Here is a 144,179-nt window from a genome sequence, read left to right on the forward strand (position 1 = left end):
AAACATAAGCTCACCTTCAGCTAGAACACCTAGCGGGTACAGTGGGATCCAGATCGTGTACCTCAGCCAAGTGAGGGTTTTCCACTCCGTATCGAAACAGCCCAACATGTAAAATGGATACCTTATGGAAACAATAGAATCTCAGAGAAGAGCCATACTCTGTAAACACAACAGCCTCACATTCACACTGTTGTTGATTCCACTGTTAGGAGCTGTTGGCAACAAACCATGTCACAGCAACAGGATACAAAACAAGACTACAATTCAGAAGGAGAATTTTAACTTCATTAGTCCGACTCAAGGGTTCACCATGCATGAGCAATGGCATGCAGATGCATTACTCACCTAAAAATCTCAATGGCGCTCCACAGATAGAAAACAAAGAACACGACTGGCTTGTTGTGCATTTCCTCCAAGCTACCAAAAATTATGAAGAGGATAAAATTCCTTCCAACCACCTGGAGATAAATGAACACAAGCCACATTGACATCTAGACGTAATTAATTTGTATTTATGTGGGACATTTCCTGGATGAGGAGGATAGTAGGTGTTCAACACAGGTGTGACCAGATTCAAATCAACATCCAGTACCTGTATAAGAGCTGGAACAACGCCTGTCCTGACGACTCCAAATGCAGCGTTGAGGACCTCAACTGCTGCCAATATCTGACAGAAGAACATAACGTCCGATATGGTGTGAAATGTGTCATAGAGAGAATCTGAAATGAGAGTGTTCTGTTTGATGATGGGTTTTCAGAAGCTTTTGCTATACTAAATTAAAACCATGATTTTATTTGAATTTTTATTGAATACAAAACATGCCAAGCAACAGCAGTGCGACGCCTTCTCACCTTGGCCAAAGATAAAGAGCCGCACGGTCATGTTGACAAAAATCCAGGAGAAGCCGAGGAACTGGACCAGGTTATAGGTGAACAAAAAGACATTCTTCATACTGATGAAGCCTGGGAAGAGGCCATTTAAAAAGACAAACAAAACATTGAAGCGGTTGATGAACACAAATTGCTTGAACAAACATGATGACACCACGTAGTCCACTGCAAAAAATTCCAATTTGTGTTTTCATCTAAAATTATCATTATTATTATTATTAGTAGTAGTAGTAGTAGTAGTAAATAAACTAAGAACAAGTTACTGTCCTGCAACAAATGTATTTGGTCACAGTTTCACCTGTGTGGGACCTAAAGGATTTCATTCCCCATTCATTTTTCCATAGACATTTAAAAAAAATCCTTATAAAAAGAGTTTTACTTGGTCAAACCAAGCGATTCAGCTAGAATCATGAGGGACCATCGAACATTTCAATCGGACCAAAACTAAGGAAGAAAGAAAGAAAGAAAGAAAGAAAGAAAGAAAGAAAGAAAGAAAGAAAGAAAGAAAGAAAGAAAAAACAATTGTCCCTTGGTGCAGATGCCGAAACCCGGAAGAGCGCGTGACTTTGGCTCTCTATACATTTACCTCAGTATGTTTAGTGGACCGTAAAAGCTAGTTTAGCATCATCTAATAACCAGTATAGTGAAACTTATTAATCTTCATCACACAAAAATAGGTTGATTAAACAGCTTATTTGCCTGTCAGTGTATTTCTTTCATACCAGACAACCAAAAAATCTTTTCATACATTTGACTAAAGAATTCGGTCAATGCCATTATCCTGCTTCACTGGCAGGTTCTGTCACTAGCATCAAGAAATCTTGGGGGCGGCGGCATCAGAGGTTAGAGAAGGATTATCATTACTACACCTTTGTAGCCTGAAGGCAAAAACCGAAAGGCTCAAGAGAAGCTTCTTCCCCCAGGCTGTTCGCATGCTAAATGCCAGCCACTAGCAGCATTAGGACCACACATTTACTTTTTTATTTTTTAAATATGGCACTTTATTTCTATTTTTAATTAAAGACAGGACATGACGATACTGTATAGCACTTTACGATCAGCACTTTATGTCTCTTATATGTTCTGTGTCTTTTATTGTTTTTACTGTTTTTATTGATACCTACCTTTTCTGGCACATTGCAGAGACCAAGTCCCATTGCATTTCACTGCATGTTTTACACTGTATTTCTGTGCAAGTGACAAATAAAGTATCCTTGATCCTTGATCCTTGAGGATGTTTGTGTCTCCTAAGTTTAGTTTAGTTTGAATTTCCAGGGCAGCTGAGAAAAATGTTGCTGGGTAAAATAAATGAAAAGTTGCTGTCGAGCTGCTGAAAAAGGGCCAACATGCTCAGCTGACTTTCCCTAGATAAATAAAAGGTTAAAAATAAACACTGTCTGCCATCACTGCTTTGAAGAATTCTTGGAAACAAAATCTCTGTTTTTGACATTTCTGGAATTTCCCCTCAAGCATGTCACATTTTCTTCAAGTAAGCTGAATAACTGGCTGGAGCAGTATGCTGTTTAAAATAAAATGCAGTGTGTCTTAAAGTGGAATAGTACAAGATGAAACTGCTTGATAATCATTTGTACTCACGATCCTCTTGACTCCTTGAAGCCTTCAGCCTGTTCTTTCTCTCCTCCTTAAAGATGAAAAAAATACAACAATTATTTATACACATTCTGCATCTGTGTGGCATCTCTTGATTAGTATAGTCTTTCAGTCTCACAACACCTTCTATTCAAACTTTTTTTTTATGATCTTAGTTTCAACTCTGTCTTGTATTGACATTTTAAATGGACCCCAGGAGTACTAGTCTGTCACTTGTGCATCAGCTAACTAATGTTTCACTTTCATTATCCATTTCTATTTTGAACAAACATGCATACATATTAATTAATAAATCGTTTCCTTTGTGTTCTTTTTAAAAGACTCAATATTAATAATTGCAAAGAAGCAAAATTACCTCTTAATAACAAACAGCACAGAAAAACATACCATTGTGTATGTGTGTAATATAATAACTGTGAGTGGCAGTAGTACAGATAACCGGGGGAAGCAAAACTGGTTAAGTGTTCTTGAACTCACACAAAAGGTGTAAATAGCTAAAAAAAAAAAAAAAAAAAAAAAGTAAAAATGTTGCACTGAGGTGAAACAGCCTTCATCTCACCTTTTCACGAATCTCCATCTCAGCATCTGACTCATCTAGCCAGCGGTCGAAGTCAGGAGCCAGGAAGACTGGCTTCCGCTCCTGTAAGGTCAGTCTCTCCCACCAGCCGTGCTGCTCTTTCCTCACTGTGATATTCACCTGCCGCTGAGTCGACTTATGGCTCACCTGGGCACACAGGTTCATCAACAACATGAGGGTGACAAACAGGAAACGGTAGATGTCTGTTCTCAAATTGACACCCAATTAAAGAGAGCTACATACCTGTGGCTTCACCGGCAAACGAAACTCCAGATTGAACGCATATTCATTTTCTCCTCTAGCGCCATGCCCCTGGGCTGCAAACAGACAAAAATACAAACATTCATGAATCATTAGCTTCATTCTTTTAAATTCCCTTTTTTCCTATGAGTCAAATGTGCATCAATATTACAAGTGCCACAGAAATACCAGATCTCACCTCTAAAGTGAAGGACGTTTTCATGTACACTGACATCAATATTCTGCAAGAGGAAGCAGATAGACAGATTTAACAAAGTTAGGATGAGCATCATCCAAATGACAAAAATAATACTATAATGTATGTCGCCTATTATACAAATTGTGCGGCCACATGGTATTCCCAAAACCTAAAGCCCTTGCCCCATTTAATAAACCAATTTCACAGCTACTGTTTTGAGGTGGTAAAGCAGGAAGTAAAGCAGGTGTAACCAATTCAATTAATGATGGTTCCATTCCACTTAGTTAGGTGTTACAGTGCCAGGGCCCTCATTAATGTTATTGTTTACTTTACACCTGCTTTACTTCCTACTTCACCACCTCAAAACTGTTGCTGACTTGCTGTGAAAAGGGCCTACTACCTAATGTAGCGCTTTTGCCCCGCAACCCCCAGGCGGAAAATACTACTTGCGCATTTTTTATGTGCATCTCAAGGTGTTGACTATTAGTATTAGCTCACCTGTGCGTCTATCAGTTCCACTCGCAGGTAAATGTCCTCATGGCGTTGTGCCCAGTACACGAGCGGTGTGAGTGTCATATTGTGGCGTTTAATGCAGCTTCATATCAGAATAATATTGGTATAGAATGAATCAAAGTACCAACATTACATGCTAGCCGGGGTCAGGAGGCTACAACCAGGCTACAATCGCTACAACAGATAGCCAGAAATATTCTGCGAACGCGCTCGCTCGCCATCTGTCAGTGCAACAACGTGCTCGTGCACGAGACAGCAGTTCACATCCTCCTCTCTGATTGGCTGGCCGTCAGTGTTTACGGAAGGGGAAGGGGCAGAAATTTGTGAAAGCACACGCCCGACGCGTGGTAGCTACTGTATGTGCTAACATGCAGACAGACTGTCGTGTTGCTTGTCCAAATTTTGATCTGCTGCATTCTTGTGGCACGTTTCGTGTCCTTGTTGGTGTGACAGGGAGCGTCGCAGCGCTGAAGCTGCCTCTTCTGGTCTCCAAACTTCTTGAACTACCCGGGGTGAGCTGCTCTCCTCTGTAGCCTCAGGTGTCTAGTCCCTTGTTTGACAGCTAGACTGAAAACGTTAGCTCTAACTAAAAGAGCAGAACACATAGAAAACCAGCAGTATTCTGGACCTAGACATCCGGATTTGAGGCTGCTCGAGAGATGTGTTTAAATTATTTCTTACAATCTGCATTGTCTACTATGTCCCTTGTCATGGTTACATAGTAGGCTACTTCTACTGCCACATTTAACCGCTAGATGGAGACGTTGCGGTTTTTAGCAGCAATACAATGACCAATACACAAAACAACAGAAACAAAAGTATTAATACTTTTCGATAAGAAAATTACACAATTCAGTAGAATAAAATGGACAAAACAATCACATTAACAAAATGATCGAGTATAATAGTAAGGGGAGCACTGGTAGTGCTGATTGAGCACAATATGTATGTATGAATGTATTAACACAGCAAATAATAACACTACAGGATTGAAATCTATTCAACAGTTTTGGCACCTCTATCAATTTGAAGTTTTTGAAGAAAAAAATTAGGAAAAAAAGACAACTTTAGATTTAGAACTTTAGAAGGTGGAAAATGTTTTGTGACATCCAACATAAGGCAAGAGTATTAATACTGCTTGTATCCAGGGCCGGCCCTGTACATCTGGGGGCCCTAAGCAGGATAAGTTTATATACATTTATATTACAATTATTTTAAGCGATGAATGGGCTCTTTGGATTCACAAGAGTATCAGCTTTCTTGCCATACCCAATAGCTACAATTCCATGACTGTGTGTGTAAGCTCCACAGTGTGCAGAAATATGAAAAAAAGGTGAGAATAACATATTTTCACTGCATGCTGTGTCTTTCAGACCCTGGAGCTCTTAAACTCTACAGTAAGTACTGTAGCTGATTATGTCACACATGGCTGTAAAGACTCCTGTGGTTCTAATGAGTCCAATTTCATCTTTTATATTTTTTATCGCTTTTCTGTACTTTTGAACTGGAAAACTTTTACCTTTACCATATTATTATTACTCTGTAACGCACTTTGAATTGCCACAATCAGTGCAGGAAATGTGCTATACAAAAGCTGCCTTGCCTTGCCTACTGTGATGAAAAATGCTACTTACAATGCTAAGTATGGTCATTTTCAAGCCACCACGGTGCACCCTGGATGGATAATGATTTAAAGTGCTTAATGACACAAAGAGACCAAACTAAAAATATGTCCATGATGTCAGGTTCAGTTAGTGAGAGAAAAGCATACTGTAGCCTGCAGAATCAAGTAACCAAATTGAATAAGGTGAAAAAGAGAGAATTCTATCAGCAAAGAATAAAATGAGTCCAATATGATGGTAAAAAGCTATGGAATGTGTTGAATGATATTATGGGTAGAATACCTTTTTACTCATTACCCTACTGTTCTCTTTGATCAAATTTAATTTGGTTCTGATATTCATCCATACAGGACTAGAACAGCCACTACTTGACTACTTTCATTACCATGCCCTAGAACTAATGCAATGAAAAATAAAAATACTATTATATAGATAGAGCCTTTTCCTTATGGAACACTTCCTCTGGATCTTTGAAACATTCTGGGAAGATAGAATTTAAGAGTAAAGTCACTTTTTAGTCTGCACCTTTTACCATTACTATTTGGTTATCTAAACTCCTACCATGGACAGTGTTTCCCACAGGATTTTGAGTATTTGTGTTGGGGGACCGCAGACCCCCTAGGGGGGTGCGGGGGCATGCCCCCCTGCAGGATTTTTTAAAAACATTTTAAAGTAAAATGCATGAATTTGGTGTACTTTGAGAAAGCTTAAGAGCAAAATTAAAAGGCTAGATCTATGAAGAACATGTCATCATTACTGTGCTGTGGGTTTACAATGACAAACTAAATTTCTCCCTATAGGTCAGGGATACTCAACTTGCTTTGCCACTTTCGTGAAATGATAGAAGGCGAGGGGCCAGTTAATAAACAAACAATATACATTTTTCTGTAGCGGATTGTAGGTTTTTGGGGTGTCAGCCGGAGTTTAGGCTGACAATGTTGTGCACACCGGATAGTTAGTTAGGTTAAGTTAGTTAGGTTAAGTACATACATAAGTGCCTGGGTAGCGAGCAGATGGTGGTATTTGACAATTTAGCAGCTAAATCATAGATTATTGAAAGATATTCCATATTCCAGACTGAAATGCTATAACAGAAGTATTGGTCAGAATGACATGAACATTTGGACACTTATTCAGTGGGTATCTTGCATGTTGTTGTTTTTTCTTGTTGTTTTTCCCTCTGCTTTATTACTGAAACATGTATATGTTGCAAAATACACTCATGTGAACATCTCTCTGAATTATTGGCCTCTAATTTTGAAATAATTTGTCCCTGAAAAGTGCTTGAAAATCATCATAAAAGTATTGTTACAGCAGGAGAGTGTACTTAAGTAAAAGTAAAAAGTACCTAATGTAAAATGTATTCTGAGTAAAAGTTACTGAGTTACCTTTTTAGAAAAGGGAACATTTTTAGATGTGATTTTCCCCATGTGATTCTAAAAGGCAGAGAGGACAGAGTTCAAACTAGATTATTTACAAAATAAAGTGCCTCAAAAAAGCTTGGTTACTCAAAGCAAAGCCTGGTTACTGACTGTTCTCTTCTTGTTCACTGCCAATGGCTCCACATTTGGCAGATTTACAATTGTGCTCATAGCCATCAAACGTATACTCTGTAATGGATGTGATTTAAAATGTAGCTAAGTACAATACATTAAGTAAAAACACAATTAAGTAAAAGCAAAATTGATGACTTACCGTATACAAATACTAAAAACCGCTACTCAATTACAGTAACATGAATTAATTAGTTACTTCCACCCCTGTAAATGAATAACCATGTAGGACTTGAGATGAAACCTTGAGGTACTGCACACAGCAAGATTTTGCTGAGGCAACAGAGAACTGTCTTTCTGGTAGATAAGATATATTATTATTAACCAAATTAAAAGTAGTGTAATCCCCTCAAAATCTCTAAGACTATACATTGATATCATGATCAACATCACATTGTGATCAGCGGTGTCCTAGGCTGCAGAAAGGTCAAGCAGAAATAGAACTGAACATTCACCCGTATCTGCTATCATCTGCTATCCTACTCTCTTGTAACCCTAAGACAGTCTTTCCTGTTTCCTGTCATGGCGGAAACAAATGAACAAAACAAAAAAATCATATCAGATAATATACTAGACTACTACCCTGGCCATAAGCATTGGTTGATAGAGATCTCTACAATACCATATTTCATATTCAACCACCAATTGTGCTTTAACAAAGTGTTACAAATCCAGTGAATGTCTTCCCTTGTGCTCTAGGTGGATGTTAGAGTCGTCACCACTGAGCATGCCCAGCACTTCTATAACCCTGCCGAGGTTGCAGTGAAAATCTATAGTGACAAGGATGAGTGGGAGGTAATACTGCACGTCTTAATCAATAGGCCATTGTTAACCGAGAGTCTTCGTATTAACACTTTGAGTGCCACGGCCCTTGGGCAAAAGGTTGCTTGCTGTGCCACATAGGCCGCAATGCATTTTAAAACAGTCATATAATTTCTTTAATAATTACTATGTAAACACTGAACACGCACAAATAACGATGAGACTCTCTTCTATCACCTGCAAAAAAAAGTTTATTGATCCCATTTTCCGTTCTTTAGTTATGAGCCGGAGAAGATAGCTTGATTGAAGCAAAAACACCCCTTTTTTTCTACGAGCTGAGATAATGAGCCTTTTGTGAAATTAAACATTTCAAGCACATCACTGACTCTGAAGCTAATTTTCTGATGTCTGGGTCTGTCTGGGTGAAGTGTATGCTGCTCTGCCTGCTCTGCGTGCTCCCCCCCCCCCCCCCTCAACTGCACACGCCTCCTGGGTGTGTCTTATGTGTCTGTTGGCTCTCAGTCTCTGCTGAGTTTGCTGCGCACACACAGTGAATGGTGCGCGACATCCAGCCTTTTGGTTCCGTGTGTGTTTGTCACGGGCTCGCATGCTTCCAGTTCGGAATAATAAGGCTGATTATGCGAATGTGCTGTTGCAGCGTACACGGAGGTGCTCAGTTGTGACAGCGGATGCTGCTGCTCGGGGCACAGCTGGCGTTGTGCTCGTTGTGCTTCATGCACGTCGATGCATACGGACGGATGCGATGCGATTTCCTCCTTTTCCCCAGTGACTATTTCTGTGTGTTTGGCTCCTTTTTCTCTGATCAGGAGAGTGCTGTCGCCACCTAATGGGTTTGTAAAATAGGTTATCGACCTCCAATAGCTACAATATTGTTAGAGGCGACGTAAGAAGCTTAGATCGACACCCCCCCGTCAAAAAAACAATTTGGAGTTACTGACGCCATTTGGCGTCGCTGGCACTCTACGGTAAATTTCTAATGACGCCATATGGCGTCGCTGGCACTCAATGTGTTAAGATTCAAGATTCATTATGCATTCCAGCAAGGAAGTGAGTGTCTCATTGGTTGTTTGTCTGGTCTCTGTTGTAGCTGTGGACGCAGCGCTCGGACCCGGTGCTGCACATTGAGCTGCGGCGCTGGGCAGACCTGTTTGTCATCGCCCCATTAGATGCCAACACTCTTGGAAAGATTTCTAATGGCATTTGTGACAATCTGCTGGTGAGAAGAACATACAATTATTAGGTTGGAATAGTCCTACTCAGATTATAATTAGGGATGGGGCCGATCCGATCCAATATCGGTATCGGGTGCCGATATGGCACTAATTCACGGATCGGATCGGATCGGAATTGATTTTTTTTTTTTTTTTTTTTTTTTTTTGCAATTCCAGCACACAGCTGGCCGTAATTTGTGTAATAATGTATAATAGTATCCTTCTTTGCCTTGTATATTTTCTTAATTTTGTCTGCTTTTTGCAAGGTATATTTTAAAAAAAAACTTTAATTGGCCAAATCTTTGCCTATACTGTATATTCAAGAAAAATATTGGTATCGGCATAATATCGGTATCGTCAGATATCCAAATTCAGGTATCGGAATCGGATCGGAAGTGAAAAAAGTGGATCGGTGCATCTCTAATTATAATTATATACGTACATGTACCCTATATAATAATTGTCTGTCTTCCCTTTTTTTGCTCATTCTATTTTGTCAGTGTGTATTAAACACACTGTATTTGTGTTCATAGACCCAAGTAAGACTAGCAACCACATAGGTGGAGGCTAATCGTAATCCAAATAAACAATAAATAAATAATACATTGTTATATTACACATGGATCACCTCTTACAGTATCTGACTTCTCAGGTATGAGATGTAGGAAATCACTAGCCTGGGTAAACCCAGCCCCCAGTGACCTGCTCTCAGGCTCACCCTGCTTACAGTCACAAGGTAGTGACTGGGAACTGAGAGAGCAGGTCACGTGGGGGCTGGGTTTACCTAGGCTAGGAAATCACACACTGGGGAAAAAAACCTAACCTAACCTGTCGTCATTCCATATGCACCTGAAGTACAAAAACAAATATGAGGAGTTATTAGACTAGAGCACATACTTTTTTCCAATTTGTTTATTTAACTGTATTCTCAAAAATGATTCCCAGGTTGATTATTATTATTTGTCATTGGCAGACATGTGTGGTACGAGCCTGGGATACCAGTCGGCCTCTCCTCTTCTGCCCTGCCATGAACACCGCCATGTGGCATCACCCCATCACTGCCCGGCAGGTGGCCAGTCTCAAAGAGTTTGGATATGTGGAGATCCCCTGCATTGCCAAGAAGCTCGTGTGTGGAGATGAAGGTGTGTATTGATACCATACACGCCAAGATTCATTCACCCAGTTCCCTTTATTTCTCCCCATTATTACATTGATTTCACACAGAAACGTGAACTATCACAATACTTACTATATGTACAGTATTTATTTCATCTGGACATGTGTAAAAGAAGCAGCATCTTTTGTGTAGTGTAAAAAAACAATCTATAGTAACATAATTTGCAGGGTGGCTTGAAAATCTGTACCGGCTCTTATCTTTAAAAAAGGAAAAGTTGAAAGAATTAGATTTACAGGGTTAATCATTAATTTAAAACGCTAACCATGCTTAACATGTTTAATCATTTATTCATTCACTTAGATAATTTTTGCCTTGTGAAATGGTGAACAACACCCATTTTAGGAAAATTCTTAATATATACTGTAGACTGTAGCCAGTCGATTTTATCATAATAAAGAAAAAAGAAAAATATATTTGAAAACACAAAAAGTACAGTTAGCAGCTGAATGTTAAGAGTTCATCAATTGTTAACTTGATTTTAGATGATCAAATCCTTTCAATGATGGTTTCACAAGAGACAAAACGCCTCTTTTAATTGACATTACCATCTGTGAGGGTCGCAGGTGTGTTTCTTGGACCTTGACAAATTGTAGTGTCAAATTTCGTGCAATTTCGACACGTGCATAGTCATAGCACCACCTACTAGGGATGGGCATTTTAAGCAATTTAAATACTCGAGTACTCTCCTTATATTATGAACGAGTGCTCGAGCACTCGCGCGCGGGGGGGGGGGGGGGTCTGTGTGATTACTATGGTAATGACTGAGCAGGGGTAATTTGCTGTATATGGGGCTGTTCACACATAACGTTTGCATTTTTGCATGGAAAAAGCGCTACCTGGAGCATTTTTTGTCAATATCATAGTCAGTCCCTCTGACTGTGATATTAGGTGACGCTAAGCGAACATCTAAAGCCTACCTCAAACAGTATCTCCGATGGTTGGATGGATGGCATTAGCGCTTTGGAGCAGACAAGTTGTGAAACAAGCGAATGCATTTCCAATAGCCTACATGTCCATTGTCCAGCAATGTCAGGTTATTGTGTAGTATCATCCCTTTTGCTTTATGATCACTGTTACACTTAAATCCACGGATTACAAGGTCCGGTGTTCTGCCAAAAAGTGAAAACTGCCCACAGTGCCCAGTGCGATTAACGTTACAGCTGCAGCTAAATAGTGATCACCATGAAGCCATTGTCTCCCAAAAAGTGATGTCTCCCAAAAAGTGATTCTTTCTCCACATTTCTTGTGACTACCGTTATGGGAAACGACAGTGTAGTCAGTAAACTAGCGTTACTGCAAAGTTTTGAATGAGTTTTATCGGAAGTGTGCGTCTCCTTCGGGAGCATATCTTCAGCCACCATTTTCGGGATGAGCTGGAAAACTTCCGGTTAAAACTTTCAAAAGAATGTTACTTAAACAAAAGTAAATAGCTTATTGATGCACGTTGGAGGAGAAAAGGTATTTCAACGAATGAAGCAGCAAACCTTGTATCAAAATACTCGTTGTGATGTTATATGGCGTGAAACTGTGGCTGTAACGCATTACTCAAAATAAATAAGGTTACGTTACAATAAGCGTTTTATTTTGAAAGCAACAAAGCGGACGATGTTCTTGTACATTCTGGCTGACTTGACGCCCGTGCAGTTCATGCTGCCAGATTCACATAACGATGCGTGCGTAGATCTTCTAGACCATTTTTAAAGGGGGGGGAGTGGGGCGAGTACCCGAACAGCAGAAACGTTACTCGACTACTGACGTTATGAACGAGTGCTCGAGTACCCGAGTACTCGCGCCCATCCCTACCACCTACTGACAACACAGAAAGTGGTTTATCTCGACAACCGTTTGTCCGATCGACTTCACACTTGGTGAGTGTTTTCCTGGGAACCCGAGGAAGTGCAGTGCAACTTTGTGCAATTTGGACATGAGCATAGTCATAGCGTCACCTACTGGCAACATAGGAAGTGGTTTGTAACTCGTAGGGGTGGGACAAAATATCGATACTCACGGTATCGCGATATTTCCACTTGCGATACGTTATCGATACACTGGCACCAAGTATCGATATGTTTATTTTTAAAAAATAATAATAATAATAATAATAATAATTAATAAACAGGCTAAAATATTATGCTGTGTGTGGTAGTTCAAACATAGTTTCAAGTTGACGTTTATTTATGTTTGTAGTTGAAACAAAAACATAAATACTGTAGGCTACATGAATGGAAATGTTTGATCATTAATATCTACTTTTAGAAATTATATAGGTAGGTAGGTTATATAGGTTTTCTTGTTTTAATAATAATAATAAAAAGACTTAATGTGTAACTTTTCCTCCGTGGTATTGAAAATGGTATGAGTGAGTGAGTGAACTCTGAGAGAGTTCATGTCAATTCTGCTAATAAATACATAATACCTGCTTCTTGCCTTTTAGGGGTATTTTTTTCTCTTCAGTTACACAGGTATCGTGATGTATCGTCTTCCAATATATCGATTATTGCAGTATCGCTGTATCGTGATAATATCGTTATCGAGGGCCAAGTATCGTGACGATATCGTATCGTGAGCTACTCAGCGATTCCCACCCCTAGTAACTCGGCTGTACATGGTCAAATCTGCCCCAAACGTCACGTTTCATAAGAGTCCCGACCTGAAGACATCCGCATGCCAATATTTAGTTATAGGCATAGCGCCACCTACTGGCAACACAAGTGGTTTGTAACTTTAACTGTACATGGTCAAATCTGCTGATCTGATAATAGTCCCATCAGTTCAGCCCCAGCCTGAAGACATCTACATGTCAATATTCAGTTATAGTCATACTACCACCTACTGGCAACAGGAAGTAACATGTTTCATACTTGCGTGCGTGTGTGTGTGTGCGTGTGTGTGCGTGTGCGTGTGTGTGTGTATGTGTGCGCGCGCATGTGTGTGTGTCCAAGGATGTGTAGTATTGGATTTGGTGCAATTTGAACACACTCAATATTAACACTTTGAGTGCCACGGCCCTTGGGCAAAAGGTGCTGTACTGTGCCACATAGGCCGCAATGCATTTTAAAACAGTCATATAATTTCTTTAATAATTACTATGTAAACACTGAACACGCACAAATAACGATGAGACTCTCTTCTATCACCTGCAAAAAAAAGTTTATTGATCCCATTTTCCGTTCTTTAGTTATGAGCCGGAGAAGATAGCTTGATTTGACCAAAAACAGCCACTTTTTTTCTATAACCTGAGATATTCAGCCTTTTGTGAAAGGAAGCATTTCAAGCACATCATTGACTCATTGCTAATATTTTCTGATGTAATGACACCTCAAAAATAATTTCCTTCAATAAAAGAGTGAAAACAAAGGAATTTTGTTTGGCCAAATACTATTTTTTAGCTGCAACCAGCAGCGCTGGCCCCTGCGTGCGCTGCTGGTTGCAGCTTCTTGCTGTTCTTGATTTACTGCTGGTGGGCATCAGATATTCTAGCTTGCGTTTCCTAATCCTGTCCTGCTGTCTGGGTGTTGTATGCTGCTCTGTGTGCTCTGCGTGCCCCCCCCCCCCCCTTCCACCCCCTCAACTGCACACTCCTCCTTCTGGGAGTGTCTCTGGGGCTTTCTGCTGCCTGCGTTTGCTCTGCACTGACAAGTCCGCTACATCCAGCTTTTTTACAACCGTGTGTATTTGTCACCAGCTCCCATGCTTCCAGTTGAGAATAATAACAAATCCACGGCTGATCATGCGAATGGGCTGTGCAGCGGACACGGAGGTGCTCAATTGTGACCGCAGATTGGCTGCTGCAGGGGCACAGCTAACGTTATGCTTCAATGAAGCAGCTGCATACAGACGGATGCGATGCGATTTCCTTTTCCCCAACGACTTCTTCTGTGTGTTTTACTCCACTTTCTCTCATCTGGAGTGCGCTGTCGCCACCTAAGGGTTCTGTAAAATAGGTTAGACACATTCAATAGCTCTCATATTGTAAGAGGCGATGTAAGAAGCATAGACCGACACCCCCCCGTCAAAAAAACAATTTTGAGTTATTGACGCCATTTGGCGTCGCTGGCAGCCTACGGTAAATTTCTAATGACGCCATATGGCGTCGCTGGCACTCAATGTGTTAATAAACTTTGAATGAAAACAAGTGGACAGCGCTCTGTGCAGCAGCAGGGCAAACAAATGTATGATAGAACATTAAAGAATACTGCACAGATGTAATGGACAGAGGCATATTTTGGACATTTATCTCTCTGACCAGTCACCCAGGGCTTTTGGTAACCTACACCAGTGGTTCTCAAAGGGGACCCCAGGGGTCCTTGAGGGGGTTCAAGGGGTCCCCAGCAAAATGGGAGATCATTTATTTTTTATTATAATTCCATCCATAAGTAACACAATGACAGAATGTATGACTATTTACCTCCGCCTAGGAGTTGGCCCTGTCTTTGGCCCGGCGGCTGGAGGTTATGTTTTCGCTCCTGTTTGTCTGTTTGTCTGTCTGTCTGTTTGTCAGCAGAAAGTAATGAACGGATTTGCATGAAACTTTGCGAAAAAGGTTGGTCAGGCGCTAACTTAAAAAAGATTGGTCATGCACTAACTTAGAAGTGATTATCTTTCCATGCCCACTGGCCAAAGGGGGACGCTGTAATGGGCATGTTCAATCACAAAAAGTCACCTAACTTCCCAATGGATTCACGTAACTTTGGAGAAAGGTTGGTCATGGGTTAAGGACGTACTGATTATGTGAAAGTACCACATTCAGCTCACGGCTACAGTAAATATTTCAGCTAAAAACAGGGTGTACTGGTAAATCACGTCTTTTCAAGTCATCTTGACATCTTGGGGCTTTTGGAGACTTGGATTACGCAACACACGCTTTTTTCTTTTCTTTTCTTTTTACGGTTGAAAGTTGGTCACCATTCACCCCAATTGTTTAGGAGAAGGCTGTAACTCAGTTTCCCTGGAAAACTCCACAAATGTTTTGTGGACTAAAAACTTCACCCGACCTTCCACCAGAATGGGGGTGAGTAGATAATGACTGAATTGAAATTTTTGGGTGAACTTATCCTTTAATGGTCTGGTTTAATGGCAAGTTATAAATAGCGTAGCAGTCAAAAACCACAAGAGTGAGACTAAACTGGTAAAACAAGCAATATGACATTGACAAACACCATATGCCAAAAAGGCACACAACAAGCACGCAGAGCACAGAGGCTTTAGTAATATTGTATTTTAGCGCTAGTTGTTGTGGAAAGAAAATAGTTTCGGAGATAATCTGGCGTAATGAGAGAATGTAATGAGAGAATGATAATCCTTGAAGGCAGATTTCGAGATAAAACCAAGCCTTAAAGTTTCCACTGTCGTTTCTAAAACCAACCCATTCCACTGTCTTTTCTAGGCCTTTCTAGTTGCTGGTAACAGCAAAGTTAAATGAGGTTCGGCTAAGAATTACAGTAGCTTTAGGAACTTTTTCCTGGTGACATCCATCTATAGGACAGCATTGGCTGATCAAGCACTCTAAAGTCAGTGGTTCTCAAAGTGAGGTCCTTGAGGGGGTTCCATGGGGTCCCCAGCAAAAAGGGTAATAATTTAATTTGACTATAATTCCATCCATAAGTAACACAATGACAGAATTTATAACTATTTTTGGTCCTGGGTTTCATACACTTTCTTTAATAAAATTATTATGATCAGATGGGGGCCCGGGGTCTAATTTGTGTCAGTTTAGGATTCCTTGACATGAAAACGTTTCTGAACCACTGCTCTAATGATGGGGTTATGTAAGGAGAAGACAGACCAAGTGGAGTTTTGAAAAGTCCTGAAAAACAAGTGAATTTTATTGGCTGGTAAGCAAAGACAAATTACAGGGGAGAAGACAATCCTTTTTTTAACGAGTATATTGTATATATACACACACAATTTCTTTGAATTTATTATCTGTATCTTTACCTGAGGCCAGTATAGTACCATGAGATATGAGTTTCTGTAAAATAGATTTCAGCTGTAAATACTGCAGAATACACCCCTGGTGAGGTGGTGGAGAGGGGGGGGGGTGGGGGGGATAGGTGGCGGAGAGGGGTAGGAGAGGAGGGGGGGCGCTCTGGCAGAGTGCCTCAAAATGATATATTGCTAACTCTTTCAAATCCAGCAATCTCAGTGCCACATTAATTTAAGATCAGAAATAAGTTTGCTAACCTTTCGGGATACAAAGTAAGTGCATTTGAACAAGAGCGACGCAATCCCCGCTCAACTGCATGACCTTTCATCTTGCCACAACAACCCAGATAGTATGGAAGAAAGACGGACTGAAATATCTTGAAATATCTGGTCAATTCAACATCCATCTGTGCCCATCACTGTCTGATACAATTTAAGGTTGTGCACAGGGCTTATTTGTCCAAAGCCAAAATAGCTCGTTTCTACCTTTCTGTGTGTGTGTGTCACACATGCACACAGGTGCTTGTGTGGTAACAACAATAACCTATGTACTGTAGAAGTACCGGTACTTCTAAATGTAAAACTCTCCTCCATTTATTCGTCATTTCCCCCTATAATGAAGCACACACTCGCCTGGACCCCCGCTTCAGCTTTTAGCATCAGCCCACAAAGAGGAGAGATGGAAAGTCTCTGCCCGGGTATTTTTAATAGACCTTTGAGCCTATTCAAAACACCCCCCCCCCCCCCCCCCCCTCTCCTGCACTAGATGCATCTAAGAGAAAAGGGGACATAGCCTATTCTTCCTGCTCTTGTGCCGCACTTTCCCTCTTAGCCAGTGGTGGATGAAGTACCTGAAAGCCACACGTCAGTAAAAGGAGGCCAACATCTAATCAGAAAATGAATTTGGTGAGTCGTGTACTTGAGTAAAAGCCTTACAGACAACAACAGGCGGGGGGGGGGGGGGGTTTGGTATCCGCAGTAGAAGTGGTCCCTGGGAAATTTGGTTTGGTACGGAGTGGTACTTGGTCTGCAGTCCTTTATGTCTTCCAACAACCTTGGGGATTCGGATGTTATTAACCCTGAAGTTACACATTGCCTGTTTATAAAACGGCTCTCTCAAATCAAGCAATCTGATTGGTTCACAGCCATTGTATAAATCCAGTAACCGAGTCCAGGGTTATTGGTTGCCATGGCAACTCTCTTACTAAAAGCCTTTGGTTACCTCAAAAAAAACAAATGGCGGAGACAGCTGTCAGATCCTTGTGAATCGATCTTCGCTTATAACTTTACTAATACTTCGCAGAAAATTTTGTTTTGTACAAGAATAGATGCGGGCTAATGTCTTCTTTGCAAAAAAAAGGGTGTTAACCCCGCATTTAACCCCGCATTTAACCCCGTAACGTTAGTTGGTGTCGGGCTTTGCAGAAAGCACTCAGCTTCTCAGCAAGCGCTGAGAATGCAGCACTGCGCTCGAGCTGCCTGTCGGGGTTTCCAGAAAGCTCTCAGCTTCTCAGCAAGCGCCAGGATTGGCCAATGTCAACTTCAGTCTCCAGAACGATCCAATCAAATCACCCGCACGTTCTTGCGGTCCCGCCTTACAGTAGTGTTTCAACTGACTCTATCAGAATACCATGCCAGTTGGACTTATAGTATTATTATTATTATATTATTATACTTGGAAACCGTTTTATAAAAGCAATATAGCACTCGAGCTGCGTGGTGTTGTGGCATATATCCCGCTGATAAGTTGTTATCCCACTCGGCCTGCGGCCTCGTGGGATAACAGCTTATCAGCGGGATATATTCGCCACAACACACTTGCTCTCATGCTATATTGCTTAAATATACTTTACATACAACAGACGCTGTACCAGTTTAAGCAGTTTGTTTAAATTCTACATAAACATCACATGATGACATGCTTCTGAGCTCACTTTGCCATCTTTGCATAAAGTGATCTTGCAGCCTTTGTTCAACAATTAGTTTCAACCAGTCAGTCAGTGCTGTTACACTCCTGTGTGCGCCAGAGGTAAGACAAGCCACAGTCATCCAGTGTATCTGCTTCATCTGCACAACCCATGTACGTGCATGTATGTGCATATACGCCCAAATTATACAGGTCAAGCAAACAGTTGTACATTATTCGGCCATGTTTGTTTTCTTTACCTTCAATCAGCCTTGCCCAGTGGCCGATCATTCTTTTTTGACAGTGACACACCATATATCAGTGCAGTTAGTTGGAGGAAATGCAACTACATAAAACACTGTATTTTGAAGATGGAAATATTATTCTTTATTATTAGATTATTGTATTATTAGTGTTATGCCCCCTCTCTCCCCGAATTTTGTTTTTGAGAAGTGACCTTGACCGTTTCAATCTTACTGCTTTCTGCGCTCTCCTATCTCGCTGCTCCGTAACATAGTAGCATTTTAACAAGGAGGCATTGTCTGGACTTCTGTAAACAGAGCTGTGCTCAGTCTTGCCATGCATACAATTGACCCTTGATAACCCTATCCTGTCTGTCTTAGTGAAAAAAGATTCTATAACAGAGGACGTAATATGTGGTACGTGGTAACCCCCGCGAGGCCATGATTTACAGTGATCTTACAACAACCGAGAGGGCTTATTGCTTAACTATGCAATGCTATGGACACTACTCATATGCAGTGCATCCTAATCAATCAACACAGTGATTTCTGATCACATCAGTGTAGTGTGGTTAGCATCAAGCTAGTCTCGGTTTCCAGACGTTTGGTGAGCGGCGCCAACAGCGCCACCTAACCACCAAACGTCTGGGAATTTACTGTTCCAAATCTGGTTCATTGAGCCTGGCGAGAACGGCCGGCAGCAGACACGCCTACATTTATTATTAGAATTTTATTTGGTAGCGGCAATGCAATGTTTCATAGTTCCAATATAGAGCAAGACACTGATGTGCTGCAAAGAGAGTTTATACCTGTTGTTTATTTTACAATAATTTGTCCTACCCGGAAGTGGCCCGCTTGCTACTGTGCAGCGCTGTGAAGTCATCAGACACCAGGCTCTGTAACGTAGCCTCGGGAGTTGGGCATATCGCTGGGGAAAGACCTCTAGCCGCCGGGGCCGGATGAAACACGTCCTATTAACAGGTTATGTTCAGTGGTGTAGTCTACCTTTTTTCAGAGGGTATACTGACTCTGACCCCCAGCCCCACCCACCCACCCACGGGGACCTTAAGCGGAAGTGGGCGTGGTTTCGCCCAGAAGTGGGCGGAGATTCAACCCGTTTTTGTTGTTGTTGTTCCTCCCCAAATTTACAGAATACCAAAATGCGAGACTCATTAGCCAATGAACAACCAGGAATGGCTCTCACGCTACTTTTGCATGCTAAAATAAAGCTGATAATGTACAATTTGATTCAAGGGATGAAAAACCCTTTCAGAGTACAACACAAACTGTCTATTTTGCTGCAACTCGACAGTGCTGCTTAATCCAGGACCTTACTTCCTGGAACTCTTGAGAGTAAAAAACTGGTCCATTGGAGGAGTGAATGGAGATGTCGGGACTCACTCTTCTATCTAGACAGCTCTGGCTTCAGCTATCAGCTTCATCTTGCTTCTTCGGTCGCTATTCTCTCTCCTGAAGATTTGTTTACCGACGGGGAGAAAGCCCCACGTGATAGCCACCCGACAATCTCTCTCTCTCTCTCTCTCTCTCTCTCTGCTCAACGCTGTAACACAATTTTATTTTGAAATTCAGTAGACTTTGCCATTTCCCACAGATATTGTCACGTTTTTCCTTCATGGCTTGACAGAAAAAGTCTGCCTTCACGCGCCTAGTCGGCTTGAAAATAGAACTCACGCCAAACGATAAAATCGGCGCAGCTCAGACGAGGCATGGGTACACGCGGTTCACGTTGAGGCGCCCTGTGTACACAGCCTCATTGACTAAAAAGGACGCCTATTTGTGCGCTTTGTAACACAGGGTGAATTTTATGAATCGAAAGTGAAAACGATACGTATCATAGCGCATTTCCCAGTGCGCATACGCAAATCTGAGTCATTTCGCAGTGTGTATACGGCGTATACCTGCGTATCACGTAGACAACACCACTGGTTATGTTTGTTTCTAAGTGATTAATATGTTTCTCCGCAAACGCGAAAGCACCGGTTCTGCATGAGCGTCACTGCTCCCAGAAAGCAGGCCCGCCCACAACACTCATGATTGGCTCTCCGATGCAAGGCTTCCAACAGCACCACCTAACGTTATGAAAAGATTTAAATAGTAATATTCTCAGTCTTACAGTAGTGAAACGGATTAAGATTGAGAGCTGAGTCTAGCATCAAGCCATTCACCCACTTCACTGTAACCAAGCACCAGGATGCTGATTCTAGAAAAATCAATGTTTATCAGCCATTGCTTGCTACTTGATGTCTTCCTATGCAGAAGGTGTTTGTGTTTGTCTGTTGCAGGTAAAGGGGCAATGGCAGAGGTATCAACTATCATTAATGTTGTCAAACAGCATCTCCCGAAACCTGATGAGTCATCTCAACACACGTGATCATCGTATATTCAGTCCGTCCCAAAGAGCAATAGGTAATGAATATGTGACGGGGATTGTTTGTTCCGTGCCTTCAGTCAATTATTTGTGTTAATTATGTATCAGAAATGTGACTGAAAGAAGAAATCCCGAGCTCCATCATGAGCAATGACTCGCACCCACTTCACGGCGTGCTAGTCAAACACAGGAGTACGTTCAGTGAGAGACTGATTCCACCTAGATGCAATACGGAGAGGCACAGGAAATCATTCCTGCCTGTGGCCATTGGTCTATTTAATGCCTCTCTTAAAAGAGCACCTCGGAGACGCTCAGTCTCCCTGAGACTGAGCCAGCCGATAGGTTAACTGTGCCTGGCTGAGCCACGTGTAATGTATAGGGCAAGCCGACTTAATATAAGTCCAGTGTGCAATAAAGATAATTGGCACGTAATGTATACTTACTTACTCTACTTATTTTGCTTACTTTAGACGTATTCTACTTATTTTTGCTCTATCGCATTTACTACTATTAGCATACATAGCAACAACATTCTATGCTATGTTGTGTTCTTATTCTGCTTATTTTGCTTACTATCGGATTTACTACTGTTTATTTTATGCTATGTGTGTTCTTGTGAGCGAGCTACTGTAACTTGTCCCAATTTCCCCCCGGGGATCATTAAAGTCTTTCTGATTGTGATTCTGATTCTGATACCTCATCGCACTCAGAGAAGAGTTTTGCTTACATTATCGATTAGAGATGTAATTTAAGCCCCTCCCTCTTCCTCAATTGCACATTTTGTCATTGTCCGTCCCAGAAATTAGAACAAAATTTGTGATGATTTTCAGGAGATAGTTTTGTATCAATTTATATTATTTAAGCCACACACCCTTTTATGATTGGCTGTTTGACATGGGATGTTTTTGATCATCTATTGTTTATGGAACTACATTGGGATGCATGATGGCTCATTGGACTCGAGAGAGTTTCCTATTTGTTGGTGATGTCATACTGTAGAATGATGACGTTGATGAACTCCTTTACTGCTGTTTTTCCGATCATAATAAGATAATATTGTTATCTTATTACTTATCCCAAAGTCACACTAACTTCAGCGATGGCTCGTCAGACTCAGGAGAAGTTTCCTTTTAATTTGTGATAATGAGAAGGAGTAAGCACGCACATCCAATGCCAAAAAGGGCAGATGCTGAGCCGAAGGTGAACACAATGCAAAAATAATCAAACCGCTCGCACACTGCAGGGTTCCAGTTTCATTGATTTAGCACAAAGCTCTCTCGTCAGACTAAAGTGACATAGCAAGACGCCATCTTTAAGGTGATGGCGTCTTGCTATGTCACTTAAGTCTGATGAAGAGCTTTGTGCTCGAAACATCACTCTGACCTTTGGTGCAGTAAATCACTGAAACTGGAGAAACTGTGCGAGCGGTTTTATAAACTGGTGCCCTGCTTTGTGCAAGCGGTTTTATTCCCTTTGCTTTTAATTGGTAATGTCATTAATTAATCCTCCTCCTCACTAAGAGCTAACAATTGTGTGATGGGAGCAGGTAGGATATTATTGTTTTAAGTGACCAACAGTGTTGGGGGTAACTCATTACAAAGGTAATGAGTCAATGTAATATATTACTTTTAGCAGTAACTAAGTAATGAGTAAATGTAATATATTACTTTTAGCAGTAACTCAGTAATATAACTATTACTTATTATTACTTATAGGATTTCAGTAATATTATAACAGTTACTTTGTCAAGTAACTCAAGTTACAAATTGAGTTTTTTTATTTTTATCAAAGCACATATTTAAAAAAAAAAAATACACAATTTCCTAATCGAACGGTGTGTTTTTATGCAAATAACCACTAGATGTAAATAACAAAGGAAAAGAATAACATTTAGAATTTTGGATTGTTTACACTGACTTCTAGGCAGTTGAAATTATTTTTCGGGATGGTTCCGGGGCGGCGATGTCATTCTGCTGCTGCTGTTGTTTTGGTAAAAGTAATGCAAAAGTAGTATAATAAGTAACGAGTTACTCTATACAGACAGTAATATTGTAAAGTGACTTATTACTTTCAAATGAAAGTAACTAGTAATATGTAGTATATTACATTTTGAAAGTAACCTGCCCAACACTGGTGACCAATAGGCATAGCCTTTTGGTTTCATTGAGCAACTTATTATAAATTCCATGCTTGTTAATCAACGTTTTACGAAATATACCAATTGTTTATTTTATTAAAGATTGGATTGGTCTAGTTCGTACAGTAAATGTGCTGCTGGCTTCTTGGTTCAGTCACTCTTGTGTTAAATAAAAGTTGAAATGTGGCATTTTGTTTCTCATTATGAGATTTCATGAGGGTTCATCTAAATGCATTTGTACAGTTTGGGGGATTCCACTCATTCAGTAGTCTGTGGAGGCCCTTATAAGTCTCTAGAAGCGCTCATTGTGTCTAAGGGGTTAATTATGGGAGACTTAAGCAGCGGAAATTATTTTCCCCAGAAGGGAATTTGACAGATTGGCTTCATTGGAGCAACAAACAACATGGTAATAAAGTTGTCAGCTAAGGTATGGATACCTCACATTCAATGAGCGTAAGGTACTACTGCACTCTGTAGCATCTTATTTACACTCAATACTTCTTTTGTTTCCCTTTGGGAATAAATACTGTGGCGTAACATCTAAAAGTGAGGATGTGGGCAATGTTTCTCTGTTTTCGATTTTTGTCCCACTGATGATGTCATCAGTGATGATGTCCTAGTGACATCACTGATGATGTCATAAATGACTGATGTCATAAATGACTGATTATGTCATCAGTGATGTCATAAATCACTGATTATGTCATCAGTGATGTCATAAGATGCAAAGTGATTCCAACGTATCAAGGGTCAAATGTGATGAAACGCATGGTTCACATCAGTAGACATGTTTATGACCCCCCATCTCCTAACGAAGTAGAAAGTACCAGACTGGAATGTGTCTCGTCCATCGTCAAGAGGAAATGGACACAAGAATGTCAAAACTGAAACACAGTATGGTTTGTTTAATTGTGGGAGTGAAAGCAGGCAGCACAAGAAGTGAAACTTGTTGGCAGCAATCTTTACAACATGTTTATTGGATAAGTGACATGACACAGCAGGACACATAAACTAGTTCTTGTGAGGTCAGGGTATAAATTAGCCTGCTCTAATGTTATTATCCAGAGACTAATGCAGTTGATAACATTAGCTTTGCAGAAGAGTATAATTACAAAACACTCCACATACAGTACAGATTAAAAAAATAAAGATTGTGGAAGCATTGCAATGACAAAAGCGCTTATCTAAATCAGCACTGTTAGAGAGAATTTCATCATTCAAATGCAATGCACAAGCTTGATCAATTGTCATGTTCTTAAAAATCAGCATACACATTCAGGTTTTCTGGGGGGGAAAAAGCTTTTTGTTTTTTGTTGCCAAGGTAGCTAGATCCAGTCAAATCATTTTATCTGGCTCGGTTGATCTCTGCTTACACCATATGGAAACCAAGGAGGGGTTATTTGATTTGCAAATAACCAGGGGCATTGTTACTGTTGAGGTTGCAAGTGCATGGTGACTTGTGTTTGGCTCTCCAAACGAAAGGCATCCCGTCCTGAGCTGCAACTTGTCCTGCAGCTATTGGCTGCTGTTTTGCTTCTGTTATATAGATAGTGAAATATTTCATCAGCCAGTCAGTTAAGGGGAGTGAACGTGGCCTTGACAGGGCTGTGGAGGAGTGGGCGGTCTCCAGGTGCACCGCATGGGAGTATAAGCACCATGTCCTCACAACTTTGGTCAGGTCATCAAAACTTCAGATAAAATTGTAAAAATAAAAAGTACACGGGTCAAGATAAAATACACTACTTTCCTCCTACCACTTTCATATCTCTTCCCCAAGGTGTTTACGTGCAGAACTTATTCAACAACTCCCAATATGTTCTCTCACAATATTCTTATACTCTCATCTCTCTCAAACCACTTTGTTGTGTTACGTGCAGTATATGGCTGGGTATCGGTACTCGATATCGGTACTCGATATCCGAAGGTATCAAGTAATATTGAAACTTGAAACAAGTTTACATTGTACTTAACACAATGCATTTATACTTATACATTGTACTTATCTTAATACATTTATACTTACAGTATCTTTATATTCAGTGTGTTGTGTGCATAATCTTTACAAATATATTCCATATACTCAATAGTGTAGTGTGCATAGCCTATCCAGCTTTCATGTAGTTACAGTAGGACAGCCACAACATCCGCTGCTAATTATCTTCACATGTTGTTTGGGACAGAAAGAAATTCCCCCTGTGGCACTGTGTATTGTTGCTACTTCATCGTAAATGGGAAGACGTATATCAGCTTTGTGACCCTCTGACCGTGTGCCCGATGTATGCCCTTCCCTCTGACCGTGTGCCCTTATCCAAATTTGTATACTCTTATTAAAATCATGCGCCCCGTCTAGACATCTGACGACATGTTGTATGGTCTATATTATGTATCCTATTGACTAATTGCTTTATCCTGTGTGAAGTATTGTAAGTGTCTTAATAACAGGCCATCTCGCCTCTGACACACTTGCTTCTCCCTCGCACCCAGAGATGCTGTCTGTGTGAGACTGATTTGCCAAGACAATCCTTTTGTACTCTGATAATAAAAACCAGCAAAGACACATTTGCTTTTTGACTTTAGCAACAAGAGATTCCTTTCATATTATTAGTATTGAAGCTTCTCCAGGCAAACAATACCTGCATTCGATCCATAGACTATATAAAAATATGGACAGTCACCTATTGGTTTGTGGACTCACATTTGAAGCCTCTACTTTGGCGTTTTGGCATTTTGGTCTTTTCTGTCGTCTATTTGACTCTAAACGGGTGAGTTATATTCACACACAGTTGTCATGACAGATGAAACTAGCTATTATAGACCAAAACCAGGCTGTAAACATGTTTACTGTAATCCTGTTGTAAAGTTGGGCATTTTAACATGGGGTGAATGGGGATTTGGAGCCAACCTCGAGTGGTCATTTGAGGAACTACAGCTTTTATCACTAGGCCCACACTACCGCAGCAGAGAACCCATACAGTCTGTGGTGGTGAAGTTGAGCATGGTGTACTGTATAATGTGAGTTGGCAGTTCAGTGTGCCGAGATACTACCAAGACGTATCGAATGAAGTAGCTACTCTATTGTCACTTTAAGGGTACTGGTATTGTGATTTTTTTTCTGAATTTCCCACCATTTTCTCCTCAATCGTAATTGGCCAATTCCCCCTGCTGTCCCGGTCATCGCTTCACCCACTCTGCCGATCTGAGGAGAGCTGTAGACTAGCAGCACATGCTTCCTCTGATACATGTGCAGTCGGCAGCCGCTTCTTCTTTTCCTTAATAGTACAGCTCGTCATTTACTTGGTGTTGAAATACATTGTTTCCTCATATTCATAGCAGTGGCGCACCACCACGGCAAGTAAATTACCCCCATTGCTAGAGAAAATTTGAAATGAAAAAGTATTATTTATCACGATTAAAATAATTTTTTAGCACTACAAGCTCAACATGAAACATGACGTCGGAGACTCAAACAGCAACAGATATGGGACAAAACTAGAATTATTGCCCCCCAAGCACCACATCTGCATAAAATTACAGAGGCAACACTGAAATATCAATATTGAACACTGAATCAATATTTAAAATTAAAACAGCCTTGTCATCAAGTTACACTCTACATGACATAGGTACTATATACTCTATGTGAAAGAATAAATATTCCGTCGAATCCATATAGTCTGTCTCTCTCTGTGTCAATATTATGTGTGAGAGTGTGGTGTGTCTGATGTAAGTGGAGAAGTCTGGCCCAGGGGAACACTCCACAGTGTTTCATCAGAAAGTGCATCCTGAGAGATCACCTCCTCTGCTCCCTGTGTCACAGACCTCACCTGATTACCTCTCACTCATTTAAAAGTGGTAAACACTTCATAGGTTCACTCAGGAATAAGAAGCATTTGTCTTATACTGTCCTTATTAAAGAACTCATGGGTTAATTCCAGGGGTGTGGGAGAATGAGAGAGTGAATTGGTCTAAAAAAAAATAAGACAAAAGACCAACCTTGACTTTCTGGTTAGAATTTAAAAGAAATGCTGGAATAACTTGTCAAGAACAAGGAAACTGTTCACTTCACCGTAATGCTTAGGACAGGGTGAGGCTTAGATCCACAACAACAAAATTAGTATCGCATACACTTTGACTTCCCTCATTTATGATGAATTTATTAATTTTGCCAGGGAATAATTACTCCCTCATTCCAGCCAGTGTATGAATGCTTTGAATGATGCTTTCCCTATTGATAAACCCATGGGAAGACAAGCTCCTTTACTTTAGGAAATAATATAAAGTTCTGCTAGATATTGGATTAATACAAATGTATATGTTGTATATTTATTAGATATATATCTAACAGAAGGACGTTTCACAGAGGGAAATGATCTGTAGCAATCTGATTCTGGCATCTACATGGGCACACTGCCAGTAAATGTTTGTGCAGGAAGTAGTTTGAGAGAGCATGTCACTTTAAATGAAAATAAAATCAAACGATTTGTTTATCCTGCATGGTTCATTACTGCAGGGCTATACCAACAAGAGACCTACAGAAGGGACTTTAATGTGACTAAGGACGTCTGACAGCTGCTCTGTGCCGCCCGGTTACTGCTTTCTGTCTTACAAAATGTGTCCGATTTATTTAGATTAATTTGTAATTTGGCTGCATGATGCATGTCATTTTGCACTGCCTTTGTTAAGAATGGAGGATGCTGCTGTCACCGTATGGCACCCTGTTGGCCTCTTGATGCATTGTGTTGCTTAGCCTTAGGCTGTGATGCCATGGTAACTGGAAATGGAGGAGACAGGAGAGCGTTCTGTGGGGAAAAGCCCCCTCCCGCGCTCCCCAGGCACATCCCTCAGCGAGCGTCCCTTTACCTGTGAGACCACAGGTACTGATGGAAACGACCAACTTGTCTAGACTAAACTGCCAATCCCACTGGATACACAAATTAGCCTCCACTAGCAAGACGAAGAGGGACGAGCATGATGCAAGTACAACAAGACGTTGACTCAGAGTTGAAGAATTCACCCTTGAGCTTCGTTGTTTACTAGATCTTTCCATGCTCGTATTTCAATGTCAGTAATGATGGCGCACTGCTGCCGTAGTTGATTAATTGCACAAAGTCTGCAGCTTGTTAATATTGAATTGGAATATGACATTGTAAAGCAATCGTGTTGGAAGCTTATGTATGTCAAGGAAATAACATTTGGCCCAAACACAATGAAAAGAACAATAATACATTCCAAGTGTGGCAACATCTGACCTCATTTTAACTTTGGTCACCAACCATATCAACCATTAACTACATTAGGATAAGGTTTAACAAAAGGGGATTCTGTACTGTCATAGACATAGAGTCTGCTGTTCATCAGCAGCATGCTCTCTGTATATATCTATGAATTTGTTTTGTACAGACTTTACGTTATGCACATACTGACTATAGTATCATTTTTCTTAACCTCACTATACCTGAATAGGCGGATATAGCGCACTATCCCTCTCTGCTAAACACTACTTTTATTGTTTTTATTGCACAGTGACACTTCAGAAAAGCACATTCCTGGTTATACATGTCACCAGTGAATCATTAATTGTATCCCCTCATTTGCTTGAGATGTCATCATAAGCATGTGTGGTTAATTTCCAATCCTTTTCTGTTTCATCAAAAGCTCTGGAGTGAACCCACCACACATGAGTACACTCTTAATAATTAACATGATTTCTATTGTTTTCACTTAAAAAAATAAAAAAATATAGTGGGTTATGTCTGTCCACTACGCCAGGAGTTCCCAAACGATTTTTAAGTGAAGGACCCCCTAGACATGAATGCATTATTAAATGATTGACGTCCATTTGAGGTCAAGATTTGGTCTAAAGGAGGGGTCGCCAACACGTAGCTCAATAAGTAGCTCGCCATACACACACACACACACACCACCACCACCACCACCTTCCTGGTTAATTGGAAATTTCAAATGTAGATTTTCTTTTACTAAAAATAAACATATAATAACGTTACAAAATGTGCAAAATGTGTACTCGACAAAAAAGAAAAATGAAACGCTTGCAATTAGTTTTATTTTTTGAAAGTAGCTCTCGTCCTACGCGCGCTCGATTCCTAGGCTCGCCCGCTATGCCCCTGCAGCTCGCCAAACTGGCCCTGCAGCTCACATTCGCAGCTCGGCTGCTGTGTGGCCAATGAGACTGGCATCACTGATGATGTCACAGTGGGATTTATGACATCACGGATAATGTCACAGTGGGATTTATTCAAGATTCAAGATTTTTATTGTCACTCCATGGTACAAGTATCACGTGTGAAATTCTTGTGCTGTGGACTCCGTTTACAACATAGTGCAAATAGTACAAATATAACAGGGCATATGGGTGCAAAAACAACAAGAGACACAACAAGCAATAAGGCAGTATAGTGATAAGACAAGTCAGAGACAGTGGCATATTCACTGCACATAGGTGCACGTGTCGGGTGCATACTTTAGACGTGCTTAAACATTTTAAATTCTGCGTATTTGACATACAGGTGCAAATAACATATTCCTTATTAAACATACAATTAAACTCGGCATTTTAAATTCGGCGTATTTGACATACAGGTGCAAATAGCATATTCCTTATTAAACATACAATTAAACGTTAGACATACGTAATGGTAGCAGCTACAGTACGGTACAGTACGGTACAGTGCGGCTACTACACTATTTGTGTATGTTAAGGAGTCTCGTGGCCTGCGGGAAGAAACTGTTCCTCAAGCGATTTGTGCGTGCTTTCGGAACCCTGTATCTTCTCCCTGAGGGTAGCAGGGAGAACAGGCTGTTGTGGGGATGGTTTGTGTCTTTGATGATCTTCAGGGACCTCCTGAGGCACCGCTGTTTATACAGTTCATGCAGATCTGGCAACTCACATTCTGTTACGTGCTGTGCCGCGCGTCTCACTCTCCGTAGCGCCCTGCGGTCCATGGTGGTACAGTTCCCGTACCAGGTGGTGAAGCCGCCAGTCAGCAGGCTTTCAATGGTGCCTCTGTAGAAGTCCCTGAGGATTTCTTTCCTTAGCCCAAATTTCTTCAGGCGCTTGAGTCCGTGTATTCGCTGTTGGGCCTTTTTGACGACAGTGGCGGTGTGGCCGGCCCAAGTCAGGTCCTGGTGGATATTGACTGCCAGGTACTTGAAGCTGTCCACCCTTTCCACCACTGTGCCGTTGATGGTGATTGGGGGGTGTGCGCCACATACAGAGGGACAATCACAGTGGGACAGACAAACAAACAGAGCCCCAGCTCCCATTTATATACTGATGATAGATAGATAGATTTGATAGGACAGTAGGCAGACAGGAAAGGTGGGGAGAGAGAGGGGATGACATGCGGCAAAGGACCATGGGTCAGTGTTAGAAAGGTTCCCACGCAGATGCTTATTCGAGATGGAATGGCTGCTAACAAGGGCCATCCCTAGGCCTCGTATCCGGCCAGTTCCCTGGAACTATCCCTGGATGACGCTTTGTGATGACATTGATCTGTTTAAACACTATGACATCATCTTATGACATCATCAGTGATGTCATAGGTGTCTGTGAGCATTATGACATCACCTTATGACATCATCAGTGATGTCATAGGTGTCTGCCACCAGTGAGTATATGAGGACGCACAAGACATGTTCGCTCAGTTCTTGCCAGCAAGACCAAAGTTGAAGAGGAGAAGAGAAGTGAAGAGGAGAGGAGAGAACAGAGAAGAGAGTCTGATGTAGAAGTACGTCCAGGACATTGATTGATTGACATCTCAGTACCTAGTGTGATCTACAGTCTGTTGACCGCGCCACGACGATCAAGCAATTACCAAAGAGGACGCCCTCTTCCTCACACCACTTTGCAGGAGGTGCTCGCCGACAAGGCCATCCATCCAGTCGGTGAGTGGGTTATGGGTACGCGCCTACGCAGGACCATCATACAAAATGTGCAAAATGTGTACTAAAAAAAGGAAACGCTTGCAATTAGTTTTATTTTTTTTAAAGTAGCTCTCATCCTAAAAAAAGAGACCCCTGGTCTAAAGGAACATTGTGATGGAATTTATAATCAATCACATTAATGTTGCTCACATTGTTCGGTATCAGTAAATATCAGTGAGTCTCTGTTGTAGCATTAGATACTGGCCTCTGTCTGAACCACGGGCTCTCTGTTTGTTGTGCAGAAATACATCACATATATTTTTTTATTTTTGGGTCAGTGTTAAAAAGGTTAGAAGAAGATTGCTCATTCAGCCTGCATGTGGCCTTGGCCCGAGACTGTGCCTGTTTGCTCAAATGTATCAAATAAATACTGAGAAAAGGCAATTTATCTGTTCCCAAGTCCATTTGTTACAGAATTTCCATGACAGAACATAATCTCAAAATGTCTATGATGTCATTAGATTCGATTTGATACAGAATTAGATACTTTTTTGGGGGCATGTTTTTAGTGGGAGGTTCCTATCTGGAGGCAATCTGGGAACCCAACGGTAGAAAGAAAATAGAAATAATCTATAGTCAAAAATGTCTCAGAGATTAATCTGGCAGAAACCCCAGGGGAGCACATGCAAACTCCGCACAGAAAGGCCCCTTTGATGGTAAAATGGTAAATGGACTGCATTTATATAGCGCTTTTATCCAAAGCACTTTACAATGTGCCTACATTCACCCATCGAGGGTGGCCGCTGGCCAGCGGCCACGCAGGGTGCTGGCACAGCCATCGGGAGCAATTTGGGGTTCAGTGTCTTTCCCAAGGACACTTCGACATGTGGACTGGAGGAGCCGGGGATTGAACCACTGACCTTCTGGTTGGTGGACGACGCGCTCTACCTTCTGAGCCACAGCCGCCCCACCTGAGCCCACCTGGGCAGTAGGCACTGAGGACATGGGGATGGGGACACACCCTCAGCGCCCATAGTGTCCCAGTTGGGAATCGAACTCAGGACCTTCTTGCTGTGAGGTGACAGCGCTACCACTGCGCCATCGTGCCCCCTATTGATACAGAATTACTTATATTTTAATCATCATATCAATAGTAATTTCACTATTGGAACAGGTGGTCTTTTAGTCTGCTCAGACAAAAAGGTTATTTGAAGGTCAGAATAGGATGTACTGAGCTTCTGTTTATCTATATAAACACTGGTGGCTTCTTCCTGCTGACCAGGGTGGGAATTACACTGAGACCATGAGGCCATGGCCTCCATTGCCCCTCCCTCTGGCCATGATGCCCTGAGATCCCTAAGGCCATGCACCTTGGCAGTGCCCTGCTACCAGCCTGCTACCCCTGCACCCTCATCTCTCCTCCTCTGTTCTCTCCTCCTCCACATTTCCTATTTTCTCCCCACCTCCCCCCTCTTCTCCCTCACATCCCCCCGCTCTTCCTCCCTCCTCCACTCTCCTGCTTTCTCCTCTTCCCGGTGTTTCTTCCTCTTCCCCGTTTCCCCCACTACTCTAAAGCATAGTACACATTCTACTCCAAAGCATGGCACCCACTCTATCCCCTCCAATATTTCGCCACTATTTAAAGCATGGCACCCATGCTCTTAGTATTTCGCCACTATTCAAAGCATGGCACCCACTCTTCCCTAAAGCAAGGCACCCATAAGCTCTATATGTGAACATGTGCTTATTTGGCAAAAGGACTCACTACTAAAGGCTTGCAGCCAATTAAATTAGGCATAGTTTAGTTGCTAAGAAATTGACATACGGTATGTCCGTTTGCAAGATGTGCGTCTATATTTCTCATTCTCTCCCCACCTCCTCCCTCCCCCTGCTCTCTTCTCCCCCACACCCCCCCCCCCTTCCCCTCTCCTGCTCTCTCCTCTTGCTCCTTCCCCACCTCCTATACCCTCCAACATCTCCCATTCCCTCCCCACCCCATCACTCTCTCACATTCCCCCTGCTCTTCCCCCTTCTCCTGCTCTCTCCTCTGCTCTCTCTTCATTTCTATATTTTCTATATTATCAATTGTTCAAATGTTATCTTTATTCTGTATATTCTTGTTACTGTTGTGTCAGCTAGAATCAGCTAGACATACTTTCTGTGAAGCCCTCTGAGACATGCTTGTGAATTAGGGCTATATAAATAAACTTGACTTGACTTGACTTGACTAGTTGCTTTGAAAGCATCAGATGTGTCATTGACTCATTTTAACACACATTTCTGAAACATCACTCTTCATGATGCCCACAGATCAATGGAACGCAACAGTGTTAGGGCTGGCACCCCGAGGCACTGCAGAAGCTAGCTACAAGTACAAGACCAAGTGCAAAGAGCAGCTACAGCAACGCAAAGCACCTGATACTACCCAGAGATGTATCTCTGAGTTTATTGGTACTGCTTGTTAGTCGGCGGAGGACCGGGGTCAGGAGTCAAACCACAGTGCCCTGGACCTCTTTGCTCAACCTGCTCAGAGCACAAGAAGAGGGGGTGCAAGATGGGTGTGGCTGACTAGAGCTCGCAGTTGGAGCCCTTCTACAGGCGAAGATTAATCTTCGCAGCCCCACTCAGGCGAGGCGTACAGGCTGGGGGGGGGGGCGAAACGCTGGTGACCCTGAGATACCTGCTGAGGATGTAGAAGGGTTTCCAACGGTGTGAGTGCTCTGGCCACACTGTCACCAAAGAATACCGCCTTGGGGGCGGCATGTCGTGGCTCCTGCGGTTTCTGCTTGTGGCAAGGCATCTTTGATGTGAAGTGAACGTCGGGGGTGCTTTGCTGCGGGCAGGGTCCGTGGGGGCCGCGGTGTGTTGTCCTCGCGGTGGTCCTGCGGTTTCTGTTTGTAGCGGAGCATCTTTTGATGCTTACTTCACCCATGGCCTTTGTGCCCTGGCATGTGGCCTTGTGCCCTAAAAAATTATGCGACGCCGAAGGCCAAATGGCCTTGCCCCTAAAACAACGAAATTCCCACCTTGCTGCTGAGTGCTGACGCAAAGCAGTTAACCCATTTGTGAGCCATTTGAGTGAGCTAAGGGACACTCCAAGTTGACTGGTTTAATTTAGGACACTGGGATGGTAAACGTCCTGACATGTGTTGGATAGATTTAAGATAGTAAAACTCCCGGATGTCAGATGGACACATTTTCATAGATGGACTGGACATGTTTTCTCCGGTCACAAGGTTAGTGTAAACCATAATGGTTAGTGTAAACATGTGTGCTATTGACTGGTAATTAAGTTGGTGGGAAGAATATGAGGAAGTTGTTAGCCTGTGTTATTCAGGGTATAAAAGCGAGAGACCATCCTCTGTCTCGGCAGAGAGCAATATCCTGGCCTCACTCTCTCCATGGAACTGCGCGGTCCAAGTTTTGTATCAGTGGGTTTTTCTTGGACATCTTCTCTTTCACCTGTTGATAAGAAGACTGTTTTTAAACATAATTTACTAGAATTAAAATGACTATTTAAATACTGCAGGTGAGACGAAAAGTGAGGCGAGTGAAACCTCTGACTAATAGTCATTCACATTTTCTTATGATGATCTTCCAAAGAAAAAAATGTCATGCTGATTTTCTCGGGGGCCCCTCCGCTCCGGGCCCCTGGCCCCTGGGCCAAAACTGAATACTAGCTACTGCAGCGAGAGAGAGTCGGCGAGGGAACATCAGAAAATGCAGAAAACAAGCAGTGGATACACGCACACAGGGTGACTCCGCCTATTGATCAAAGACCATCCTCCGCCCTCTTGTCTCTGCAGCACAGCAGCCTGTAACCTCTCTGCAGCCACAATGGACTTTGGGGCAAGTAGCCACTGAAAGCATTTGGCAGGAGCCTCCTTTCGGTGTGGACGTGGGTTTCGGCTCATCCGGATCGTTACTATCAAGCCCGCGATTAACAATTTCCACTTCTTCTTTTTTTTACTTGAAAGTTGTTTTTCATGGAGTCTTTGTGGAAATTATATATTGGAATTACATTAGCGAGGTAAGAAAACTTTTGTTGTTGCAATCTTCAAGCGGCTAATTTAGGATGGAATATGGAAAGTAGGCTAAATTGGTTGCGTTTGACTTGGACGTTAGTGAATGGCAGCTAACGTTACAATACAGAATGTACAAATGTCACACAATTTCCTGGAGGAACTATAATGCAAGAAAGCAGTGACAGCGGTAGGATATATATTTTATCCACGGTGTGGTTTGTGGGTTGTACCGTGGGATTATGGGATACAACGCCTGTGTCTGATATGGAAATGACTATCGCGATCGGCTGGTCCAGCTCTTATGTGCATTATTTCCATATTATTTGCGTACTATTACTTCGAGGAGGTCTACTGGCCATCTGTTCAGTGTTACTCAACTTTGTCTGCAAATGCGTTTCAAAGATCTGTAGCCTACCTACGTTGTGCACGCTAGATAACTCTTTTTTTCTCTTCTTTTTTTTGTGCACAATGTGCAGAGTTCATGGTGCCTTCACAGAACGTTATCTGGCCCGTGTTTATTTTAACTTCTACTTCAACTATTTTGATCATCTGAGAACAAAACAACTATTGATTTCTTGTCTTGAGAACAGAGGGCTGTTTACATGGAGGTTGGAGGGGGGCACGGATAATAAATACGTTTAGATAAGAAAGGTATAGGAACGAGGCGAATGTTATCATGGCTCTACCATAGACTGTAAAACACGTGGTTTGAGAGTCCGCCTGTGTCTGTTTCGACGGTTAGACACCCCTCCACCACCACCATCACACTCCATCAAGGTCTGGGGACAGGATACACACACACACACACACACACACACACACACACACACAATGTGGTTTTAACAATCAGTTGACAGCAGCTCTGCTTAGTTTCCTCCATGCACATAAACCGTCCTTCTGCAGGCTACCTTCTAAGTTCTAAAAGGTGTCAACAACAGGATGCTCTGATGATAACATCTGTGAGCGTTGGTTGAGGCTGTCTTCACTTATCTGTCTGTCTCAACAAGGCCCATGTGGGTTGCAGGGGACGGTGTCTTAATAAAGTGGGGATGGAGTGAAGCAAACATTCAAGTCCCCTGCAAGTAGGGGTATATCGGCAATTGGTATTAGCCGATGTTAGTCCTTTTTTTAAATATATTGGTACCGGTCTGATCATGAGCAAAATATCAGCAATGTTAATATTGGCATGGGCCACATTTTTCATATTGAGAGGAAACAATGCGCTATGGGCCTTTCCAAATGTTTTGGAAATAAAGAAAGGAATTACTTTTTCAAATTCACATTGTTTAGGCTACATGTCTTTTTCAGTATGTACAAAGTGATTATCATTAAAAACTTGTTTTTATACAGATCATATCGACATCTGTAAATATCGGCTTCTGTCGGCCATAAAACCGCACTGTTAATATCGGTTATCGTATTGGCCTAAGATTCTCATATCGGTGCATCCCTACCTACAAACCACACGGGCCTCGTTGAGACCAAAGCCAGTCTCTAGGGTTAGGGTTGGGGTTTGAAGAGAGCCCCGCAGATGTTATCAGCGCATTCTGTTGACACCGTTTATTTGCCCTTATAAGAAAAATCGAACACTTAATAATTGCCGTCTGTGTTCATTGAACCCCAGTACATCTATCTCCAAACTCTGCATCCTCTCGAGACATTTTGCTTCACGATTGGTCAGTGAGCTTTTTGCGGAAAATCAAGAAAGATGCACATTTGTCAGCATGACATATCATTCAGCACGACTGTGTGGATAGAAAGGTCGGGACGAGGAGTATAATGATATTTGCATTGCACTCTCCTTTATAATGGATCATTATAAAAACCCAAAATTGTGGTCACAAATGTATTTTTTGATCGTACTGATAAGCTCAAGGGGATTTACCACATGCCACACAGGAAGTGTCACCTGACGTTACCACACGCCACAGGAAGCGTCACCTGATGCACGGCTCCGGGGGCAGAAGAAAAGAGGAGGGAACTGAACTGGGGCGGCATAGTGAAGAGCAGGGGACACACATGTTGAGAAAAATCCCAGTCTGTTCCTTTTTCAGCTGGAATGACTATAGGCTATGACATTCAAGGCGTGCGTGAAAGAGACCTATGCTATTGCCAATGCTGTGCAGGTTGATAATAGTATAAGCAGAATGGAAGAAATACACTGAGCTGCAGTGTTAGGCCCAAGATGTAAAGACAAATGGAGAACTTGGTGTGAAATCTGGTGATTTTTCAGATGAGGTAGTCAGATGTTCTGGTTTGATAAAAGATCGTGTGGTGAAAGAACACACATCATTTACTTTCTAATATCTCTGCAGTGAGAAATGAGTCATAAGTACTGTAAAACCTTATAGCAACACATCAACTAAAGACACCCAAGTCTAGAATATGTTTTGGTAATTCAGTCATTTCATAAGTTTCATTTCATATTTGCAGAAATGGGTTTCAGGGGTAAGGGTTAACCACTTTAAATCGCACATGGATATTACATCACCACCGATACTGTAGCCACACTATGGGGGTGGGGTTTGTTTATGGTGACAAGCTATCTGTCATACTGTGGGAGTCAAATAAATAGCTTGAATTCATTCTCAAATCTTTTTGATTGACTATCCTTAGATTATACATCTTCATCAAACATTCCTCAGTGTCTTAACTTGTTTGCTATTTCTTGCATTTCACGTAACGCTGCCTGCAACTGATATTGATAGGCTGATGAGGATGTATGTGATAAGACACATGACTCCTCAAGGTTAGGAAGGCACCTCAAGCCAGTCTAGTGACAATCCCCTTAATATAAAGCATGCGTCTGTTAATTGTTGATTTCTGCTATGAATCGCTGCTGCCTGCCTGTCTGTCTGTCTGTCTGTCTGCCTGCAGTCTGAACTGGAGATAGACTAAGGACATTGATCTCTTTAACTAGTCTATTTCTTACATATACGTTTTTAAATTGAACGTCAATATGATCTAATATATATATTTTTTCATTCGTAGGTCTGGAGCAATATTAGTGGATCATCATTCAAAGTTACCACATGATGAGCAGCAGCCATTCAGTGTCAAGCCTCATTGACCTGGTGTCACAAAGCAAGATGCCATTACTTGAGGGGACCATGTCAGCTACGGGACTGTCAAAGGCGGCAGGAAATGGGTCTACTTTCCTCAGTAAGCAGCCTCTTCAGTACAACGGGCCCTACTTTACCTATGACACGAGAGCGAAGGACGGGCCCGGATTTGCTCCCTCTTGGAGTAACTCAAAGACCTCTTTGCTGGATGGCAGAAGTCCTGTGAGTCACCTCCCCGGCATGGAAGGACAAAACCACATCATTTACAGGCCAGACAGCAAGACGTTCTCTGCCGAGGAAGGCCATTCTCATTCGCCTCCTGTGCATCATCACACCCCAGGCAAGCAGGGCTTTACATATTACACAAGGAGTCCTGGAATCGGCAGTCCTGCACCTGCGTCGCCACTGGCGCTCCCAAAACAAACGGCTGCAGCTGTCAATCTCACTCCATCCCCTCCATCCGAAAGCTCTGTTTATTTAGCGGTTCCTAAACCAGTCTATCGACACAGCCCCTGCTGTAATGAATTGGGTTGCATGCTAGGACGTCAATACAGCGCGGAGCGTGGTATTCAGAGGGTGGCAAACCCTCTCTATGAGAGCGAGTGGATACACCCCGGCGCTCACTACAGTCATAGGTCACCCATCCAGAGGAAGGCACAAGACACATCGCTGCAACAGAGAGGTCTGCACTTTGAGCCCAACGCAGAACGACGGCCGCTCAAGGACATGACCGGCGGGGAGAAATACCACAGCTTGAGTCCGAGTCGAGTGAGGACTTTACTTATGGAGCCAGACTATAGCGGTTACCCCTGTACCCCCACTCACGCGGCGTTTGGCCCTTTGAGTGAGCACAGCCAGCGTTTACAGACTTCCCCCAGAGGCTATCCTCCTAGCCTGTACTCTTCCCATCCTCCCACATACGAGCATATGACCTCAGACGTTTATCGGGACCATTCTCCCATGTCCAAATATGGCCAGCTACCACAGCGCCGTATGTTTTACTATCCCCAGGCAAATGTGGAGGTAGAAAGCAGGGCAGTGGGTAAAGATACAAGGGGAAAGCATAGGGAAGATGTTATTCCTGTTATTCCTAAACTCAGAGTCTCTGACCCGCGGGAACATTACCTCGTCTCCCAGTCTGTTCATGGTGAAATTCCTATGGGTAGCCCTGAGACCTTGCCAATTCATTCCTTTATAGGGGCTTTTGACTACCCATGTTATGGAGTTCCTAGAATTGATTTGAATGCACCCCATATGAGACCCCCCATAAAAAGTCAACATGCACCACCTAGAATGCACCCAAATGGCCTAACGTTGCCCGTGGCCCGATCCACCGTCCCACCAGCCAGCATACAAATGAACAGGGTTTTCCTCCCGCTCACCAGCGTGCACATAGTCCGACCCGCTCCTTCTCCAGCCAGCTTGAATAGGGACCGGCCCCTGGACTATTCCCACTATAAAGCCCAAGTCACATGTCCAAAACAGCCGCAAGGCCTTGCTGATTCTCCAGGTGCTTGGCTGTCCCAGTCACCGACTCGCAGTGGGGAGCAGATCCACAAAACTCCAACTCCTCCTGCTCCTCCAACTAGAACAGTGCGCCATGCCTCTGCATCCAGTTTTGGCACCACCACTGTTTTTAAAGGGAGCCTGAAGAGAAGTATTTCACACACGCCTTTTGGCTCCACATCTCCATCCATCAAAATAAAAGAGGAGAATAGAGATTCATGTGAAATGGACCTATGTGAAATGCAAGCGAAATGGAAACGACAAAAGATGAAAACGGATCATGTAAGAGTAGAAGATACAACGGACTCTCCTCCTATGCCAGTAATTGACAATGTCTTCAGCTTGGCCCCTTACAAAGAAGCATACCTGTTGGCCTCTGGACTGTTACGTTCAGCCAAAGCACCTCAGAGAACTGGCCAGTCTTCGGAGCCCTGTGCAATCAAACCTGAGCCACGCATCCAAGAGAAAGGGCCAAAGGGACATGAACACCAGTCTGTTGTCTGCTTTGCCCCCAAAGAAAGCTGTACAGATACTCAAACAGAGAAGCCTGTGTTAGAAATCCTTGAACACAAAAACATCAAGGTAGAAAAGGTAGATCCAACAGACAGAGACAGCTCTGTAGAAACTCATGTTCTTTGTAAAATAGATCAGGACGACTGCAAGGAGACATCGGTCACAGAAGAGGTTGAAGAGACTGACAATTCATCTGACAACGAGCCCATGTTGGTAATTAGGAAATGTGACCCTGATGAACTTGAAAGTAAACCCCTGTTAGCAGTTAAAGCTCAGACCTCAGATGATTCCAAACAAGGTGAGCTGACAGCAGATATGAGCACAGGATCTTCTCATTGGCGTGACACCCATAGACCACATGAACAGATGGCCATCCCTCACCCCAAATCCATTACTCCACTTCAGCCACCTGAGAGCAAACTGAACTTCCAGAACATCCCTCCCCATTGTCTAAAACTGTCCACCTACACAATTGTCCTCCCCAATACTCTGTGTGCTACCCCCATTCGGACCCCAGATACTCCGTGTGCTACCCTCGTTCGGACCCCAGATACTCTGTGTGCTACCCCTGTTCCGACCCCAGATACTCCGTGTGCTACCCTCGTTCGGACCCCAGATACTCTGTGTGCTACTCCTGTTCTGACCCCAACTATTCACCCCTTAGCCAAATTCAGACCCACACCTGAGCTCCAAAAACCAGTCCGCAAGCGCTTCTTGGAACTGCACCACTCCCTTTGCAAGATAGTGTCCAGCTCTGTGTCAGTCTCTCCAGAGCAGGAGCTCAGGACCTGGCTGTCTCTGGAGCTGACTGAACCTCCATCCCCTTCAGCCAAAATCCAGAAGGTATCCAGTTTGTTTGGGGTAAAAGCCAGGGAGATGTGGCTTAGTGAAGAGATCAAGTCAGCACTTTACAAGGTTCTCGAGAGGTTAAGGGAGTACATCGCCCAGAAACACTGTCCGTTTCCACACGTTATGCGGACGGGCGCAGTCTTCATCCCCATGCTGGTGGTGAAGGAGCTGCTGTTCCCTCAGGTCCAGGGCGGCTTCATTGACCAGGTCCTCCAGGAGCACCGAGTGGAGCTGCGGCCTACCACACTCTCTGAAGAGAAGATTATTACGCAGCTCCACAAACGTGCCTGCCCCTCCAAGCTCAGGAGACTCCTGTCCCTCACACACCTGCCTGACATCTACGCTGATGTGGTTAACCTCTTCTATCATGCCTGTGTCTGCAAGCGTCTGGGTGAGTGTCTGTTCACTTTGAAATTACTCGGCTACATTTCTGCTATATGTTTTCCTGGTAAAGAAGAAAATGGGTAATCAAATATTTAAGACATTTTGTTTACTAAGACCTTGTCCTAGTCCCCAGGATAGTGAATGTTGCTCAGAGTTAGCTGGTTGTGGCCGGGCAGCTCTGCTTCTCCTTTTTGGTGTTGTGAAACCAGACTTGACAAGTTAAATGTGCTGGAGTGAGCAACACTTGTTATAAACACCCTACATTGGGCAATGCTGAACACACAATTGCTTATCCAAGCAATACTGGAACGAACTTAATGTTCGTGAAGGAAAAAGGAAACAAATGGACAATGGACATTCATTTGAGGGAGGTTGGCAACACTGAATCATGTGCAAGATTGTGCATACATACACAAATAAACTTGATGATCTTTAAGCATACGTTAATGTCAAGAAATCATTGCAATTCTTCAATGCAATTCTTCAAAACACTAACTCATGCACTACTCAGTACAGCAGGGGTGTCCAAACTTTTTTGAATGGGGGCCAGATTACATAATGTGCTTCTCGCATCATATGGGTTATACAAAATAAAATAAAAAAATCACATACAATTGTACTCGTAAGTATTTTTTTACCATCTGAAAACATTAGTTCTGCATGTGCTGTTCCTACTTGGACAAGCCGAGGGCCACTTAAAATCTGTCTGCGGGCCGCAATTGGCCCCAGGGCCGGACTTTGGACATGCCTGCAGTACAGTGAATATTATTGCAATTTATTCTACTTTTACTACTAGTGATTTGTTTTTGCTTTGATATGTAAACAAAACAAATTATACTTTGTATCACAATGTAATGCTAGTTAAGAATCTGCTAAGTAGTTTCCAGTCTGTTAAAAAGGCACTTGATGGTGTCACTTCTCCTTACTGTGTTATTTATGGTAGACCGCATGACTCAAGAAAATGTTTGCTAAGAAAGGAACCACATGAGATGTTCACTTGAAAAAAAAAAAAAGTTCAGATGAAAAAACAAACGTAAAGAGAATTCTCATTGCTTATAGAGACACAAACTTGGGTAAAGAATTTTAAAGATGATACTTCCAAGATCTCATTATGCATGATTTATTGCATTTGACCACATGACACAACATGACTCATGACAGTAGTATTTCCTGCCTTTCTGGGAATCCCCCTTTTTGTACACTTGTGTAACATACTGATTCTTCTGCATCTTACAATGTGAACAGGCTTATTAAATATAGGGTATCATGTTGTTGCTGCTAACCACATCATGGTTATCCCTCAAATAGTTTAATAATCATCATATTTTTTTGCATTCTTGGCCCTTTCTGTTTGGAGTAGATCAAGGCAATAAATATTTGATTTGAAATCCATTTTTTACAGAATCTACCTCACCTGATGTCCAAAAGAGAGTCCAGGTATATTTGTCTTTTGTTGAATTGTCCCTCAGCTTCTCTATTCTTTCTTGTTATGATCATCAAGTAACACTTCAGCTAACATTCAATCACAACTAATCACAATAAGTTGCTCTCAGCAGAGTACATTGTACTTGCTGTTGGGGGAGAGGGGTGCTTATCTGTAGAAAAATTAACCTCTCGTTCATGATTCATCTAGATAGCTTTTACCCAACTCTAAAGAGTTGGAGGCAGGCTGTTGGATCATGTTACCAAATTCCAGAGGAAGGAAATGACAGCCTACACGGGTGCACAGAGGGGGTCAAGCAGTGCATACTGGCCCAGTCTGTGCCCTTTGGCTTGGTGATAAGCAAGCCCATGTTTTCACATGACGATTATGTTTATCTGTTGGTATTTTATTTATTCTTCTTTGTACTTGGTGGCCTTTCTCATCAGCAGTTTTGTCCCCCTGTCAAAAATAACAGAAAACAGAATTGGGCTAATTTAATTGTTATTATTTCCACTGGCTGCTGATGTTACAGTTCACATGGTTTGGGGCACTTGACTTGGTATGAACTTCTTCCCTGTCTTATATTCTTTCCTCTGTGCTGTTTTATCCCTGACTGATAGCATGTAGCAGCTGACTTTTTCCCAGCCCTGGTGCCTACCTACTCCCACAACAATCTTTTCTATCTCTGTTTAAAGGGTGTTTCAGGGTGAGAGGGACATGCCGTCCAATCAATATGCCTATTGATTTTAATAGAACACCTTCTCCTTGTGTACTTACTTGTGTTCTTCTGAATAAGGCTTATGGAAGTATTGATTTGTCCACTTTTAGTCTGGTAGAGTTAGACGGCCATGGACTTTGTGGTTGCTAGCTTGTCTATGTGGAAACACCTGCATCTGTCTTTCCTCATGTTTAACTCACAAATCCTCACCATCCCTCTGACTGGTGCTCCTCACTTGAATCTACTGATTCACTCATCACTAAACAAAATCTGTAAACTTTTAAAGTCAAGATTACCTTCGTCTGGTCTGCAACCTCATTTTTGTGTATCTGGCCCTTTTCTATTACTGTATGTTGACCTCTCCTAATCACTACATTCCCTTTGTTGCAGGATTAGAGATGGATGAGTCTTCTCAGAGAGAAGCAGATGAAGCTTGTGAAGAGACCGGCAGCTCCAGGAGTCCTACACTTTCGACCATCTCAGCCTCACCAGCCTCCGGTTCAGAGTTAGACCCCAGGGGACATCTGAAGGACAAGCAGACACAAACACATCTGAACAAGAATGGAAGAAAAGGCAGGGTAAAGAGCAGTTCAAGACGTATGGTTTTGGAGAACACTTTGTCAGATGAGGAAGAAGTGGACTACACAGAGAAGGCAGGAAATGGAGGCGTTGTGAACACACTCACTGAAGAAGACTGGAATGGCCACCCGTCTAAAGGGACTGAGAATGGAGGAAGTGACCGTGTGGCTGTGGAGGAAGACTCTTTACTCATCATCCCTCAAAAGGGGGAGTCTGTGGACTCCTGGACCTGTCCTTTGACCCCAGGTGAGCTCTCGTCATCTCCCAGTGACACAGAAACTGAGGGAGCCCCCATTCCACTTCATGTCAGCCAGTCCTCTGGCTTAACCAAATCTCATGTTAAATCTAAGGATTGTTCAAGCATGATTCTCAAACTGAGGAGAGTACTGTTTAACAAAGGCCTACACAGGAGAAAGGCCCGCTACCAAGCAGTCTCTGACTTGGGGACCATTTCTGATCCTTCCCTCTCACAGGCTGAGGATGGGGAGGGAGAAGAATCGGGAGAGAGGAGCAGCGAGAGGGACCCCCGCAGGAGGATGACGACATCTAAAGTTACCCACAGGTGGCAGAGAGCAGGAGGCTTCTCTCATGGCCTGCGACCCCTTACCAGCTCTTCCAGAAGACGGCACAGATCTCTCACAAAGATCAAATACTGTCCCTACTTATCGGCCTGCCACAGTGCTGAGCACAGGAGGCGTTGGGTCCTGCGTTCGGCCGTCCAGAGGGCACGAGGAGCCATGAAGTTCAACTACCCAGACCTGGTGGGAAAGAGGATCCGCCATCTGTATGAGGAGAATGATAAGTCTGAGGTGTGGTACGGGGGAGAGGTGGTGCGTATTCATGAGGCTCACCCCAACCCTTTGAAGACGGTATTTGAGGTCAGGTATGACACCGAGCCAGATTGGAAGTACTACCTGGAGATACTGGTGGACTATAAAAAAGGCTGGCTCAAAATTGAGGACTAGTTTGCCACGAACACATTGTTGTTGTTTATGTTTTTGGTTCCCTGATTGATTGAAATGCCGAATTTGTATTGATTCTTTCCTCAGTGTGTTTGCTACTGCCTTTTGTTGTTTGTCACCAACAGGCTGATTTTCTTTCCAGCTACATACATTTGTCCAACTGCCTCAGGAATGAAGTTGGACAGGATTGGACAGTTGGTGGACAGATAATGCATCCTTTGTCACTTAGGATATATTTTTAGGGAGTTACTGTACTGTACTGCTAGCATTTGTTACATGTTGGAAATTGTGATTAATTTATTAAGGTTTGCGTTATCATCACACATTCTCGCTGGGAAATATCCGTCTCGCTGGGAAATATCCCCACATCAAAGAAAAAAATGTAAAATGATGGCAACAATGAAGATAATAAGGAGAATAAAAACAAATGAATAAAAAAAAATATATATATATATATATAAAAACAAAGATACATCCTGGTCGCTGCGCTCGGGGCGCCTGTCCGGGGGGAGGGGTGCTGGGGGGAATAGCGTGATCCTCCGACGTGCTACATCCCACTGGTGAATCTCCTCGCTCTCAGGTGAAAAGAAGCGGCTGGTGACTGCACATGCCTCCGAGGAGCTCCGAGGAGGCATGTGCAGGTCCACCGATGGCTCTCCCCAGACTCGGCAGAGGGGGTGGAGCAATGACCGGGACAGCATATATGTGTATGTGTATATATGTATATATGTGCATGCATGTGTACATGTAAAACTATATTAAACATACATAGATATTGAAATAATAATTTGACCATGATGACTTTGAACAAGGGACCTCGGTTCTCCTTTGTACCGTTTTACCCTCCGCCTGCGCTTTGGGGCGTCCCCCCCCCCCCCCCCCCCTCCCTTCTGTGGTCCGGGATCGGGGAGGCCAGCGGTCACTGTGCCCCGCCGCCTCCCCCTCACTCACTCCCACCCAACACCCCCCCCTCCCACATACCCCATATAAACATACACATACATGTCCCGACACACTACCACGTCCACCTGTCTAACAAGGATCCCCCAAATGTCTGCATGTCTGCCCAATCACTAGACTTTTGTATGTCTTGTATTCCGTTTTATATAAGTCTGTCCTGTTTATGTCCTTGACTTATTTGTACTGTTATTTGTTTGCACCTTGATAAACAAAAAAAGGTTTTGTTTCGTTATCATCACCTTTGACACATTCCTTCAACGATTTAAATACAGTTTTAATGTTAAAGTTGTAAAATTTTAATAAATTGTTTTAACTTTATGAAATTTGAATAAGGACCCAAGTCTATATACAGATTCTTCAGTCATCATTGTCTCTGTTTTTGGTATAAAAAAAGAAAGAAAAAACAGCTCTTGTGTGTGACGTTAGTGACTGATGGTTAGTTCTTTCTTTTATTTTTTCAATGTACTTGCATCTTTTTTTTGCCAGTAGCAAGCATGTGCAATGACAAGGTTGGTCTGCATAATTGCCACAGAAATCTTAACTATTCAGAAATCCATTCAACCTTTTGCTACCAGTCACATACTGTATTATGCTGTATGTTGGATTTACAATGACAATGCCAGTTTTGTATACGTTTTGTGTCTTTGCAGAAAAAAAATAGATTTTCACCTGATCATTGTGGCTGGTATTCTAATGTGTGTAACTGAAGCCAGAGTGGCATTACTATCTATACCTGTGAACTAAAGCTGCATGGGGATGATACACCACACAACTTTTAAAATCCTAACGGAGATGATGAAAACACTGGCCATAACTGACAGTTTTTTTCTGCAGATTTTTTTATGACGAGACAAAAGGCCAGTGCACTACTGCTTTGCTTGGTGTTGCTAAGCAACCAAAGACAGCATCTTCACACAAAGTGCACTGACAATGAGTGAGTGGGTCCTATTCTGACATCAGTAGTGGAAAACAACATTTTGGGGTCTTACTAATTACGAGGCCTTGGGAGTATGATGCAGAGCTTTACTGCTGAATTGCTATAGTTAAACTGAGGGGAACAGCACCATATGTCTTTAAAACGTGTTTATGTTGTTATGCTGCCAGTGGTTTGTTGTCGTGTGCTCGTGATCTTACGTGAATCCAGCTGCCTTGCAAGGTTAGCATTTTGGAAAATAAATGACAAAGCCCTTCCACTATGGGGCAGTAAAGTTAGTGACAGCAGCATCATATAGGACAGGTGCATGTAGGCTATCGGGCTCAGTAGGCTAATCCGACTGAAAAGCTGGAGATTGCACACTACTTGACGTGTCACTGCAACTGAACCAACCATTTTAGGATTGCAACCTGAATACAGACCTGTGCGTCGTTCAGCGCGACCAAGACCTGGAAAGCGGAAAGGAGAGGGAGAGAAGCAGAGAGGGAGGAAACTAGAATGACCAAAAAGTGCATACCCAAAATGCATTTACATAAAGGTGTGGAAGGGTAGACATAGCAGTCTGGACTGTACAGACTGTAGGGGAAGCTGGAGGTGAGCAGCACATGTGAATCAAACACCTGTTGCTACATAACGGTCAAGCTTTTGAAACCTTGGCTGCCAGATGCTGATTTTAGACCGGTAGATATAGCAATAAATGAACTTTTCTTGTATTTTTCCCCTGTGTGCCTGCCTTACCAGAAAGATTCGTAGGCCTATCTATAAATTTATTGTATGAAGAATGAACTAGTTGATTGCTCCTTGTAGGCCAGAGGTTTTCAAAGTCCGACACTAGAGGCCTCCCCTCAGACAAAAAATCGTATCAGATGGGGGAAGCTGAGACAAAATGGTATCAAATAATGGGGGTCCGTGGTCTAAATTGTGTCTCTCTAGGGGCCCTTGATGTGAAAAAGTTTGAGAACCACTGGCCTAGCCTACAGCTACCCGACTGCATCCAGAATCCGCTTGTAAAAATAAAACATGTTATGTTTGATATAATCATAGTGGCTTTGACTCTAGTCAGGAGGCAAGAGACCAAACTGAAGCCAGAGTACGTGGCATTATTACCTGTAAACTAAGCTGCTGAAAAGGTCTCTTGCTGAGATGCTCTAATATCAGGGTATTTCCCTCACTGTGAAATTTTACTTTCATTTTAATATTTTGTCAGATTTCTTTTTTTACTTTCGCACTTTGAAGTGTCAAAACAACATTGTCTCCCTGGCATATGCTCACATTTTCTTGCCCATTTTAAATAAAAGTTTGCAGTACTTCGACAATTTCCTTCTCTTCATGCTAGATAACTGGGTAACACTTAAGCAATATAGCATGAGAGCAAGTGTGTTGTGGCGAATATATCCCGCTGATAAGCTGTTATCGGCCTCGTGGGATAACAGATTATCAGCGGGATATATGCCACAACACCACGCAGCTCGAGTGCTATATTGCTTTTATAAAACGGTTTCCAAGTATAATAATATAATAATAATAATACTATAAGTCCGACTGGCATGGTATTCTGATAGAGTCAGTTGAAACACTACTGTAAGGCGGGACCGCAAGAACGTGCGGGTGATTTGATTGGATCGTTCTGGAGACTGAAGTTGACATTGGCCAATCCTGGCGCTTGCTGAGAAGCTGAGAGCTTTCTGGAAAGCCGACAGGCAGCTCGAGCGCAGCGCTGCATTCTCAGCGCTTGCTGAGAAGCTGAGTGCTTTCTGCAAAGCCCGACACCAACTAACGTTATGGGGTTAAATGCGGGGTTAAATGCGGGTAACAGCCTTTTTTTTGCAAAGAAGACATTAGCCCGCATCTATTCTTGTACAAAACATAATTTTCTGCGAAGTATTAGTAAAGTTATAAGCGAAGATCGATTCACAAGGATCTGACAGCTGTCTCCGCCATTTGTTTTTTTTGAGGTAACCAAAGGCTTTTAGTAAGAGAGTTGCCATGGCAACCAAGTGGGTTATTGGATTTATACAATGGCTGTGAACCAATCAGATTGCTTGATTTGAGAGAGCCGTTTTATAATTTACAATAACATACACAAATAATGTAGTAGTTACTAGTAAACATAGTTAATGAGTAGGTAGTCATTAGTTAATTATTAGTATCTAAGTTCCTGAGTAGAGTAGTTAATCATTACTTAATGATTACTAAATGTCAGCTCACTTTCACTAACAAATGGACAGGTAATAATTAAGTAATGATTCAGTACTCATAGACTACTGAGTATGATGCACCACTTTACAATAGGGTATACAAAAAGAGTAACTAATAGACAGGTAATAATTAAGTGATGATTCAGTACTCATAAACTACTGAGTATGATGCACCACTTTACAATAGGGTATACAAAAAGAGTAACTATGGTCAGGTAATAAGTAATGATTCAGTATTCATTAACTACTCAGTAAGAGTAACTAATGACCAGGTAATAATTAAGTAATGATTCAGTACCCATTAACTACCAGCGTTGGGGAAGCTACTTTGAAAGCATACCTTAGGAAGCTACCAACTACTTCACCATTGAAGTAGTTGAGACTACAGCAAAGCTACCCTGGGAGAAATGTAGTTTAGGAAATTACAAGCTACGCAGAAAAAGTAGTTCAAACTACTTTGTAAAATAAAGCATTAAATTGAAAATGGACATGTATGATAATATATGAAATAAAATATAATCGCCTACAAAAAAGTGCAATGCCAGCTAAAATATGCCTCTTAATTGAGTTTATTGACACAACAGTATGCAAACTTGGAGAAATAAGATGCCAACAGCCACACTGAGGAACAGCTCAGCGAGATGAGCAGCTGTTCTCTGTCTCTGTCTCTGCATGAAGGGCTGAGTGTCGGTTCGATTCCCGATGGAGGAGAGATGTTGTTCCTCAAACCGGTCTCCCGTCTCTTCAACGTGGCTGACAGAGCACCTCCTACAGACAGTCAGTCCACCCCTCAGTCACTTTTGAATGGCAACAGCCAGAGGAAAGAGTGAAAACCAGTCTTGAGAGGTCTGACTTTTGTGTACTTTTGTTCTCCTAGAAAATCTATATCTATGTCTGACCCCATACACTTTGCAAATCACCCATTAACCATAACAGACACCTATAAATACCTTGGAGTAACACTTGATACTCACCTCACCTACAAACATCACATCAATAACCTAGTCAAAAAGGCAAATCAGAAACTATTTGTTTACAGTAAGATTAGACCATTTCTCACTGTCACTGTTTCAAATACATACCTACATGCAATTTTTCTTTCAACAATATCCTACTGTCTTCCAATCTGGTCACTTACAACAAAGGAAACCATAGAACCCGTAGCAAGACTCTACAACAGAGCATATAAAATTCATGGTAACTTTCCACCCTGGACTCACCACTGTACTGCACTCTCACACTCCTCTGCTCCAACTTTTCAGAACTATACAAAAAGTTTAGCCATTAAGTTTTATTTTATGCTAAGAAACAACTCTTCTCCAACACTTACAGCTCTACTCCCAAGACACAACACAAGACAAGAACGCATCACTAGATCAATCTCACATGCACTTATACCAGTACCGGCATACAAAAATAACTATGGACTAAGATCATTCTTCCACACATACACCAAAATTTGGAACGAGATCCCATTTCACACCAGAGAAATAACCTCTATCTCACATTTCAAAAAAGCTTACAAACAACATTTGATGCTAGAAAACACCTGTACTCACTGATCCGACTCACCCCTAGGTTTTAATCTTTGTTGTTGTTGTCCTCGTATTGATGAATGAATGAATGTCTGTAAATATAATTGTTCTTGTTAGGTCTATAATATTGTATGTAGTGAAATTGAACATGTTCTTGTATAAATATTTTTTGTTTAATGTACTGCAGAACAGGAACCTGCTGAAAACCAGTTTGTAACTGAGTCAGGCCAGTTAAATGTAGCTACATGTGAAATGTCATTTTTTATCCTTTCCTGTATAAATAAAGTGAACTGAACTGACCTGACCTGACCTGGTGGCACAGAGGGTTAGCTTGCTGCCCAGCAGAATTGAGGCCTCAATCTCCTTTGAGGTCGTGGGTTCAAGTCTCAGTCAGTTTTGAATGGACAGCCAGAGGAAAGAGAAGAAAGTTTTATTTTATTTAACCTTTATTTAACCAGGTAAGTCATTAAGAACAAATTCTTATTTACAATGGCGACCTGGCAGAAGGCACAGCCTTTTGAAGGATAGGGGGTAGGGGATAAAATAAATACAAAGTTACTTAGAACAAATTAAAACACAAGTTAAAACATAACAAGACAGACAGAGCAAATAAAACAAAAACAGTCGGAGCAGACAGGCAGGGGAATAGAGTTAGTTTAGGAAGCAGTTGCAGGTGTCCGTGAATATGTCCATGATAGAGTTGAAAGCTGATTTGGAGATGAAATTGTCCAGTTTTAGTGTTTTTTGCAAGCCATTCCAGTCTGTGGGCACAGCAGAATGGAAAGACGACTGACCGATTACAGAGTGAGTTTTGGGGATTTTCAGCAGGATGAGGTTAGCAGAACGGGTGTTGTACGTGGCAGGTGCAGTATGCAACAAACTACACAGGTAGGGGGGTGACAGAGCAAGGAGAATTTTGTAAATTAGCATGAACCAGTGTATTTCGCGACGGGTGTGTAAAGATGGCCAGTTAACAGAGGATAATGTAGCAATCACTCAGAAAACACCACTTTCATCCAATGGCTGTTGGGCCGGGGTCAGGTGGGTTCATTCACAGTCACATGACGGCCATAAAAGGCTTGCAGGCAAGAGTAAACATGGCCGATGTTAGTCATTTTTTTATATTTCGGCATCGGCCCCGATGTTGCAATGTTAATATCGTTAATCGGTATTAGCAAAGAAATTATATATTTTGAGAGGGAACATGCGGTAAAGCGGATTTATGGGCTTTTCCAAATGTTTTGGAAATAAATAAATGCATTACCTTTTCAAATTCACAGTGTGTTTACATGTGCTTTTTCAATATGTACAACATTTGATTATCATAGGAATGTGTTTTGTACAGATCATATCAACATGCAGTGCTCTGCATGGCCAGCACCGTGGGGGGAAACTACAGTAAGCAGGTCTGGCTGTGGTCAGTCCTTGGATGGGAGACCCCCTGGTGCTGGAAGTGGTGTTGGAGGACCAGTAGGAGGTGCTCTTCCCCTAATCTCATGAATAATACTCCCAATGCCACAGGGCAGAGACAGGAGGGGAGTGAGCACTGTCCTTCGGATGAGATGCGAACTGAGGTGCTGACTCTCTGTGGTCAATAAAGAGCCCATCGGCACTCGAGGTATAGGCGGGCAACTAAAAGTCCCACACAGGCCTCACTTCAATCATGGCCACCTAATCACCCCTCAATATCGACATTAATTGCCACTTTCAGTCCTCCACTCTCCAGCGTGACAGCTGATGTGTGGCGAGTGTTCTGGCACAAACTAGCTGCCGTGGATCAAGCGCTTTGGCTGCCTTGAAAGGCGCTATATAAATCCAATCAATTATGATGACTCTAATCTCATGCAGAAATGTACCATCCTGCTCCAGTGTGACGAGGGCTTAATTCAGTCAAATGATGGCATGATGCATGGTGGATGCAGAAGACCATCCTCCACAATCGCCCCGAGAGAATCGGGTTTTAATAAGGTTTGTTACGTGTGGCTTTTTTCAGCGACACACCCTCTCCATATGGATGTCGGGTTGCACTCCTAAGACATAGCATGCCGGGCCTGAGTGACAGACGTGCATCGGACTCTATCCACCTCCATTTATTTCTCATGCCCGTTCATTGCCAATCCTCCCGGCCACCGTCACCCGAACGACCCGTCAGACGTCGGGGGGGACGGGGAAGGTTTACTGCTGTCAGGTGGAAAACTACGCCGCAGGGCTCTCGTGAAGACATGTTCATCTCAAAGCAATAAGAGTTTGTTTTTTCCTGCACTCGTTATTCCCGTTATTCGGTGATGAGCTGGGATCATGGCCCCAGTGTGTAATAATTGTGCTAATTACCAATCATCATTCAGACATTTCAAACTGCTGGATGAACATAATCTGATGTTGTTCTGATATTTGAGCTTTATTAGAAGGCGTACTCACTTTCTTATTACCGAGCTGATGTACTGCATGTTAATATTACTGTACATAACCTCCCTAGAGTTCTCAGCTTCAGCCCCGACAGGACCTGACCCAGCCCGACGGGCTCGGGCTGGCAATTTATGCTAATGCACGGGTCCGGTCAGGTCGGGCTTAGGCTTCAACTTACTAGGGTTGGGTTGGGTCGGGTCGGGTTCAAATGTTCAGGCCCGTTGAGTTCACAGAATGGCTTTTTGTTGATGGGGGTTAGGGGCTCTTAAGCTGTGTTCACACCGAGATATTTATTTTTCTCTCCGTCGCTCGATTCAACCCTTTGGAATCGCTCTGTCGCTCTGTTTCAATCGCTCGTCAACAGGCACAATAATTGACAGACATATGGGGGCTATAACGTTACGCAATGTCATGATATTTGTCCACTACGAGCCACCGTAGTTGTTTACAAGCTAAGCCTATCAGCGTGCTCCTAACGCGAGCTCTATACCGGTAGTACAGACTTCACTTCATGTCAGCTGTTAGCCTGTCAATCCGCTGTCAATGCGGTTTGTTGCCACACAATAAACCAGCGGTTGTTCCAAGCCAGTGTGATCCTTGACTCACTCTCACACGGCAGCCAATCAGCGTTCAACAGCGAGCGACTGATGCCAGCGTAATTTCGCTCGAGTTGGGATATTTCATCTCGGGCGACGAGCATATTTTCTCCCTATCGCTCTGTCTCTGTCGCTCGGACGCCCAGCGATTTTTCTCCCGGGCGAATATACGCTCAATCGCTCGTTTGCATTGACTTTGTATGTAAACTCGATGCCAGCGAAAAACTTTAATAGGTCGGTGTGAACGCAGCTTCAGAGGGAGGAGCCTACGAAGTAGAATCCCATTTCTGGTGCTTTGTTAGAGGTCTCTACAGAAGCCCGTGTTCAGTGTGATGAGGGAAGAAGAGCTTTAGTGTTTGCCTGTATAGAATTTGGTGTGATTAAGATGTGTCACTGTCAGTGACAGTAGCTGGGTTTCCATTCAAAGGTATCGCAACTTTTAATCAAATTTTCAGAAAGTCGGCAAAAGAAAATGAGAAATAATGTGCGTTTCCATCCACTGCTATTATGCGAATTATAGAGCTTTTGGTGTGAATACGATGTGTCAGTCAGGCTGCCATCACAGATGTCGGCCTGACAGTGACAGTGACAGTGACAGTAGCTCGGTTTCCATCCAAAGGTATTGCAACTTTTAATCAAATTTTCAGAAGTTCGGCAAAAGAAAATCCGCTATTATGCGAATTATAGAACTGTCAATGACCTCATGTTTGAGGCTGTCTGAGCTGCTGATCAGCTACTAGACCCGATACAGCTCTATTAAACACATCTAACGTTATTAATTTAGAGTTTCTTGATGATCTACAAAAGGGCTTCCCAAACTTTTCTGACCAAGTACCGCTACGTACCAAATTTCCCAGGGACCACTTCCACTGCGTATACAAACAGCGGGAGCGTACCTATGTTCCCCGGGTTCTATGTTCCCCGGGTTCTATGTTCCCCGCTCCTGCTAAAAAGGGTTCTATGTTCCCCGGGTCCTATGTTCCCCGCTCCCGAAAAAGGGTCCTATGTTCCCCGGGTCCTATGTTCCCCGCTCGTATGCGTAAAGTCGGCGAGTGCAAACCGCACTATCTCGAGGTTGTGAGACTTCATTGACAGACTGCATGAGGGAAAGCTCCAGTCTATAGGCTCAGATATATGCACACATTCGAGTCCGACAGTAAAAATAAATTATAATTCACTGTGTATGTCAGCTGCCTTCAGAGAGAGAGGTTGTGAGTTCTAACCTGGGATGTGCACAGACTGAACTTTCATCTGTCCTCTTTGAGGCAGAAAAGTTATTTGTATTTGAATAAAAGTGGAAATAGGCGTAACAATCTTCTTTTAGTTTTTATTGCACTTCTAATTAGAGTAATAATAATAATAAATAAATAATATTTTTGACAGTGCAGATAATCATAGTTTTTTTTAAATAACACTAAATAATAAATTAAGTTCAATTATATTTACACTAAAGTCAGGTGCCTTCATCACATTCTTTATGTTATCTTCCTTTAACTTGTGCTTTTTTGTCTTCCATCCATAATTTATAAAATATATTTTCAGCCATTGTATACTTTTTTGACAGATGTATGTTGTTTTCCAGCTGAAATTGGGTAAGAGAACTGAAATTGGGTGAGAGACATAGAGAGTGATAAAGAGAGAGGTTTTGCTGAATAGCCCACTGTAAAAAGTTAAACCAGACAGGTCGAACTTTTCATAGCGCACTGTGAAAAGTTCAACCAGCTACACCTGAACAATCACACCCAGGTGGTGCTAATTAAGTGTCTTAAAGTGGTAATCCACAACAGCTGCACTGGATTAGGTAATGGAATTGATGAGGGAGAGAAGTCTCCCCTCAGAAAACCTGGGTTACATCATAACCATCCGTTCATCTCTATGCAATCTAAACCCCATAGAGATAGGCACAGTGCTTATCTCTATACCGTCTATATCCCATAGAGATAAACACAGTGTTATTCTATAAGGTGTGGCCCACTGACTTAAAGATGGATGCAGTCTGATTATTTAAACAATATTTGAGCAACAGTTGTACCAAAACTTTGTGACTTTGTGTTTGTGTATTGTTTGTGTATTGTTGTGGAGGAATCTTACACATTGGACCTTGATGGTATGCAAACACGTGGAAAAATGGCCATGGATTCTGTTACCATTAGCCTACATGAAACAATGTAAGATAAATCAAGGTCCAAATGATTGCAGTAGCTTTGAATTTAGAAACTGAGAATCATGCAGTCTTATTGAGATTGTTTTAGACTAGGGTTCCAGCCCCGATCACGGCCTCACCCGCAGCTCAGCTGCTGCGTGGCCTCGCCTGCTCTATTGGCATGTGCAGCACACAATTTGCCCAACTTCACAACACTGATGACATCACTCACTGATTACATCACAATTGCTCAAGTGACATCACTGATGATGTCATGGACATTATGACATCATCAGTGACATCATTACTGACCAATATCATCACAAATCTCACAATGTGGGACCAAAAACGTGACCAAAATCGCAGACAGACAGACAGACGCTACGTTGTCAGTTTTATGTAAGATTACTTCATTCAACAGCCAATCAGAAACAAACAACAGACAGGTAGGTCTGTGGGTTTGTCTGTATGGTCAGTGCAGTCATCTGTGTTCTGGTAGACCAGGGGTCAAAACCTGCTGTGCATGGGAGCTCTCCTTTGCAGTATAGTGTATTGAAGAACATTTATTTTAACATGTGACAGCCAGCGGTGGAAAAAGCCCTGAGAAAACCTGTCTTAAGAAGTCTGGCCTGGTGGCACAGAGAGCTGGCTTGCTGCCTGGTAGTATTGAGGCCTCAGTCATGTTTGAGGTCGTGGGTTTGAGCCTTGCACGTCCTAATATCGCTGTGTTGTTATTGTTCCTGGACCATCATTTTTTCCTAATATGGGCCGGGATGACCACGCCCTGAACTCACTTGGTCGCCGGTTTATTTCAATTGTGGGCTACTTCTTATCCTGATATTAACCTAACCAATCATCACTCCTCATGCCTAAACCTAACCAATGATCACTCATCATGCCTAAACCCAACCAATCATCACTCATCATGCCTAAACCTAACCAATCACTCCTCATGCCTAAACCTTTGCATGTGAAAGTTTCTGCCATTGCCTTGTGGTCACTTGTAGTATTATAGCTACCGGTATATATTTTTTATATTCTTTGGCCAAATTAATTAAAAAACTACATTTATTTTGAATGGCAGCTAACGTGCTGCGTGCCATATCTGGTTTTATTTGGGGACGGGGGGGACTTCATTATAAAGTAACTTTGAAGTCATGAAAATCGACTATTTTCTTAGCACCCCCACAGATTGGTCTAGCCTCCCCCAATCCCCCCCCTAGAAAAAATCCTGGAGCCGTGCCTGTTCCTTTCATTTTATTGCCCAAAATTGTAGTTTGTAGTCTGAGTAGTTAAACTACACCAAAATGACCAAAATGTAGTTTAACTACATGACTCACTACGCAAATATGAATGTAGTTTAACTACCAGCAAGCTACTACAAAACGTAGTTCAACTACATAGTTCAACTACATGTAGTTCACTACTCCCCAACACTGTTGACTACTCAGTATGATGCATCACTTTACATTAGGGTACACAAAAAGAATAACTAATGGTCAGGTAATAAGTAAGTAATGATTCGGTGCTCATGCAGTAACAACTCTGGAGCAGCACTTAAGGGGGGAACGATAAAGGTAAGTGGTGTTAAGTAATAATTAATAAGTCACTCTTTGGAGTGAACAGCTTTGATATACCTACAAAATAATCATTAACTAATGATTAACTACTCTATATATTCACAAACTCACATTTAGGCTACTAATCATTAACCATCTATTCAGGAATTGACTGACTAATCAGTAACTAATGATTAACTAATATATTCACAAACTGACATTTATTAATCATTGACATTTATTAATCATTAACAAATGATTTGCACCTGTATGTCAAATACGCCGAATTTAAAATGTTTAAGCACGTCTAAAGTATGCACATGACATGTGCACCTATGTGCAGTGAATATGCCACTGTCTCTGACTTGTCTTATCACTATACTGCCTTATTGCTTGTTGTGTCTCTTGTTGTTTTTGCACTCATATGCCCTGTTATATTTGTACTATGTTGTAAACGGAGTCCACAGCACAAGAATTTCACACGTGATACTTGTACATGGAGTGACAATAAAATCTTGAATCTTGATTAACTACTCTACTCATGGAACTGACCGACTAATCAGTAACTAATGATTAACTACTATATTCAGGAGCTGACATTTAGTAATCATTAAGTAATGATTAACTACTCTACTCAGGAACTTAGATACTAATCATTAACTATTAGTTGATTAGTTTACTAGTAACTACATTATTTGTGTTATTGTAAAGTGTTACCGATAACTGATTTAAGGGGATCTATGTGATTCTTGAATTGTCTCAGTGTGAGCATAACATGGTTTGTTCTTTTAACCATGCACAAGTTTAGAGGGGAAGTTGTTGAACTGTGGCCTAATGATAGGAATACATTTAGCAAAATACTGTACTCAATATGTATCGACAGTTCATTCGTCATCAATGAGGAGGCATCTAAAGGAGCGTGCAGATTTAGTGCCTAGTAGGCCTACTCACTAACCAATAATGTTTGAGAATGAGACCTCAATGCTTTTTTATTGCATTTTTAAATCATTAACTAGCCACATATTATCACAATGTACAGTAAACACAAATTTAACTATAAATACATCATGCACTGTTCTCTGATTCTCCTGCAGTCAAAAACTACTTTGGCCCTTTGGTCACCCCAGCCTCCTCTGAGCTTTCAATCTTATTAACGTTTTGCTAATGGACAAAATTAACGACTGGATGTTTTAATTAACATCAGGGTGGGCTTAATGACATAACGATATAAAAACCCACATAAGTGCCAAGTGAGTTGGCCATAAGGTTTCTTAAAAACTGGAAGTTTCTGTCAGTCTAAGTACCAATCACAATAATATGGTCTTTGTCCCCCTCTTGTGGCTAAATCCAGCTGGAGACTGAATCTCCAGGGAACGGTTTAGCTTGTACAGGTTACACACATTCTGGTATTCAGGACAGTTTGGAATATAAACGGCAGCTGCAACAGCAGATATGTATACTGTGTGCATTATGAAACAATCACCCATGCCAGAAGGATGTTTGCAACATTTTGCACTTTAATATTTTCTCCAAAACAGACAACTAATTTTTCCACATTTTTACACTATGTAAATAGGAAATAAAACACCTTTAATAGCATAAAGAAAAGATATATGTAGAAAAGTATTAAAAGTTTTTGGATGTCTCAATTAAATGAAAGTAGCTGCATCTGTTACTTTGAATGTTATCTTGAAATGTTCATGAACTACTAGCAGACACAATGAAAACAGTGAGCCCCAGGAGAGCATATTAGCCTAATGATCACATCAATAGCTGGTGTGTTCAGTACCTGCAAGACAGCTTAGAGAAAATGACCCAGCTTTGCCATTATCCATTCAACTTATGTTATCACTGGTTTAGGACTTGAGAAACACAAAATGAATTCAAAAGTGACATCATACAACCAACCACTTGGTATCCTTATATTAACAATCTGCAAGTAAAACTGGTGCAAAAAGCTAACATGTTTTCCTAAAAACAAAAAACAAAAGTGACCAAATCCATTCATTTCACCCTAGTCTGGAAGACAACCACAGCTCTCGTGTCAAGGTTTGTAGAATACACTACATTGCAAAATACATAGCGCAGAAATGCATCATGGACTTTAGGGTAATTCATGGAGACCAAGCCTATTCTAATGACTCACACAGTACTCCCAATAATGAGATTTCTCATGACATTTATTCAAATAAACAATACAGTTTATAATTTTGCTAGGATAAAATAATAAGTTTGTTGAACACATAAAGAAGCATTTGGGAGATAATTGCCCAAAGATCTGAAACTGGGCCAAAGGATGTGTTTTTATGATGGCAGACACATTTGGTGTCATCTTCTGACTTGCACCAGTAGCGGTATATTCATGACCCCCCCCCTCCCCAAGTCAATCTTGTGAAGACTGCTATAAGTGCAGAGACATAATGCGAGCATTTACAAGCAGAGAGCTCGACAACCAGAGCAACCACCACACAGAACAATGCAATACCTGGAGGGGCACTGACAGTGACATTTCAATGTCAAATCCTCAACCTATGTGCGAAAACAGTCTTGAACGCAAAAAGCATAACAGCGTTATAAAACGGTCCTACAACCCTCAGAAGTTTGCCCATAATTCCTCATCTGTAAGGCTGGTGCGAGTCCATCTATGTTGCTTGGTTGTGGTTTAAAGCAATGTTCAGACTGCAAGGTAAGCGATCTCTTCAAAGAAGCATGGCCATCATCAGCCCCATGCCATCCAAGTACTCCCTTGCTCAACTGATGCAAATGCCTGACCCTGTTTGACAGTGATCCAGCCCAATTACCAGCACTAGAAAGCTGTGCTACTGCTGTCAGTACATTCCATTACCCTCATTCAACCCCCCAAGGTGCAAGCTGAGCTTAAAGAGGGCTACCTCAAGCCACGTTGGGACAGAGAAAAAACAAAAAACAAATGAGTGAATGTCACTCAGTTTGGCTCTTGTAAATAATTAGTAATGTTCTTAAATGTTAAACATCTCTAAAAACAACTAAGAGAGGGTACAGCAAAAAGGTTAGCATAGAGGGAGACGGGGCCGGTGCTTTCCACCTCATATAAATTTTAGTTTTTTTTCCTCTTGGTTTTCTAAACCTGCTGTGCACTTTTTACTGAGTCCTATATCTCGTCACTTGGCAAGTAAGATTAACTCTTTGTATCAGTCCCCATTGAGAGTTACTGACGAGGTGTAACTTGTGCACCGTGCTGTAGAGATGGAGGATGATATGGGGGTTTTGCCGTAATGCCAAAGACCTCCAAACTCCCACACTCCATTGCGGGGGGGTAGAGAGACTCAACCTACACAGCAAACGTACACCTTTTTGAATATTGGTAAAGAATAAATATTTCTAAATTTAAAAATTATGCAAACACGTGCCACTCTTGCTCTTTAACTTCCATGCATATGGATTATTTACAAATTGAAAAATACAGACTTGCTTTTTTGTTCTTTTTCATGTTTCCCCCTCCCCCTCCCCTCCCCTCCCTCCCCTCCCCCCGAAACGTCTTTGCCCCTTGCAATCAGCCTATCAACATTCAGCCACCCAGACGAGGATCAAGGATCTCACCACATAGCAGACATGGCCAGGACGATTAAAGCTGTTGAAAACATTTTCACACTAATGCAAAAGAAAAAAAGAAAGAAAAAAAAGAAAAGCTCAAATCAAACAGAAAAGATTCACAAGAAGAAGAAAAGAAAAAAGGGAGGGGGGACAAGATACTTCAGGGGAGGTGTTACAATACAAGCCAAGAGGATGTATTTAGATGGATTTTCTGCTTTCTCAGACTCCACTCTGTTGCTAACAATACTGTAGTACACTTAATCTTTATTACTCTACCTTTTTTATTTAAATATAATTTACTTTGAAGATTTTGTTAAACAAATCCAGGGAAAATGATGCAAAAGTGGTTGGTTTGCCAAAGGAGAGGCGGCAGAAGGCCCGTGCTGCCATGTTAAATTGCATCAGCGCTCTAGTTTGTCAAGATACTCAAGAGTCCGTTGCGTGGGGACGTGTCCTCAATCCTCAATGTACTCCCACAGGTCCTTCTCATAGCCTTCATGCACGTGCTGTAGCAGCACTCTTCGCCTGCTCTCACAATATCTACAAACAAACACAAGAGAAGCTCGTTAGAGACCAAGAACACTGAAGGAACGGAGGCAGACACGGTTGTTTCCTTGACCCACCTGTACTTATCTTGCACTTTCTGCTTGATGTCCTGCAGGGAATCCTGGGAGATGTCCCGCTCTAGGTAGCCAGAGAGCACCTCAGTGGCATTTTCCAGGTCTGCCTGGTTGTTCTGATAACACACAAAAATAAGATAGCCCGTGTTATTCTGTGTCACAGTCTAGATTAAAAAGGCTTGATTGGCCATTTGTGATGAGGCGTCCTAAACTTGAAAAGCAACCTGCCTGAGGAAGTATGATTAGTAAACTCTTCTTCTAATAGACCACTGACCACTACGGTCAAACTTCCCATTTCACTATATCACGTTGTATTTGCGAGGGGTATATTATACACCCCATCGCTGTATGTGTGTTTCTCTTAGGGTTTACGTTTTATTTCATTTAGTCCAATATTCAAATATTCCAGAATTGCATGTTGTGTTAAAAATAAATATGATTTCTATCTAACGTTTTAGCCAGATTTGATGGTTTTCTTGTCAAAAGTTATGCCGCCTCAAAGTTTTCTGGGAAATATCCAAACAATGCTGGTGTTTGGACAGGAGAAGGGGGGGGGGGGGTGGTGGATGGGGGAGAAGGGAGAAACAGGAGCAGCAGATCCATTCACAGCGCTAGCTGGGTTGAACTGAAACTACACATGCGGAGCAGGAAATGCACAGAGCTCTGCCATTGGTTCTGAAATGTGCCTGCCCCACAAAAGCTCATCCTATCGAAATGTGGAGTGGGCGTATTGGAAAGCCTGAAAACTCCCCGCTCTTTTTTGAAAAACTGACATGACGAATGTCTGAGTGACCCCTCTCCTTTGTTGCGGTTGCTCTTTAAAAGATTCTCAACTATTTGGGACCTGTTTCTGGCTAGGGATGGGGGAGAGTACTCGGGTACTCTAGTACTCGTTTGTAACGAGAGTACTCGAGTACCGTTTCCGCTGTCCGGGTACTCGCCCCACCCCCCTCCCCTATAAAAATGGCCGATCTAACGTTAACAGCGTCTGGCGAATCGCCAGCAACACAGACGTCCATGTATATTAACGCAATCTATATTCAGCAGATGTAAAATAAACAAGATTTGATTGCAGTTGTTTTCCGTTCATGGCCAATTTATATATAGATGTGCAAAGATGTGCAAGCAAAGATGGTAACGTTAGATGTTTTTTACTCGGACGGACCACTTTGACTAACGGACCCCTGACAGTAACTTTGTTTACCATAGCCAAACGTTCCGTGTTTCACCACGGGCGGGGGACCATCACTCGGATGTTGTTGGTGGTTTTTGCGGTTAACGTTAGCGAACATTATTACTGTTTGCAGTTATCATGTTTGCAGTTATCACTTTTTGGCAGAACACCAGAGTTTTTAATAAGTGGATTTACTTAACAGTGATCAAGAAGCAGTATGGAATGATTACCGACATGTATTGGGAGTTACTTTTACTGAGGTAGGCTAACGGCTAAACTAAAAAGTGCACCAGGCAGCGCTTTTTCCATGCAAAATTGGTAATGTGTGTGAAGTTGCTGTGAACAGCCCCATACAAAGCAGATCACCCCTGCTCTCATCACAGGCATTTTGGCGAATGCTAATGGTAACTGCTTAACATAGCCAAACTTAGGATCTTTCATGTGTGTGTGTCGTTCCCCCGGGGGGGGGGGGGGGGGGGGGGGGGGGGGGGGGGAGAGTACTCGAGTACTCTTTCATAACAGAAGGAGAGTACTCGAGTATTTAAATCCCTTACAATGCCCATCCCTATTTCTGGCCTACTTGGATGAGGTCAAAAGCAACAAGTGACTCGCTCCGGCTGGTTTCTCATGGACCCCTTGATCGTATGCACATTCCTTACAAGCTAGAAGCACATAATCACCCCACACGGCTTGTAGCACCACATTGTAATATTGGAATGTCGATAATATATGTATGCCTTTTCTTTCTTTTCGTTTCCTGTGTCAGTTCCCCCCCCCCCCCCCCCCCCCCCCCCCAAAAAAATATATAAAAAAACTAATATTTAAGTATTGATGTTCGAGGCTACAATTTCCATTTCATAGTACCTCAAATATAATGGACTGGTTGTTCTTCTTGAGGTAGAAGGCAAAGACGTAGGTGAACATGAGGGTGGAGCGGCACTGGCACAGCACGTCCACGGCCTTCTTCAGAAACTGCACCTCGATCCAGGACATGTTGTGCTGTTGCATCTCCTCCATCTTCTGCTTGACCTGAGCGTAGAGCTTATGCTCAAAGCGCAGGCTCTGCATGTGGTTCATGTAGCGGTTGCAGTAGAAGAGGTACCTCTGCAAGGCTGCCCTGGAGCGCTGCGGAGAGCACGGAATTGGCTTTCGTTACAATGGAAAACGGTGCTGCCGTGAGATCAAATTCGGTATGACGATTTCCCCACTGTTTGTTAGATTCACACGCTTCAGCTTTGTAGGCAACACTGTTTTCACTTGCAATGTCTCCTTTCAACAGACATTTGTCTTCCATTTGTCGTCTAGTTCCCTAAAAAGTTCCATTTGATAGGGAAACTAGGGGACAAATGTAGAGTAGCTTATGCCCAACAATGTGACCGGGAGGGGTTGGGGGGGGGAGGGGGTGATGGTGTCATTCAATTAAGGTTAGTTAATGCTTAATAAGCATTCATTAACAATTTACTGATATTTTTTGTAATCATTTACTAATTGTGTTCATGTTACATAGGTATTTACCTAATCCCTACCTCTGTCTGCTCAATGGTGATTCATCTCTATCTCTCAACTTAAATCAGCATAGGCTATTTATGACCTCGATGCGAGCGCGCAAGATGCCTAGTCTTTTACAAAATAGCGACGGTGGCTGGTGGGTAATCAATTGCCAGCGCCTCACAGCAACCCTCATGTTCAGGTGACAGTGAAGAGATGTGTGGAGTAGCCTTACTTGCATCTGCAGGATCTCCGTATCCTAATTTTAGAAAATACCAAAATACAATATTTTATATAAAAAAAAAATGTATCACAAAAAAGTTAGGTATTAATGTATACATTATTTAATAGTTCAGGGTTAGTTCATGGTTATGAGGGTTAGAGTTAATAAGCATTAACTAACCGTTCATTTTGTGACCCTTATAAAAAAAGAATATCACGTACTACCTCCTGAGCATCTCTGGCCGCCTTGGCATCATCTTCATTGTAGCGATTGCAGTTGTACCTAAAGAGTCACAACCAAGACAAAACCATTGACACTGATCAATATTTTCCAGGAGCATATCATTCTTAAGAAGAGCGTAATTTACAAGCTTCACAATGAACAGGTTCCATGCCTGCTCATGTCAAACAAATCAGGAATAATCTCAGACAGATGTCAAATGAGTATGAAATGTCACAAATGACACTTTGCATTTCACGTCTGTGACAATGGCACAACATGCTATATAGACTGAAGGGATATTTGATTTTGACACATTCATATAAGATAAAATCAGATTAATATAATAGATTTAACTTGCTACTTTACTTTTACAGGAGATTCTCATTACACATCCCATTACACGCACACCTTGAAAACATCAAACAAACTTCGATATTGTGACATTGATTTTTTTTTTTACCTTTGTCCACCTCGCTCTAATTAATACTAAATGTGTTATAGTTACAATACAGAAGCCACTGTACTCAACACTGGGCACAAAGCAGCTAAATGTGGTTAAAGTTCATGTATTAGCCACCATCACTTACCAGGCTGAGCCATGGGGTTCCCATGGACCCAGGCAGACCCAACAGAACTCAGCTTTGCAGTTCTGGTTCCGACACACCATGTGATTGCAGCCACCATCTTTCTCGATGGTCACATGGCATTTTGGACACTCCTGTTGAGGGAGGCAGAGGGTAAATGTGCATCGGTTCACAAAGCAGTTAAAAATGGCTTTGCAAAGTGTAAGTACGAAAAGTAAACACTGGACTATACTGAACTACTTCGGTACCTTAGTATTTGCTGCAATCCAATTTGACGTTTCACTGTCATCATCACATTTCTTAATCCACTTCCTCAGCCACTAGAAAACAAGAGTAAGAAATAACCACGTTTAGCCCTTTTTATGTGTATTCAAGTGTCAATGACGACGTTTACATGCACACAATATTCCGGTTTTTGCCCATATTCGGAAAATGACAATATTCCGACTAAATGAATTATCTACTAATATTCCCGTTTACATGCAGCCGTAGCTCGCCCTCCCCGACATGTAAGGGAGGGGGGCAGAGAGAGAGATGCAGGTCGAATCAGCTGAGTTTTTCTGTTGAGAATAAACAGAGCAGCGCTATTATTACCAGGATCTCTTGGTCCATTTCAGGAGCTTGCTGCTGGAAAGTTTGGCGTTGCGATATTTGCACATCCAAGTCTTTCATAAAAAGTAGGCTAGTAGCCTACTTTATTACTTCGCAAGCATTTTGGACTTCTGTGAGCACCTCTCTCTCTTTAAATATCTCGCTTTAAATCGATGTTTCTCATCTCCTCCAGATCAGAAATGTGGGCTTTTCTTTTCGCATGCCAGAGATGATGAAGAATATGATAAGAATATGATTATATCACCTCTTCTAGCGCTTTCTAGCACACATCAGCTGACCGCAAACAGGCAACATGTGTCACAATCTGCAGTAAAAACCCTGATTGAGACGCATATTCTGAATGCGCTGTATACATGATCAAAGAATCCTCCTAAAACCAGAACAATACTGGAATAACCCACGTCTTAATCGGAAAACGCAAAATTTGGAAAATGCAACCGGAATATGCCGTTTACATGACCCTTAAATTCAGAATATTGTGATTTTCCGACTAATAGTGGAACATTGTGTGCATGTAAACAGTCTCAGTATTACACGGGGGCTTATAGGCATGCATTGTTTCTGCCAGAGCTGCTTCTGCAATAACAAGCCAGACCTCATGAGAGTCTTCTAGCTAAGTGAGTGGGAGGGTGGCAGTCTGCTTTCTTGCTCAAACAATGCAAGCTGTCTAAACACAAATATTTCACTCAAAATTCTGGAAAAATAGCAGAAAGGTTAACTTTTTCCTAAGGTAAAGAAATATTCCACGGGGCTGCTTGAAAAAAGGACAGCAGGGTTCCCCAAATAGCGGCCCACCAGTGCCCCCTGTGTCTCCAGCACTGGAACTGCAGTTTCTTTTTTCAGTGCACCTGAAGGCATGTTCATGTTAAGTTCAGTTATTACTGCTCAACACTGAATAAGTGCCCAAATGTTCATGTCATTCTGGCCAATACTCCACTTCTGTTGTAACATTTCTGTAATATGGAATATTTTTCAATAATCTTGATGACTAAAAGGCTAAAAGTAATCTCATGTGTCAGAAATGACTGTTCTACATTGAGGAAGTTTGAAGTAAAATTCTAAATAATTAACTCGTTGTTTTGGATTTATTTAGCTTCAAGAGTTCATTTTTGTTCTTGTGTGACCCTCAACACAGGCTTTGAGAATCCCGGGCCACTTAATGATACTGATGCTTAAATTAACCCACTCATATTCTGGTTTATTTCAAGAAAAACATTTAGGCTAGTGGAAATTCTAATTGGCTGGTGGTCAAAAAAGTTAATTTCAAGCCCTACAGGGAGAGCAGGTCGGTGACATAGGAGTGAGTGAGAAAAGGATCAAATATTGGTGGTTAAGACTGAATAATGACATCACAACTGTTAATTTAAAATTAGTTATTCCTCTAAACCTGGCTTCAAATGCCCCAAATGTTTCACACCATTCGGCCCCCAGCCCTCATTACTTTTCGCCCTTGGTGAAAAGTAATTGGGGACCCCTGACGCACACACTGTACAAGTATTTTCTGACAAGATACTTTAAATGCAGTCGCAGTACCATACCTTACACTTGACAGGATCATGCCAGTTCTCTCCACAGTTGAAGCTGCAACAGAAGAGGCACAAAATAGTCAAAACAAATAAATAAATTGTAGAATCTCTAATAAACACTTACCAGCACCGCTTTATATTGTATATAAAAAGATAGAATGCTCTAAGATGCACAAGCCATTTTGAAAATGCATTCCCAATTTTCACCTGCGACTACAACAACAGAGGAGCAAACTTTAATATGCCCATGTTGTGAAAACACACCAAGAACAGTGCAACCTGTTAAGATTATCACTCCAGAATGACATGGCGGTATATAATTGTTTTGTTTCATTTTCAGATATCGGTTTAGTGCCATCAACAATTTGGTGCACACACCCAAGCAAAGACATTCACCAGAATTACATGGTGAATGTCGAGATGACTCCAAGTAATCGGTCTTATTCATTCATTTTCCAATATTCCATCCTGCTTATTCACCTGTGTGTGTGTGTGTGTGTGTGTGTGTGTGTGTGTGTGTGTGTCTCTGTGGGGACCTGCTTCCGTCTGGCTGTGTATGCCATTTCCAAGTTCTAGATGCAGGGATTAGGTATGACCTGACCACAGAAACAGAGCCTGCTTTAGCAGTGTCTCATAAGGAGAAGGTGGGGTGGCAGTTGTACCGTGGCATAGGCTTGGCGCAGGACGGGCCCGGCTCACGCGCTAACCCTTTTGTTTCGCAGAGCATAACACCAGTGCCAGGACACTTTGGCGGATAGGGCTGTCATCTTGCAGGCTGATATGCAGCCATGATGTTGTGTAAGAAGTTCTCTTACCAGAACTGACGGCCACACTTGCACCGCACCGGCTTGGCGTCTGGGTACTGGACTTTGACAACGTGATGGCAGTCCGGTGCGGGGCACCACTTTAACAGTCGATTGCACTTAAAGGAGTGATTAGAGATGGAGTTACAACACATGTAAGGGCATACGTTCATCTAAGTTGTCTCGTGCTCCAGTTTTTTGCTTCCAAATTTGTGTATGCAGGATAAACTAACACTTAAACATGATTTAATGTTTCCTTTTTCATTTCAACAGACTCATGGGGAAATAAAATCCAACAAACTTACCTCTACAAAACTATTGGTAATTAAATGCTGGTACTTCAACTTCACTTTTGAATCTGTTATGAGGCGCCTATAGGGAAAGTTGAAACAAATACTTATCAGTCTTCATGACTATGTGTGGTTTTGGTTCAGCATATTTGGTGTATACCTTCCTGACAGTCATGGAGAAACACCTACAGTAGCTAATGTCATTTTCTGTGGTGGCTCTAATGACAATGCAGTGAAGCTATGTAGACTCTATATTTTCTAATTTGGCTATAAAAAACAAACAAAAGAAAAGGTGCCAAATACATGGGTTTTAAAATTCCTTGAAATAAAATCTTGAGCCCCAACAATTTCTCGTGCGGTGTGGTCCGTACGGTTTAGTGTTTGTTGCACAGTGCCTCCTCAACTAACAACACATTAGCAACCATCTTGCTAGCTGGTGAGGGCAAGATGTAGGTTAAGACAATTACCGTCAGCCTTACAGCAGGGAAAGAGATTAGTAACCACACTTTAACTATAGCTATAGCGCCATGATCTCAATACAAAATCCTGTACCAATAACTATATATATATATATATATATATATATATATATATATATATATATATATATATATATATATATATATATATATATCTAATAACTAAATAAATACATTTATTAAATGTGGCATAATAATGCTACATCTGCCATTTAAAACTGATACTCCTGTCAAACTCATTCCAGATGGCAGGTGTAAATACAGCAAGCAGGTCTGACAAACGTTGAAATTAACGGGGAACATTTTTAACCCCCTCACTGGTTTTAAAGCAATGCCAATGATATAATCGGTTTTCACAATTTTCTTTTTCTCTTTTAAAGCAGCTACGAGCAACTTTTTCGATTGTTATTAAACAGTATAAATTTAATATCAATGCATCACATCTTACCTCTAATAGTCGACGAGACCAAAGCCGTGTGTATCTGAGATTGCTCCCTTAGGTGATTATTAAGTCTATAGTCTGTCTAAACTCGCGCCAACAGGGGGCTCTCTAGAGCGACCGGACCGGGTAACCCGGAAGTGAAACGCGGAAGTGAAACCAGGAAGTGAAACGCAGCTGCCTTTTTACGCCGTTTGCGCTGCCTAGCAACATAACAAACAATGTGAACGCCACGCATACTCGCGGGAACATCTCTCGTTATATTCTAACAGGTTTTTTGGAAGTTATTTTGTGGTTATGGCCGAAGTGGCTGCTGCAAACCGTTTCATTTCAATTCCTGATCTGCCCTGGCTACAGACACACTAACACTGGCCGATTCACTCGGGGTTCAAGCGAGACTACTCTGCGTTGGTATCGTCGACTATTAGAGGTAAGATGTGATGCATTGATATTAAATTTATACTGTTTAATAACAATCGAAAAAGTTGCTCGTAGCTGCTTTAAAGACCTGTTGAAAAAGATCTTGATCTCAATTAAACCATCCACTTAAATGACATTATGTGAAAATAAAGAGTCCTTGTCAAATGGTTTGATGTATCAAAGTGACCTTCTGTCTCAGTAGTCCCTTCTACTGTATTGTGAGCAACCATGATACTAATATAAACACTAGGCATCACTTTTGTTTGGTTGCTCGTTTTCATTACAAAAACTCCCCCCCGTCACATCGACTAATTCTGATCATTGCAGACCAACAGGCAACAACAACAAAACAAAACAGATATACAGTAGGTGTAAAGATACTCACATGACTGTGTTGTCATCAACCAAAATGTCACAACTATGAGCGGGACAAGAAATGGTCTGAAAAGACACCACAGAAGGCAAATAATCAGTCAGACAGCTATTAATTAAATTAAATTTAAATTAAATTCTAACATTCATCTGGGACTGACCTACAGAGAGGACTGCTTAACAATGCTTACCTGTCCCATTCCTTCCTCTATGATTTTGGTGGTCAGGTAATCTCCCCAACACTGCATGCAGAACTTGTGTCCACATTCCAGGCCTGTGAAGTACTGAAGAAGAGGAAACACTCAGTCCGATTTCAAACGAGACACTGCACCAAGTATATGAGCCTCCGGTAACCAGGCAAGTCAAGGCATACGGTCTGTTAAGAGACCAATCAGAGTCCAAATAAACTTGGTGAATGAACCACAGTTAATAATTGAAATCGCAATTTTTATTGCACTATATAACAGTCCAATTAAAGCAAACCTTTGATGTTTTTTGGAATTTGTCGGTTTCCTTGGAAGGTGAACAGGGCCTAAAATTCGGCGCGGGATTGCGGGTTTCGTGCATATTTTTGGCAATTCCTGGCAGATTTGGAATTTATAATGCAGGACAAGTCACGCAATTGTTTTTGCGCCGATGTCTATATGGTTAAGCCGACGGTGCGGAACGAACATTGCTGAATACAGACGACTGGTCGGACACATTACACGGCGGACTGTTAGTGAACGTTAGCTCAGGCAGCGGTGTTATAGCCTCCCCCGGTCGGCAAGTGTGACCAAACATCCCCGTATTCAAAGCACTTCATTCTCCCAGAGCTGGTGTAATCCATATAAAAAGCCCTCGTGCTTTACCCGAAATGAAACGTCCAGGGTTTGTGTCGGTCGGTGGCTCACAAAACAACTGGCTAACGTTACGGCGGAGCTAACGTTAAATGCGGGCAGGGTAAGTCCCTCTATAAACCATCATATCTGTGTTGTTTCACCTTTGATTGAAAAATGCTTCCACCTGATTCCAGAAAACAATGTGATATTGACTGATGCCCTGTTCGGTCATGTATCATGGTGTAGTTAGTAGGGGTGGGGGAAAAAATCGATTCACCTAAGTATCGCGATTTTTAATGTCACGATTTTTTGGATCGATCTTTTATTTCAGAATCGATAATCGCAAATAAAATAAATTTTTTTTTTTTTTTTTGGGTGCTTGCAGTCAGGCCACTCACTGAACAGCAGGCCAGGCGCCGCCTACTGGTTTACTAGTGGTTTTATTACTTTATTAGTTAGTCTGAAGTAATAATTACACTTCAGGGTTAAAGTGGGTGCATCTCATTGTAAAATTGGACTTCAAACGGCCCAAATCTGGCTTCAAACGGCCCAAATTTCACGCGCGTTGGCCCATATCGGCCTGGCCTGCTTGGTATCTAATGCCCGGCCTGAATTATGATCCCAGTCCGCCCCTGTTTTTAACTATATCGCCCAGCCCTACTCATGATATATAATATACAGTCTCTAGTGTATGATTCAACTTTTCCCATGTTCTAATCTAGTGTAAAAAAGCAAACAAACTGAAAAAATAAAAGAAAAAAATAAACAAAAATCGCAATAAATCGTAATATCGAATCGCAATAATCGTAGAATCGCAATACTTAAGAATCGCAATATAAATCGAATCGGCACCCAAGAATCGTGATAGTATCGAATCGGGAGATAAGTGAATCGCCACAGCCCTAGTAGTTAGCTAATCTAGTATTTTGGACCAAACAGGAACTTGAGTTGAGCTGCTAGACAGAGCCAGCATTTGGAGACAAATAATAAAGAAAACAAACACGCACATTTACATAAAAACATCAGTCAACATCAGATAATGTCTTTTCTTTAAGCATTTTTCAATAAAAAGTAAAACGACACAGATAATGATATAGTGGGACTTTCCATGCCTGCCCATTCACTTCAATAGAACTGACCCCAATTCTGTGTATAGATATACTGGTATACAGTAATATGATATGTTGATATGATGTGTTTTAGCAAAGTGTATCACTCAATACAAAAAATAAAGGCTTTGATAGAACCGAAAGCCTATGGCTGCATAGTCTGCAGATAAAACACAATGACAAAAGCCATAGTAATTTAGACTCAGGTGTGTGCATAAACTACAGGCTAAAAACGTCATTTTTTAAATACAAAAATGTGAAATTATCATCGCTTATCGGACAGGAGAAGCAGATATGTATCGTAAGAAATCCCCCCCAAAGTGTATAAATCCCCCCAAAGTCTATAAATTCCCCCTAACTGAAGAACATAAGGGGGAATTCCCCCCCAGTTTGAAAAGTGAATTTTAGGCCCTGGTGAAAAAGGTGACAGATACCAGGGCAGACATCAAACCACTCAGAAATCCTCCTATTTTGGGATCAAAAGGGTGACTGTCACTTTGCATCCCTGCAACAAGGATATTGACAAAACTAATGAGCATATTGTGACTAGAACGCAAAGCTGGAATAAAAGATACGCATTTTCTATTAAACAAGCTGCGGAGTCTTAATAACGGTGTGGCTTCAATGCCGTCAATGTCATCTCCATGTCATCTGCTCTTCCTGCCCTGTCAGCATCATCTCTCTCTCTCTCTCTTTACTCTGAAGGCAACAGAGTAGGGTTGGCATGACAGGGCTCCAGACTTACTTTTGACACTAGGTGCACCTTACTTTTTAATTTAGGTGCACGAGCACATCATTTAGGTGCACCCAAATTTTTCACCACGCCTTTTGGCAGTAATACATTTTAAGCGTTACTTTGTCATGTTGTATACATAATATTGGCAAATTATTAAATGATACGCTCAAAGATTTTCATGTCAATAAATGTCTGTTAAAGTCACTATCACCAACTGAGTTAACACAGTGAGGATTGAGCCTATGGCCCACTGATGGAAGCCTTTGCATTTCAAGTATTGCAGTATTTATCAACTGGGTGTCTGTGATGTGATTATCACCTTACATTATCCTCCTAAATTGAGCGTCTCCCGCGTACAAAACCACCATCTGACACATTTGAATTCCATCTGTTTGTGACTCCGATTCCGGTACGAGTGAGTCTGTCCGGTCACAGTAATCATTCTGGATGGCTGGCTGCGGACTGTCCTGTGTTGTACTAGCGATAAGGACAATACGACTTCCAGTCGGATTTTCAAAGTAAAACGATCCTGTCCAAGTCTAAAGCACTCAGAAGCAATTGAAAGCGTTTTCTTTTTGTATTTTTCCTGTCTTTCTATGTGAGAGTTGAGAGATTTAGATTGACAGCGCCGCACGCTATGGCACAAGAGCAGGGTGAGAGAGAGAGAGAAAGACGCTACAAATTCCAGGCTGCACTAGTGCGTGTTATGAAAATATTTATACGCACTGGGAGATTTTAAGGTGGGAAAATGCGTGTAAATACACGCACTTTGGAGCCCTGCATGATGGACGATGGCATCGACCATCGTCGATGGGCCGACCCCCATCGACCTCCGAGCCTTCTACATCGGACCATCGTGATTAATTACCTGTTCTAATTCAATTTTTGTATATTTAATAATAAAAAAAGGCCAACACCACTCAACCGCGGCACGGTCCTAGATGAAGATAAAGATATGTTAAAAAAAATAGATGAGAAATGAATGCCCAAACCGCAATTCCGAGGTGCAGCAAATATCTACAGGTCAACTGCAATTCTGTCTGTCAATTCTATCTCCAGCAGTCAACCACATAGGTCTTTAGAATTAAGCTTCATGTTGAGCAGCTGCAAATATTTTTCAGTGGTTGCGTGTCTGCAACCCCAGCCCTTAAAGGAGACCGTGGGAGGTGGGAATCTGAGTAACGTTATAAACACACTCACTCCACTCAATCATCTGGCTTGCCATGTGTCAGTACTACACTGACTCAGTAGCATGTACTGTATGCTGCAATCCATACCCCGACTGGCTTGTAACGGCATGAACAGATGATTGAACAGAGATATAGCTTCAGTATCAAACTAGCTGCATTCGACAAAACGTTTAGTGTATATTTTACATGTCAACTTAAAATACACAATGCGCATTCAACTGGTGCAATGGTATGCTGGTGTGTGAAATGAAGATCCATCCAGTCTATGGAACTCACAGAGTTGGGGTAGTTTAGATAGCAGATCTGGCACGGCATGTCCTGTGCAGATGACCTTGTGTTGATTGGAGGACGGGTTCGAGACTTCTTACTGGGGTTGATGACGTGACACTCAGAGAAAAGCTTGTCCAGATTGCCATCAAAATACCTGTATAAATTGAGATAAAAATAAATCACCATGAGAGCTGGAAAAAAAAAGCAATACGTCAGGTGTCAGAGGGCACATTATCTCATGCCTTCTGGTTCTGCCCTTCACTAACGGGATTCTGGGCCAAAATATTTGACTGGTACTCTTAAGGCCTACAAAATAACCCTTCAGCCGGAGGCAGAACTCGCCATCTTCGGCTGCTCGGAGTCCTCTTTGAACTTCCCTACAGTTGTGCAACAGTCTCTGACACAGGGGACAACTGTTGCCAAAAAAAAAACTCATTCTGAAGGAATGGAAGTCCTCCTCTTCAACCTTCTTTCAAACTGCGGTTGACGGACATGACCTCTGTTATACGGATGGAGAGACTTGGGTTCACTTAAAAAGTTTTCAACCATTTGGGACCCGTTTCTAGCCTACCTCGATGAGGTTAGGGGTGACAGGTGACTCGCCTGGCTGGTTTCTCATGGTCCCCTTGTGTGCGACCCCAGGCACAATATATCTCACTAGCACATAAGCACCATGCTTCTGGTAATCATGTTGTAATATTGAATGTTGATAATATATGTATGGTTTTTTCTTCCTGTGTCTGCGCGTGTTCGTTTGTCTTGTCTGTGTATTGTTATGTAAAACTGAAAATAAAATATAAAAAAAAAGGGGGAAACAAATCAATACATTGGTTATGTTAGTGCACTGCAGAGATACATGCCTTTCCATGAGCTTCTCTTTGTCCCAGTTGAAGTGACTGAGAAGAATGCGTGTTATTGTTGCAGGATTCTAGAGAGAGAGGGGGAGAAAAGGTTGTTCAGATTTCAACCTGAAGAATTCACCACTAACAACTTGAAATTTTAACACTTAAATATTAAAAGTTAGGCTACTGTTGAGAGGAAAAGCACAAAGGGGGGGCTTTCCCAGGGTTTCATGTAAACTACACAAGGCTGGAGAGGCTATTAAGTGCCCGGCATGGTTCTGCGCAACCTCGACTTGCCGTCCTGTCGCCGAATGGTGGCGACAGCGAGACTGTGCATACTCGAACGTAACTCGGCGCGTTGGCTGCGGTACACGTCGACCCCCTCGGCGCAATCAGCGCCGGCGATTTTGCCCGAGCATAATTTGCGCCTTACTCTGGTAAAATCGACTCATTTTCTAAGAAGTTGTAATACCATTTGTGTAACAGCAAAACAACCTGCAAAATATTAGTTTCCAAGATATGGATTAAGCCTAGTCCCTAGCAAAAGTAGCAAATGTTGAACTAAATCAAATATTTTACATTGCAAAAAAAACACTATATTTAACTGTTCTGTTCAAGAATACATATCATCTTAAATTAAACCTCCTACAGAGCAGGTAACTCTTTCGGTATTTTTATAAGTTGATGTTTTGTTTGAATTCACCTAAAACAAATCACAATCTTAGGTGAACATTTAGGTTAGGAGAACATGTCATTATCTATGCAATATTGATAAGTGCCATTCCATTATGCCATTGTTATTTGCTTTCAAAGAAAACTGAGTGGCTCCAAGTCAACTGTAGAGCAGGAGGACTTCTGGTGGGTGCCAATTGCCACAAGTTTGGTGGCTAATGTGTTTTCTGTGATCAGATTGAAATCGGATAGTGCTTGACCACATTAACCGGATTCCATTTAGACCTGGTATTAATATGTGTTTCCAGTGTCCACATTGAGATCCATTGCGATCAGATCAGGCAAGCTCCATAGTGTAGAGCAGCAGAAAAACAGCAGTGACTGTTGTTGTATGTGGATTGAGAGGACGCATTGCATTTACACTTGTGTTCAATGTGGTCACAATGCGTCCCTGACCACCTCCGGAGGTGGTTTGGCCGATCAGATCGCAATCTGTCCTCAATATGTCTTGGAGGTGTTTACACCTGTACTTTCAAGTGGTCAAGCACTATCCTATTTCAATTTGATCACAGAAAACGCAGAGGGGAGAGGTATGTGCATTTGTCTTCCTGTTTACCCCTCAGTCTTACTGAGTCCCCTGGTCCTCCCTTGCCCTGCGCAGAATGCGACATTGGTACATGTTCATATACAAGGCCATCCTGGGCAAACTACCCTCATATATCTGCTCTACGTTTGTAGCGATAAACAACTCCCATAATTTAAGATCAAATAGCTGGTTGAAATTCAAAGTGCCAATTATGCGAACAGAATCAGGAAAAAAGAGTCTCTCTTACTTTGGTCCCTGGTCGTGGAACGACCTGCAGTCCCGTTTAAAACTGGTCTCTTCCATTCCTCTGTCCAGTTTTAAACATGCTTTATCTGAAGTTCTTACTGCAAGCTGCTCCTGCAGTAATGTCTAGTTTACTTTGCCCTTTTTGACCTGTTATTCTTGTTTTTAGGCCATATGTTTTTACGTTCTTGATCTTGTGTTATTTATTACCCTTGGATGTGGTATTGTATGATGTATTTGGTTGTCCCTGCTTTTTGAAATGTTTCAGCTTTATAGCCCTGTTTTTATGTTTCCTTTTATTTACTTGCACACTGATGAAGGCCGGACGGCCGAAAACGTTTTGTTGCTAAAGAAAAAGAAAATTAAAAACGATATTCCTTGAGTGCGGTCCCCACCTTTTCATTTATTTGTGACATTTCTATATTGGACTACGCACCTGTCTGAGCGCAGTGGTTACCTTTTCTACTTTCCTTTTATTTACTGTAATTTATGTTGATTGTAACCTGGCTTGTAATTGCTGCCTTCTTGGCCAGATCACATTCTCAAAAGAGATCTTGTATCTCAAATGTCTTATCTGGTTAAATAAAGGTTAAATAAATAAATAAATTACCTACCTTCTGATAAACACTGTTGAGCAATGACAGTGTAGGAAAATGGACTATGGAGTCAGAATCACTTAATTCCAACAAGTATAACATGCACAGCATAACTTCAATCTTCATGATAAAAGGTTTTCACATGCTACAGTTTATGTAGAATCCATTTACAGTATTTCAATTTTCCAAATTCAATTAGTTTCCTATATTTCCATATGCCATCCGATATCGTCTGTGATTGTCTGTGTTATCTCACTTTAACCCATTGATACCTGATGCAGCATTTGCGTGTATATCCCTCATTTGTGTGTGTATCCCTTTAAGACCGCGAACCGCGTTAACGCGGTCTTAAAGGGATACACACACAAATGCTGCATCAGGTATCAATGGGTTAAGTACATTCATTCAAACAACACAAAACACAGGTACATTAGGGCTGGGCGATATGACGATATATTTTGTCTGGACGATAGAAAATGTATTTCGTCTGATATAATGCTCTATCGTTTATATCGTTGTGTTGCAAATCACACTCTTTACAGCAATATTGTCCGTCATTTGGATGACGCTGTGCTTTCTTCATTCTGTTTTCTTTTTTACTCACGTCCACAGTCGCACCAGACTCTGTGTCAACAAGCCCGTTGCGTCCCTTTATAAGTGGCACAAATCAGTCGTGAGTAGGCTAAAGAGCAGGGAGATGTTACCTCCACTCTGTCCGCCTAGTCTACCCAGGCATTTGCGATGTGTTAAGTCCGCGTCTGATCCATATTTGCGTGTGTCCTCCTAACGTTAAACCTGGCCAAATCCCTTGAGGGCTGACAACAAAATGTCTATCGTTAGCTTTAGCTTTTAGCTTTCCCTGGGTGAGTTGTGTTGGTTAACGTTGTTCTTCTTCTTCTACTGTTTTATTCTTCTTCTACTGAACATGTAGGTATTTTGACGTTGACTAAAGAAATACTGCTGCCTAGTGGCCGCTTTTAGATATGATTCCAAATTAGTGCTTAAATCAAACACATCAAATGATAGTGTCCTCTTTGAAAATCGAACTGGTGGTGTGGTTCAGTTTGTGTTTCATTCTACTGCCCTGCAACTAATTATTATTATCTGTGTTGTAAAGAATAGCCATGCTTATCTGTATTCTGAATGCATGTATCCTTTGTGAGTTTTGACAACATTTTAACGGGTTTAACTGCTACAGCACAACATGTATTTTGGCGCCATTGGATCTGTGTTTTTGGTGATATTGAACGGGTGTACCATTGGTCTCCATTCTAAGGCAATACTTACTAACTTCACAACTGTAGCTCGCTGCAGACTGCTCGGACAGTGACGGTAAAGGCATGGTGTACCTTGGTTATGTGGGGGGGATATGGCAAATGAGCTAAACTCCCGAAAAAGTGGCGTATCGTATCCCTATAATGACTTGCAGCTGGCAGGGGCAGCTTCTGCAGGCAGCAGCAAGAGCAACAGAGAGAAGGTAAACACTGCCCATGTGCTTATTATTACCAAGATTATTAATGATACAAGGTGGGTTATTGGTAAAGCCATCCTTTAATTTATGCCTCGTCTAGAACCAGCCCTAAATCATCCCACAATAATTCCTTCCTTAGTTAAATTAAGTTTAACCACTTCAATAACTGATGGAAGCACCCAGGTTGGTTAAATTCAAACAATGATAATCTTCCTAAATAAAAGGCCAAAACCACATGGTGACAACCGGGTCATGGAGTTGGGTCTAAAACTACTATAACCCTACTACCCTAACCTAAAAAGGCACTTGATGTGAGGACTTGGAACCATTTCAGTTTTATGAATAGAAAATTGTAGAATATTGTCTACAATTTTCGGCAATTTGTTCTCCATAGGAATAATAATAATACTCATGGGTATGACTACTATCAACTATAGTCGATTTTAGGTTTTCAGAGGAAACTTCAGACCTATCCATGTAAAAGATTCCGCTATCCAAAAGGAACAAAATGTCACCTTAAATTAATTAAATTAAAATAATTTTAACTTTAACCATGTTCATGAAATCTATTTTTCGTAAATGTTCTATACAAGCCATTTCAGATCAGCCCTACTGCTGGCTTAGTCTAAGCTGTGTCTGTGCCACATTTGGCAATAGGCAAACTAAAGTTGACTGCCGATTAGCTTTTGCAAATTATGGCAAATCCAAATGGGTCACCAACGCACATAAAGTAATTAGGCTGCATCGTGGTTTTTCCCCCCTTTCTCATTTTAACCTTCTTGATGTCCTTTCTGACTACCTACAGGGATGCAAAGTCATGATGGATAGTGAATAAGGTGACACCAGGGCAGACATAAAACCACTCAGAAATCCTCCTATTTTGGGATGGTGACCACTCATTTGCATCCCTGTACCTACAGGAAAATCTGGCCATGCAAAATATTTTGTAAGTATATGTTGCATGTGGCTTGTAAACTTGGAGTGTCTTTCCTTGAAATCCACATTCCCCCACGTGAACAATGCCCCTGCGTGTTTTCACTGTCAAGTTTGCTGTGTGATCTAAGAATCTATTATCTACCAAGTCCCCATCATGCAAAAAACATTAGCCACTGGTAACTTTACCTCCCAAGTCTCTTCACAAGCCAGGAAAAAACGACTGTTCTCAACAGCTGATGTTATAGGAATAATTATATGTAGTTTACTAGAATAGTACATTCAAGTCTGCCCACCTCTCCTGTACCCAGCCAAGAGCTCCTTGAATAACTCTTGATCAGAACTCAGCTGTGTAGATTTACTGTGAACGCTTATTGTTTGGCGTTGCAAAAACCTGAAAATGAAGTAGGCCTGAATTTTTTATAAGAAAGGTCCATCCATGCCTGTATTCCTACTATCTTCATCAGTGTAACCATAGTGCTAATAATATTCTTCTACTTCTTAAATGTGTCTATGCTTAACTAGTCTGGCAATGACACTTATCAATAGAGTAATATGGCCATCTAAAAAAAATCATGTGGCCATCTTATAACTGAATGTGTTTTCTTGCACGATCTAAACGGGATTAGATAAAGACCACTTTCCATTTCATTCTGGACCATTTAAGTACAAGGTATGTGGAGGGAAATGGAGGCCTGTGCGTAGGCGAAGAAAGGGTCCACTGCGTGTCAATTGACATGTAACGTTATAGCTGGAGCCCCATTATCAAACGTCTTCAATCATGTTGTTCCAAGTCAAGAAACTTGTAAGTCATCATAGCTAGCTTGTTAACGTTAGCTAACCTAGCGTGTGTCATGCTAACCAACTCGATGACCAAACCTTCCTTCAGTCATGAAAATATAGCTAGTTAACGTTACAATAATTGCACAATTGCTTAAACTCAATTTACATAATCAAACTGAGGTCTACAAAATGGTTGGCAATTAACTGGATATAGCAAACGACGTTATTTTGATTCTACTTCCCGTCTAAGGTGCTAACGTTAGTTTGCTAGTTAGCAAGCTAGCTAGCTAACCTTGCAAGCTAACGTAAGCTAGCTGCCAACTTCTCAATAGGGATCAGACTACATCCTGGAATGGAATCCGTTTGAAAGTGTTCCACATTTTACGTGCACGTGTGTTCATATCTCCGTATTTCAGAGCCACAAACAAGTAGGAAAAGACAGTCCGAAAACTTCGAAATGTAATCGTAGATTAATGTATCACCATTTAACTGTAAACTTCCAGCAAGTAAACTACTCCTACGCGGCTAAGCTAATGGCCTGTTTATGCTTCTCCCAAGCCCGGACCTCGGTCTTTCCTGTCGCTGGCATACTAAAATACCTACCTGTATGACCTCATTGACCTCCCTGATACACTCCACCATATGCTGTAGGATCTGCTCGGCAGTCAACACTTCGAAGCGGTAGTCCTCCTCTTCTTGGCCTGGGCCGTGGCCACTTCCACCAGTATCACCGCACTCGTCTCGATCCCCACCGGCCACCACGGGATCGACCAACTCCACCTCTCCGAGCTCCAGGGTGTCGTCCTCGGGTTCCTCTTCGGCGCTGTCTTCGCTACATTCCTCCTCTTCGTCGTCGAATTCATAGTTATAACCCTCGTCCGAGTCCATTCCTAGGGTGGTTATCAACTTATGACAAGCACACCTAAAGGTCTAGTGTGTGTGTGAAATGTTGATTGCGGAACAAGAGAAAAACCCAAATTATCCAAGCCTATTTTTCAGCTGCAGCGAAAATAACAACAAAACGTCGCCGCTGCTAAGCCAACAAAGAGACACAGCGTCACCAACTGACGACGACCTTACGTCAGATGGACTATAAAATAAAATGTAAAAAAATAAAATAATGGTATTTATACCGTATACCACAAACTAAGTTATTCTGTACACTATGTCCCCGAACCAATAAAAATACACACACAGAACAAAAATATGAAACGTCAGTCAGCCGCTATAATCAATCACCTGTGACTTGACTTCCCTTCCACGAAAATGAAGGCCAACGTTCAAATAATAATAGGAATAATAGTAATAGTAATAGTAATAATCATAACTAGCTAATGTTACTGTACACGATCGAATTTGTACTAGTTGTTCTACTTATAAAATCAGACTTGTAGTGTGCTTTTTTAAATCTCCACGTAGGCCTACAGTTTCTGCCTTTCTATGTTTTGCTGTGATGTTTATCCCTTTTAAATGTATTTTCCTAGAACCTCATGTTGCTCTAATTATTTTACCTGCCTACCGTGTCCATCAACATAAATAAATATAGCCCGTGCCCCACACACAGTCATGTGACTGAATGCTTTGATTGAAGCACCCCACCTGACTGGAAGTGTTAACAAACAAGGGGAAGTGACTGGAATAGAAGACATGTCTAAAGTTAATGCTCGGCGTTATTACTGTCGTTCGCGATTTCAAATCCTGTCTATAATCATTCTTCAGCTAGGCCTACAGACAGTGGAGGGAGTATGGCCATTACCGCAGACTATATCCACATCAACTGAGCAATATTCACTGAACCCGCAGGACTTCAGCTTTCACTATGGACGGTTCTCAGCCACGCAACAGGGCTGCTCCGTTCTGGATGAGGCGTTCACGAGATATTTTTCTCTAATTTTTCCAGATTACGTTTCAGGTAGGTCATGAAGTCAGGGGTATGTAAGATTTTGATGATTTATAAAAATATATGTGTGCCCAAACAAAAATTACTGAAGGATTCCTACATGGAATCGTGTCTACTCTAAATAGTGCAATTCTGTGACTTTACAGGCTAGTACTTTACTGTGGTGTCACAATTATGTATAGAAATGTTGTAAGTTTTGCTGTAGGCTAATATTTGTCTAGCAAGTAAAGTGAAGTAAAAGGCTTACCAATCTGGTGTGCAGATAAGCAAATAACTGGGTTCAAGGAAGTAGCCTGCCTGCACACTGACATATAATCATATCATTATAATAAATATATTTAGTGCTTCTCAAAGTGGGGGGTCCTTGAGAGGGTCCCCAGCAAAAAGGTGAATAATTTATTCTCACTATAATTCCACCCAAGTAACACAATGACTGTGTATGACTGCTTTGGTCATAGGTTTCATACACTTCCTGTAATCAGATGGGGGAGGAACCCTGTGACAAAATCTTACTACTATAATAATGTGGCTCTGTAGTTCTGCGGCTCACAATTGCTCGAGTGACGATCACTGATGACATCACATTTGCTCAAGTGACATCACAATTGCTCTAGTGACAATGCTTACATAGACAGAAGGACATCCTCGAGCCAGAGAAACTGTGTGCAAAGCTAAACACATGAGTTGTCATGAGATAAAGTTTGATAACCACTGTATTATAGCACTCGTCTACCCACCCATCTGGATTAATGTTGTATAGCCTACATAAAGACGGTCTGATTTCTTTTCCCTGGCCTCTTGAACTAGTGGGCACCAGGAGCGAATGATGCTGGTGATGCAAATATTTAAGATGGCACCTTTAGCTTGACCTCATTTGTATGAGTGCACAACACTGTAAAGCAAAGCGCTCCCTGTGGTTTTGTTCTGCCCTTTGTCATGTTGGCTTATAGAGTAGATCAATGGGCTTTATAAAGGCAGCTGTGTGTGCCTACCTGCTCCCAAACATACAATGGATTAGAGTTCCAGGTTCATGCTAGTGTTTTTAAACATGAAACAATTGTTTGTTTGTAGTTTTAGTTTAATTGTTTGCAGTTTTGGTCATAATAACTTTGACAAAAAGCCAAATGTACAGGCTGTGCTACAGAACATCTAATTACAACTACAACTAATTACAGTGTTAAAATGTAACTTTTGTGACCAACAGAAAATGGTGTCCCGCCATCCAATGAGGCAAAATCGTTCTCTTTGGACATTAGCGTGGACCAAGGAGACTGTGAGGGCTACCCAAACGAGGACTCATCTGAGAGATGTAAGTACTGACCATCTACCAGAGCAACCTCAGGGAGGCGATGCAGAGCCAGTTCTCAACCTCAGCCTAGGGCCTGTTGCATTGTCTAATCTGCTGCTACTTGTGTTCTAGACAAGCTGAGTGTCTCTGCAGGGCATGCAGCCCTGAATGCAGAGACTGTGTGGGGGGCTCTAAGAGGTAATTTTAATAAATACATATATGTGGACTGGAGCATTTATGAATATGAAGGGAAGGCTCAATTAAGGGCTGTTAAGGAAGTAACCACTGCATTGTAATTCTACATTCATGTTGCTGTATAAATCTAATAACTTACCTCGTGAATCTAACCTTTAAATGTGTGTGGATTAAATTAATGCTAACTATCAACCAGATATCTTCTGATTAAGCACAGGTCTAGAAACTTTCAGTCAGCTGGTATATCAAGATGACTTTGGCACAGTAAGTCATACATTTTTTTGATCAGTTGCTTTTTTTTTTAACAATGTTTATTAGTTTTCTCCACAAATACAAATCACAAGGACAAACTATGGCCCCTCCCCTCCTCACCCCGTGCGTACGTACGTACGTACGTACGTACGTACATAGATACATACATATTACACACATGCATGCATACATACATACATACATACAAACATATACACATAAACAAAAAAGACAGACACAAACTCATGAAACCTCTGAATGAAGCCAACACTTGAATATATGGTTTTTATCATGGTATTTAGCTTTGTATATGGGAATGTATACAGTATATATTTTTCTGTTGTATTTCTTTTTCTAGCTTTTTGTAAACAAGACTGAGATAGAGGACTTTCCCCGGTTCCAGTTCAGAGGGATTTTGTTGGACACTTCACGTCACTATTTACCAGTGCAGGTCATTCTGAAGACCCTGGTAATAATTCCACAATTTATTTGTTTATTTGGAAAAGAGAAAATATGAACAGTTAGTATACAATGTATAAAAACTGGTTTGGGTCTGGTCCCCATAGTGAGTGTTCCATAAGCCTTGTGAACTAAAACTACCGCATATAAATTTACATGCATACTGTATGTCATACATAAACAAATACATCCACATCATACACTTGCAGTGCACACACACACACACACACACACACACACACACACACACACACACACACACACACACACACACACACACACAATCCTCCATATGAGGATGCAAACAAAGTAACAAAGAGTAAATGAAATGAATCGATACATAGTTTGTCATTATATAAAATAATACAAAAACAATAGTCCTGTACATAAATAATACAAATGGGTCAATAACACCATAAGCAATGAAAGGGGTATAATATGATCTTATTTCTGTTTAATCTGGCATGCTCATGATGAGTGTTATTATTAATAGATTTGTTTCTTGTTAGGATGCAATGGCCTACAGTAAGTTCAATGTGTTTCACTGGCACATTGTTGATGACCCCTCCTTCCCGTACCAGAGCCAGACCTTTCCAGGCCTCAGCTATAAGGTGAGACGAGTGGATGGGCACAGCTGCGTATAAAACAAGGAATAAGCCACTTTAACACATAACCCTGCCCATTCTCAATGATTTACTGCACAAAGATTTTCTTTGTCTATATTTAATAAGATGATGTTTGGTTGATTTGTAATATACAGTAGGTTTTTAACTTTGTCATACTAAAACTGTGGATTCATGAGGTAAGGAAATACAGAAAAATGTTATCCACCCTTAACAAAGGCTTCTGGCTCGGATTCAGGGGGCTTTCCACCCGATGACTCACATCTACACACAGTCAGATGTGAGAAGGGTGATCTCACATGCCAGGCTACGAGGAATCAGGGTCCTTCCAGAGTTTGACTCACCCGGCCACACCCAGTCATGGGGAAAAGGTAAAACTCAATTAGCCAAATTTTCTGCAAAAATATAATTTTATAAGGATTGTCAAACATGATGAGATATTATCCATCTCACAGGCTTAGTAGGCAAAAACTACAATGAAACCGTTTTGGCTAGAAGTGGGCTGCATATAGCCGGTTTTGGGAGCTACCCATTCGTTACGCATATCTTGTCAAACTAAACACCTTGTAATCGTTTACACACTCAGATGTGAAAGTATGTATGCACACAAACTCTACAACTGTCTATATTATGTATATGTGTAGTGTATATATGTATATTTTACTCCCCTGTTTGAAAATGTAAATTGTGATGTCCCCCTGTCCCCCCTGCCCCCCCCCAAAAAAGTATATGAGTATATACTGTATGTATAAACTAAAATTAAAATTTTAATTGCCTTTCTGTTCCCCAGGTCAGTCTGACCTGCTGACTCCCTGCTACAGCGCAGGATCCCCTTCAGGTTCGTTTGGTCCTGTTGATCCATCCAGAGCCTCCAGCTACCAGTTCATGGCCACACTATTTAAGGAAGTGTCAGCTGTGTTTCCTGATTCCTATATTCACTTAGGAGGAGATGAGGTCAACTTCAACTGCTGGTAGGCCAACGTTTGATCAATCAATGAATACCTGATGTCTTTCAATGCCTCAAACTTAAGCCCTTCCATTTTCGATTAAGATTTTTTTGTTTGTAGTGTTAGGGAATCTGGGTTTCTTACAGGAAGAAGTGCAAGGAATGGTAACTTTCTTTTGTATATAACACCCGTCACTTTTTCAGTTTGACACCTCACTGTCAGAAACTACAGTGTGGTTAATACCAAACAAACAAGTTTGGGTTCTGACTCTCACAGAGGAGGTTGAATTAAGACAGAGGTACACAGAGGCAGTAATACAACAAATAATATTGACCAAACATTTAAGAAAAGGGTGAAAAAAATCAATTCTCTTCTTTTCTTTTCTACACAAAACTAGTTAACTGTGCCTCCAAATGACAATCATTGTTGTGAATTGTATCTATCTAACTCACTCACCCACCCATATAAACTATAAAATGACATTTGCCCTGCTCTATCTGGTTCAATCCGCCCCAATCTATTCCATTCTACAACAGTCATAATAGATGCACAAATCTCTCATATCCTGTGACCCCATGTTTTGCCTGCAATGAGACTGTTACTCCTTAGAACACAGCGTCCTGATAAGTGCATTTCTTTATATGTCTGTATTGTACTGTGAGAAGAACACCATGCATACATGATCATGTCTTTATCTGACATTGACATTGACATCCTTCCTGATTCAGCAGCATTAGGATAACAGCTCCTCTCTTTTTGACTGCATTTAAGCCCCGACCTCTGTTTTGGCCAGTTCATGAAACATTGTATCAGCCTTAAACTATACCCTGTATACCTCCACTTGCCAGATAAGCTAGAAACACTATCCAAATATGAATTTTGTTTAACTACCTCCAAGATACTGCAAAATGTAGTTAAACTAATAGTTTATTTACGTGAAGTGAAATTATTCCCCAACACCATTTGTTTCCCTTAGGAAGTCCAACCCTGATGTCCGGACATTTATGCAGAAGATGGGATTTGGAAATGATTACACCAAACTGGAATCCTACTACATGGAGAAGTAGGTAGCAACTAGGAGCAGACTGGGCTCAGATTGTGGTGGTCCTATGCATGATCAAAATTGTCAGAGCATCAAAATGGGACATACACATTAATCCTAAAATGTAATCGTCTGCATTTGCAGGATTGTGAACATAACTTCAGCTCTCAACAAGACAGCCATAGTGTGGCAAGATGTTTTTGACTACCACGAACGAGTAAGTACACAACAAATGACAGCTGCCTCTGAAACATAATCCAAACTACGTATTTGTGTATCACAGTAGAACGTCATCTTCTCCTTATAAATATTTATCACAGCTGTAACAAAGTAGGTGACAATGAGAAAATGTGCAGATTGTTGAAATGTCATTGTGATTTCAACTGTAGATTAGATTAGGCTAACGAAATGTTTGAAAGTAAATTTAAATGCACATAATCTTGAACAGAATTTCAGTAACCCAAACCGTTCAATCTTTGAATGATCACCATTTCTGATTAGTTAGGCTAAACTTCCTACTGTACATGAATGATCTAGCTGTCTGATGGACTAGAGTGTTGTGTTGCAGCGCAGATCTCTGTCAGTGGTGGAGGTGTGGAGACACGGCTGTTACCTGTGTGAGGTGCGCAGGGTGACTAAAGCAGGGTTCAAAGTGATTCTGGCCTCTCCCTGGTATCTGGACCAGCCAGGACCCACACACGACTGGGCCCGCTACTATACAGTGTGGCCCCTCGCCTTCAAGGGTCAGAGCAGAACTGTGTGCAGTGGATAGTTGCAGTGTATTCAGTACTAACTGCTGTTTTGTTTGTTTTTAATAATCTTAGATATGGAGATTTTTTTTTAGAGATGGAGAACTTTATTTTCTTCTGGAATATAGGCTATGCATGGCCAATCCCTTTTGACTGATAGTTTTGATTACAAGTCATACCACTAGGTGGCAGTAAACACTTTCATAAATACTTGTTACACAGACATGGAGAAGTATTGGTGTTTGCTGTATAATTTGCTTGAATGGTGTTAAAGTCCACAGTGCCATGTTAGAGATTAGGGGTGGCATCATGGGTAACTCCTCCCCAGAAACACGGAGATGAGTGTGCCTAAATCTGTCCTTAGCCTGCACTCTGCAGCCATTTGCAAAGCTCCTAGACTAGACCACAAATTTCACACACCTGTGCCCCGCCCTCCCACACACCTGTGCCCCGCCCTCCCACACACCTGTGCCCCGCCCTCTCACACACCTGTGCCCTGCCCTCCCACTCTATTGGTAGCAGAAACTGCTCCCAATTGTTGGTCAGCTATTTCCTAACATATTAGCCTATGGCGTTTCCCCCTGCATTTCACATTGAGAGACTAAGATAGCATTTTTTTTTAACACTGATCTCCCGTGTTGCTATAAGATTCGTGATAAAATCGTGGATTGAGATCTTGCCTGGGGAAAAAAATCATATATTTTTGCCATATCACCCACCCCTTACCATACGGCAGTGAGAAGCTATACCTTTTTCTTTTTACCTGGGCCTACATCTCAATCAATCATTTATACAGTATAGCGCCAAATCATAACAAGAGTTATCTCAAGGCATCTATTTGACTTGTTTTCACATCATTAACTTTAACTATGATTTTCTTTGCCTTGAAGAATAATTATCGTCTCCATATCTAGTGGCAGATACCGTGTGTGTGTGTGTGTGTGTGTGTGTGTGTGTGTGTGTGTGTGTGTGTGTGTGTGTGTGTGTGTGTGTGTGTGTGTGTGTGTGTGTCTGTGTGTATGTATATGGAACTACTGGGTTGAAGCCACGCAGCAGGCAGACAGTGACTGGCTGGAAAACAAGACAAGTGCAGAAGGGCAAGACATGATGTTTGTCACCCTGTTCAGATTCCCAAGGACACAGTGCTGCACATCTGGAAAGGCCTCCCTGCTTCGTATCAGGCAGAGCTCAGCAGAATCACCCGAGCCGGGCACAGGGTCGTGCTGGCTGCTCCTTGGTATATCAACCACATTGCCTACGGCCAGGACTGGCTGAAGTACTACACTGTTCAGCCACAGAACTTCCCTGGTGTGTTCAAGGCCAAGCAATATACATTATTATGTATTCTACTAGTATAGAGCTCAATAGTCACGTGACTGTCCGTGACGTTTCCAGCCCCCGGAAGTGAGTTCCCAATCAATTGTCTCCATCGACATTTCGAAAAATTCTTATATAACAAGTTTTAAGGCTGGGACAAAGCCAACCCGTGACCTACTGAATCGTGAGTGACCATAAAACATTTCAGTTGGAGCAAAAACAAAAAATAACTGGAAGGGGGGAGGGGGGGGTGGAATCGAATTGTTTACGGGTTGGCTTTGTTCCAGCTTTAAAACTCATAAGGATTTTTCGAAATGTCTATGGAGAAAATGAATGGGGAACTCGCTTCCGGGGCAAAAGATTTCACGTGACTGTTCAGCTCTATTAGACTGGCCTAACTAGGTAGTGCAGGTGGTGGGAGTTGCCGATTGCTGTTCACACAGATGATGTAGGGTGCATGTTTTGAAAACCATGAACACAGGTTGCTATGCCGCAAAAGAGTTTTGATCCATTTAAACATTAACATGTTGCAAATATTAGGTAAAGGTACTCACAGGTATTTGAGTGTTGACTTGGAGTGGTGGTGTGATAAAGCTGCGTATCTCACTACTGTATAATGTAAAGTGTATAATCTAATAATTACTAATATACAATAATTAACCACATTGTGTTGAAATTATACACTCTGTTAAGCCAAAGTTTTAATGGCTCTTTTTCACAGCAGCCATTTTGGGTCTAAAGGGCAGGGTAAAGGGTGCAAACTGCAAACCAAAACATTAATGAGGGTTTCCAACTTCCAATCCATGTAGGTGTTCCAGTGCTGGAGCACTCATGAATGTTTTGGTTGCACCTCTGTTTACCCTGCCTTTTAGATACAAAATGGCAGCTGTGAAAAAGGCCCATTGTCCCTTCACAGGTACGGAGGAGCAGAAGAAGCTGGTGATTGGGGGCGAGGTCTGCATGTGGGGAGAATATGTTGACGCCACCAATCTCTCTCCACGCCTTTGGTATGAGAGCATGACAAACACAAACACAACAGCAGTCAACATAATGGCAGCAACAACTTAAAGCATGACTTCATCCAACATAGTCTCTGGTTGTGCCCCAAACCCCCCCAGGCCGAGGGCCAGTGCTGCAGCAGAGAGACTCTGGAGTGATGAGAAGCAGACCTCCAGTGTGGAGCAGGCATTCCCTCGCTTGCGGGACTTTCGTTGCAAGCTGCTGAGGTAGATTTTTCTATCCAGGACCTTTACAGTACAGTGGTTGCATTTAGCAACAAAGGGCTCCTTTTTTGTTGATCCAGTTTCTAGTATTATTTATATACCTGCTTCATTAGATATTGATATTTTACTCCCCTTTCCCTTTCTCTCCAAGGCGTGGCATCCAGGCGGAGCCTCTCTTTGTCGGTCACTGCAGGCACGAGTACCAGGGTGTCTGAATTTGTTGGGTGGATAAACTCTACAAGTTATTGTTTGCATATTCCTTTAAGTGTTTAAGTTAATAGCTGCCTTACTCAGGTTAAAATCTTTAATACATTTTGTGTTAAAGTATGCACTGAAAAATATTTACTCAGGGATTTTCCGGTTGAAGATTGACATTCACATTATTATGTAATGGTTATTTGAGTGATGCTCTTTTTATGTTTTTGAATATTTAGCAGTCACAATATAGAAATGTGTTGTAGAAATTCAAAGTGCTGCAATGTAATTCACTGCTGTACATGGAATAATGTTGATGCAAAATAAAGCAGATTTAAAACTGATTTTTATTGTATTCATTTCAGTTTTCAGGCGCCCTTTCAGTTACAAAACAATAACCTCCCCCCAACAATTTCAGCTTTACTTCCAAAACCCAGCACCAGACCCTTTCTTGTTACTCGCTCAATCACACAAGACCTTATACCTGTCCCAACATATAAAAACAACTATGGATTAAAATCATTCTTCCACACTTTTACTGTAATCTGGAATGAAATACCCCATCATATCAGATCCATCATATCCACTCCGCACTTCAAACGTACTTTTAAGCACCTCATACTAACAAACCAAGTCTGCAATCACTGATACTGTTGTTGGTTGCTATTAATAATGTATTAATTAGTGTATAATGATGCTTTCTAATTGGTATAGTTATGTATATACTGTCTTATTCTATTCTGATGTATTTTATCCTGAACTGTATTTTGAACTGTATTTTAACTAACTGTAAACCAGGAACCTGCTGAAAACCAGTTTCAAACTGAGTCAGGCCAGGTCTGACAGTGACTGTAACTGTTGCTTTTAAACCCTTTCCTGCAAATAAACTTGAAACTTAAAAACTAATTTGTATCGGTTTAGGGGTCCTTGACATGAAAAAGATTGAAAACCACTGATATAGACCACTGAATATGACGCATAGATGCAATTGGGGATAATTGCACCTGACAGCCCAATTGATATAATTTAATACTCATTTAGAACATTACCAGAAGAGAAGTAATTTGGAACTCAAGTAAAGTATGGGTTGGCCATCTAGGAGACAGTTAGTTTGTCAGCTGCATGGACTTTAAAATAAGTCTGCCTAATGTTGTACGTACTTGTTGAATTGAGCTTGCAATGTCTTTGATATAGACTGTCTGGGACAATTGATTTTCACATTGTGTGGATTATAGCGCTGGCAGCAGATGGCAGGGCGGGGCAATCCCTGGTGCCCATAGTGCTGACGCGGTGCCTCAATCCTGCTCCTCCATTGTTTTACCAGTAGCATCTAGCAGAATCTGTGATGAACTCAAAAACAGTTTCATAAATGAGGGCCTCTCACTTTTCTGGCTATGATTGCTGACATAAAAATAATACACCATCAATGATGTAATTATTTTATGCCCTTGCAAATTGAGGCACCTGCTACGTGCGTACAAAGAGGCCACCAACCACTTAAAAAGTTAATCTCACTCTTTGACAATAGCTGACATTCAGGGAGATTATATAATAAAGCTGCTTAGGCTGATGCATAGATTTGTGAACTAGCATTCAAGGACGTCCACTCAAGGGCAAGCAGTCTGTCTGATCTCCCATGCAACCGAGTTAGGGTTTGAATAGTGACGTGTGTCCGGTCACCTACAGGGCTGCGGTCATCAGAAATGCTTCTAAATACCTTATAGTCCATGTTAATCATGCAGTTGGCTCATGGCAGGTGGCTGCTAAAGATTGCCTGGATCTGCAAAACAATCTGAGGGCTGCTGAGCTCCATCACAGTGCTCAGGAGTGCAGAAAGGTGACAGTTATCCCTTCCAGGCAGCATTGTGCTGATGGCAGCATCTCATCAGTACCAGCAACTGGACTGTCAGAGATCTAGGTAAAGACAGAGGCAGGTTGAACTTATTTCAAATTGCATCTTCAGTGTAATGGAAAGCTTTACTCATTCCCCTTTATATATGTGTAACTCATTTGCACTTCTAGATTTGGCATATTCAGGTTTGAATGTATCATCACATACTACAAATTATCAGATTTCAAACATCCATGGTCTGAAACATCTAACTCTAGTCACAATGATGACTAGATGTGCCTTACCTTACATTACAGATAGATAGATAGATAGATAGATAGATAGATAGATAGATAGATAGATAGATAGATACATTTTATTTCTGTGTCATGCACCATATTCATGGTGCATATTCAAGACACAAATCATTCAAGTTCAACAATACAAACAAATTAACAAACAAGTTACAAAAAGCTCAAACATACATGTAAACAAGACAAGACAGGGTTGTATATTCAGACAAACAACTTATTTTCCAAGTTTCCCAGCTCTCCCAATAAACCTGGCCAAGCTGAAGACTTCATCGCTGAATAGCCATTCCAACTTAGAATCATCTCCTGACCAAAATAGTTCAGGTTTCTTATTTTGCATTAACTGAAATAGAGGCAATCTTTGTTCCTCATATAGCGTACAATGAAACAAAAAATGAAATTCATCTTCCACAACACCTAATTCCCATACAGTACAAAATCTCTCCTCCTCAGCAATAGAATTACAATGAAACACTTAGGATGTGCCATACTGTTCACTTGTGTGGATGATCTGCTTCCCCCATGTGGTTCTGGTCCTTGGAAAACCTGTGTTATGTAATATTGCAGAATTATGATTCCAAATTGCAACATTCAGCATTGCGATCAAAGGAACACTCCGCCGATTTTCAGCCGGCTTTGTATCATTACAAAATCACTAGTATATCAGAAAACTGTGAACAGTTTTGCACTCAACAGTGATGTCATTCGGCTCAAATGACATCACTGGTCCACAACTCAAATCAACTCTCAACAACTGCCAAACTAAATGAATGACTGCAAAACTGTTTACAGTTTTCTGATATACTACTGATTTGTAATGATTCAAAGCTGGTTGAAAATCGGCAGTGTTCTTCTTGTAGGCATTTTAGGCCAATCCGACATGAATGACAATGAGTGCAAGTTGTGCAACAAGTTCCTAGATTGGCAACAACAGAGCCAGAGGCACTTAAAATCGGTCACAAGAATGAGTAGGTATCTGACATTTTGATGGTAAATTAATACAACTACTGTTCAAAGTGAGACAGGCAGAATATGCTTCATTGATACATAGCTCTAGATGTGTCAACATTAGATTAAATCCACTTGAAAACTCAAATTGAGTAGTATTGAATGCAGATGCTTGCACACAATTAGAGATATACAATAGCTCTCAAATTTAGAATTCACATGTTTTTCTGATGGCCAAGGACATTCACGTGATCATGTATGATTTTACCAGGCTAATTTCAATCAGCTTCTCCCAAAGTTATGAGACCACCCAGATTGTAATCTATCTATCTATGATATCATAATTTACATGTTGCTCCATTCACAATGAATGAGGAACTATGGTGTCATGCAATACTTTGTGAGCTTTGATATTAAATGGCAACACATAATTATAGTAGATCTATCAGTCCCAAATCAGACAATGTACACTTATCAGAAAATCACATTGTGTTCTCCACAAACTTGCTTTCTATTTTATCCTATTCATTCTCTATGGAAGTGTAGATCGGTATGCAGCACAACTTTCTGTCATTTCTGGAAGTCAGTCACAAATGCTTACAAAACCAACTGAACATAGTGAGGCAAAATCTTATTTCAAAGTTAAAATTCAATGGTACCCCTTTAAATCTAGTCTGGGGGGGAGGTTAATATGCTATTTGAATTCAACGGGTTACCAAAACTGAGTAAATTGAACTTAAAGGCCTAATCTGTAATTGCAGTATTGGTGCCCCATGTTGTCAACCCACCAATACGTTTGTTTCCATACTAATTTACTGGACTGAAGACATTTTCATGTTATAAAGATTGTGAGCCTGGTTTCGTTCATTTAGTTTTGAAATGATCTGCAATAAAACTATTATTTAATAACTATGTTATTTCACATCTAGTAAGGTGGAACACCTCAATAACGTGTGAATCAACACAAAAAGTACAGTCAAATATATGTAGTCATAGTTTTTAGAAATACATTTACTCTGGCACTTCTTGAGAAAAACCTGTACATTGCCCCCCTCCCCAGAACAACTGATTCAGACGAGTTCCGAGTTCAAATGGTTCCGTCTGCCAGCCACGACGACCTCCATAGACTGCTCAGAGTCTGTAATCCTTTTACACACCAGTTTAGGCCAACAGAAGAGCTCTGTTTACAAGTGACCCTCCTAAAATCTAGAGTGACTTAATAAGGGGTTTAGACATGAAAGAAACCAGTCTGTGGATATATCCACTAGATACTGAAGTGACTGTCTAATTACTTTGGGGCTCTTTCAAAAACTGGCTGAACAGAGTAGATGTTATTGTAGTTGGAGAAAATTCTGGTGCTCTCTCATTGCAATTACTCCTATGACTTCAGCCATGGTTAGAGAGATTTGTACAGGAAATAGCTAGCATTGGTGTGTGCTGTTGCTACTTCCAGCTTTTTTTTGTGATCCTAGATCTAATAGCTTACAATAAAGCCACATATCAGATCACTGACTTCAGGCTGCTCATTACTGGTCAATTGTGCAGGGGTCACTAATTGGGCAGACTGGGGATCCAGAGAGCAGTCACCATATGGCATAAGAATGGACTTAAGGGGTCAACTCGCTGCTCTTTCAATCTCAGAGCTACGGTAATTGTTTTTCTTCTCATCACCCCCTTCCACAGCCCCCCTCAGAGAGCAGAGAGGGAGACCACGTTTGATGGTTGTATAAAAGCTACTTTGCTGATTTGAGGTGTGTTCTCCCGAGGCCACATGGCTAGGGTGCTGATGTGTCATTGGCAGGACCAAAATGGCACAGAGGGAATGCCCTAAACAGCCTTTAAAACTTGCTGTGCAAACAGGAATCCAAGTATTTTATAAGAGTACATATCGAACACTGCCTTTTGGCATGTAGGCCTACATCTGTGCAACGAATTCATAACAAAACATGACAACAATAAAAAAAAATAGAAATGAGAAAACTTTAGATAATGTGCTATCCATTCGGGCATCTGAGGCCACTCTAGATGTACATGTCTCACAGTGACATGAGATGAGACATATGGAGAGAAGAATGGAGTAGGTAAGTAGTAAACCTGTCCTCGCTTTAAGAAAGAAATGGTTGATAAAGAGCAAAGATGGAATAATAAAGAAAACAATGCAGATTACAGTTGATCAGGTAAATGTTGGCTGGTGATATCATGGATCTATAATATTAACGGGTGATATCACCACTCAGCAGCAGCAGCATCCTAATTGCAGAGCTTGCATCAAAGATGAGTTTCATAGCAGTGTGGGCTAGAGGAAAATGGTGCTGCATGAATCCTTCCTTTTCCTTTCCCATGTTCACATTTGTTGAGTATGATTATCCCTCTAAGTGGTGTGACTGATTGATTCACCCTTATGGACAGTAAAGATTAAGAGGATGACAAATCAGCATTTGCTTACACAGCGTCTCCTGCTAATCTTCTTGTCTTCCTTCGGAGAGCCCCCAGACGACACAAGCTCACACACTCATTCTGGCAGAGGAATAAAGAAGTAGAGACGCGGCAAACGACTTTGGCAACTCTGCTGACCCCCTGGTACATCAGAAACTACCTTCACAGGACCTGCAGTACAACCTCTGGCACTCCAGGACTTACTCTCTGAGGATCACTGCATACGTTAACATCAGAACTATCAGCCTTGGTGAAATGAAATTCTGAATCCTTTTTCTTTTGAGGGACGTTGCAGACTTCTCATGAAAGATTGCTTTGATCGAGCGAGACGACAGCAAAAAGATATAGCAGAGGAAATAATTCTGGGAATAATCCCTCCTCTGTATAAAAAGTATTTATTAAAACACTCAGATAGCGTACATCTGAAAATGGAGGACCACATGTCCAAAATCAACACCTTCACTTCTGCCAACTCTAAGGACTCAATACAATACACCGCAGATGGAACAGAAGCAGGTGAGCCAGCAATTATACACTTGAAATAGATTTTCTCAAAAGAGCAAAAATCCCGAAATTCTAAAAGTAGATGATTACATTACATTGTCAAACTGATCATGTCAAGTGTTCACTCCTGCTGTCTGTTCTCTGCATCTAAATCTCCAGCTCTAGGGAAAGCATTTGGCCATGGCCTGCTTTGTAAAGTGTGTGCTGACTCGAGCAGCGGAAAACACTATGGCATCTACGCTTGTAACGGCTGCAGTGGCTTCTTCAAGCGCAGTGTGAGACGAAGACTCATCTACAGGTGAGGAGCAGGCAGAGTGATCTTCAGACTGGTCTTCAAACACAATACACTAGTTGGTCCTGGTAGGGCAGTAGGCCTACTCAGGACTACAGGGTGAAATTACTCTCTGGGGACATTTGCTTTGCAGTTGCAGATCCAGTCTAGAGTGGATAGGGAAACGGTCTGTGCTCCAAAAAACGGTTCCGCTCTGAAAACAGGGACATAGTGGTAGGGCCTACCCATAAACCTATAATAAAATAAATAAATGTGATGCGAGTTATCTAGCTTTGCATAAACCAGGCGCAAACTGGATACAAATGACCGGATACAGGCAGGCGGGATCTTGAGATTGGATGTCAGACCGGATCTCAAACTGAACAGTAAACAGACTCTGTGGTGAGCCTGGTGAATCGAGGTTAGGGTAAAATCTAGCTTGTATAATAAGTCATTCTATGTATTTCAACATCTAATAGTGTCCAATGTGAATATTGTTTATGTCAATCTCATAGGTGTCAGGCTGGAACTGGTATGTGTCCTGTTGACAAGGCCCATCGCAACCAGTGCCAAGCTTGTCGACTGAAGAGATGCCTCCAAGCTGGCATGAACAAAGATGGTGAGTAAAAGCAGCTCTAAATTAAAATAAGTCATGTGCTTTCTGTAAAGCAAACTCTGTGAAGCCTTGACTATCTCCAGAACATGTTATATAGCCTAGCTGTTCCTCCAGAACATGTTATATAGCCTAGCTGTCCCGGACTATCTCCAGAGAACATGTTATATAGCCTAGCTGTCCCTTCACAGCTGTGCAGAATGAGCGGCAGCCTCGAAGCACAGCCCAGGTCAGTCTAGACTCTATAAATGTGGACCCTGAAAAGGAGCACCTGGCCACCACACGGGAGCCCGCCTCGTCTGCCGCCTACTCATCGGTCATCAGCAGAGCGCTGGTCAGTTCCTCCATCACCCCTCCTGCCCCCACACAGCGCTGCAGCAGCCCCAACAACAACCACCGCTTCATGGTCAACCTGCTGACTGCGGAGACTTGCACCAAGGTGGAGCCGGAGGATGGTGAGATCATCTGAAGGATATCGGTTGAGGATTGTATGCCCAGTATGTGTCCAATCAGACATGGGCTAAATCATTTTGCGAATGCATTTTATGGTTTGCTTTAGCATACTTAGGTTCCTGATTGGAGTTTGCATCAATGAATGTTTAGAATTGTCTATTGTCTTATCTGAACATATTGCACTTTAAACATTTATATAGGCTATAGAAAACGGGGATGCTAGCTGTAAGATTGAAAACCTCCAGTGAAAAAAAGTAAATTTGTGAGCTGTATCCACAATCTCCAAGGCTTTCTAAATCCAGTAAGAACGAGAAAGGAGAGAACAGTTTTTAAAGAAATTTCAAATGCCTTTATTGTCATGACTTAGAGCCAACACGTTCCAACCATAAAGTCTTCATCATTTGTCTGACTCTCTGACTCTTTCTCTTTTGCTTGCAGTGGAAGAGAATATCGATGTGACGACTAATGAGCCAGAGAGAGAGAGGACTCCCTCTGACAGCCGCTCGTCCCCGTATGACGCCGCCTGTCCGGAGAGTGTGTATGAGACATCAGCTCGCCTCCTCTTCATGTCGGTCAAGTGGGCGAAGAACCTGCCAGTTTTTTCTCACCTACCATTTCGAGATCAGGTGGGAATAATCGACATGCGTTTTTGTGGATGGATTCACATCACAATTCCAATACCTTACCTGTGGCTTAAGTGAACTATAGTTGACCTGTACTGGATAAGGAGCTTAGGATCGCAGGTGAGACTGATACATGTATTCCTGTGTCTTCTACAGGTGATCCTGCTGGAGGAAGCTTGGAATGAGATGTTCCTCCTGTGTGCCATCCAGTGGTCACTGCCCTTGGACAGCTTCCCTCTTCTGTCTCTTCCAGATCTTTCCCCCACACAGCAGTCCAAGACCAGCTTCCCCTCTGCCGACCTGCGCATGCTGCAGGAGGTCTTCAATCGCTTCAAGGCCCTGGCTGTTGACCCTACTGAGTTCGCCTGCCTGAAGGCCATCGTACTCTTCAAGCCAGGTAGGGTATTATTTTATTCTTCATGATGATAGTTGTTTTTTGGTGAGTAGCCACTGCAACTAATGTCTGCTGTTTGATTCCCCCGGAGCAGAGACGCGTGGCCTCAAAGACCCAGAGCAGGTGGAGAATCTGCAGGACCAGTCGCAGGTGTTGCTGGGCCAACACATCCATTCAATTTACCCCGGCCAGAGTGCCAGGTATGCCTGCTCAAAGGTTCCGTAACTCTTTCTCTGAGAAAGTGCAATGGGCTTCAGACAGAAGACCATCTGACATATCTGAAAAAGGACTGTCTTGGTCAATGTCTTTTTTTTCCAGATTTACCCCCCATTTTCTCCCCAATTGTACTTGGCCAATTTTTGCCCCTGCTGCCCCAGTCGCTGCACTGCTCCACCCCCTCTGCCGATCTGTGGAGAGCCGTAGACTAGCACCATGCTTCCTTCGACACATGTGCAGTTGCCAGCCTCTTCTTTTTACCTGACATTACATGTGTGAGGATCCCCACCAGTTCCCTTCTGCCCTGAACAGGCGCCCTGACCGACCAGGCGCTAGGACGCGTACATACCCTTAATCGGGCTTCCCACCCGCAGACACAGCCAATCATGCCTGTATGGACGCCCGACCAAGCCGGAGGTAACACGGGGGCGCGAACCTGCGACCCTCGTGTTGGTAGGCAGCGAATCTACCGCTACACTACCCGGACGCCCGGTCAATGTCTTTTTAACCAGCAGTACAGAAACATGAACTCACTCTCACTCTTCTTTGTTCTTGTCCACTCAAGGTTCGGGAGGCTGTTACTGTTGCTGCCATCGCTCCACTTTGTGAGCTCTCTGAAAATAGAGCAGCTGTTCTTCCACAGGACCATTGGCAGCACACCCATGGAGAAGCTACTGTGTGACATGTTCAAAAACTAGACAAACCTTGAGGATAGCAAAATGAAGCTGCTGTCAAGCAACGCAATGTCTCGCTGTATAAACTTTACTTCTTTCATTTTTTTCATGAAAGTTGTGATTTAGATGCAGAATAAAGTTGATATTCTAATGAAATAAACAATGCTTTTATTCAGTGATGATGACACTTTGACTTTGCAAGTAGGCTATTAGAATTTTGTTAAAAATGCTGCTTCTGAGTAGTAAGAAATACAATTTTGTTTTATTTAAAAATTAAAATGTGCATTTTGAATTGATGTATTTGTACTAAATGTGTGCATATTCCTAGACTAGAATAGTGTTTCTCAAAGTGGGGTCTGGGGACCCCCAGGGGTCCTTGGGAGTTTCCAGGGAGTTCCCAGCAAATGGTAAATGGTAAATGGCCTGCATTTATATAGCGCTTTTATCCAAAGCGCTTTACAATCAGTAGGTACATTCACCCATTCATACACCGATGGCTGCAGGCTACCACGCAGGGTGCTGGCACACCATCAGGAGCAATTTGGGGTTCAGTATCTTGCCCAAGGACACTTCGACATGCAGACTGGAGGAGGCGGGAAAAGGGCAATCATTATACATAATTCCATCCATAAGTAACACAATGACATAATGGGCCATTTTTGGTCATTGGTTTCATACACTTTCTGTAATAAAACATCTAAAAGCAAACAATCTAATTAGATGGGGGTCCCTGGGCCAAAATCGTATCAAATGGGGCTCCATCATCTAATTTGTGTCATTTTAGGGCACCCTAAACTGACACATAGGGGGACTAACTATGTGTGGTCCACTGGGTCCCCAGCACAATAAGGAATAGTTTTATTTCACTATTATTTCATCCACTAAGTCAGCACTAGGATAGAACGTAGGGCAATAACTATCCTGATCAGAGGTTTACTTCTCCTAAAAGAGACAAAAACTTGAAATCGAGGTCACTAAAACCTTGATCACCCTGTTGTCAAAAACAAAATATGGTCGACAGTCCACTAGATGGCGGTAATGAGCAAATTTGAAGAAGAAGAAGAAGAAGAAGAAGAAGAAGAAGAAGAAGAAACAAGGAAGATGCGGTACATACAGTTTTCAGCTAAAGCCGTGTAGTTTTCGTTTTACCACGTTTGACGATAATTAATTCGACAATGCGACGTTTTTTGGTGACAGTTTGTCAGATAGGGTATAAGATCAGCTATTAATCATGAAGTTATTTGTTTAAGAAACGTAATTGCACACGACATGACCATGTTTGGCAAGACGTCTAACGTTAGCTCCCAGTACAAGCCCCTTCCTCAGAGAGACTCGTCACCTGGGCAGTTTGTGACCACAGGGAGCTTACACGTACCGCAAGCCAACTTCCACAAAGGATATTCATTTGACTACATCCCCAAAATCACCGAGAACGACTTCACTGGTATGTAACCCGCAACGTGAACATTACAAAGTCACTAACGCTAGGTAGCTACGGAAGTCGAAGTCACGATACGAAGTCACTACGGAGATACGGGCTAACGCACAGGTTGAGGGGAGATGGAATTTCAAAGTTGACTATTCAAAATGAATGATGGATGTTGTTAGCTGTTAGCAGAGATGGGGACTTGGACTTGAGTCGGACTTAAGTGTTGCACACACAGTGACTTGAGACTTGACTTGAGACTCGTCCTCAAAGACTTCAGACTTCAGACAATTTTTTTTTTTTTTTTTTGTGCATTAACATTAAGGAAATGTGTAGCCTACTAAACTCATCTCATCAATGCTCATACTGTATGCTAATAGCCTAGCCCTAGATAAATGCGTGAGGATAAGCAGGCACCCTGCTTTAGCTCTGCAGTGTTCTAAGCAGACCGGATGGCATGCAGCAAATGATAGAACGCTCTTCCATAAGAGACTTTAGACTTGAATTGGACTTGTGACCAAAGACTTGAGACTTCACTTGGACTTGCCCCTCAAAGACTTGAGACTTCACTTGGACTCAAGCTCAAAGACTTGAGACTTGACTTGGAGTTGCAAAAATTGACTTGTGAGCATCTCTGGTCTGGTTAGTCAAATCTGCCTCTAAAGAAAAACGTATTATTTATTAAGCCAAGATAATCTATCCACCTGACAGGCATATCAAGATGCTGATTAAACAGCATTATTGCACAGGTGTGCCTTGGACTGGTCACAATAAAAGGCCACTCTTAATGTGCAGTTTTGTCACACAACACAATGCCATAGATGTTAGGATGCAGGAATGTCCACCAGAGCTGTTGCCCCTGAATTTAATGTTAGTTCCACTACCATAAGCCCTCTCCAATGTGTTATCCTGCCTTCAAATGGAACTTATGAGCTCGTGGTTATGTCACGACATGGTAAGTTGTGTACACGCATAGCTTTTTTATTGTGACCTGCCCAAGGCACACCTGTGCAATAAATAATCATGCTGTTTAATCAGCATCTTGATATGCAAGTGACACACCTGGGTGGATTACCTTGGCAAAGGAGAAGTGCATATTTAAACACTTTTGTGAACAAAATTTGAGAGAAGCCTTTTGTGTGCATAGAAAGTCTTGGATCTTTTAGTTCACTCATGAAAAATGGGAGCAAAAACAAAAGTGTTTATATTTTTGTTCAGTATATTTTTAACTCAATTTTGTTCCCTTTCTTACAGATGCCTCCCAAGGCTGGCTGTCCTGGATTTGCAACCTGGTTGTCACATTCCTGGTCTACATCTGCACGTTCATAACCTTTCCTATATCAGGATGGTTTGTGCTTAAAGTAAGATGAAATTATCTCTATATCTGTTAACAATCACCACTCACCTATTAATACGAGTCATAATAAACTCTGACTGACCTTGTCTGTAGGTGGTTCCTAACTACCAGAGGATAGTTGTATTTCGTCTGGGTCGGGTTTGTCCTCCAAAGGGCCCGGGCGTCGTCCTCGTGCTGCCCCTCATCGACCAGTGGCAGAGAGTAGACCTGCGCACCCGAGCCTTCAACATCCCACCATGCCAGGTACACCACTGTCGTGTCTGTACAAAGGATAATGGCAGAACAAAGTACAGGAGGTAAATAAATAAAAAATAGAAAAAGAATAGCAATATGTCACCATAGTTAGTTATTTTTATTGACACAAATAGTTAAAACATTTGGGTCCAAACATAAAAAAAGAAATACATGAATATGATAAACCCATAAGTAGAAGTAATAAAAAGTAATTCAGTACAATTTACAGCACAAAGTAATACCATCACTCCATAGAAGCTTGCTGGTGCTCTAATAGCTCAAGGCAAGCATGTATCATCACTAGGGTTCTTTTATTAGTGTTGATGAAAAGTCAGCTCAGTTCAGTGGAGTCATGTCCGTATTTTACACGAATGTCCTGCGTGACAGGGCACACCGATATGTGTTCTTCATTTTGGATGCCAGTCTTACAAGAACACACCCGTTGTTCTGGTGGTGTAGGACTCCACCTTACCATCTCTACTCTCAGTCTGTGAGAGGACAGTCTGAACCTTGTGAAGGTTATTCGCAGGTATTCTTCAATGTACGGTGTCTTGCTGGTATAAAGTGGGTGAACAGATATATCTGGGTTGATTGGTTGGTAGGTCTTATATCTTGTTCCCTCCTTAGATCGTAATTCCTCCGCCAACTCCCTACGGTCACTCTGAATATGATCTTGTTTCTCCATTATCTCAGTTAAATGTGAGTTCATGACTTTGTTCTCCTTAATCATTTCAAGAACATACCATAAGGGGTCGTCAAGCATGCCATGACGCTGCTTTATCTTGGTGAAAAACCTGGCCTGCTTTTCTCTCACCAAAGCTTGCAGTGAAGGGAGTCCTGCCTCCAATAGACAGGTTAGGTTTGGTGTTGTAGACCTCACCCCAAGTAGGGATTTCACTCCAGTCATGTAGAGAGTCTCCACAGATTTTAAGGACACTTTGACCCAAGCCTCGCACCCGTACAAAATAGCTGATGAGAAGGCAGCCTCAAAAACCTTCAGTTTGACACAAAATGGGGCATCATAGTTGGTGGATAAGAAGATGATCAATTGGTTTAAGTGCTTTGTCTTTTCCTTTACATGGAGGGCAAGTGAATTTCGGGCATTTCCATCAGCAGTGAAGATGGCTCCAAGATATGTATAACTGTCACAATGCTTCACTGTAAAAGAACCAAGCTGAATAGGTTGTTTGTCTTCATCAGATCCCAAAATCGCCATAAACTTTGTTTTACCTTCATTAACTAGCAGTCAGTTGTTATGACAGACAACTCTTTCAAATCCTCAAACACTGAAACATTTACAAAAGTGGAGCAAGAAAAACCTTTAATTGTAGCCAGCTAGGAGGAAAGTGTGTTAAGCGAAGTACATAGAATGGTTTCTTAAAATAATATTAATAATAATAAAATCAGACTTTATAGCTCCTTTCAGATTCTCTGACAAGTTGTATATAGCTGAATCGCTTGGTTTGACCAAGTAAAACTCTTTTTATAAGGATTTTTTGAAACGTCTATGGAAAATATGATCGGGAAATTAAATCCCTTAGTGTAGGTCCTATGCCGAACCCGGAAGAGGGCGTGACTTGGGCACTATTGAATGTGTAAGGCATTGTGTGATGAGTCTTTCACTCCTACAGGTGGCACTATTGGTGCACTGTTCAGTTTTGAAAACAGAGTGAATGGACACTGGAAACAGCCAGGATACTGTGTGGCAGCACACATTTTAGGTAGAATACTTGTGAATAACCGTTAAAAAGAGAGTCATATTCTTGGGAATTTATTCCAGAACTTTACAATTTTGCATTGGGAATGTCTAATACATGGGTGGATCAGTCTAAATGTGGCAAAATCTTTGCCCTCATAATTTGAATACAAATCCTTGACTGATAGCAAAAATGAGTAGTGTGAATATGTTTTGAATGTTTGAGGTATTTAATGATGCCAAGACCCTCCTTATGAGCGGTCACCATTTGAACTTTAAAATTTCCTTTCTGTAAATTATGACCAATCTTAAGTTACCAGTATTTTCACAAGTACCAGGAGTATGTCTAAGTCAATTCAAATGCCTTATAAGATGTTACCTTTTTTGTTAGGTGTCTACGCAGGATGGCGGTGTGTTGTCAGTGGGAGCAGACATCCAGTTCAGGATCTGGAACCCGGTCATGTCAGTGGTGTCTATCCAGGACCTCAACGCCTCCACCAGGCTTACGGCACAGAACGCTATGACCACCAGTCTGGGCAAGAAGACTGTCAGGGAGATCCAGACTGAGAGAGTCAAACTGGGAGAATATCTCGGGGTGAGACAACAGTAGATCAACTTTTTATTGCTGTTATCAACTGGCTGCTGACTTTTCAAACTTATCAGTTCAAACTAACCCCCCTCTCCCTCTCTACAGATGGACATCAATGAGATGACTCAGCCCTGGGGGCTGGAGGTGGACCGGGTGGAGCTCACCCTGGGCGCTCTGCTGAAAGCCCCTGAGGGAAGCCCCTGCGGACAGATCATCATGCCTCCCTCTATACCCGGACTGGAAGGCTTTGCCGGCCCGCTTCAGCAGCTGGCTATGCACTTCCTCAGTCACAGTGGAGTTTCACAGCCTCAGCAAGGTATTGCAACACCAGCGTTTCCCACAGGATTTTGAGTATTTGCGGTGGGGGACCGCAGACCCCCTAGGGGGGTGCGGGGGCATGCCCCCCCCGCGAGATTTTTTTAAACATTTTAAAGTAAAATGCATGAATTTGGTGTACTTTGAGAAAGCTTAAGAGCAAAATTAAAAGGCTAGATCTATGAAGAACATGTCATCATTACTGTGCTGTGGGTTTACAATGACAAACTAAATTTCTCCCTATAGGTCAGGGATACTCAACTTGCTTTGCCACTTTCGTGAAATGATAGAAGGCGAGGGGCCAGTTAATAAACAAACAATATACATTTTTCTGTAGCGGATTGTAGGTTTTTGGTGTGTCAGCCGGAGTTTAGGCTGACAGTGTTGTGCACACCGGATAGTTAGTTAGGTTAAGTTAGTTAGGTTAAGTACATACATAAGTGCCTGGGTAGCGAGCAGATGGCGGTATTTGACAATTTAGCAGCTAAATCATAGATTATTGAAAGATATTCCATATTCCAGACTGAAATGCTATAACAGAAGTATTGGCCAGAATGACATGAACATTTATTGGACACTTATTCAGCGGATATCTTACATGTTGCGTTCAGGTGCACTGTAAAAAAAAAAGAAAAAAAAATTGGTCAACATCTTTTTGTGGCGGTCCAAATCCTTTTATGGCGGCCCGCCACAAATTCCTTTATGTAGGGGAAACACTGAACACACTCAAACGTATTTTATGCTGTATGTACCCACTACTGTAATGTCATGTACTGTGTCTGTGCCTCGTGTGTCCTCCTAGATGTCCGTGTGACGTTTACAGACGAGCTTAGCAGTGCGCCTCAGGTGCCTCAGTTGGCCACGCCAGCTTCTGTGGAAGAGCTGCTCGGCGTTGTTAAGTCGCTGCTGTCCGAAACTTTGGTCAACCGGGTGGGGGCCAGCTTCCAGTTTCACATCAGCTCAGAAGATGGACAACATCAGAGTTACTATGTGGACCTGACCCAAGGTACTGCCTCATAATGAACAGGGGATACAACAGTGATAACAGAATTTTCATTGCACATGTCATAAATTCAGGAATTTAATGTAAGTTCTGCTAAATCTGTTTAACCCATTAAGACCTAAGGCCCCCCCTTGAAAAGCATTCTAAAACCTAAGGTACATTTGAAACAGCTTCCTAAAACCTGAGGGATAAAGTATCATTGCTGAAAGGGTGTTCAAAACCTCGACCATAATCCCTCTCCCTAAAAAGGCAAGGCCCTCGGCACTCAAAGACTACAGACCCATCGCTCTGACCTCTGTGGTCATGAAGTCCTTTGAGCGCCTTGTCCTGTCCTACCTCAAATCCATCACAGACCCACTCCTGGAGCCCCTACAGTTTGCCTACAGAGCCAACAGGTCTGTAGACGATGCAATAAACATGGCCCTCCACCACATCCTCACACACCTGGACAATGCAGGAACCTATGCCAGGATCCTGTTCGTTGACTTCAGCTCGACGTTTGACACGATCCTCCCAGCCCTGCTACAGGAGAAACTCTCCCAGCTGGGCGTGCCCGACCCCATCTGCAGATGGACCACACACTTCCTGACTGACAGGAAGCAGCACATGAGGCTGGGTAAGCACATCACTGACTTTCGGTCCATCTGCACCGGTGCTGCCCAGGGCGGTGTCCTCTCTCCCTACTTCTTCGGTCTGTACACCAACAGCTGCACCTCCAGTCACCAGTCCGTCAAGCTCCTGAAGTTCGCAGACGATACCACCCTCATAGGGCTCATCACAGACTGAGATGAGGCGGAATACAGACAGGAAGTTGACCATCTGGTGACGTGGTGCAGTCAAAACAACCTGGTGTTAAATGCTCAAAAAAACAATGGAGATGATTGTGGATTACAGGAAGCACAAAGCCCCACCTTCCCCCATCACCCTGGGTGACTCCCCAGTCAACACTGTGGAGTCCTTCCGCTTCCTGGGGACCATCATCAGCCAGGACCTAAAATGGGAGCTGAACATCAGAGCTCTCACCAAGAAGGCACAGCAGAGGATGTACTTCATGTGGCAGCTGAAGAAATTCAAAGTGCCAAAGGCCACGATGGTGCACTTCTACACCTCCATCATTGAGTCCATCCTCACCTCCTCCATCACCGTCTGGTATGCTGCTGCCACTCAAAAAGACATCAACAGACTTCAGCGCATCATCCGCTGCGCTGAGAGGATAATCGGATGCAACCTGCCATCCCTCCAGGACCTGCATGCAGCCAGGACACTGAAGCGGTCTCGCAAGATCATGGCTGACCCCTCCCACCCTGGCCACAAACTCTTTAAGACACTCCCCCACGGCAAGAGACTGAGGTCTGCCAAGACCAGAACCACCCGCCACAAGACCAGCTTCTTCCCAACCGCCATCAGCCTCACCAACAAGGCCCGGAAACCCCTTCCGCCAAGGGCCTCACCAACACCCCCCCCCCCCCCCACACACAAACTCACTACCTCCTCCTAAACTCAACTGAACTCCCCCCCCCCATAAAACTGGAACTCATACTGTATCTAATTTAATGCCTGTCTAACTGGGACTGGTAAATTGATGTAAATTCCCTGCACATTAATGCCTATTTAACTTAGCCTGTAAATTTCATGTACATTAAATGTAAACTCTTATCTAACTCTGACTGTAAATTCATGTAAATCCACTGCCTATTTAACGTATATTTAACTCAGTCTGTAAATCTCATGTAAATCCAACGTAAATTCATATTTATCATCCACAGAACACTTCACCACTCATGTACATATTGTATATATTGACTCGATTTGATTGCACTTGCAACCTTGCGATTGCCGTTAGTTATCTTCCTACTTCTTATCCCTGTATATTGATGTAACCACTACGCTGCATACAGACACTAAGACAAATTCCTCGTATGTAACTTGCATACTGTGGCAATAAAAGTGATTCAGATTCTGATTCTGTCTGGGTAGTGTAGCGGTAAAGTCCCTGTCTACCAATGCGAGGGGCACAGGTTCGCATCCTCGTGTTACCTCCGGCTTGGTCGGGCGTCCATACAGGCAAAATTGGCTCGTGTCTGCGGGAAGGAAGCCAGTTTGAGGGTATTTGTCCTGGTCACTGGCGCTGCACTAGCGCCTCCCCTGGTCGGTCGGGGTGCCTGTTCAGAGGGAAGGGAACTGGTTGGAATAGCGTGATCCTCCCACGTGCTATGTCCTACCGGTGAGGCTCCTGCTACTGCTCATGTCTCGGAGGAAGCATGGTGCTAGTTTCGGCTCTCCCCCAGATCGGCAGAGGGTCGAGCAGCGACCGGAGCAGCAGGGGGAATAATTGGCGAAGCACAATTGGGGAGAAAATGGGATAAAAAAAAAGTATCATTGCTGAAAGGGTTAACCACACATCAGGTCTTAAATCGAGAACAACACAAATGCATTAGGTCTTAATGGGTTATTAAGAATGCTGAAAATCTTAGTAGTAAATAGCAATGTGTGTGTGTGTGTGTGTGTGTGTACTGTGTACCATGTACTGTATGTGTGTGTACTGTAGGCAGTGGTGCAGCTGGTGCAGGGTCTCCATGCCAGGAGGCAGATGTCACGCTGAGTCTGAGTGACAGCGACCTGATGGCCATGTTCGAAGGCAGACTACAACCATTCGCTGCTTACACCAGCGGCAAACTGGTAGTCCAAGGAGACCTGCAGACTGCCATGAGGCTGGAGGAACTCATAAAGTTAACTAGGAAATAGCAGTTTGTAGCAACCTTTGTAACTTAATATTAATTTATATAAATTTTTTTAAATGGTAAATGGCCTGCATTTATATAGTGCTTTTATCCAAAGTGCTTTACAATGAGTACCGTAGGTACATTCACACAGACTTTTGTACACCGATGGCGGCAAGCTACCACGCAGGGTGCTGGCACAGCCATCAGGAGCAATTTGGGGTTCAGTATCTTGCTCAAGGACACTTCAACATGCAGACTGGAGGAGCTGGGGATCGAACTGCCAACTTATTTGATCCAAAGCGATTAATTAACTAGCTTGTAAAATGTTTTGTTATAAACAAATGGAAATAATACAAATCTAGTTTGTTTTGTGTGTATTTATTTGATTGTAAACAAGAAGTGGTCCCAACTTTAAAAATAAAATTAATGTATAATTAATTAAAAATGTATTGAATGATATATTGAATTTTAACTGTAAAGTACATGCTCAGAGCATTCTTTTTCTTGTATGTATGCACTGATTATATACTGATTTTCTGTTATGGCCTTGTCTTCCTTAACTGCTTGTTTACAAAGACAAAGTTTCTCAAGGTCTTACACTTTTTCCTGAGAGATGAATGTAATATATCATGGTATATTGAATAAAATACTCAACTGAAATGGTTACACAGATACACTGTGGGCTTATTCTATTTATATTTGAACTGAAGAGCCTTGATTAGGGCAGTGGTTCTCAACCTTTTTGAGCCACGACCCCCAAAAAACTTTAGGCTGGGGGTCGCGACCCCCCCTCCCTAATTTCACCTCACTCAAATCGTTTCAATAGTTTAGATACAGTAGCTTTAGAATAGATTAATCCTTTGGTATGGGAGATTTAATCATGGGAGAAAAAATATTTTGGACAATTATCCTGCGACCCCTCAAAATAATCTCACGACCCCCAGGTTGAGAACCACTGGATTAGGGCAGCGAGGAGGGTGACTATTTAGACCAGCCTCCCTCCCTCTATCCCTCTAGTCTATCAGGAAGTGGAGAGTGGAACCTATCAGCCCAGGCAGTGTCTCATCGGTTTTGTGAGGTGTGGCTTTCCACCCCAACCTCACATGTAAATTGGGAAGAAAAGCTGATGACTGAATGTATTGAAGAATGTATTTAATTTGAACTGTAAAGTACATGCTCAGAGCATTCCTTTTCTTGTATGTATGCACTGATTATACACTGATTTTCTGTTATGGCCTTGTCTTCCCAAATGCTTGTTTACAAAGACAAACATTTCTCAAGGTCTTAGAACCACGACCTAGTTTTAGAGAAATGTTCAGAGAACTACTCAGACAGCACAAAGTCAAACTATCTGACCACACTTTTTTCCTGAGAGATTAATGTAATATATCATAGTATATTGAATAAATGGTTACACAGATGTGGGCCTATTCTTTTATTTGAACTGAACAGCCTTGATTAGGGCAGCGAGGGGGGTGACTATTTAGACCAGCCTCCCTCTATTGCACCAGATGTCCCTGGGAGAGACAGACTGCCATGCAGAGCAGGGGGAGCATTTTTGTGGCTGGGATGGCCAGGTGTGGAGTGTTGTGCAGGGCTATGACAGTGCCCCGGCTGAGAGCATCTGGTATGCGCTCCAGCAGCGGCATGTCAGTGGTCAGACAGGTGTACCCAGAGAACAGCAGCACTGTGAGGCCTTTCAATGAGATTCCTGGGCTGTGGAAAAATGGGGTGGCCAACTTGTACAATTTCTGGAAACTGGACGGCTTCAGGAATCTTCACCGCATCATGGCGCACAACTTCAACACTTTTGGACCCATCTACAGGTACTGTATGGAAAGGGAGTGTTTGCATAAGGCTTAAAGATGACAATACATGTAGCTGTATTTGCGACTAAAGTTAATGGCCTACTGCTTACTGCTTATGTTAAGTGATTAAAATAATTTAAGGGTGTATTCACACCTCTAGGTCGTTTGCTTTGTTCCGATTCAGGCGCTTAATTGATACAATTGTTGCATTTGTGCCTTGGTTCGTTTGTGTTCACACAGCCACAGTCCAAATAGTATTGCCAAGCCTCCTGAATTGGTCAGGAGACATTTTCCTATATGATTATAAGAATGCGTTTTGTTAGACCTACATTGTAGGCTATGTCGGGTGTGCACCGTGTGAGGAGAGAGTGAGAGAAAGAAAGGGAGGGATCGGGAGAGAGACAGAGGGAGAAAGTAATGTATTTATTTATCTACCGTAATTTCCGCACTATAAGCCGCACCGGAGTATAAGCCGCAGCAGCAAAATTGCCTGTTTGTTACATATATAAGCCGCACCGGACTATAAGCCGCAGGTGTTTTAATGTTTTTTTTTAATTGTGTTTTAATGTTTAATTACCATATGTAAGGGTTCATGCACAGAGAGGATTGTCGGGAAAGAGATGGCTGTTTGAGGAAGCTCCCATTTATTAACATTTCAACAAAACAACATAACACAACACCACCTGTGTTTTTTTTTACAGTGCACACAGTGTCCGCGGTGTGGTGAAAAGAGGGCAAGAGAGGAAATTAAAACAGAAGTGGATTTATAGTTAGAAAGAGTGCTAAAGAAGAGAGAATTCCGTTTTTTTTTCTTTTATTTTTTTTCTTTTTCGAAAAAATCCATAGATAAGCCGCACCGTTATATAAGCCGCAGGGCCAAAAAACGGGGAAAAAGCCGCGGCTTATAGTCCGAAATTTACGGTATGTATGTATACAGTATGTATGTAGCCTATGTATGTATTTATTTATTTATTTAGGCTATCTCTCTGGAATTTGGAGATAGAAGATCAAAGACCCTTGCAACTTCTGCTATTACTATCACGGAGACTTCAGAGGATTACACATATGAACACCTGTCCTGTCAACAAGGAACAAGGAACAAGCAATCTGGGAACCCAGCCTATTTTTATTTGAAAAATAGACTCTGGGTTCCCAGATTGAGGAACAAGGAACAAGGGTGTGAATAGACCAGGGATACTCAACTTGCTTTGCCACTTTCCTGAAATGATAGAAGGCCAGGGGCCAGTCAATAAACAATCAATATACATTACATATTATACATGTTGTGCACACCGGATAGTTACTTAGGTTAAGTACATACATAAGTGCCTGGGTAGCGAGCAGACGGCGGTATTTGACAATTTAGCAGCTAAATCATAGATTATTGAAAGATATTCCATATTCCAGACTGAAATGCTATAACAGAAGTGTGAGTATTGGCCAGAATTACATGAATATTTGGACACTTATTCAGCGGGTATCTTGCATGTTGCGTTCAGGTGCACTGTAAAAAAAAAAAAAAAAAAAAAATGCAATTCCATCGCGGGCCACACAGCCCGCAGCCCGCCAGTTGAGTATCACTGGAATAGACCCTAAGTGAATAATTAAATATGCCTGCAGTAGACAAACTGACATTCTGTTATGTAACTTGTTTTGATTTTGACAGAGGTAAATAATGATCTTCTCTAGTCAAATTTTTCTAAATACAAATAGCTGATGAAACAGCACTTATAAGATATAATAAACTTTCACTTCCTCTCCGTCTCTGTACAACAGAGAGAAAATAGGTTATTATGAAAGTGTGAATATCATCAATCCCAAGGATGCAGCTATCCTGTTCAAAGCAGAGGGCTATTACCCTAAGAGGCTGAACGTTGAACCATGGACTTCATACAGGGACTACAGGAATCGCAAATATGGAGTTTTACTCAAGTATGTGCCCTTGATTACCCTATTCTACCTGTAAATGTTGCATCATCACTCATTGTTTTGAGATGCTTTGTTGTAACCTGGTAGTTGCAGCCTGCCTAGTTTACAAAGTCAACATCCCATCTTCTAACAGGGATGGAGAAGACTGGAGGTCAAACAGGGTGGTTCTCAACAAGGAGGTGATCGCCCCAAAGGTGCAGGGGAACTTTGTGCCGCTGCTGGATGAAGTGGGGCAAGATTTTGTAGCCAGAGTTCATAGAAAGATAGAGCGAAGTGGCCAGAACAAATGGACCACTGACCTCTCCCACGAACTCTTTAATTATGCACTGGAATGTAAGATTGGCCTTCACCACGCCTGGATTTTAGACTATAATATATTTGATCTATTCTCACTGTATAGGCAGATGTGTTTTGTTACCGATTTGTCTTTGGTGTGTCCTACCCAGCGGTTAGCTCAGTGCTGTACGGTGAGCGTCTGGGATTGATGCAGGACTACGTTGACCCCGAGATTCAACATTTCATTGATTGCATCACCGTCATGTTCAAGACTACCTCCCCCATGCTGTACATCCCCCCACGCCTGCTGAGGTTGGTCGGGGCTAAGGTGTGGCGGGACCATGTGGCCGCTTGGGATGGCATCTTCAGCCAAGGTGGGACTGCACGAGTCAGAGAATAATTAAGATTCATATTTGATAACAATTAGCTTTCAAACCATCAAGTCGTGTTTTCAAGATGCATCAGAAAAACACTCCAAAGATTTCATGTAAGACATTTGAATATCACATTTTCCGTTATTATGGTGCAATTTCTTGTTTCTTTTATGGTCCTGTGGCTCACCAGCGGACCGCTGCATCCAGAGAATTTACAGCCGGTTGCATCAGGAGACAGGCACTTCCACTAAATACCCAGGAGTCCTGGCTAGCCTGCTCATGCTGGACAAGCTGTCCCTTGAAGACATCAAGGCCAGCATCACTGAGCTGATGGCTGGAGGAGTAGACACAGTATGAAACACATGAAAAAGTCTGAGTACATGTAATGCACAGAATAATTATTTCCCGCTTGTAAGCCATTTGAAAATAACTGTGACTAAGGTTTAATATATATATAATATAGATTTTAATATAGGTTCGGATGTGATTGTTTCTCACATTGTGTATTTCAGACCTCTATAACTCTGCTGTGGACGTTGTATGAACTGGCCAGACACCCCAACCTCCAGGAGGAGCTGAGGGCCGAGGTGGCTGCAGCCCGGGCCGAAACACAGGGGGACATACAGGAGATGCTACGGCGGGTCCCTTTGGTCAAAGGAGCTCTGAAGGAAACACTACGGTGAGAGAACTGCAGCACAGGAGATATGATGCTCATAATACAGGAGATATGATGGCAGGCAATGGATTAAGGTACATTAAAGGAACACTCCGCCAATTTTCAACCAGCTTTATATCATTACAATATCAGTTGTACTGTATATTCAAAAACTGGAAACCGTTTTGCAGACATTCATTTAGTTTGACAGTTATTGAGAGTTGATTTGAGTTAGGTTGTGGACCAGTGATGTCATTCATGCACAAATGACATCACTGGTCCACAACTTAACTCAAATCAACTCTCAGTAGGCTAACTGTCAAACTAAATGAATGCTTGCAAAACCTACTTTTCAGATATACTACTGATTTTGTAATTATACAAAGCTGGTTGAAAATCGGCAGTGTTCCTTTAGAGCAGGGGTGTCCAAACTTTTTTGAATGGGGGCCAGATTAGATAATGTGAAAAATACCGGGGGGCCAGCTGCTTCTCACATCATATGGGCTATTTAAAAAAATGAAATACAATATGTACTCCAAGGATTTTGTTCACCATCTGAAAACATTAGTTTGGCCTGCATAGTTCATACTTGGTGCTTGTCTACAAACTGTGTGATTGTGATGTCATCGTTAGGTGACCGGGAAAAAATGCAAAGTGAACTTGCTTGATTAACCAATACTGTGTCGAGGGCCACATATAGTATATTTTAAGAGACAAGATAAGAGCTGCAGGGCCAGCTCGGTGAGCTGCAGGACGGGCGAGGGCGCGCAGCGGGCGAGCCTAGGAATCGAGCGCACGTAGCGCGCGAGATCCCTAGTATATCCTGTATATATTACTTCCATCCCTCAGGTTACATCCGGTTGCAGTGAGCTTGCAAAGATACATAACAGAAGACATCATTATTCAAAACTACCACATACCATCTGGGGTAAGAGGCATATACTTGAGCAAATCATGTTTTTAGCATTGTTATAGAATGTATCTGGCATAAATAGAGCTGTTCATTTAGCAGTGGTGCGATTCTGCTCACCTTGTTTCTGTGTGCGTTTGTGCGGGCAGACTCTGGTCCAATTAGGGCTGTATGCAATGGGCAGAGACCCCAAGGTGTTCCATCGTCCACAGCAGTATCAGCCGTCCCGCTGGCTGAGGACAGAGAGCCAATACTTCAGGAACCTGGGCTTTGGCTTTGGCCCGCGCCAGTGTCTAGGACGCAGAATAGCTGAGACAGAGATGCAACTCTTCCTTATCCATGTGAGATATACAGAGAAGAAAAAGCCGTTCCAATATATTTTTGTGGCACATTTACACAGAATCCTAACTATGTTTGTACACTGTCTTACCATTGCAGATGCTAGAGAACTTCAGAGTGGAGAAACACCAGCAGATGGAAGTGCAGAGCACCTTTGAGCTCATTCTGTTACCGGAGAAGCCTATTGTACTGACTGTGAAGCCTCTGCACAGCAGTCGGTGACGGAACGTTTCAGAGAAAATTGTGGTACAATACAAAAGTATTGTCCTTAATCACAGTTACAGTCAGAAAGGGCATCTTGATGTCCGCACTATAAAAACAGCAAATGAAAATGACTCCCTCCACCAACCTTAGATCCTCACTGAGGACAAGGGAAAAACTCTCACGTAAACTTCATCAGGAAGGGGGGGGGTTTAAGTGCATGTACAAATTACCTCAGTAAATGCATGGAACTGTCTAGTCAACGGGCATACTGTTTATTGGAAAGCACTGTATCCATATAAACAATGAATAAATGATTGAACAAATTGCATCTTTTTATGAAAAAAATATATTCGGAAAAAGAAATGCTTGTGTGTGCCATTTAATTTGGATCATCAGGTCTGCAGGTCATTGGACAGGCTTCTGCTTCCAGCTTTGCTCCTACAGTGAATCAGAAGCAACCTGTAAGAGGCAGAAAGCACCAAACACTCCATGTCAAATAGTTGACTAACTTTACTATTACATGCAGCACAGGTTTGAACATTAGCAAGCCGCACCCTACTGACCAGAGGAACATTATGAAGGATTGTGGGGGATGTTCGAGCAAAGCCATGCCTGTGCTCACTTAGTTTAGTCAACATTTCCTGCTTCTGCCTCCCCCATATTTTAGAGTTCTCCTCCAGCTGTAGTGCATGACAAACAAAAAAACACAAAGCACACACACACACACACACACACACACACACACACACACACACACACACACACACACACACACACACACACACACACACACACAAGCATGATTGATCAGTGACTTTATATTTGTCCCTGAAAGGTACATGCGTATCATAAGAGTACAAGAGTATCCAGTTTCTTTGCATTTCTACCTGAGTCTCCAGTGTTTCGATTCTTGCCTCAGCTTTCTCCAGTTTACTCAGCAAACTCAGTCTCTCCTTGTCTGGTATTTTCTCTTGCGTCTGTGAGAGAAACCACATAGACCAATTTCAGACCACCAATCAGGATGTCTGTGTCAAAAATGGACTTGGGTAGTATAATAAATTATAAATTGACAATTATATCTCTCAACCAACTCAAATTTGAACTCTAGCCCTATGAAGCATCCTCAGCCTTTGAATCTGACGGCATTTTTACACCATATCCACATCATACTGGCTGAGAAATGACTTGGTAATGTCTCTGTTGTTGTCAATTTATTGTTTGAAGAGTAACAATAATATAATAATGGCTTTAATTTATATAGAGTATATAAGTTTTGTCCTGCACTATGTAAAATAAAGTAAGTCTTTTTTGCTTGATCTCAGCCTCTGGACCTCCTCTGTGGCTTTTTTAGCCCTGTTACATCTGGTGTGCGGGTATTCTCTTTGACCACTTTAATTTATATAGCACACTTTAAAATGTAAAACAAATCTCAAGGTGCTCTGGATAATGAGCTCTGGATAATGCACTTTATTTATATAGCACCTTTCGAAACACAGTTGCAAAGCTTTATAGTTAAAATAAAAGGTCCAAAGAGAGAAAAACAAAAACAGTAATAAAAAGGTGGAACAATTAAAGGCTAAGCATAAAAAACTTAAGACAAAACGGTATCCTAAACCAACAAAAGAAAATGCGAATAAACTGGTGACATAAAAGCAGAATAGACTATAAAAAGGCATTCTTAAACAAGTGGGTTATGAGGAGGGATTTGGATCAGATTTTCATTTGTCTGAGTACCTGTGCTAACTGCTGTATGACGATGGGCACAGGCTGCTGGCGAGTCTTCTCCAGCTCTCCTCGGAGTCGAGCGTTCTCCGCTGCCAGGGCCGACTCCATCTCTTCCCTTCTGCCGTCAGTCTCACCTGCACACAGCATGAAGAGAGCACTGATGTCCCGGCTGCTGTCAGTGTTTGTGAATACAATGTTATGATGTCATACTCTGACCTCACTAAGTCCTCTCTCACCTCGCTGCTTTTTCACCACCAGCTTTTTCTCACCATTCGGTTTATTCCTCTCTTTCAGTTTGTTATCTAGAGCTTTCTCCATCTTCTCAATGACCTGACAAATGGGATAGCACAAGTGTATATTATTAACATATACTATTTCTAGCCGTGAAATCAGACAGGCACAGTGATAACAGCACGGCGGAGAGTGCTGCTGATCGTTCACCTTCTCCTGCTGCATCACTGTGGCCTCCAGAGCGGCCATCTTTTCAACATGACTTTGTTGGTGCTGCAGATCCTCCTGCTGCTGCTGGGCACTCTGAAGCTTCAGAAGCTTCTTCTCACTGTCGTTCTTCTGCACGACACACATGAACAGAAGACAGCATGGAAATAGCTTCAGTATATTATATCAGAGTATAAATAGTACATGCATTGACACAAATTGTGTAAATTGCTTATGTGCAGTGGTGGAAAAAGTGCTCAATCCTAAAAGTAACATTAGCAAATACCATAGTAATATTGGTAATAATAATAATACTTCATTAAAAGTAAAAGTTATACATTCAAAAGTTCACTTAAGTAACAGAACATTATTAGGGTATTAGCAGTAAGATCTAGTATCAAAAGTAAAACAAATCAATCATTCCCTTTCAGACCGTTAAATTACTGATGCATTAAAGGAAACGGGGAAATTGTGAGGTTTTGTCATTTATAGGTTATTATTGATGATTGATTTTCATTGTCTGGTCGCATGTGGCCCGTGGACTCAAATTAGTCTGACACCCCTGCAGTAGGGCATCCTTGAGTAAATGTAGTGCGTTACTTTCCACCTCTGCATACAGTATGTGTAGTGTGTGTTGACTGGTTTCTGACCCTGATCAGCTCATTCTGTAGCTGCTGGATACGGTCCCTTTGTGAAGCAGCCTTAGTGGTCTCACTGGCCAGCTTGTGTTTCAGATGGGCTTCAACAGAGCAAGAGGACAAAAACTTGAATGTCTAATGATACGCTTGTGTCTGTTATATAAATACAGACTCATTTGTAGGGATATTAGGAATGTCTTTTCTTTGGTAACATTCAAAATATGATTTAGTTGTATTAACTTTGGAAAGAAGTCTAGAGTCACATGCATCTTAGCTGAAAGTCAGGGTTTGTTAGATCTACGAAGTATGACGCTCTATGAATATTTTCAATGACTTCATACATTTAAAATAACTAACTTCGTCTGAGTCTTGCACATCTGAACAACGAAGCTCATGAAACAGAATGGATTTCCCATTAGGAGTGAATTAAATCTGTTTCATCAGCTTTGATGCCAACAGAAAGGCTTTTTGGAACATCCTTCGACTGAGGGTCACCAACTGTCCTTCAGGAGATAAGTGATGCACTACCCACGTAGCTTATCAAGGTCCATGGCCTAAATGAGCTGCCTTATCGCAGTATGGCAGTCTGCCACAAGGATTAGCTTGAGCACACGTTGAACCATTACACTTCACTGCTTACTCTGACAATGAAATACGCTTACAGTATACATCCACACCAAAACATGGACTGAGGGTTCAACAACTGCTGAATGGATAGCGAACTCTGTTACATTAATCAGTAACTGAATTAGCACATTGCTCCACATTTAGGATTGAAGATGTTTTTTTTTTTATTAATCTAACCATATCTGATACATCTGAGCAGAAAGAATGTAAATTATTGCTATTTTTGGAATAAGTGAATTTGATTTAGGCTCATTCTAAGAGAGGGTTGTTAATGACTGGTTCATATCTGGTGAGGTACCCATGGATTAGGAGAGGCAGTAATCTGCTGTAGGATCAAGCTGTACCTATCCGGTCAGCAATCTCAGCCTTGGTCATGACGTCGATGTCGGTGTCATCCAGCAGATCTCGGCCAAGGTCCTGGTGCAGCGACAGATCACTGCGGAGCTGGCTGTTTTCTGCCTCCAGAGTCACCACCCGTGTCCTCAGGCCAATGATGTCCTCTGCCATCTTGTGCATGGCTGAACGGTAGTTCTCCACCTCCTGACGGTGCAGATAGACCAGTTTCACATTGGTTGCATATAGTGCTGATCAGTGGGAGATTTGTTCAAGTTAATGAGTTATTGTTGCCCCTGGAGTGACAACTTCACAGAATACTTGACCCTATCTTACTAATATAATTGGGTGGCCAGTGTTGTAACAAAAAGTGATTAGCTGCCAAAAAGTGATTGTCTGGCAAAAACTGATTGCCAAAAAGTGATTAGTGTCCACAGTGCAGGCTGTTAAAGCTGTATTGCCAAGTTTATATACGTCTTGTATAATATATGTATAAGAATACTATAGTATGGTTTATATGTGTTTAGTATGTCTAACATCCTTGTTTAAACTTTACATAATTTATGGATGGGTTATGTATTATGTAAAATAAAGAAATGATCTTTTTTGCAATTATCCTTATGACTGCATTATTTGACATGCTCTCGGCGCTAGCTCCTAACCAATCCAGTCCTTTTTACCAGTTTAAATATCTTCAATCTGACAGCAATCACTTTTGGCAGCTAATCACTTTTACTTCACATATTTTTCAATCAAAAATATGAATTTCAATGTTCATAGTATTGAGTTACATCAGCACACAGCCATCTTGGTAGGCAACTAACAGGTGATTATAATAAATTAGCAGGTGATTATAATCAATTGCCAGCCACAGCCAATGAGCTGTGTAAATGGTAAAGCACCATATTGGTAGGAAATGCATGTGACATAATGGTAATACTATGGATAGGACCAATCTCACACAGGTGTCACAAAATGTTCCCTAGTGTCGACTGGCAGGACAGACTTGATGCGTGATCGCCACCACTAGATGTCTCCCAACCCCATCTCTTAACAGAGCTTTACAGGATATACTCAACAGGATCACTCAGGAATACTGTCTGCACCAAACAGGATTAAAAAAAACAGCAGCAATATATCAGTGTGTCATGATGAGACTAAATGTGTTCGATGAATAACCAACACCGGTTTCTTTTGTTTTCCCCTGAGCACATGACATGAAGGACGGCTATTGGGAAGTCACAGAAACCCTAAACAGTCAAGACTTTTATGGCATGGTGCTTGATGTTCCTATAATCGATTATCTAAGGTTGTTGGGGTACAATGTAATCATGACTCCAGCGCCTCAGATCCAAAGGGACAATAACACCCCATCCTGCCAAGGTCTTTTGTCACAGGAGCTTTATCCAGGGATTTGGGATAAACCCTAACGGTGCATGCATGGAGCGTCCTCCTGAGAAAGGCTCTGTACAGAACTGTGCAGCAAAAACTCTCATGGCATTTACCTTCTGAGGAGCACAAACAACAACCTTGAGCTTTTCTAAAATCAGAAACAAAACAATATTTCTTGTGCACTTGTACACCATACAGTATATTATTATTAGTAGTAGTAGTAATAGCAATAGTAATAGTAGTAGGAGTATTATTTTATTTATTTAATTTTTTGCCCTTTTACTCCCTTAGTAAATACAATTAATTCTTAAGAATAAGCAATATCACATTGGCTTTAGCGGCTTCTGCTGGAAAGCAATTACAGCTGGGTCCATTGTTGTAGAGGTCTGCTATTATGGCATTTCTCTGTTCAAGGTATGTGCGTGTTGTCTAGCAGCATGCAGGTGCATTGGTCTCTGCTCTGTCACATGCTCATCTCTATCAGCGGGGTCAGAGCATGTAGAAAGAACTGAATGGAGACCGAAAGAGGGGTCCGGCTGCATGTCGGATGGGTGGGGGGGGCGTTGACGATTAGGAGATTCCAATCTAGGATGGTGTGTGGTTGTGGCTCCCGTGGGACACCGGGGGTGAAATTGAGCATCTAATTGAAAGGGCAGGGACAAGGTGACAATCATGACTGTAGATGAGAATGGAGATGGTGTGTCTCTGCTGGGGGGCCCCACAGGCATGATGAGTCTGGAAAGCAGCAGCCTCTGCCTCAAATAAAAGGAGTCCCTGTCTCCGCCTAGGAATACTGGGGGTGGCCCTCCCCTCTCCACGCTTTGAAGACATTGAAGTGGCCTTGCTGTCATACTCATTGTCGCTCTAGGACAACCGCATCACGAGCAGATGGCAGCCAACACGCACAGGAAGGCAGCTGAATTGAAGTGTGCACGTGTGAGTGCATGCAGAGGCACTTTGTGCGACATTTATTTTTAAGGCGTTATCATACAGATTGCTGTAGTATCAACGTGTGCAGTGTCACTAAAAAAATTGTCCACTAAGGACTCAGATCTCTGCCTTTCTACCAAATGTTTTATCATACACATCGAGGAATCTATATGAAATAAGACATTGTGTTATCTCCGTGGATAAACATAATGTTTCACCTCTGGATGTCAGGTCAATCCCAGAACTAAACCATCAATTCGGATTCGTAGTAAAGGGAATTATGCAGAAAAGCTCAAACACAAAACAAGAGAAAATGTCAAGGTATGCATAAATAATACCGTCTGGACCTTTCCCAACAACAACACAAGTATCAACCTCATCAACACATCGCTCCTTGAGTGCAATCGGTCTGAGAGAAATATTGTTCTACTAGCCGCCATTTTCTCTCCCAGGTGTCACAGTGGTGGAGCTGAGGAGCCGTCAGCTGTCTGTTTTGTGAAGATCAGACCATCTTAGACACAATGATGTGTTTCATACTGGGCATTATACTAACACAAGCATCTGCACAATGTCCCATCGCACTCGCCTTTCCATAGGACTATACCTGCATAATTGCCCAGCACAGAAGTTTGCAAAATCTCTAGATTTGATTAGTTGAAAACCTCATTATTTAATCAATTAATCATTCTATATATGAATCTACCAGTTTGCTATGTAATGGCACAGGGAAAACAATCTATTTTCTGAAAATAAATAAAAGAAAACAGTCAAATCTATGCTATGCTGGGGCCTCGCACGAAGATAAATGCAATGAGAGTGAAGTGAGAAATTTAAGACAATAAAGGTGCATGTATATATAAAACTAATATAGTATTTTTCTGTTATGAACATAATATCGGAACTGTCATGATCCAGTTGATGCTAAGATAATAGATCATTATTTAAAAAACGATTTGACCCAGGGCAAATGTTGTATGTGTATCTACTGATGTAGTGAGTGATGTTAAATGATTGCTCAACTTAAAGTGGACTCTCTGCAGCCCTGTGGAAACCCGTTGGGACCCTTACTCCACTTTGAGAATTGTGGCCTAATGCATGTAACCGGTATTCTAAAGGTTTGTGGGTGTGGGGATGCAGGGATGATTGTACGGTATATTCTGTTTACCAGTGTTTTGTATCTCTTAACATGTAATTTCCTTATCTTCAACTTTTTTTTCCTACTATCTTTTAGATTCTATTTTTCCTACTGTTTTAAGCTTGTAGTATTTTACCTGCCCAGGGACTATGGGTGGAAAATAGCATTTCTGCTATAACCTGGTATGATGCATCTCTCCCTATTTTATAGGGTTAATGTTCTTGTACACTGTCCCTGTTTTAAAAATAAAGAAAAATTCAAAAAGAAATCAAGTAAACAAGACAGTAGCAATTAGGGATGAATTCACTTTGTTCATAAAGTTCACAATCACATAATGTCAATCATGTACACTCACCTTTGTTTGGAGGTCAGCGATCTTTGCCATGTGGGGATCATCGTCAAAGTCAGGGAGAGGGGCTCTGAAGCAGGAAAAACACATTTGACCATCATCAGCTTTTGAAAAAACAACAGAAAAACGATAAATTGTAAAAATCTTTGTTTAAATCTTGCTAAAATAATCCCAGAAATAGTTAATGAATGGTTGTCATACATAATAAATGTCACACATAATGTGGCCTTACCTTTTGTGTGGAGGGTGTACTTGATATGTTTGGCTTATGCGTTTGGTTTTGTTGCTCTGTGCAGTTAATGCTGTCTCGGCCAGTGCGTGCTGTTGCTGCTGGACCGTGCCGTGCAGCTCGGTCTCGGTCGTGGTGAAGAGGTTCTGGTAATCTGGTAGGATCTGAGCCACGGCATCATGGGATGGGAGGCTGTATCCGTCCTTCTGGAGCTGTTGAGGAAATGTTGTGCTCAGTTCAGAAATCCATGTCCAGTCCATACTGAGTCAGAAACCATCCCAGAAATAACAACACTCTGGAGTCGACACATTATCCAATAGTGGAAAAACCACATACTAGATCATTTACACACATCACTTCTAAAGACTCAAGAATTAAAACAGTCTAGGAATATTTACAAAGCATATGTTTGGCAGTTAACAATCTCCTGTCACAATTTGGTTGGACTAAATCACAACTGTAATATTCAAGCTGCCAGTCTGGAAAACAAAAGCTTTTTCAACAAGTGGAGTAGCTGAAAGTTCTGAAACCTCTCAAAACTCTTGCGTATGGCCTGTAAAGCCTCTTCATCTCAAGCGGCTGTTACATCACTATGCATAAAATAACTATGGGCTACAGCAGCCACTCTATAGACGGTTTTAACTTGACAACAAAAACATTCTAAATTGAACCCCCGCTCACTTCCTGTTGCAGTGTTTGCTATGGACATAAAAGAAAAAAAAACATTCAAGTGCAGGACTGACCATTCCGTGAAAACCGTCTATACAGCTGAGCAGCGAAAACAAAAGTAACGATGTCAAGTGAATATTTCTGCAGTTTGCCGAATGCTGAGAAAAAGGAAGTGCTGTGGGGTTGCGCTCTGGTGAAAACCGTCTATACAGCAGGACAGCTCTCTGTCAATAGTCGTAGAGTTCTGTGTGTACGAGCCTCGCATTCCCACTGCATGCACACCATGGATGATCAGGGTTGCCAGGTAGCCATCAAAGCTGCCCACTGCCTCTCCCTCCAACACACACGGCTCCTGTCTTTCCACACTGTCAGAGCCTAACCTACCTCAATAGTTGCAGGGCTGCACAGTGACTCTGTCTTTTTCGAGGCCTTCATCAAACAGAAGATCTCAAAGTCCTTATCAGAAGAATGAGCACATGACTGATTGTGGATGTGAAAGTTAGAGCTCCAGCATCAAATAGAACAATTATCTTGTAACCACAACACAAGCCCTATAGCAACTTGTCAGGCCAATGAGAAGTATTCATGTTACCGTATGTACAAGAACATGGTTTCATGTTTCACATGGCCTTTCAAATTCAACAGAAATGAAAGCAAAACAATAACACACAAACTATTTGAATCTGGCAGCTCTAAATCCCTCTTTTATGTTTTAGCATTATGAAAGCAACTAAATCAAACCTTATCTTTAAGTCTGGAAGCAGCATGTAAAAATCAATGGAATCAAAGGGAGGCCTGTGCTCAGTGAATAGCAGCCTGCAGAAGAATAGCCTACTGTCTTGGTTTGTCTTGGTCAGACTGATGGGGACTGAGTAATGACATGCTGTGCAGCACCTGTGGTTCCCACTGAGCCTTTATTGCCAGCTTCACTCAGCTCTGCGAGGGTCCGATGTCAAATCATTAATCACATCTACGAGAAATATTGCAATTCAGCAACAGTTGAGTTGAGTTGCAATGAAACATTTAAAAACACAAAATAGGGCTGACATTTCAGCTACAGAGTATATATACAGATACACAGAATAATCCATTAAAATGTAATCTATGTCAATCCTACAATAGCTATGGATCAATAACGACTGCTTGGCAATGGATCTGCCTAGCTCATTAGTGCACAAGACGCCAATCATTAATGGCACAGGACGTGATTGAGAAACTCAACTAATGATAGAATGATAGAAGTGGGGGCTGGAGAGAGAGAGAGTGAGACTAGACTCAGCAGCAATGATCTAAAGCTGTTCTTTGGTGACACCAGTCACAACAAAATTCTTCCTTTGCACTTGACCTTTGCAACAACTGTTTGAAAAAATGCTGTTCTGCCGAATAGACACAAAATGAGATGCAAATGATAAGGAAATGGCCGCATACCTGACAGTAATGCAGTGCATTAAGCAAATTGACCTTCTCTTTCTCAATGTTTTGTTGTTGGACAAAGATTGACTTGACAGGCAAACCACTAAATGAAACGTAAAACAAAAAAGCTACCCAACCAAATCATATTTTTATGAAGGTTTCTATTCAAGTATGGGCATCTTGAAAACTGGATAGTGCCAAATCAGCTACCTAATACACTAGTAATTAAAGATTCATAATATTCAAGGATAACATTCCTATCTTCTGCTAATACACATCCAAACCATGTGCATGGATAACTCTGCGGCTTTGCATAATATAGAAAACCTAGTCTGTTTGGTATTTTAGATAAATATTTTCATAACTGACTTTAATTCATGATAAATAATTCACTGGATCCTTGCAGCTATGTGCTCTGGTAGAAGGCATAATCTCCTCTATTCCGACAAGGGAAAACCTGTACAAGTGCAAACACATCCCACAGAGTCTAATATCGCATTATAATGTACGAGACTGACAAATTCACACAAACACCCATAACAAAATTAATCCCATGTTGCTGTTAGCAGGCACTGCTAGTGTTGATACATATAGGCATATAATATAGGGATGTATGATTTTGTTTATGAATGACTGGGGGGCTGGACTCGATAAGCCTAGGCTTCTTCCTGCCCCTTTTCAAACAGTTCACCTTTTTTATGTTTGCGTTTACGTATTTTCCTTTTGATGAAGTCTATTAGACTGTTATGTTTACTGTTTTTTCACTTTATGTATTGTTTTAACTGTTTGAAATAAATCGTTTCAATCAATCAATCAATCAATATGATCTGTGAGGAGTTGGCGAGGAGAAATGCGAGGAGGAGGAGAGCGGGTGACTGTGACACAGCAAAATGGACTGTTTGTGATGTACTTTGAAAGGGTCAGACGTTGAAAGAATCAAATTGTATATTATCAGCTTTATTTTAGCATTCAAACTTAGCGCGAGCCCCCTTCCTGGCTATTCATTGGCTACTGAGTCACGCATTTTGGACCTCCGCTGGCGCCACTCTCTCACTAGATTGCTCTGAGCTGGTGGTATGAGAGGAGGAGGAGGAGAGCAGGGTGACAGAGTGACACCACACCGTGTTAGCCGGTTGGCTGGTCGATCTCTGTAAAGCGACCATCTGAATTCTGCACACAGCTCTGCAAAATGCAGCAAATGGACTCTTCAGTGGAGTGACAGCTCTGAGTCCTCTGCCGCACAGAGCTTCAATTAGCCTGCCAGAACAAGGCAGCTCCCAGGGGCTTTCTCTACCTCCGCTCCCTCCACACATTCTACCTTTCCCTCTACCTTTTCTATCCCTTTGTGTCTCCTCCATCCCTCCATCTGAGCAAACCATTCACTCTTTCTCACCCCCCCCCTCTCTCTCTCTCTCCCTGCATTTGACCTCTGTTTCCGTTCCCAGTTTCCTCCCCTGCTCCCATTTTCTTTAAAATCACCATCCTTCTCTTTCTTTGCCATTCTCTCTCTTTCACGTCATCCACCCACTTCAGACCAGGCAGAAATACTAGTGTGCTAATGGAGATGGAGGTAAAAGGGGTGGTGGTGGGGAGGGAGGGAACTGAAGACATTAGAAGCGGGGGGGGGGGGGGGGGGGGGTGACATGGTTTACTCAGCTGGTCTCTCGTTCACCGCTGGAATTCAGCACAGCAGTGCAGGCTGGTCCGTTCTTCTTTTATGTCTGTGCCGTCGCACTGATGAGTGTCTTCATGAACAAATAAAAACATGCTTCCAGGGATTACAAGAGAAAGGCAATACGTACATAGTTCTACTTTTCTGCAACAAGAACACTTTCGATTAGGGAACACATATTAGGTGTTTTCCCTCAATCATTTCATAATTTCTCTCAATATGTGATACTAGCACCTTATAACGTGGGTTCCCAAACTTTTTCACTTCAAGGACCCCTAAACTGACACAAATTAGACCATGGACCCCTTATTTGATAAGATTTTGCCCCTGGGTCCCCCAACTGATATGATTTTTGCGTTTAGATATTTTATTACAGAAAGGATAATGAAACCCATGACCAAAATAGTCATACATTCTGTCATTGTGTTACTTATGGATGGAATTATAGTGAACATAAATGATTCCCTTTTTGCTGCATGGGGACCCCCTGGAATCCCCTCAAGGACCCCACTTTGAGAAGCACTCCCCCTATAAGACCCATACTGAGCAAAGCATATTAAAAGCCCAATTCATGTGCAACAACTTCTTTACTGATGTAAGACTAATCTGGTAGCCCAGAGTCTATCAGTGTGACGAATAACAACACTCTGGGACAGGCGGTCGATATTTAGACTTCCGCTTTCGTCATTGTTTACAGTCCGACGATATCTCATATTCAGTTATCCGTTTTAGAGATTAGCCAAAAAGTAATCTGGACCTAAAGCACCTACAAAAGTATCGGTTGATCAACTCCAACTACATTCTCAAGTCAATCGGACTGGAAATGATGAGTGTGGTGCACGGAAGAGGAAGTCTTAGCGTGGACAGCCACTCTACACCGGGAACCCAGAAATATGAGCCGTCTGTCCCAGAGTCTTATTAGTCATCAGACTGATAGACTCTGGGTTCCCAGATTGCTGTAAGACTAATTAGGACACTGTGGGAAAACCCATAGTTAATGGGCTATATAATACAATAACTCAGAATAAGGTGCTAATACAGTACGTGGTTTGGAATGACTAATAATTAATGAATCAATACACTAATAATAATGCGTGTTATTTTAAGTTACTTAATAGTCAATATTCGCTCCCTAATCTAAAGTGTTACCCAGAATGCATTTCTCCCCTGTAGTATTGCAATTATTCTACAGTTGTGAACATCATATTGGATTGAAATGAGAATAGAGATGGAGATGGATGGTTACACCCACAGGAAACATTGCTGAGGGCTTGCTCATTAATATTTATGAACAATATAGGCACTGGAAATATTACACAACTGCAAGATATGGTAGGATGAAATTGGCATATATACAGTATATATATATTAGGGGTGTCACGATACACTCAGTTCACGATACGATACGATACACGATATTGGGTTCACGATAACGATACAATACGATATTTTAACAATATTTTTTTGCGATCGATTTGTAAGTTGAGGGGGCATCCTCCACGCAAATTTGAGTAATTTCACCATTTTCATCCTCCGTGTCTGTAACGTCCCTCGTCTGTTCAAACAAAGCAATGAAAAGGAGAGCGAGCATGCAATCAGATGCAGATCAGTGCCACCATGTTCAGCTTCTTTTTCTCACGATATGAGATTTCATCTCAACGATACATATTGTCACGTTTTGATATCGCGATATATTGTGGGACGATATATTGTGACATCCCTAATATATATATATATATATATATATATATATATATATATAATATTTAATATTCAGAACCATCAAATCTTTGCCTGAACGATATTCATATAAATGACAGCGGCTGCAAAATGTTTGTCATACTAACAGCTTGAAAACCAACTTGATCTGCGTAATGCTGTCACACAATTTACACACAAAAGGCGTTCATTTAATCTCGTATCAAATTACGACAGAGAAAAACTGCGTCAAATTGGTAATGATGATTGATCTGCATTTAGGTTACATCAAATCAACTGCAATAACGTCAAATTACACAAAATCGCATTTGAACCAATTGTCTGACTGAAATGTGTCGTGTGGCGCCTGAAAAATTTTTAATTACTGGACTCCCATGAGAAAAATGGCCTATTGGTCCGTACGTAATCATATCTGTGCCCTGTCAGCAAAAAATGTCAGCAGAAAAGGCATTTGCAGTGAGCTGTTATAAGACTGTGGGTATCTTTTTTTTTTATAATAATATGGCATTAGGAGAGAGAGAGAGAGAGAGAGAGAGAGAGAGAGAGAGAGAGAGAGAGAGAGAGAAAGAGAGAGAGTCAAGGGCAACATGGAGCCTTGACTCAAGGACGTGTGAGGCTGACAGCCAATGCCACTCCCTATGAGGCACACAGTAAGAGCAGAGCCAAGGATTATCAGTAAATCAACTTCTCTCAATTACTGGTATGCTGCAGTGAGACCATCGGCCCATATAAACAAACAGGCCATGCACATAAAAACAGGGTCGGTCTGAAGCATCATAAAACTGTGTAGGTGAGTGCCAAGAGCACCATCCATTCTCAGGGCGGAAAAACAACGATGTGGTGGTGAAATAAAAAGCTCCCTAAATTATGGCCTCCACATTAAAAAACACCTACATAAGCAAAGCAATAATGGTAGAGTAGTATTGATTTGTTTTTGTTTTTTTGAATATTTTCACGACACTTACTGATATTATTTACAATAATACCTCTGAATGTATAGGATAAAAGGTTTACATTCATTTTAATGATGTGGCAGTACCGGTGTCTGCCTGGGCTCCATCACCCAAGTCAGTCAAAACTGATCAATCTCAAAGTATTAAATGTGAAATAAAGTGCAGGGGCCCCTTACCTACAGTCTTCTAATGTAAAGCCTAACTGCTCCAGTTAGCGGCTCTGGGGGATATGATATAGAACATCCATATCATATCCTGATAAGAGATTTCCCCATGCATCTTTGAAAGGCGTGGCAGTCGAAGTGTGTCAATGCATTCCTTTAATGAAGGATCTTGGTATGATATTCCACATAGGCCTACTACTCAATAGCTTTTCAAATGTGTATCCTATATTATGGAGATCCTGATCCTGATCATGCAGTACTTAGTCCCCACAGCAGCACGAGTGAATAGGAAGTATGACTGGAACCCGTGGGACGGTGAAGTACCCGAGCCCCAAAGCCCAGCCCAGCAGGCTGGCACGCAGGCAGGCAGCAGTCAGCTACAGCACAGGCGTATCGGTGGCTGCCTTTCCCCCGCCGGCTTGACATGACCTTTCCAAAATGCTACGCAACTCAAGCTTAATGACAAACACACCAGTTGACATTTACAGAAGCCAGCTTGCTGTTGAATGGCTCAAAGAAACATGAAAACGCTAATGTTGCTCGGACCCAAAAGGGACCCCCAAGAGTGAAAGACGCAGAGATGTGAGTGAAACTCAAATAGTGTAACGTTAGCCGGAAACAAACAACAAAAACAAACTTTTCAATCGATTTTGCAAAAATCATTCAATAGCCAGTGCAACTTCTAGGTGAAAACCATGAGATGCAGCAATCATGAACCATGTTATGTATTCTGCAGATATGTAAAGTGACGATTGCCCACTGAATGTAAAGAAATCCAGATGAATCGAACGTGTGTGTGTGCAATTGAAGACACGTGACACACCGCGTCTGCAGCTCTGAAAAGGGCGTGAAGATTGATGAGCGGGTGGTAGGTGTGCCTACAGAGTAATACATCATTCCTATTTTGGCAGGACTGTCACCAGGATGGCATTTAAATCAGAGGGCAGACGGGGGGATGCAATGATGTCAACACCAGCCCACCCACCCCTTCCCCCAAAACACAGGTCTGAGGTCAGACTCTCAGCTGATGTGATTATACTGCTGCTCAGAGTGGGGCAGCATCTCCATACCCAATCCCTATCGTGGGATGGATGCCTCGACTATGAAGAGCACTTTGTCTCTGAAAGCCACTGACCTGCATCTGGATTCACTCTGGTTTGTAGGTAAGGCAGTGCGAGAGGAACAGGTCAATGGAGCAATTGCCATAAAAGACAGGGTCAATGGACCAAATGATGACCAGATAAATTGTTCCCATTCCAGTGTGTGTACGTTAGGACGGAGAAGAAGGCTATTTGGATTGCTGTTGCCTGTGCATTCATCTGTCATAGTTTCTCTATACAACCTTGGAAAAGACCGTTAATCATGTGAGAGAGTGGAATTAATGGCATTAGCCAGGGGTCCATTGGGGGGTTAAAGACTTACATTAGCTTCATATCGACCAAGGGGGAGCAAAGGCGCAGGAGGCTGATGGGATACCATGCACTCTGGCTAGAACATTTACATTTCTCAAATCAGATACGAATGCGGAATAAAGTAGTTAACCCCCGTCAACCCTTCTTTATGTAGGACAATGCCTGGATGTTAAATGACCACGCGGGGCCGGGCTATTCACTGGGGCATCTTGATAGACAGTCCTGCATAGATGGATGAGGGGCCATTAGCCAGAGCCGAGCGGCTACAAGACAGCGAGACAATAGCCGGCACTGTTGGGATGGCTTCATTGTAATAGCAGCACATCTGCATTTCGGAGGGCGGCGCGGGGCGCTTACACATTCAGCTGAGTGCAGATACACAGGCACGGCCCTTCACACGGTGCGGCCCAGCCAAGCCTTGCACACCAGACAGAGGAGCCAAGGAGCTCCCTGACGTCCAACTCCGTCCTTATCGGAGAACCACAGGAGGACGAGGTCAACAAAACATTGGCAATAAATAAGGCAGATAAGAGCCGTCTGAATGAGTCCGCCGTCTTTTAAACGTAGAGTCACGGAGAGCTGTACACAGGGTTTTGTCGATGCCATTCCCTGTGGAGACTTTGAGGTAAGTCAAACGGGGAAATTCACAATTAACTATGTAAAAAGCTCTTTAGTTATGCATTAGTATCACTGATTAAAATGTTTTTTGGTGTGGCATTTTGTGTGTGTGTGTGTGGTTCAAACGAACCTCGACTTCAGTCAAAGTGGTAATAATAACAACAACACACGCCTGGGGGCCCTTCCACATAACAGCCCTCAGAGCCTTGTGCTCCTGATAACCCCCGAATGTCCAAGGTCTCTCAAGCTCTCAGCTCTTGTGTGTTTTAGAGTCAGACTGAACCGCCCACATTCATGATCCACCCACACACGCTCCACACACAGCCTGCCTGCCTTCCTGCCTTTGTCTCTCAAGGCCAGCTCAGCTCGCCTCACATTTTGCTTTGCCTCCAGCTGCCATTCAACACTTGTCCATACCGGTGCGCTCCAAGGCCTTTACATGCCTATTGGCCTTGTTGATTGCATTATCTGTCTTCGACTTCTGTAACAAATGAAATGACGAGGGGGAGAAAAAGGTCTGCATGCCAACAACACAGATACAAAGCAGAGATGCGAGATCACAACATGAGGAGAGACGAGCCAGACTGTCAAGGCTGGAGAGATTAGTCCTGAGAGAAGCATGTCTCATTGCACAAGAAGAGCTGTTCTGACATCAAGTAGTGGAAGATAACCAGCATCAAGCCAGAGCTTTGTAAACCAAAGTGTTCATTCTATCACTTCTTTGTTTCCTTACAATATTTGTGCACTTTGTGTATAAGCCACATCAATGAAAACCTTTTAAATTTTAAATTTTGTAAAATAATCTACCAGCTGAGGTATCTGTGAGCGGCAATGAAATCACTATATTAAAAAAAAAAATAGAAGAGTGGATCATATTCCATTCCACACCACACCCTCACACTGTCAATACCCCAACAATCACAGCCACTGGAGCCACTAGATGTCACTGTGGGCCCGTCGCTGCCCACGTCAGCCGAGTGACCGACACTAACCCCCTGTGTGCGAGAAGTGCTGAGAGACGGCTTCTGTAATGGGATGCTCCCGCTGCTGTGTCTAAACTGCACAGCTGCATTGCAATCTGTGGAAAGCGTCTGTAGAGCTATTACTATTCAGGACCTGTTTCTCTCTCTCCCTCCCTCTGTCTGCAATACTCTCAAAACACAACAGTGCCCGGCGGCAGAGGGCTCGGAAATTACTGTCCACTGCAGCTCTGCTGGAGTAGTTCTGCACACATTATGCTACATCTGAACCCTGGGTCCCACCTGCAGGGAGTACCGCAGCCTGCCAATAGGAAATACATAAAGGATTTCACACATACTTACCTTACCGTTAATATTTGAAATAATTGCACTGCTGATTATGCTTCGTGGAACTTGCACAGCTCAACATACTCAGTGGTTTTGGACAGGTTGGACAGTAGACACCAGTTTCACAATCTAGCTTTTATGACAAGTTCGATATTGAAATTGAATTCTGACTGATTATTGTGTGCAAGGTCAGCCAGAGTAAAGGTGAGCATCATTTAAGATAAGTACTGTACACGGTATTATCTTAAATGAAGTATGAGTAGAGTGTACAGTACACAGGGTTGATTAATCAGTTAGAGCACTGCTTCATGTCCTATTCCTCTCTTTTTCTCCACCCTTGGCATTTATCATTTGTTCGGTCATATTATACAAAAGGCGAAGTGGGAATAATAACGCACAGCAGACATATCTGACTGCGGCTGCCAGGCTTCTGTTTGTTCTGAGTGATGGGGAAAAAGTAATCAGATTCTTTTCAGGGCGGCCATTGCACAAAATCAATACTATATAAGGAGGCCTGATGAATTTGAAATTTGTACTCAGAGTAGATATTGATCCGTCTCAATCAAAATACTTTTCAAAGCCCATGTAGATTTACAATCAATGTGCCTTTAACTCTAACAGCAATAAAGCACTGTAAAACACGGGAGTGCATTCTCTTGCATTCTGGCGTTTTTGATAATGGGCATTATAATGCATTTATTTTACAATTACTTGTGTTATCTTTTAAGTGATGTAACAGAGCTGCTGTATCTTTCAATCCTTCATGTTCATCAGATGAAATGTACACAGCTTAAGAAAATGGATAGCATTAATAGTGTAGCAGTGGGACTCGCAGAGAGCAAGAGCGGGGCGTGGTGCTCTCGGCTGGGAGGGACCACTGAGATAAATAATCGATGGGAGGAACCGTGGACGTGAAGGATCCCTCCTCCTGGTCTGTCTGAAGGAGAGGTCGTTCGGCCATGGGGGTCCACTCGGTCCCCTCCAGGGGCTCTGGGTCCAGAGGCAGATTGTGGATGCTATAACGACACACAATGCATTACTACTGGCATTGATGCTATCAGTCATCGATAAAGATGCAACTGCTGGAGATCACACTACAGATATGAGTTTTAGCTTACAGCAAAGAGGAAAAGAGGCGGTCATGTCACCTGGCTAACCATGAAATGAAAGGCTCGTATCGTATCACTCTAGTTACCTTGAGTTCATGTATGCATTTGGCACGAGTTACAGTCTGGGAAGCAGAGCCTGCATCATCTGAGGTTAAAACCATCTCGGTGCACCCTTCCACATCAAAATGGGAGCTGTGCGCTGGAAGGCTTTCTCCAGACTCCTATCTAATATCATTAGGAGCGGATACACATCGCCTGGACTAATCCAGCTGTTCCCCACAATTACATTTGAGCCTCTTAGACATATCTGACCTCAGTTCATTGCAGCAGTGCTTTCCGGGCATGACTTAATGACTGAGTTACAAGTGGACCCAACTGCAATTTCACCCTGCCTGAAAAGGGGTGTAGTAAAAATCTCTAGTCTTATTAATATCCAGTTAAATTTTACAACATCGGTTTATATCATCATCATCATCAACATCACCATTAAAATTGTCTAAAGATGTTAGTCACAATTTTGCAGTTAGTCACGTTTTGTGTCACTTGTCGCAAATCGTGACGTTATTAGTGACATCATCAGTGATGTCATAAATCCAACAACATGTTGCGCCCTACACAGTGACATCATCAGGAGAGATTTGTGACGCAAACGTGACATCATCAGTGACATCAACAGTGATGTCATAAATCCCAGATGTTGCGCCCATGGCACATCGTCTCCAGTCTCCACCCTAGAAATCGAGTGCGCGTGGTACACAGTGACATCATCAGTGATTTGTGATGCAAATCACTGCAAATCATCAGTGATGCCATAAATCCCACATGTTGCGTTGCGCCCATGGTGCATCGTGCGTGCATTGATGTCTAAAATGAGAGAACCAGATCAAAGTTTAAGAGTTCAACTATAGAGCAGAAGAGACATGTTCACGTGAATAAACACACTACATGATGGTCAGAAAAATGAGCTCGCCAGGAGGACGAGGCTGTGTCTCAGAGACGGGCTGACTCCACTCTGCATCTTGTAATGTAATGTGGATGTTGGCTCACAGATGGATCCTTCATTAACCTGGCATCTGGAGGTAATCTAATGAGCAGAGTTTTCTACAGTGCAGATGTCTGTGATCTATTTCTCTGAAATAAGGGTTCTGGCCTGCCCTGAGCAGCGAGGACATGCTCTCTGTGTCTGGCCTGCCCTGAGCAGCGAGGACATGCTGTCTGTGTATGGCCTGCCCTGAGCAGCGAGGGCATGCTCTCTGTGTCTGGCCTGCCCTGAGCAGCGAGGACATGCTGTCTGTGTCTGGCCTGCCCTGAACAGCGAGGACATGCTCTCTGTGTCTGGCCTGCCCTGAACAGCGAGGACATGCTCTCTGTGTCTGGCCTGCCCTGAGCAGCGAGGACATGCTCTCTGTGTCTGCCCTGAGCAGCGAGGACATGCTCTCTGTGTCTGGCCTGCCCTGAGCGGCGAGGACATGCTCTCTGTGTCTGGCCTGCCCTGAGCAGTGAGGACATGCTCTCTGTGTCTGGCCTGCCCTGAGCAGCGAGGACATGCTCTCTGTGTCTGGCCGGGCTTGAGCAAGAAGAGAGACAGTCACCGACGTAATGAGACGGGCGGTATAGGAGGAGGCACTAAGCTATGCACGGTCACACAGTCCTGTCTTTGTCTTATTAGGATTTGTTTGTTCTGCTTGACTGGGCTACCTGCCCGCTGACACATAAACAATACTGCAGGGATGTTACTTTGTGTTCCATCAAGTACAGATGAAATGGATTATTGAACCTTTTGCTCTCTCACGTTGGGGCCGGCTCGTTATTTCCAAAGCAAAGACGAGCAATCTACGGTACATTGTTGCAGACAGAGTCTGAGAAAGCAGCCTACACCCTTAGCACAGGACTGTAGTGACAACAGCTGCAGAGATAGGGGCTTTCTCAGAGTGCTGCAGCGAGAGTGCGCCTCCATCCAACAGCAGGCAACTGGTTGCAGCTCAGCCCCGTGGCGCTGTCCGTGGTGCTGAGGAGAACAAAAGCATCAAAGCCCGAGCTCTCCTAGCGTCGCTCCTCTCGTACGGGGAGGGGCCAAGCTGTGAAGGGGGAGGCGCCATGTGTACTTGATTCAATTAGCCAGTCTGTGAGGCCTCCCATGGGAGTGAGGGGCTGCAGGCCTGTCTAACAAAGACACTGAACGCACTCTGTGCCCCCTACTGAATCCTCCTCGTTAGTCAGCCAAGCCAGTGCTCATCCCAAACACACCACTCTCTGAAGAGGAACAGTGCTTCTTCTGACTAACACATCACAGACTGAAGCTAGGCAACATATTAAAAAAATCACATTGTTTGGATTGTCATTGCTTTGGTAAGTATGTACAATGCAAGGACTTGCTGACTGTAGAGGACGAGACCCCTTATGTGCTTGTGCGTATTCTATTTGTATATGTATGTATATATGTTTAGTGGCTATAATTTTCTGTAAAACTGCACTATTCTTCTACACAAAGTATTTTTCGAGCTAGTGCAGTACAAGAGAATGTCTCTCTTGGCACAGGAATTCAGTCTGGTAAAAAAAAAAAAAACCAGTGTTAGTTCTCCTAGCCATGTCTGAGCATCAATATAAGCCCATATCTCTTGGCAAACATCTGTCATATCCACTATCTGACTCACACCACTGAAAAGGCCTGCATTTCTCAAAGTTCCCTCTGCATCACAGAGAATAAACAGACCATTTACTTCCCTTTAACGTCAGACACTTAAATATGCTCTGGCGACATTAGTATTCACGGCCCGCTCTTCAGTTCCTTTGAAACGCAGCAGATGTCTGTGTTTCTGCGTTTGTGACTTGTCAGAATTGCTTGGAAGCGATGGTGGAATTTTAAAACGGGTAAAAATGCAAACACCTGTTTTACACAGTTCCACGCCATATCTGTCAACATCGATCTGTCTGAAATATTACAAAGACCATTATGAGATATGAAACATGGCATTAATGAATAGCTGATCTAAATAGAATAGGGAAGGGGGGGGAGATGAATGAGCATCATCATGTAGGCTGCGTCTAATATCCGAGTTAGCGGTACTATCATAGCACTCTTCCAATGCTTTTATTGATGTAGTTAATGATGGCCAGATATGCGGCGGAACGGATTGGATGGGACTGAGGTGCGTGTTGTGATGTATTGTGTCTGGTCCCTTGGGAGACTTCTGGTTTCATGACTGAATTAAGCACGGCACAATAAATCAATCTCAAGTTATTTCCTTTTAATTAAATGCTGCCGATTTGTGCGAATACCTATCTATCAGGGTGCTGCCGTCATTACGGACGAACACAAAAACAGACTCGGGCACTCTTTCTGCACAGGCACAGCCACAGCCACCCCGACTGCTGATGTGTCCCCCCACATGCAGGGACAGGCACAGCCACAGACAGGCCCACCAACCTGCAGTGTGACATGCAGGGACAAGCACAGCCACAGACAGGCCCACCAACCTGCAGTGTGACAGTCACACCTGCTGTGCTGTGGGACCCCGTGACTCCTTCAGCAATCATTGCCATCATAGAAAAAAACCAGAGATAATTACACAGCTTCCACCCACCAGGCTGGCCTGCTTCACTAAAGCCATATTGCTCCACTGCAGCAATAACACTTGTCTAAATGAATGCACAGCACTTTACTGCACGACTGACAGCGCCCATCTATTCTACCGTCCAACTGGAAAGAAAAAAAACAAATTAATTTGCCACTTAAGCCCCCCCCCCCCGTGAATAATGTATCACCGCTCCCTCAAACCTCAACCCCCACCCCCAAATCGGCACCATAATTCAGCCCTCTTTTTACGATTCCCAGTTCGAGGTAACACAACTGTCCTCCATCGAAGCCGTTTGAATTAATATACACAGAGATAAATCACTGCGGTTTGATCTCAATCTGTTCTCATCAGAAATGCCATTTATCTTGTGTAATTATGACATTCTTCTAAAAGCACACATTACATCTATCCACTGTGTCCCTCATAGGGGGGATCATCTATCAAATCTATTTTTTTAAATAGCAAGTTGAAATGCTGTGGATACGTAACTGCATGACATGCATACTTTTAAACTACTTGTTTTTCTTTTTTTAACTCCAGGCAAATACAATCAAGCTTTTTCTTTCCTTTGAAAATCAATACCAAGTTCACGACGATGCATTTTGTTTGCTACCTCCAGTCTCTTTGTTCATTGCACACCCTTCAGCTCGTGGTCTGAGCCTCAGAAGAACAGCTCTCTGACAATTATGACTGGTGCAGCAGAACTCAGTCACACCTCCGCTCCCTTAGGAGAGGACAGACGTTGGGCTTTACACTCTCTCGTGCCCCATTATCCCTATGCAAATGAGAGTAAGATCGGGGGGAAATCAGGGGGCATCCTTTCCTGTTAGTGCTAATTAGTGAGGGATGCTACATTGTATACATTATGCATGAAGGAACGCTCCTTGTATACTAGCTATACATTTGTGACCTTGAGCACGAGGCCAGGTTTGGCTTGTTGACAGCTCTTGCATTTTCTCTAGCCTACTAACAAGAGTATAAAAGAACTGGCAGATTTTGTATGCAGCCTCAGTCATTTGTCAACATAATGTTGACTTCAGAGTCTGGGGAATACTTCTTTGAAAATCATTGTCCGGGAAGGTAATACTTCTCGGAATGAAGAGCATGACACACAAGAGAGCCATCCTGGATGTATAGAGATCTATTAATATCATATGGCCACAGCTTGCCCATGAATCAGGCCTCATAAAAGGAGCCAACCAGCAGGGGAGAGGGAGACCGGGCACAGGGATGGAGACAGATCAGTCTGCTCTTGAGAGCTAGTAAATGGCATTCTCTTGCTCAGATCCCATAAAGGAAGACGCATTAAGATAATAATGTTGTATAACAATTATTAAAGCACAATAAACTTGGTTTAGTACCCTCTCCAGGCGAGTGGCACACCGGCTGCACATTTATTTTTAGTAGGCTATCTGAGTCAAGCAGTGAGGCCTGTGGCCCCCTGGCTCCATATCTTATGTGAAATAACATTGATGAGAAAAGGGATTTTTGGACACAGTAGTAGAGCATTCTGTACTTATTAAGCAGAAGAGAGCTTACAGTGTTCTGTTAGATGTTATATTAGATGAATCTTTGAAAGACCAATTCTGCTTTTCAGCCAATTTGGCATTGAATGCAAGGTTGTCTAGTGTGAACTTCATCTAATCTTTGTGGGGGTTTGTGGTCCCTAAGGATTCATGCCAGTGCCACTGCCAGTGACCACTGGTAACACCTAACAAGAAAGAATGAGTCAGAGCCTGCCGGTAAGCTTGAAGCTAATAGGCATGAAGCTAATTCATGATATGTAAGAATATAGTAGAGATTAAAATCCATTTAAACTCAGTTTACCCACCTTTAAGATGATATAAAATGTATGATATAAATTAACAGTATCCAATATCGTAAGATTTATCAGAGTGACATAAATTGCATGGAAATATTAAGATAGAAAATAATGAAACAAATAACAGTATTGTTTTTTTGTTTTAAAAGGGGAGGCTTTTTGCTTTAGGGATTACAGACTGGAGTGGTGTTTACTAGCCACTGCATCACACACATGGATATTTCTGACAGGACAAAAAAAATCACTAGTGAGGTAAAGTGATAGTGTTTTGATTGGTTGTGACAGTACTGGTAAATGGTAAAATGGCCTGCATTTATATAGCGCTTTTATCCAAAGCGCTTTACAATCAGTAGGTACATTCACCCATTCATACACCGATGGCGGCAGGCTACCACGCAGGGTGCCTGCACACCATCAGGAGCAATCAGGGATTCAGTATCTTGCCCAAGGACACTTCGACATGCAGAGTGGAGGAGGCGGGAATCGAACCACCGACCTCTTTTATCCAAAGCGATAAGTAGACAACCGCTCTACCTCCTGAGCTACAGCCGCCCCCTGAGTACTGCACCTCCAAACAAAGGAGACGTAGTGCTACGCTGACAGCTGGAGAAGTGTCTGTGGGGGTGACAGGCACAGACACATTCATATGATCACCAAAGGATACTGACAATAAATCTCAAGCTGTATTAAATAGCACAATGTGTACCACCTCGATAAAGAAGCTGTAAAAAGTAGAGGGCACTTGGTCTCCTGCCTTCTGGTTCTGCCAGACGGGATTCTGGGCCAAAATATTTGGCTGGTACTCCAAGGCCTACAAAATAACCGGAGGCAGAACTCGCCATCTTCGGCTTCTCTGAGTCCTCTCTGAACTTCCCTACAGCTGTGCAGCAGTCTCTGACACAGGGGACAACTGTTGCCAAGAAACTCATTCTGCAGGAATGGAAGTCCCCCTCTCCTCCCTCTTTTCAGCTGTGGTTGGCAGACATGACCTCTGTTATACGAATGGAGAGACTCGGGTTCCTGAGGACCAACTCACTCTTTTTTTAGTTATCTGGGACCCGTTTTTGGCCTACCTTGGTGAGGTTAGGGGCGACGGGTGACTCACCCGGCTGGTTTCTCATGGACTCCTTGCATGGGATCCCATGCACAACATCTTTAACAAGCACACAGACACCTTATGTGGATGATAGCACCACATTGTAATATTAGAACCATTGATGTATATGTATGCCTTTTCTTTCCTTTCTTGCGTCTGAGTTTGTTTGTTTTTGTTTTCTTTGATACTTTGAATATTGACAATTTTGAATATTGAAAAAAAGAAGAAGTTGTAAAAAGTTAATTTTACCAAGTAAGGCATCAAAGCAATTCAGCTCCTTCATCTCCTCACTCACCCTTAGGGGGAGCTTCTCCACCTTCATCTCCATCTGCCCCGTCTCTGACATCAGCTTCCTGTAGAGCTCCTGGTGTAGGGGCAAAGCGGAGTACCCAGGGAGCTGCGGATGTTCATCACTAACACACACACAACACTGTAGCAAAACTTTACACAGCTGGAAGGATTCAGGGCACATTGAAAGTGTGTAAACATTCTTGATTCAGTAATAGTTTAGTTTCACATTCTCTCTCTGTACATGTTTGACTTTGTTCCCCCTCCTTACCGGTGGTTGCAGAGTAGCACTCCAGCAGCAGAGCAGCCAGCTCCAGTAAACATGCTGGTAGTCTCCCTCACAAAGCTGTGGTTACACACGGGCTGCTCCTCGGGGGAGCCGACCTGGGAGACCTGCAGCGAACGCAGGGGAGGAGCACAACACCAACACACAACAAAGACTCATTTTAGCTTCAGGAAAAGATCGAGATTCATCCCAAATCAAAGCAGACTGTATCTTTAGACTACTGTGAATCAGTATCTAGCACAGCTTAATGACAGAATCTCTGAGCTGGAATGAGAGGACATGATGATCAACAGTTGGCACAGTGAGGCTGATCCCAGCAGGCAGAGCTGTTGTGGCAGAGCCGTGGGGTGAGAGCGTGCCCAGCACCTGGCTGCTGTCCTGAGGGGAACTGGCAGATGGCATTGACGCTAGGGTGTGCTTCCCCATACATTGAGCACCACTAAACCTTACTCCCTGGAAGCCAGGGCTTAAGCAAAGGAGGACGCCACCTGCAGGTGAGGAGAACAGAGGCAGTGCCAGGGAGAGGGGGCTGGAGCTGCCCAATGGACTGGGTTGGGGAGGGGTGAGGAGGGTCAGGATATGCCACCACTGCCCCAGGCAGACAGATGTTTCAGCTTATTAGGGTTTATAGAGCTAGTCTGCATTCTTTACCATGCAAATTAATTATGTATGTGTGCAATGTCGGTTGTTGCTTTCTTTTTGTAACCTGTCTCTAACCCCCTTGGCTTGCACTATTTTCTGGCTCCATCCTACTATGTACATGCTGAACATACACTGCAGACTGCTTCGGGCGGCTTCAGTGCATCTAAACGTTCTGCCAGACTGAACATTGTTTAGAACGGAGTGAAGATTGCCAGGAGTGTCATTTATACCCCCCCCCCCCCCCCCAGATGAGTGCTTATCCGCGGGGACCACTGGGCTCAAAATGTCATTGGCTCAGGCTCCTCTGAGCGCACGCAAAGGTCACCGGTGACACCAGCTCCACAGCTCTTTATTGATTCCCAATCCACCACCATTATGCGTGGCGATTACAGACCTAACTGAAATTCTAATGATGGAAATACATTCCGTCTAAGGATGTATCTTGAATTGTAAAGCAGTGTACATCTCACACACACATACTTTGATGTAAGGTCAGGGATTCCTCTGTGAGTTGGCACACACATCAGCATCTTCCCTTTGGTACTCACACATGCAATTTGTAAAGTAAATATTCATTCCATCACACACATTTACAATTAATTCAATTCAATTCAACCCAACACAACACAACACAACACAACATTATTTATCCAACATGGTGCAATTCACAATTGAAGATACAAATAAATTGAAAACAAGACAAAGAGTACACATCACATAACAAGAAGAGACAGGACAGGTTACCAGATTAACAGTTGACTATTTACTTATCTGTGCTATTAAAGTACACAGCGCAGGCAGAGTTCAGCAGTAAAATGCATAGCTGAAATTGTAATAGTTAACTGTCAACTGTTGAACACCTCACAATTGCTACTCAAAATTTGTATTGTTTCTGGCACAATTATATTTTTCCTTTAATTTGTCTCATACTGCGGTACCAGAAACCACCCACCTGATGGGAGAAGGTTGAGCACAGAGTGGTAGCGCTGTCGCCTCACAGCTAGAAGGTCCTGAGTTCGATTCTCGCCTGGGACGCTGTGGGCGCTGGAGTTGTGACCCCCCCATATCTTCAGTGCCTACTGCCCAGCTGGGCTATCTCGTCGAAAGGGCCTTTCTGTGTGGAGTTTGCATGTTCTCCCCGTACCCCCCCCATGGGGTTCCTCCGTACATAGCCCCCCACTAAAAACATGCAGAAGATCGTCATCCGACCAGTGACGACAACATCTGAAGTTGGTCCAATGATGGTCCAATGATGGTCCCCGGGCGCTGGAAAGAAAAAGCGACCACTGCTGCTGGCCTGCCCCCTGGAGGAAAGGACAAGCCTGGATGGGTCAAATGCAGAGGACATATTTCACCGGTCACCGTCAGCATGAGTGTGTTGTGGCCGCATGCATGTGTTGTAGTGTGTTCGTGTGACAATAAAGACGGGCTTCCGTCTGAAATCGTGTTTTTTTTTTTCTGAATGAAAACTAAAGAAGCCCAGCACAGTATTAATAGCAAGTCATTAATCATTAATTTCAAATAATTAACTTGCCGTTGCCACAAAGTAATTTTGGCCTCAATAATAATGCATTCATCTCTGTAATGTATCTATTTTTATTTTATTTTGAGAGCCAATCCTTATCTTTTAATAGCTGTGAATGCTTGATTGACATCAACAAAAAATTATTCACCCCCAAAAAATACAATTCTAGTTATTTAGCATTTGTCTATGGATGGCTACAGTAACAGTAGAGCAGCTATCCCTGACAGATCTGCGCTTACACTTAACTGACATGTCACACTGACTCGTCACTTGAAGGTGGGGACATTTTAGCTGCAGAGCTGCATAGGAACGGCTGTAGGGAGAGAGTGAGTGTGTAAAGTGGCCTGTTGTTGCCTGCCTGAGCACAGATGGCGGGAGAGCAGGATGTACCGACCTGTATTTTTGCCCACATGCGCGTGCACACACACACACACACACACACACACACACACACACACACGCACGCACGCACGCACGCACACACAGATTAATCACACACGCATGCATGCATAATGTAAA

The 144,179-nt window shown here is 42.3% G+C and overlaps 8 protein-coding genes across 10 annotated transcripts in view; 6 read left to right on the forward strand and 2 right to left on the reverse strand.

The window, feature by feature from the left end:
* hacd3 (3-hydroxyacyl-CoA dehydratase 3) overlaps positions 1–4,178 on the reverse strand; it is a 5,748-nt gene extending 1,570 nt beyond the window's left edge. Inside the window, exons 1-9 of the mRNA XM_083655043.1 lie at positions 4,017–4,178; positions 3,519–3,561; positions 3,323–3,396; positions 3,062–3,226; positions 2,488–2,533; positions 853–963; positions 593–720; positions 346–458; positions 15–121 (exon numbers count right to left, since the gene is read on the reverse strand). Of these exons, the coding sequence (XP_083511169.1) occupies positions 15–121; positions 346–458; positions 593–720; positions 853–963; positions 2,488–2,533; positions 3,062–3,226; positions 3,323–3,396; positions 3,519–3,561; positions 4,017–4,094 (865 nt within the window). The 5' untranslated portion in view covers positions 4,095–4,178. The remainder of the gene's footprint in view (positions 1–14; positions 122–345; positions 459–592; positions 721–852; positions 964–2,487; positions 2,534–3,061; positions 3,227–3,322; positions 3,397–3,518; positions 3,562–4,016) is intronic.
* Positions 4,179–4,365: 187 nt separating this feature from the next.
* Positions 4,366–21,458, forward strand: ppcdc (phosphopantothenoylcysteine decarboxylase). The gene is made up of 5 exons (XM_083654866.1): positions 4,366–4,543; positions 7,906–8,001; positions 9,077–9,205; positions 10,174–10,342; positions 20,754–21,458. Exons 1-5 carry the CDS (start codon positions 4,400–4,402, stop codon positions 20,840–20,842), a joined length of 627 nt encoding a protein of 208 aa, XP_083510992.1. The 5' UTR covers positions 4,366–4,399; the 3' UTR covers positions 20,843–21,458.
* Positions 21,459–39,519: 18,061 nt separating this feature from the next.
* On the forward strand, positions 39,520–46,402 carry cUnh15orf39 (chromosome Un C15orf39 homolog). Its single transcript, XM_083654870.1, has 3 exons — positions 39,520–41,206; positions 42,602–42,636; positions 43,731–46,402. The coding sequence occupies exons 1-3, from the start codon at positions 39,679–39,681 to the stop codon at positions 43,734–43,736; spliced, it is 1,569 nt and encodes a 522-aa protein (XP_083510996.1). The 5' UTR covers positions 39,520–39,678; the 3' UTR covers positions 43,737–46,402.
* A 12,305-nt stretch (positions 46,403–58,707) lies between these two features.
* Positions 58,708–81,287, reverse strand: arih1 (ariadne ubiquitin-conjugating enzyme E2 binding protein homolog 1). 2 transcript variants are annotated; one of them, XM_083654468.1, is made up of 14 exons: positions 80,893–81,287; positions 75,024–75,091; positions 74,170–74,317; positions 70,229–70,321; positions 70,051–70,106; positions 68,343–68,409; positions 68,050–68,156; positions 67,247–67,289; positions 65,345–65,416; positions 65,100–65,230; positions 64,515–64,572; positions 63,444–63,704; positions 61,409–61,521; positions 58,708–61,325 (listed from the first exon to the last, which is right to left on the reverse strand). In XM_083654468.1, exons 1-14 carry the CDS (start codon positions 81,175–81,177, stop codon positions 61,241–61,243), a joined length of 1,587 nt encoding a protein of 528 aa, XP_083510594.1. In that variant the 5' UTR covers positions 81,178–81,287; the 3' UTR covers positions 58,708–61,240. The 2 variants fall into 2 exon arrangements, with proteins under 2 accessions (XP_083510594.1, XP_083510593.1); XM_083654467.1 differs by having other exon boundaries at positions 64,512–64,572.
* Positions 81,288–81,918: 631 nt separating this feature from the next.
* On the forward strand, positions 81,919–90,805 carry hexa (hexosaminidase A (alpha polypeptide)). Of its 2 annotated transcripts, XM_083654435.1 has the most exons (14): positions 81,919–82,201; positions 83,394–83,498; positions 83,610–83,675; positions 83,890–83,936; positions 84,283–84,393; positions 84,893–84,994; positions 85,245–85,377; positions 85,797–85,977; positions 86,930–87,016; positions 87,140–87,212; positions 88,872–89,052; positions 89,978–90,068; positions 90,180–90,287; positions 90,436–90,805. In XM_083654435.1, the coding sequence occupies exons 1-14, from the start codon at positions 81,937–81,939 to the stop codon at positions 90,497–90,499; spliced, it is 1,614 nt and encodes a 537-aa protein (XP_083510561.1). In that variant the 5' UTR covers positions 81,919–81,936; the 3' UTR covers positions 90,500–90,805. The 2 variants fall into 2 exon arrangements, with proteins under 2 accessions (XP_083510561.1, XP_083510562.1); XM_083654436.1 differs by lacking the exons at positions 88,872–89,052; positions 89,978–90,068; positions 90,180–90,287; positions 90,436–90,805 and adding an exon at positions 87,564–87,905.
* Positions 90,806–96,619: 5,814 nt separating this feature from the next.
* LOC310793029 (photoreceptor-specific nuclear receptor-like) lies at positions 96,620–99,777 on the forward strand (the record flags this gene model as incomplete). The annotated part of the gene is made up of 7 exons (XM_083654779.1): positions 96,620–96,807; positions 97,296–97,399; positions 97,585–97,848; positions 98,285–98,472; positions 98,626–98,866; positions 98,958–99,063; positions 99,645–99,777. The coding sequence occupies 7 exons, from the start codon at positions 96,620–96,622 to the stop codon at positions 99,775–99,777; spliced, it is 1,224 nt and encodes a 407-aa protein (XP_083510905.1).
* A 1,076-nt stretch (positions 99,778–100,853) lies between these two features.
* Positions 100,854–109,707, forward strand: stoml1 (stomatin (EPB72)-like 1). The gene is made up of 7 exons (XM_083654922.1): positions 100,854–101,197; positions 102,434–102,540; positions 102,630–102,779; positions 104,858–105,061; positions 105,161–105,371; positions 106,173–106,376; positions 108,922–109,707. The coding sequence occupies exons 1-7, from the start codon at positions 101,023–101,025 to the stop codon at positions 109,116–109,118; spliced, it is 1,248 nt and encodes a 415-aa protein (XP_083511048.1). The 5' UTR covers positions 100,854–101,022; the 3' UTR covers positions 109,119–109,707.
* A 988-nt stretch (positions 109,708–110,695) lies between these two features.
* On the forward strand, positions 110,696–115,609 carry cyp11a1.2 (cytochrome P450 family 11 subfamily A member 1, tandem duplicate 2; the record flags this gene model as incomplete). Its single annotated transcript, XM_083654780.1, has 9 exons — positions 110,696–110,922; positions 112,681–112,836; positions 112,967–113,166; positions 113,280–113,483; positions 113,674–113,834; positions 113,996–114,162; positions 114,988–115,066; positions 115,198–115,389; positions 115,487–115,609. 9 exons carry the CDS (start codon positions 110,696–110,698, stop codon positions 115,607–115,609), a joined length of 1,509 nt encoding a protein of 502 aa, XP_083510906.1.
* Positions 115,610–144,179: the final 28,570 nt, after the last annotated feature.

Source organism: Poromitra crassiceps (assembly GCF_964638095.1).
Source record: "Poromitra crassiceps genome assembly, chromosome: 18".
Taxonomy (NCBI): Eukaryota; Metazoa; Chordata; class Actinopteri; order Beryciformes; family Melamphaidae; genus Poromitra; species Poromitra crassiceps.

Bases quoted from the DNA above. Each gene is read 5' to 3' on its own strand.
- ppcdc (XM_083654866.1), top strand. From the start codon at position 4,400: ATGCAGACAGACTGTCGTGTTGCTTGTCCAAATTTTGATCTGCTGCAT. The intron at 4,544-7,905 runs GTGAGCTGCTCT...CTTGTGCTCTAG, and splicing joins AACTTCTTGAACTACCCGGG to GTGGATGTTAGAGTCGTCAC. The intron at 10,343-20,753 runs GTGTGTATTGAT...TGTCTGTTGCAG, and splicing joins GCTCGTGTGTGGAGATGAAG to GTAAAGGGGCAATGGCAGAG.
- hexa (XM_083654435.1), top strand. From the start codon at position 81,937: ATGTCTAAAGTTAATGCTCGGCGTTATTACTGTCGTTCGCGATTTCAA. The intron at 83,937-84,282 runs GTAAGTCATACA...TTCTTTTTCTAG, and splicing joins ATCAAGATGACTTTGGCACA to CTTTTTGTAAACAAGACTGA. The intron at 85,378-85,796 runs GTAAAACTCAAT...TCTGTTCCCCAG, and splicing joins CACCCAGTCATGGGGAAAAG to GTCAGTCTGACCTGCTGACT.
- cUnh15orf39 (XM_083654870.1), top strand. From the start codon at position 39,679: ATGGACCTATGTGAAATGCAAGCGAAATGGAAACGACAAAAGATGAAA. The intron at 41,207-42,601 runs GTGAGTGTCTGT...CATTTTTTACAG, and splicing joins CTGTGTCTGCAAGCGTCTGG to AATCTACCTCACCTGATGTC.
- arih1 (XM_083654467.1), bottom strand. From the start codon at position 81,177: ATGGACTCGGACGAGGGTTATAACTATGAATTCGACGACGAAGAGGAG. The intron at 63,705-64,511 runs GTACGTGATATT...TGCTCTCCGCAG, and splicing joins CCAGAGATGCTCAGGAGGTA to CGCTCCAGGGCAGCCTTGCA. The intron at 61,326-61,408 runs GTGGGTCAAGGA...GTTTGTTTGTAG, and splicing joins AAAGTGCAAGATAAGTACAG to ATATTGTGAGAGCAGGCGAA.
- stoml1 (XM_083654922.1), top strand. From the start codon at position 101,023: ATGACCATGTTTGGCAAGACGTCTAACGTTAGCTCCCAGTACAAGCCC. The intron at 105,062-105,160 runs GTGAGACAACAG...CCCTCTCTACAG, and splicing joins AACTGGGAGAATATCTCGGG to ATGGACATCAATGAGATGAC. The intron at 106,377-108,921 runs GTACTGCCTCAT...TGTGTACTGTAG, and splicing joins CTATGTGGACCTGACCCAAG to GCAGTGGTGCAGCTGGTGCA.